This window comes from Bufo bufo, chromosome 3 (genome assembly GCF_905171765.1).
Source record: "Bufo bufo chromosome 3, aBufBuf1.1, whole genome shotgun sequence".
Lineage (NCBI taxonomy): Eukaryota > Metazoa > Chordata > Amphibia > Anura > Bufonidae > Bufo > Bufo bufo.
In genome coordinates this window covers 17,824,784-17,944,074 of record NC_053391.1, presented here as the reverse complement: position 1 = coordinate 17,944,074, position 119,291 = coordinate 17,824,784, and the positions used below count along the sequence as shown (strand labels likewise).

The 119,291-nt window shown below is 43.2% G+C and overlaps 1 protein-coding gene across 2 annotated transcripts; it reads left to right on the top strand.

The window, feature by feature from the left end:
• Window positions 1-29,045: 29,045 nt before the first annotated feature.
• STYXL2 (serine/threonine/tyrosine interacting like 2) lies at window positions 29,046-109,301 on the top strand. 2 transcript variants are annotated; one of them, XM_040422929.1, is made up of 6 exons: window positions 29,046-29,171; window positions 49,809-49,945; window positions 73,602-73,696; window positions 94,665-94,896; window positions 98,225-98,442; window positions 106,091-109,301. In XM_040422929.1, the coding sequence occupies exons 2-6, from the start codon at window positions 49,830-49,832 to the stop codon at window positions 108,784-108,786; spliced, it is 3,357 nt and encodes a 1,118-aa protein (XP_040278863.1). In that variant the 5' UTR covers window positions 29,046-29,171; window positions 49,809-49,829; the 3' UTR covers window positions 108,787-109,301. The 2 variants fall into 2 exon arrangements, with proteins under 2 accessions (XP_040278863.1, XP_040278864.1); XM_040422930.1 differs by lacking the exons at window positions 29,046-29,171; window positions 49,809-49,945; window positions 73,602-73,696 and having other exon boundaries at window positions 94,789-94,896; window positions 98,205-98,442.
• The last annotated feature ends 9,990 nt before the right edge of the window (window positions 109,302-119,291 follow it).

The window sequence follows — 119,291 nt, the reverse complement described above, 5'->3', positions numbered from 1 at the left end:
ACGAGGGAGGCTGATTCACTCCATAGGACGTGGCGGAGAGATCGCTGCCGTACTCTGTAATAGACTTTGATTTCCTTCCCTCTGGCACCATCTGTTGGCTAAAAGAAATTTTGCATCTAAAGTCAAGTAAAAAAAAGGGGTTCTCTATGAGTGATATAAAAATGGCCTCCAGCAACCTGTCCTAGAATGTGACTGGGATGAGTTGCCTCCAGAGGGGGTGACCGGGCCTTATAAGCCTGCGCTCCAGCGCCAGCTCCTGCCTTTACTTTACAAGGCTGAGATTTGCCATCAGATGTCCCAATTTGAACTGTATCGGCGTCCTCATTGAGTACCAGGGTGAATCAGGGAGTCAATAAATTTATATATTTAATACATGTAATAAAATAAAATTAAAATTATCAGAAAATAATGCAATACAAACAATCACATATACATAAAATTCTATATGGTCACGGTCCCTTTAAAGCATTTTACGTGCGGAGCTCACGCATGTAATACTGGAACAATAATCTCGCGAATCTATATCTCCTTCTTGGATGTTATTACACTCTTGTTCTATTATTACTGTAGGTCTGTGGCCACCTCTTTGAACAGATATATACTGATATTATACAAATTGTAAAAGTTAGTTTGGGTAATATCTCCTGCCATCGGAGGAGGAGTGCTGTTGGCACAGATATGCTGGTCGGCTTGGATATACCAGTTAGCCTAGATATATCGCTCGCCACTCAGTTTGTAAAGTCGATCTTCCCAGGGTTATTCCTTCATATTGTAATGTTGTTACATAGTTAGATTCCTCTTACCGCGCTTCTGCTGATGGAGGTGGCCGGAGCCTGGAGCGGATATCGTCTTACCTCGCTTCCACGCTGTGTCCCGGCATTTGCAGCATTCGATGTACCGGCTGTGAATTCTTCGCGCATGCGCTCTGTATAGTTGGCCACGCCGGACCTCCGAATAAGATAGCGCTTCACCCTTACTGTTAGGAGAATATCAAGAGTGTTTCTCAAGGATATAGAGTCGACGTGAATGTCCACGCCAGACGCGTTTCGGAAAACTTTCCTTCCTCAGTGGCATATAATATGTTTTTTCATTTTATTTATACCCTCTCGGGTCTCTAATAAAACGTGGACCGGACCATTATACTCCTGGTATTCATATACATATCTATTTTTGTTCTCACTGGATGCTTCTAACGCATTCTTAGTTTACCCCATATGAGCCATTTTTTATTGATTACATTGTTTTTTGGGCTTTACGGTAGATAGTATAGTATATGTGAGGTCCGGTGAGCGTCCCTATTGTTGACTATAAAATATCATATTTCTACCATAACAGGGTTTAAGCTCCCAGGATTTTTGTCAATTGGATTGTTTTGTGTTAATTGATAAATACGTGTATAACAAAATGGATTTATGGCAAGAGAAAATAAATACATTTAATTTTATTAATGAGGATTTAAAAGAGAAAGACATTGAGGTTGGCGTTCAGAATACAATGGGAAACACATTTAGAGATTTGGAAAAGTTACTAACCAAACAATTAAGACAACAATGGGAAATTAAATCCCTGTCCCAGTATTTGTGTAATGAGGAATTTAACTCTCAATGGGAATGTTTCCTCAAATTACAATCCATGGCACTAGTTAACCTCATTGTCCAAAGGAGGGAACAGATGGTGAAAGAGTTGGAAGACCACATTGCACAAATCAAGATACAGATTGATAATTTTGAGAAAAATGCCCATTTTTATCAACTACAAAATGTCTTATTCGATAAACTAAATAGGTTGGAAGAAGAGATTATTCTAAAGAAAATTTAAAAAAAATATGAGTTCAGTATTAATAAACAATTAAAGACCAATCGCCCAACATCAGAAGGAATTAGAGATGAATTTAATAATACCACAGTACCAATATCAAACAGTTATCGAGCACTATCTAGTCCTTTTTTTAGACGGAACATCACAACCACACCAAAAACACAAATTCAAAAAAGGCCAAGAAAAATATATGGTCAACGAAAGACCCACATACACACTCAACCCAAGACACAATCGGTGCACAACAAATGGCCGTCGCTGCAGACATCCAATACTTATCTACCGAACACAATACACAGGTTCACTCTCCCACATAAATCAATTAAAACCAACACGACACAGACTCAGGGATTCACTACATGCACGACCCCAATTCAGGTGGATCAATTACCAACACAAAATCCACCACAGACACCTCAAGCACTAACACAAGTCATTAACAGAAAAAGAGAATACGAAGCAGAGGTAGAACGTGTAGGTCCAAAACAAAAAATAGGGAAGATATATCGGGAATGATAATAATATTAATCTCAGTTCGGTTATGTTAAATAATAGTCAAAAAAGACTTCTAAATAAAGGCCTAAAATTTGCACCTAACCAACCGTTAAATAAATTCTAAACGTACATCAGAAGCTAAAAGTATATGAGGAAATTGAGTTGCAAAAATTTTTTTATGAAAAATCCCATTCAACAGTCCAATGTATCAACTCCCACATCTCAACATGTAGATGTTAAATTAAAATCCAAGATGTATCCTAGACAGGAGGTGGGAAAGGAAATGACAGCATTTCAAAAGACAGTTGAGGCTGATATCAGAAAACTTAAGATGAATCAATAGGGGAAGAAGAATTTAACAGAAGGGGAGATCAGAGCAATTAAGGAATTACAGAAAAATCATAAAATCACGGTGCGCCCAGCCGATAAGGGGGGTGCTATTGTGATTTTGGATACAGAGAAATATATAGATGAATGCAATAGACAACTATCCGACATCGCTACATACAAAATGTTGCAGGGAAACCCAACTAATGTATATTTTGAAGAACTGTCGAATTTATGTCAAGAAGGAATTTTAAACAAAATGGAATATGAATTCATAGTGGGAACCCCTAAAAGACTTCCAGTCTTCTACTGCATCCCAAAAGTCTACAAAAACCCAATGAACCTGCCAGGAAGACCTATAATCTCAGGCATTGGTTCTGTAACATCTAATTTATTGCAATATTTAGATCGGTTTTTACAACCATATGTGGTGAAAACACCCTTACATTCGAAAGATACCACCTCAATTATTAAAATATTAGAATCGATGACCTGCCAGCCTCACTGGATCATAGCTACACTGGATGTAAGTGCATTGTACACTAGTATCAATCATGACCAGGGAATATGGGCAATAGATAAAATACTTCAACAAAATAATAAACTCAAACAGGAACAGATACAGTTTATTTTAGAGGGTATTTTGTTTCTATTGTCACATAATTATTTTTTCTTTAAGTCCAAATATTATTTACAAACAACTGGAACCGCCATGGGTACCAGGTTCACCCTCAGCTTTGCCAATTTGTTTATGGCAGAATGGGAACAATAGACCATCACACCAAGGATGAGGGCGGGACTGGTACTATGGCGTCATTACATAGACGACATTTTCTTAATTTCGGATGGAACTTCCCTTGAACTGAATCAATTTATCGAAGATGTAAACGGCAACAATCTGAACCTCAAATTCACGCCATTTTGAATTTCTGGATTTGAAGATTGAAGTATGTGAAAATACTTTTATATGCAGTAAGTACCATAAAGAGGTGTCCAGGAACAGCTTTATCCTACACAGCAGTTGTCACTTACCTAGTTGGCTCCTTGGGATACCTGGCAGCCAATTCAGACGCCTAAAAAGAAATTGCACTAAAAATACCCAGTTTGAGTTAACCACCTCAGGACCGCCGTACGCAGGATTGCGTCTTTGCGGCGGTCCTGTTGTTCTGGGTGGACGCGCCGGTGCGTCCTCTCGCGAGACGCGAGATTTCGTGCATTGCCGGCCCGCGCATGCGCATCGCGGGCCGGCAAAAGTTAAAGAAGTATTTCGTCACCAGCCTGCCAGCAACGATCATTGGCTGGCAGGCTGGCGATTTTCAAAAAATCAAATCAGAAGCCAGATAACAGATCATATTAGTAAATATGATCTGTTATATGGCTTGTCTGCTCCTGTGCTGGTCCTTTTCGTCGGTTGGATCCAGCAGAGGAGCAGACTTCACAGTGAGTAGCACCAACACCACACTTTAGCCCCAGATCACCCCCCTGCACCCCAATTAACCCTTTGATCGCCCCTGTCAATCACTATTGAAAGGAAAAAAAGTGATCAGTGTAAACTGTCACTTTTTTTTTTTTCACTAGTATTGGCTGTTAGGTTTTAGGGATAGTTTAGGCCCCTTGGTTAGGTAGTTAGCGTCAGTTAGCGCCCACCCCACCGCACCGCAGTCACTTTTATTCGCTGATTAGCGTATCGCTAATCAGCATTTGTACTTTTATAGTATCTGTAAGTGATCAAAACTGATCACGGTCAGATCTATAATAGTATTAGTGTCACTTTAGTTCGCCCTCCACCCAAAACGCAGTGTTTGCCCGATCAGGCCTGATCGGTCGCCCACACGTGCGTTCACCCACGCCCGCCCCACCGCAGTGACAAAAAATTTTTTGTTTTTTGATCACTGCACATTCACTTTACAAGCACTGCGGCGATAAAAAAATCAGTTTTGATATTTTTTATCAACCGCAGCAGCCTCCGGTACTTCGCTAGCCTCCCCTTTGTAAGACAGGTTTGCTTTTTTTCTTGGGTAGTCTCAGGGAATACCCCTAAATTTAGTAGTCCAAATGTCAAACAGGGGGTATTCTTCTGAAGAGGCCTACAGGATTCTGACCCAGTCGGATGAGGAGTGGGAACCCTCATCTGATGAATCTAGCGGGTCAGAATATGAACCTGTAGAAAGCAGTGGCTCTCTGACCCAAAGTTCGGACGAGGAGGTTGAGGTCCCTGGCAGCACCAGGCGTACCCGGCCCCGTGTCGCTAGACCACAGGTTACGCAGGATCCGTTTCAAGAGCAGCAGAGTGGGGCTGTCGCTGCCGGATCACGTGGTGAGGCATACACCAGCAGCGCAGCCCTTCCTGGACCTAGTACCAGCACTGCCGTACAACATGGTGACGTGGCGAGCACCAGAAGGGCAGTTGAAGCTGGTACGGTGGCACGTGCACTAGTTACCCCGTCGCAGCCACCGCGCAGACAGGCCCGTAGAGCCCCTAGAATCCCTGAGGTGCTGGCAAACCCTGATTGGCAGTCACCAACTTCAGCCGCACCTGTAGTTCCCCCTTTCACCGCCCAGTCTGGAGTTCGGGTTGAGACGGCTCAAATCGGTTCGGCCCTGGGATTTTTTGAGCTGTTCTTGACTGCGGAGCTCTTGGACTTAGTCGTGGCAGAAACAAATCGGTATGCCACACAATTTATATCCGCCAACCCGGGAAGCTCTTATGCCCAGTCTTTCCGGTGGAAACCAGTCCAAGTTTCCGAAATTAAAATTTTTTTGGGCCTTCTCCTCAACATGGGTCTAACTAAAAAGCATGAATTGCGGTCATATTGGTCCACGAACCCAATTCATCACATGCCCATGTTCTCTGCTGCTATGTCCAGGACACGATTTGAGACCATCCTACGTTTTCTGCATTTTAGCGACAACACCACCTCCCGTCCCAGAGGCCACCCAGCTTTTGACCGGCTCCACAAAATTCGGCCCCTCATAGACCATTTCAACCAGAAATTTGCAGATTTGTATACCCCTGAGCAAAACATCTGCGTAGACGAGTCCCTAATACATTTTACCGGGCGCCTTGGCTTCAAACAATACATCCCAAGCAAGCGTGCCCGGTATGGGGTCAAATTGTATAAGCTCTGTGAAAGGGCCACAGGCTATACCCACAAATTTCGGATCTATGAGGGAAAAGATCAGACCCTGGAGCCGGTCGGTTGCCCTGACTACCTGGGGAGCAGTGGGAAGACAGTCTGGGACTTGGTGTCACCCTTATTCGGCAAGGGGTACCATCTTTATGTGGACAATTTCTACACAAGTGTGGCCCTCTTTAGGCATTTGTTTCTAGAACGGATTTGCGCCTGTGGCACCGCGCGAACTAGTCGCGTGGGCTTCCCCCAACGGCTTGTAACCACCCGTCTTGCAAGGGGGGAGAGGGCTGCCTTGTGTAACGAAGAACTGCTCGCGGTGAAATGGAGAGACAAGCGTGACGTTTACATGCTCTCCTCCATTCACGCAGACACGACAATCCAAATTGAAAGGGCAACCCGTGTCATTGAAAAGCCCCTCTCAGTCCACGACTATAATGCGCTCATGGGAGGGGTGGACTTCAATGACCAGATGTTGGCTCCCTATTTAGTTTCCCGCAGAACCAGACGCTGGTATAAGAAGGTGTCTGTATATTTAATTCAATTGGCGCTGTACAATAGTTTTGTTCTCTACAGTAAGGCTGGGAGAACACGATCTTTCCTCAAATTCCAGGAAGAGATCATCGAGAACCTCCTTTACCCAGGAGGTTCCGTGGCCCCATCCACCAGTGTAGTTAGCCGTCTACACGAGCGACATTTCCCCAGTGTCGTTGCTGGTACCTCAACCCAACCGCCACCCCGAAAAAAATGTCGTGTCTGTAGCAGGAGTGGAATAAGGCGTGACACCCGCTATTTCTGTCCTGACTGTCCTGACCACCCTGCCCTATGCTTTGGTGAGTGTTTCCGGAAGTACCACACACAGGTACACCTAGCATAGGGATTGCATCTCACAGGACAGGCACACAGGGCTATTAGGGCCCTTTTACTCACAGCTGCTGCAAACCTCTCCTTTCACCTGGGATAAAGTGCATAATGTACTTCGCCACATCTTTGGGCGATTTGCGCTTTGCACATTGTCCCATGGGGAAGGAGAGGTTTGTTCTATAAAGGTAAAAAAAACTAAACAAAAAAAAAATTACCGGTAAGTAAAAAAGTTAAACGTTCAGTTAAAAAAGTTAAAAAAAAGTTTCTATGTTCTGTTCAACAGTTAATAAATTTATTGCGTTGCGGCCTGGTTTTTTCTTTTTTGTTTTGTTTTTTTTACCTTTCAGGTGGACCAACCGATCGACTAGCTGCAGCACTGATGTGCATTCGGACAGAAGCATTGCGCTGCTGTCAGATTACACGCAAGTCGGTGTATGCGGCGCTGCAAGACGAGATTTCTCCTCTGCAGTAAAAGATATGTTTGCCGAGGCATATAAGCTGAGGAGGTGGCGGTGTTCATATACTTTGGCAAACACTTTGTATATATAAAAAAAAAAATCCCGGCAATGATTTATTCATCCACATCGATTGATGTGAATGGAGAAATCTGGTTTGCCAGGGCATACGAGCTGAAGTGGGTATGGATGTTGGGCGGAGCTCCTATGTCCTGGCAGACGCCTTTCCCCTCCTTTTTTTTTTTTTGGCAGAGATTTTTTCATCCACATTGATCGATGCGAATGAAGAAATCTGTGCCGTTCATTTTTTTCTTTCAGCCCAGAGGCTGAACGGAAAAAAAATCTCATTACCCATATGCTCAATATAAGGAGAATAGCAGAAACTCCTAATGCTGGGCATACATGTAATGATTGCGGAGACCCTCAAATGCCAGGGCAGTACAAACACCCCACAAATAACACCATTTTGGAAAGAAGACACCCCAAGGTATTCGCTGAGGGGCATATTGAGTCCATGAAAGATTGAAATTTTTGTCCCAAGTTAGCGGAAAGGGAGACTTTGTGAGAACAAAATCAAAAAAATCAATTTCTGCTAACTTGTGCCAAAATTATTTTTTTTCTATGAACTCGCCATGCCCCTCATTGAATACCTTGGGGTGTCTTCTTTCCAAAATGGGGTCACATGTGGGGTATTTATACTGCCCTGGCATTTTAGGGGCCCCAAAGCGTGAGAAGAAGTCTGGTATCCAAATGTCTAAAAATGCCCTCCTAAAAGGAATTTGGGCCCCTTTGCCCACCTAGGCTGCAAAAAAGTGTCACACGTGGTATCTCCGTATTCAGCAGAAGTTGGGGAATATGTTTTGGGGTGTCATTTTACATATACTCATGCTGGGTGAGATAAATATCTTGGTCAAATGCCAACTTTGTATAAAAAAAATGGGAAAAGTTGTCTTTTGCCAAGATATTTATCTCACCCAGCATGGGTATATGTAAAATGACACCCCAAAACACATTCCCCACCTTCTCCTGAGTACGGGGATACCAGATGTGTGACACTTTTTTGCAGCCTAGGTGGGCAAAGGGGCCCACATTCCAAAGAGCACCTTTCAGATTTCACAGGTCATTTACCTACTTACCAGACATTAGGGCCCCTGGAAAATGCCAGGGCAGTATAACTACCCCACAAGTGACCCCATTTTGGAAAGAAGACACCCCAAGGTATTCCGTGAGGGGCATGGCAAGTTCCTAGAATTTTTTATTTTTTGTCACAAGTTAGTGGAAAATGATGATTTTTTTTTTTTTTTTTTTTTTTTCTTACAAAGTCTCATATTCCACTAACTTGTGACAAAAAATAAAAACTTCCATGAACTCACTATGCCCATCAGCGAATACCTTGGGGTCTCTTCTTTCCAAAATGGGGTCACTTGTGGGGTAGTTATACTGCCCTGGCATTCTAGGGGCCCAAATGTGTGGTAAGGAGTTTGAAATCAAATTCAGTAAAAATTGACCTGTGAAATCCGAAAGGTGCTCTTTGGAATATGGGCCCCTTTGCCCACCTAGGCTGCAAAAAAGTGTCACACATCTGGTATCCCCGTACTCAGGAGAAGTTGAGGAATGTGTTTTGGGGTGTCTTTTTACATATACCCATGCTGGGTGAGAGAAATATCTTGGCAAAAGACAACTTTTCCCATTTTTTTATACAAAGTTGTCATTTGACCAAGATATTTATCTCACCCAGCATGGGTATATGTAAAAAGACACCCCAAAACACATTCCTCAACTTCTCCTGAGTACGGGGATACCAGATGTGTGACACTTTTTTGCAGCCTAGGTGGGCAAAGGGGCCCATATTCCAAAGAGCACCTTTCGGATTTCACAGGTCAATTTTTACTGAATTTGATTTCAAACTCCTTACCACACATTTGGGCCCCTAGAATGCCAGGGCAGTATAACTACCCCACAAGTGACCCCATTTTGGAAAGAAGAGACCCCAAGGTATTCGCTGATGGGCATAGTGAGTTCATGGAAGTTTTTATTTTTTGTCACAAGTTAGTGGAATATGAGACTTTGTATAAAAAAAAAAAAAATCATCATTTTCCACTAACTTGTGACAAAAAATAAAAAATTCTAGGAACTCGCCATGCCCCTCACGGAATACCTTGGGGTCTCTTCTTTCCAAAATGGGGTCACTTGTGGGGTAGTTATACTGCCCTGGCATTCTAGGGGCCCAAATGTGTGGTAAGGAGTTTGAAATCAAATTCAGTAAAAAATGACGAGTGAAATCCGAAAGGTGCTCTTTGGAATATGGGCCCCTTTGCCCACCTAGGCTGCAAAAAAGTGTCACACATCTGGTATCTCCGTACTCAGGAGAAGGTGGGGAATGTGTTTTGGGGTGTCATTTTATATATACCCATGCTGGGTGAGAGAAATATCTTGGCAAAAGACAACTTTTCCCATTTTTTTATACAAAGTTGTCATTTGACCAAGATATTTATCTCACCCAGCATGGGTATATGTAAAAAGACACCCCAAAACACATTCCTCAACTTCTCCTGAGTACGGGGATACCAGATGTGTGACACTTTTTTGCAGCCTAGGTGGGCAAAGGGGCCCATATTCCAAAGAGCACCTTTCGGATTTCACAGGTCATTTTTTACTGAATTTGATTTCAAACTCCTTACCACACATTTGGGCCCCTAGAATGCCAGGGCAGTATAACTACCCCACAAGTGACCCCATTTTGGAAAGAAGAGACCCCAAGGTATTCGCTGATGGGCATAGTGAGTTCATAGAACTTTTTATTTTTTGTCACAAGTTAGTGGAATATGAGACTTTGTAAGAAAAAAAAAAAAAAAATAAATCATCATTTTCCGCTAACTTGTGACAAAAAATAAAAAGTTCTATGAACTCACTATGCCCATCAGCGAATACCTTAGGGTGTGTACTTTCAGAAATGGGGTCATTTGTGGGGTGTTTGTACTGTCTGGGCATTGTAGAACCTCAGGAAACATGACAGGTGCTCAGAAAGTCAGAGCTGCTTCAAAAAGCGGAAATTCACATTTTTGTACCATAGTTTGTAAACGCTATAACTTTTACCCAAACCATTTTTTTTCTACCCAAACATTTTTTTTTTATCAAAGACATGTAGAACTATAAATTTAGAGCAAAATTTCTATATGGATGTCGTTTTTTTTTGCAAAATTTTACAACTGAAAGTGAAAAATGTCATTTTTTTGCAAAAAAATCGTTAAATTTCGATTAATAACAAAAAAAGTAGCAATGTCAGCAGCAATGAAATACCACCAAATGAAAGCTCTATTAGTGAGAAGAAAAGGAGGTAAAATTCATTTGGGTGGTAAGTTGCATGACCGAGCAATAAACGGTGAAAGTAGTGTAGGTCAGAAGTGTAAAAAGTGGCCTGGTCTTTCAGGGTGTTTAAGCACTGGGGGCTGAGGTGGTTAAAGGCACAAGAAATGAAAACACAGTTCCTAGAGAAAGAATACCCCCTGGAACAACTAGAACAATCCCTGGATAAAGTAAGGAAGATAGATCGAGTATCCTTTGCTGGAGATAAAACATATACATCACCCAGGGAGGAAACGGCAAAACTAGTATTACCTTTTAATACGGAATACAAAAAGATTAGGGGTATAATTAGTAAACACTGGCACTTATTGAAAGATAAAATTTTGGGAACCTCTTTACCAAATCAGCCGCCTATAGTTTTTACTAGAGCACCCAACCTAGCACTACAAGTAGCCCCGACGATCAAGAAAAAGCAACCAAACACAATCGGCACTCTATTAAATTTACTGTAGATAATTAAATTTACTGTAGATAATTTTATTAAATTTATTATATTATTAAATTTACTGTAGATAATTTTAAATGGGAGATTAAGGAAATGCTGACATGCAACACAAATCAGTAATATATATGTGATCGAATGCCCTTGTGAAAAACAATATGTTGGACGGACAGGAAGGGGTTTGAAAATTTGGATTGCTGAACATATAAACAACATAAAAAAGGGATATGAAAAACCCACATTGTCAGAGCGTTTCAAGAAACACCATGCTAGCGATCCAGTGGGGCTGAAATTTACAGCAATCCGGTCTATTAAGAAAGACTGGAAAGGTGGAGACTTCGTAGCTAAAATGTCTAGAAGAGAATCTAAAATGATCTTTGAATTTGCATTTTTGATCCCTTGGGGTCTTAAGGGGGTGTTGGGGGAAAACGCACTGCAGATTGATTCCTGACCTGCTCTGCGTTCCTCCCACTGCCCCCATAAATGATGAGAAGAATACAAGTAGATTAGTGTTGTGTATATGAATATATAATATTATCCCCAACTGTCAGTATATTTGTGGTATCTTATGGTGTATATTTATTTACTTTGGTAAAGTTTTTTTTTTTTTTGTGGTTCTATTGTTATAATGTAACGTGTTATAGTATTAATGGCTCATATGGGGTAAACTAAGAATGCGTTAGAAGCATCCAGTGAGAACAAAAATAGATATGTATATGAATACCAGGAGTATAATGGTCCGGTCCACGTTTTATTAGAGACCCGAGAGGGTATAAATAAAACGAAGGTCCCAAATGAAAAAACATATTATGTGCCACTGAGGAAGGAAAGTTTTCCGAAACGCGTCTGGCGTGGACATTCACGGCCATTCTTTATCCTTGAGAAACACTTTTAATATTCTCCTAACAGTAAGGGCGAAGAGCTATCTTATTCGGAGGTCCGGCGTGGCCAACTATACAGAGCGCATGCGCGAAGAATTCACAGCCGGTACATCGAATGCTGCAAATGCCGGGACACAGCGTGGAAGCGAGGTAAGACGATATCCGCTCCAGGCTCCGGCCACCTCCATCAGCAGAAGCGCGGTAAGAGGAATCTAACTATGTAACAACATTACAATATGAAGGAATAACCCTGGGAAGATCGACTTTACAAACTGAGTGGCGAGCGATATATCTAAGCTAACTGGTGTATCCAAGCCGACCAGCATATCTGTGCCAACAGCGCTCCTCCGATGGCAGGAGATATTACCCAAACTAACTTTTACAATTTGTATAATATCAGTATATATCTATTCAAAGAGGTGGCCACAGACCTACAGTAATAATAGAACAAGAGTGTAATAACATCCAAGAAGGAGATATAGATTTGCGAGATTATTGCGTGCGTGAGCTCCGCACGTAAAATGCTTTAAAGGGACCATGACCATATAGAAATGATTTTATGTATATGTAATTTATTTGTTTGTATTGCATTAATTTTGTGATAATTTTTATTTTATTTTATTTTATTGCATTTATTAAATACACTGCTCCAAAAAATAAAGGGAACACAAAAATAACACATCCTAGATCTGAGTTAATTAAATATTCTTCTGAAATACTTTGTTCTTTACATAGTTGAATGTGCTGACAACAAAATCACACAAAAATAAAAAAATGGAAATCAAATTTTTCAACCCATGGAGGTCTGGATTTGGAGTCACACTCAAAATTAAAGTGGAAAAACACACTACAGGCTGATCCAACTTTTGATGTAATGTCCTTAAAACAAGTCAAAATGAGGCTCAGTAGTGTGTGTGGCCTCCACGTGCCTGTATGACCTCCCTACAACGCCTGTGCATGCTCCTGATGAGGTGGCGGACGGTCTCCTGAGGGATCTCCTCCCAGACCTGGACTAGAGCATCTGCCAACTCCTGGACAGTCTGTGGTGCAACGTGACGTTGGTGGATAGAGCGAGACATGATGTCCCAGATGTGCTCAATTGGATTCAGGTCTGGGGAACGGGCGGGCCAGTCCATAGCATCAATGCCTTCGTCTTGCAGGAACTGCTGACACACTTCAGCCACATGAGGTCTAGCATTGTCTTGCATTAGAAGGAACCCAGGGCCAACCGCACCAGCATATGGTCTCACAAGGGGTCTGAGGATCTCATCTCGGTACCTAATGGCAGTCAGGGTACCTCTGGCGAGCACATGGAGGGCTGTGCGGCCCTCCAAAGAAATTCCACCCCACACCATTACTGACCCAATGCCAAACCGGTCATGCTGGAGGATGTTGCAGGCAGCAGAACGTTCTCCACGGCGTCTCCAGACTCTGTCACGTCTGTCACATGTGCTCAGTGTGAACCTGTTTTCATCTGTGAAGAGCACAGGGCGCCAGTGGCGAATTTGCCAATCTTGGTGTTCTCTAGCAAATGCCAAACGTCCTGCACGGTGTTGGGCTGTATGCACAACCCCCACCTGTGGACGTCGGGCCCTCATATCACCCTCATGGAGTTTGTTTCTGACCGTTTGAGCAGACACATGCACATTTGTGGCCTGCTGGAGGTCATTTTGCAGGGCTCTGGCAGTGCTCCTCCTGTTCCTCCTTGCACAAAGGCGGAGGTAGCGGTCCTGCTGCTGGGTTGTTGCCCTCCTACGGCCTCCTCCACGTCTCCTGATGTACTGGCCTGTCTCCTGGTAGCGCCTCCATGCTTTGGACACTACGCTGACAGACACAGCAAACCTTCTTGCCACAGCTCGCATTGATGTGCCATCCTGGATAAGCTGCACTACCTGAGCCACTTGTGTAGGTTGGAGACTCCGTCTCATGCTACCACTAGAGTGAAAGCACCGCCAGCATTCAAAAGTGACCAAAACATCAGCCAGGAAGCATAGGAACTGAGAAGCGGTCTGTGGTCACCACCTGCAGAACCACTCCTTTTATTGGGGGTGTCTAGCTAATTGCCTATAATTTCCACCTGTTGTCTATCCCATTTGCACATCAGCATGTGAAATTGATTGTCACTCAGTGTTGCTTCCTAAGTGGACAGTTTGATTTCACAGAAGTGTGATTGACTTGGAGTTACATTGTGTTGTTTAAGTGTTCCCTTTATTTTTTTGAGCAGTGTATATAGTAGATACTGTGAGACAGACTTTTTTTTATTGATTACATTGTTTTTTGGGCTTTACGGTAGAGCTTAGGCAGTGCTCCAGTATGTAGTATATGTGAGGTCTGGTGAGAGTCCCTATTGTTGACTATAAAGTGAATCAGGGAGTCGTCAGCTGCTCGACCATTCATTCTGTGACCCCTGCCATCTGTGGCTTGGCAAGGGCTGGCATAATCTAGTGGTGTCATTGCACCAGTTGCTCTAAGCCACAGGCCTGCCCTGAGTGATCTGCTCCATTCCTCGTGGGAACGGGTCTAGGTGTGTATGCATTTAGGCAGCACTAAGATGGTATCACTATGGGCACTATTTCTGAGCGAGGATGTCTAAGAAGGCATGTTTACTGTGAGGGGGCACTAAGAGGGCATCACTACTGTGAGGGGGCACTAAGAGGGCATCACTACTGTGAGGGGGCACTAAGAGGGCATCATTACTGTGAGGGGGCACTAAGAGGGCATCACTACTGTGAGGGGGCACTAAGGGGGCATCACTACTGTGAGGGGGCACTAAGAGGGCATCACTACTGTGAGGGGGCACTAAGAGGGCATCACTACTGTGAGGGGGCACTAAGAGGGCATCACTACTGTGAGGGGGCACTAAGGGCATCACTACTGTGAGGGGGCACTAAGAGGGCATCACTACTGTGAGGGGGCACTAAGGGCATCACTACTGTGAGGGGGCACTAAGAGGGCATCACTACTGTGAGGGGGCACTAAGAGGGCATCACTACTGTGAGGGGGCACTAAGAGGGCATCACTACTGTGAGGGGGCACTAATAGGGCATCACTACAGTGAGGGGGCACTAATAGGGCATCACTACTGTGAGGGGACACTAAGAGGGCATCACTACTGTGAGGGGGCACTAAGAGGGCATCACTACTGTAAGGGGGCACTAAGAGGGCATCGCTACAGTGAGGGGGTACTAAGAGGGCATCACTACTGTGAGGGGGCACTACGAGGGCATTATTACTGTTAGGGGGCACTAAGCTGAATCACTGTTGACAGGGGGCATCATTACTGTGTGGATCTACAAAAGGGGCATCTTTACTATGTGGGGGGCATTAAAGGGCATCATTACTGTGTTGGGAGCACTAAAGGGCATCATTACTTTGTGGATCCACTAAAGGGGCATCATTACTATGTGGGGGGGCACTAAAGGGGCATCATTACCAAGTGGGGGGCACTAAGGGTGCATCTTTACTCTGTGGGGGGCAACATTACTGTGTGGAAGCACTAAGGATGAAAATTTGTGGGGTAAGGTTAGAGACGTGGCGTAACATAAAACACGTGCAGCAGCGTGCTACGCGGGAATTGACCCCCCCCCCCCCTTTACTTTCTTTCACAAATGGAAGGCATAGGAATAACGCCCAGTACATTTAGGACCTTCGGACAGTTGGGGAACAGCCATCACGGACACCACTACCCGTCGCCATTGAGAAAAACCTTTACTTTTGGGTTCTCAGGATTCCAGGAAGTTTCTCTATAATATCTGGTGTCAGGAGATACATTTGGGTGGAGTTCCCCTTTAAGAGCACTTTTATCGTGTAGTAAAGAGACCTGCAGCTTCTATAGAAATCTTCATCAGCCGATAACAGGTCCTGGAAGAAAGTGCTGATTTACATAGGAGAAGACACTTAACCTGCACAACGGATGGAGAAATGTATTCAAGGCAGAAGTAAAGATGCTGATGTCTGCAGAAATATGCCTCCGAGGTGTGACACTATGCAGATGTGTAAGGCCCCGCTGCTCAAGGACCCTGTCGCAGAAGACGAGGAGGATGAACATCTTCCCCATAGATAGTCCTTACGAGCTGAAGCTACAATTACAGCTCCAACAGAAGCAGGCGCCCAGACCTAGCCCCGTACAGGATAATAAGCAGGCGAGCTCGTGCGCAGTGATAGACGCCATGCTGCTTATCACACGACTTTCTCAGACCCCGAACGGCGATCCGCCTAGTGATAGTGCCTAATTCAGTAGATATGCATTCAGCCTGTACCAAGCTGGGTGACAACCTCTACTGGAATCGGTAAAGGCAGCCATATTGGTTGTCACCCAGCTTTTCCGAAACTCCTGAATGACATAAATGCCAATAAAGAAGTGACGCGTCGTCCATTACACCGCATAACTAAGAAGAGCGATACCTGACAATGTACATAGGAACTGAAATAGTGTTGGTTGTCAGCAGGCTTTTTCCGACAGCTGAATGGCCAATCTGCCTAGTGTTCCTACAGTACTTCCACTACCCTGTAGTAATCCCCTAAGGCTACTTTCACACTAGCGTTAATATTTTCCGGTATTGAGATCGGTCATAGGGGCTCAATACCGTGAAAAAAAAACGCTTCCGTTTTGTCCCCATTCATTGTCATGGGGACAGAACGTAACGTAATAGAACAGAGCGGAGCGCTCCAAAATGCATTCCGTTCTCATAGCGGAGAGCAAACTGGGATGCGGAGTCCTGACCCACAATGCAAGTCAATGGGACGGATCCGTATTTTCTGACACAATAGAAATCCGTCCCCCATTCACTTTCAACCGTCTTCATGACGGATGCAGACGGTTGTATTATCAGTAACAGAAGCGTTTTTGCTGAACCCTGCACGATCCAGTAAAAACGCTAGTGTGAAAGTCGCCTAATACGGGTGATGATTTTCTAGTTAATCTGAATGTAACAGGAATACATTGGGGGAATTTTCTTTTATGCAGTTTTCTCTGCCCCCTAAAAATGAAAAAAAAAATCTAAAAATCCTCTAAGACGCAGGTTTCTCCACCGTCTTCTTGCTCATTTCGGTGCAGTACAGTAAACCCGGCGTCCAGTGGAGAGGTGGCAGTGATTGCTGTGCGTTATCACCAGGCACATCACGTGGGGGAGGGGGTCGCAGCATCTATTTTTATCTGCGGCTCCGACACCACAATGGACTCGTGCACCAGAGGTTAGTGTGAACAGGGCTCTGGGGGGGTGGGCATTATGACGACATAGTCGCTATTAATACTAAGGGCTCATGCACACGACCGTTGTTGTTTTGCGGTCCGTTTTTTTCATGGATCCATTGTTCCGTGTCTGAGGTTTTTTTTTCCCTCTGATTTATGTCCTCTTCCATTCCGTTATTCCACAAAACATATCTGTATGGTTTCCGTATGCGATCCGTTTTTTGTGGATTGGAAACAGTAACTTATTAATTACCAAACACGTGAGCAATATGGGCTGGGCACATAGCATTTCTACAGTACGGATCCTCAAAATACGGATGACATACGGATGTATATTTTTTTTGCGGACCCATTGACTTGAATGGGGCCTCGGACCGTGATTTGCGGACAATAATAGGACATGCACTACTTTTTTGCAGAACGGAAATACGGAAACGGAATGCGCACAGAGTAACTTCCGTTTTTTTGCAGACCCATTGAAATGAATGGTTCCACATACAGTCCGAATAAAAACCCAGAACGGACACGGAAAGAATATGCAATTTTTGTGCACGAGGCCTTACAATGAGATGTGCAAGATCAGCTCTTTATCCAAAAGAAAACCGCCTGCTTTTGGTAAATGGCCCTGGGGGGTTCTGTTCGGCATGCTTTTGAGACGTACTGGTTCTCAGGTCCTTCTAGATACCGATGACATCACTCTGTTTCACTTTCGTCTTTGTGGGCAGGGTACATTTTCAGCACGGTGCTGGTGAACAGCTCGAAGACTGATCCTTTCCCGGTCCTCTCTGGAGTCAGCCTTTGTCCTCCTTCATATAGAGCTTCGCAGAGTCTATCCGGTAAAATCCAAAGGTCAGAGGGATCACCGCACCAGGATCAGACCAACGATGGACGACGTGACTGTCTTCTGCACAGACCAGAGTTTGTTGACGGTGCTTGTTCAGACCTGCGAGAAATACAGCTGGCCTTCAGGATTAAAAGTCAACTACTGGAAGTCAGAGGCGAGGCTGTTCGAGGAGTGGACTCTTAGTTCTTCCAGCCCCCCTTGTTCTTTCTTTGTTCATCCGGACTTTATCAAGATCCTGGGAGTCTGGTTTGGGAAAGGAGCAGCCCTGAAGTCCTGGCAAGATTGTTTGGCAAAGGTCAACCAAAAGATTGGAGTGTGGAGCTCCAGACAACTCCCCATCGAAGGAAAGACTCATGCTGAGGAACAAGACATTGCCGTTTCTCCAGTACATGGCGCAAGCTTGGCCTCCAAGTTGCTGTTTAGCAGGCCATTACTAGGACTGTCTTTCGCTTTATCTGAAGCTGCAAAATGGACAGTCATGTACAAGGAACCCCGCAAGGGTGGGAAAGGAATTCTAGATATCCCCACTCTGCTGCGGGCAGCCTTTATGTGCTCCTGCATCCACAGGACCCGGACATCCAAGGAAGACTGCTCGGTGGGATGGTCCATGTCCCAGTTCTTTCTCCTGCCTTTCTGGAAGAAGGTTGGGACAAGTGGGACAGCTCCTACTCCTACACCTGGGACACCCCCTGGTACTACAAGGACCTTCTCAAGTTTTTTAAGGGAACACCAGCTTGAGCAGTGTCCGACTGGGGTCTAGGGCCCACCAAAAACATTAATTCTGGAGGCCCACTGTACAACTGCATGCAAATGCCACCTGCTCACACAACGGTAGGCAGCAGCAACATGCTTAAAATGATTGATTATTGGTGTCTCTGCTGCGATTTTGAGAGGGCAAGTCAAGGAGAAAATGCATAGGGACTGGCCTGCCTCTGTGCCTAGAAGTCATCTCAGCCACCTGATGCATCTAAAATGATTATCTTTCTACTGTGCCTCTTGTGCAAGGGGTGGGGGACTAGGGGCCCACCGGGGATTCACCTATTCCGCTGAGGGCCAGTCCGAGCCTGAGCTGGAGGGACTCAAGCCCACCTTGTGGAAACCAAAGACTATCCACAAGCTTATCCGAGCAAAATACTTAATGGAGTCTATTTCAGGGCTCCGTGCCACCAGCGCTGACACTGTTTGGAAGAAAGTGGCTTCTGGCAGGGTTCACCAATGGGCACAATGACCTGGCATGGATAGTCATTTCTGAGGACCTGTTCCTAAGAATTTTCATGCATGCCCATGGATTATGGAACACAAGGTACTGCCCCAGGTGCCCATTCGAGGAGGAAACACTCTTGCACCTCTGTTTGCACAGGGCCTGGAAATTGAACTCCGAGACTCTATTCCCAGGAGCAGCCCTAAAGCACTCCTGTCCAGGAGGCCTGGCGCCTTATGAACTGTTTTAAGGACACTCTGACGCTTGCCAGGAAATGCCTGGTGATGAACTGGGAGAGGAGGTCCATCCAGGACTGCTGCAGGCTGGTTTGCAACCTGCTCAGAGACTACTTCATCATGGACGATCCGGACCTCGATGAAGAGGATTAAAACCTCTCCTCTCCCCTCGGTGTGTCTGTCTTTCAATAACGCTTCAGGCCTCCCTCTACCCCTATCACTTCTCTGATGCATGTAATGTTTTATTAAAGGGTCAGTGTGGTGCTGAGCATAGTGTAGGATCTGTGCCGGTGCTGTACATTGCACCCATGCACTAGAAGTTCATATGTAGCATTTATTGTACTGCGTTCCAGGCCGCGCTGCGTCACAGTATACCGTTTGTCTGTATTTTGATGGCTGATTGTGAATTAAAACTATTTTTAATTGAACCTTCTGGATACAGAGCTGGTCTTGCACATTACTCTGGTGGGGTCTGCTGATTCTTACTCCTGGATAAACACTTGGCCTGCACACCTCACTTGCGTGGAATGTTTCTGTTGTCTTTTTGTGTTAATCATTGTTTAGAGGGTGTTTCTTTAGATGTGGTAGAAGGGCTTCAGCTATGAGCATTATATTATAGTAGTATGAGGCGTTCTTTTGGGAAAAAAATAGAACAGTTGGGATATTTTGGGGTGTGATGAACGGTTGTATTTCTCTGCAAGAAAGTGGGCAGGCATTTTGGGCTGTAAGGGTTAACTGGAAGAGGGTCATGATAGTCGTATTGAGAGCGTTATCGTAATTTGTCTTTTACTTCTGGATGCCGTAGTATGTTGTGTATTATAATGAAGTACGAGGTATTGGTATTTAAATAATTTAAGTAATTTATGCTATACTATTGCCTCCTATGTACAAGAATATAACTGCTATAATACTGCTCCTATGTACAAGAATATAACTACTATAATACTGCTCCTATGTACAAGAATATAACTACTATAATACTGCTCCTATGTACAAGAATATAACTACTATAATACTGCCTCCTATGTACAATAATATAACTACTATAATACTGCCTCCTATGTACAAGAATATAACTACTATAATACTGCCTCCTATGTACAAGAATATAACTACTATAATACTGCTCCTATGTACAAGAATATAACTACTATAATACTGCCTCCTATGTACAAGAATATAACTACTATAATACTGCCTCCTATGTACAAGAATATAACTATTATAATACTGCCTCCTATGTACAATAATATAACTACTATAATACTGCTCCTATGTACAAGAATATAACTACTATAATACTGACTCCTATGTACAAGAATATAACTACTATAATACTGCCTCCTATGTACAAGAATATAACTTCTATAATACTGCTCCTATGTACAAGAATATAACTACTATAATACTGCCTCCTATGTACAAGAATATAACTACTATAATACTGCTCCTATGTACAAGAATATAACTACTATAATACTGCTCCTATGTACAAGAATATAACTACTATCATACTGCCCCTATATACAAGAATATAACTACTACACTGCGTGCAGAATTATTAGGCAAATGAGTATTTTGACCACATCATCCTCTTTATGCATGTTGTCTTACTCCAAGCTGTATAGGCTCGAAAGCCTACTACCAATTAAGCATATTAAGTGATGTGCATCTCAGTAATGAGAAGGGGTGTGGTCTAATGACATCAACACCCTATATTAGGTGTGCATAATTATTAGGCAACTTCCTTTCCTTTGGCAAAATGGGTCAAAAGAAGGACTTGACAGGCTCAGAAAAGTCAAAAATAGTGAGATATCTTGCAGAGGGATGCAGCACTCTTAAAATTGCAAAGCTTCTGAAGCGTGATCATCGAACAATCAAGCGTTTCATTCAAAATAGTCAACAGGGTCGCAAGAAGCGTGTGGAAAAACCAAGGCGCAAAATAACTGCCCATGAACTGAGAAAAGTCAAGCGTGCAGCTGCCAAGATGCCACTTGCCACCAGTTTGGCCATATTTCAGAGCTGCAACATCACTGGAGTGCCCAAAAGCACAAGGTGTGCAATACTCAGAGACATGGCCAAGGTAAGAAAGGCTGAAAGACGACCACCACTGAACAAGACACACAAGCTGAAACGTCAAGACTGGGCCAAGAAATATCTCAAGACTGATTTTTCTAAGGTTTTATGGACTTATGAAATGAGAGTGAGTCTTGATGGGCCAGATGGATGGGCCCGTGGCTGGATTGGTAAAGGGCAGAGAGCTCTAGTCCGACTCAGACGCCAGCAAGGTGGAGGTGGAGTACTGGTTTGGGCTGGTATCATCAAAGATGAGCTTGTGGGGCCTTTTCGGGTTGAGGATGGAGTCAAGCTCAACTCCCAGTCCTACTGCCAGTTTCTGGAAGACACCTTCTTCAAGCAGTGGTACAGGAAGAAGTCTGCATCCTTCAAGAAAAACATGATTTTCATGCAGGACAATGCTCCATCACACGCGTCCAAGTACTCCACAGCGTGGCTGGCAAGAAAGGGTATAAAAGAAGAAAATCTAATGACATGGCCTCCTTGTTCACCTGATCTGAACCCCATTGAGAACCTGTGGTCCATCATCAAATGTGAGATTTACAAGGAGGGAAAACAGTACACCTCTCTGAACAGTGTCTGGGAGGCTGTGGTTGCTGCTGCACGCAATGTTGATGGTGAACAGATCAAAACACTGACAGAATCCATGGATGGCAGGCTTTTGAGTGTCCTTGCAAAGAAAGGTGGCTATATTGGTCACTGATTTGTTTTTGTTTTGTTTTTGAATGTCAGAAATGTATATTTGTGAATGTTGAGATGTTATATTGGTTTCACTGGTAAAAATAAATAATTGAAATGGGTATATATTTGTTTTTTGTTAAGTTGCCTAATAATTATGCACAGTAATAGTCACCTGCACACACAGATATCCCCCTAAAATAGCTAAAACTAAAAACAAACTAAAAACTACTTCCAAAAATATTCAGCTTTGATATTAATGAGTTTTTTGGGTTCATTGAGAACATGGTTGTTGTTCAATAATAAAATTAATCCTCAAAAATACAACTTGCCTAATAATTCTGCACTCCCTGTATAATACTGCCTCTAATGTACAAGAATATAACTACTATAATACTGCCTCCTATGTACAAGAATATAACTACTATAATACTGCTCCTATGTACAAGAATATAACTACTATAATACTGCCTCCTATGTACAAGAATATAACTACTATAATACTGCTCCTATGTACAAGAATATAACTACTATAATACTGCTCCTATGTACAAGAATATAACTACTATAATACTGCTCCTATGTACAAGAATATAACTACTATAATACTGCTCCTATGTACAAGAATATAACTACTATAATACTGCCTCCTATGTACAAGAATATAACTACTATAATACTGCCTCCTATGTACAAGAATATAACTACTATAATACTGCTCCTATGTACAAGAATATAACTACTATAATACTGCTCCTATGTACAAGAATATAACTACTATAATACTGCTCCTATGTACAAGAATATAACTACTATAATACTGCTCCTATGTACAAGAATATAACTACTATAATACTGCCTCCTATGTACAAGAATATAACTACTATAATACTGCCTCTTATGTACAAGAATATAACTACTATAATACTGCTCCTATGTACAAGAATATAACTACTATAATACTGCTCCTATGTACAAGAATATAACTATTATAATACTGCTCCTATGTACAAGAATATAACTACTATAAGGCTACTTTCACACTAGCGTTCGGGTGTCCGCTTGTGAGCTCCGTTTGAAGGCTCTCACAAGCGGCCCCGAACGGATCCGTACTGCCCTAATGCATTCTGAGTGGACGCGGATCCGCTCAGAATGCATCAGTCTGGCTCCGTTTGTCCTCCGCTCCGCTCAGCAGGCGGACACCTGAACGCAGCTTGCAGCGTTCGGGTGTCCGCCTGGCCGTGCGGAGGCAAACGGATCCGTCCAGACTTACAATGTAAGTCAATGGGGACGGATCCATTTGAAGATGACACAGTATGGCTCAATCTTCAAACGGATCCGTCCCCCATTGACTTTCAATGTAAAGTTAAAACGGATCCGTTTGCATTATCATGAACAAAAAACAAAAAAAAAAAAATATTTTTTTTTTTTGTTCATGGTTATGCAAACGGATCCGTTCTGAACGGATGCAAGCGTTTGCATTATAGGAGCGGATCCGTCTGTGCAGACACCAGACGGATCCGCTCCTAACGCAAGTGTGAAAGTAGCCTTATACTGCCCCTATGTACAAGAATATAACTACTATAATACTGCCCCTATGTACAAGAATATAACTACTATAATACTGCCCCTATGTACAAGAATATAACTACTATAATACTGCCTCCTATGTACAAGAATATAACTACTATAATACTGCCCCTATGTACAAGAATATAACTACTATAATACTGCCTCCTATGTACAAGAATATAACTACTATAATACTGCTTCTATGTACAAGAATATAACTACTATAATACTGCCCCTATGTACAAGAATATAACTACTATAATACTGCTCCTATGTACAGGAATATAACTACTATAATACTGCCTCCTATATACAAGAATATAACTACTATAATACTGCTCTTATGTACAAGAATATAACTACTATAATACTACACCTATGTACAAGAATATAACTACTATAATACTGCTCCTATGTACAAGAATATAACTACTATAATACTGCCTCCTATGTACAAGAATATAACTACTATAATACTGCTCCTATGTACAAGAATATAACTACTATAATACTGCTCCTATGTACAAGAATATAACTACTATAATACTGCTTCTATGTACAAGAATATAACTACTATAATACTGCCTCCTATGTACAAGAATATAACTGCTATAATACTGCTCCTATGTACAAGAATATAACTACTATAATACTGCCTCTATGTACAAGAATATAACTACTATAATACTGCCTCTATGTACAAGAATATAACTACTATAATACTGCTCCTATGTACAAGAATATAACTACTATAATACTGTCTCCTATTTACAAGAATATAACTACTATAATACTGCTCCTATGTACAAGAATATAACTACTATAATACTGCTCCTATGTACAAGAATATAACTACTATAATACTGCTCCTATGTACAAGAATATAACTACTATAATACTGCTCCTATGTACAAGAATACAGGGAGTGCAGAATTATTAGGCAAGTTGTATTTTTGTGGATTCATTTTATTATTGAACAACAACCATGTTCTCAATGAACCCAAAAAACTCATTAATATCAAAGCTGAATATTTTTGGAAGTAGTTTTTAGTTTGTTTTTAGTTTTAGCTATTTTAGGGGGATATCTGTGTGTGCAGGTGACTATTACTGTGCATAATTATTAGGCAACTTAACAAAAAACAAATATATACCCATTTCAATTATTTCTTTTTACCAGTGAAACCAATATAATATCTCAACATTCACAAATATACATTTCTGACATTCAAAAACAAAACAAAAACAAATCAGTGACCAATATAGCCACCTTTCTTTGCAAGGACACTCAAAGGCCTGCCATCCATGGATTCTGTCAGTGTTTTGATCTGTTCGCCATCAACATTGCGTGCAGCAGCAACCACAGCCTCCCAGACACTGTTCAGAGAGGTGTACTGTTTTCCCTCCTTGTAAATCTCACATTTGATGATGGACCACAGGTTCTCAATGGGGTTCAGATCAGGTGAACAAGGAGGCCATGTCATTAGATTTTCTTCTTTTATACCCTTTCTTGCCAGCCACGCTGGGGAGTACTTGGACGCGTGTGATGGAGCATTGTCCTGCATGAAAATCATGTTTTTCTTGAAGGATGCAGACTTCTTCCTGTACCACTGCTTGAAGAAGCTGTCTTCCAGAAACTGGCAGTAGGACTGGGAGTTGAGCTTGACTCCATCCTCAACCCGAAAAGGCCCCACAAGCTCATCTTTGATGATACCAGCCCAAACCAGTACTCCACCTCCACCTTGCTGGCGTCTGAGTCGGACTGGAGCTCTCTGCCCTTTACCAATCCAGCCACGGCCCATCCATCTGGCCCATCAAGACTCACTCATTTCATCAGTCCATAAAACCTTAGAAAAATCAGTCTTGAGATGTTTCTTGGCCCAGTCTTGACGTTTCAGCTTGTGTGTCTTGTTCAGTGGTGGTCGTCTTTCAGCCTTTCTTACCTTGGCCATGTCTCTGAGTATTGCACACATTGTGCTTTTGGGCACTCCAGTGATGTTGCAGCTCTGAAATATGGCCAAACTGGTGGCAAGTGGCATCTTGGCAGCTGCACGCTTGACTTTTCTCAGTTCATGGGCAGTTATTTTGCGCCTTGGTTTTTCCACACGCTTCTTGCGACCCTGTTGACTATTTTGAATGAAACGCTTGATTGTTCGATGATCACGCTTCAGAAGCTTTGCAATTTTAAGAGTGCTGCATCCCTCTGCAAGATATCTCACTATTTTTGACTTTTCTGAGCCTGTCAAGTCCTTCTTTTGACCCATTTTGCCAAAGGAAAGGAAGTTGCCTAATAATTATGCACACCTAATATAGGGTGTTGATGTCATTAGACCACACCCCTTCTCATTACAGAGATGCACATCACCTAATATGCTTAATTGGTAGTAGGCTTTCGAGCCTATACAGCTTGGAGTAAGACAACATGCATAAAGAGGATGATGTGGTCAAAATACTCATTTGCCTAATAATTCTGCACGCAGTGTATAACTACTATAATACTGCTCCTATGTACAAGAATATAACTACTATAATACTGCTCCTATGTACAAGAATATAACTACTCTAATACTGCCTCCTATGTACAAGAATATAACTACTATAATACTGCTCCTATGTACAAGAATATAACTACTATAATACTGCTCCTATGTACAAGAATATAACTACTATAATACTGCCTCCTATGTACAAGAATATAACTACTATAATACTGTCTCCTATGTACAAGAATATAAGTACTATAATACTGCTCCTATGTACAAGAATATAACTACTATAATACTGCTCCTATGTACAAGAATATAACTACTATAATACTGCTCCTATGTACAAGAATATAACTACTATAATACTGCTCCTATGTACAAGAATATATCTACTATAATACTGCTCCTATGTACAAGAATATAACTACTATAATACTGCCTCCTATGTACAGGAATATAACTACTATAATACTGCCTCCTATGTACAAGAATATAACTACTATAATACTGCTCCTATGTACAGGAATATAACTACTATAATACTGCCTCCTATGTACAAGAATATAACTACTATAATACTGCTCCTATGTATAAGAATATAACTACTATAATACTGCCTCCTATGTACAAGAATATAACTACTATAATACTGCCTCCTATGTACAGGAATATAACTACTATAATACTGCTCCTATGTACAAGAATATAACTACTATAATACTGCCTCCTATCTACAAGAATATAACTACTATAATACTGCTCCTATGTACAAGAATATAACTACTATAATACTGCCTCCTATGTACAAGGATATAACTACTATAATACTGCCTCCTATGTACAAGGATATAACTACTATAATACTGCCTCCTATGTACAAGAATATAACTAGTATAATACTGCTCCTATGTACAAGAATATAACTACTATAATACTGCTCATATGTACAGGAATATAACTACTATAATACTATTCCTATGTACAAGAATATAGCTACCATAATACTGCTCCTATGTACAAGAATATAACTACTATAATACTGCCTCCTATGTACAGGAATATAACTACTATAATACTGCCTCCTATGTACAAGAATATAACTACTATAATACTGCTCCTATGTACAAGAATATAACTACTACAATACTGCCTCCTATGTACAAGAATATAACTACTATAATACTGCTCCTATGTATAAGAATATAACTACTATAATACTGCCTCCTATGTACAAGAATATAACTACTATAATACTGCCTCCTATGTACAGGAATATAACTACTATAATACTGCTCCTATGTACAAGAATATAACTACTATAATACTGCCTTCTATGTACAAGAATATAACTACTATAATACTGCTCCTATGTACAAGAATATAACTACTATAATACTGCTCCTATGTACAAGAATATAACTACTATAATACTGCCTCCTATGTACAGGAATATAACTACTATAATACTGCCTCCTATGTACAGGAATATAACTACTATAATACTGCCTCCTATGTACAAGATTATAACTACTATAATACTGCTCCTATGTACAAGAATATAACTACTATAATACTGCCTCCTATCTACAAGAATATAACTACTATAATACTGCTCCTATGTACAAGAATATAACTACTATAATACTGCTCCTATGTACAAGAATATAACTACTATAATACTGCCTCCTATGTACAAGGATATAACTACTATAATACTGCCTCCTATGTACAAGGATATAACTACTATAATACTGCCTCCTATGTACAAGAATATAACTAGTATAATACTGCTCCTATGTACAAGAATATAACTACTATAATACTGCATCCTATGTACAAGAATATAACTACTATAATACTGCCTCCTATGTACAAGGATATAACTGCTATAATACTGCTCCTATATACAAGAATATAACTACTATAATACTGCTCATATGTACAGGAATATAACTACTATAATACTATTCCTATGTACAAGAATATAGCTACTATAATACTGCTCCTATGTACAAGAATATAACTACTATAATACTGCCTCCTATGTACAAGAATATAACTACTATAATACTGCCTCCTATGTACAAGAATATTACTACTATAATACTACCTCCTATGTACAAGAATATAACTACTATAATACTGCTCCTATGTACAAGAATATAACTACTATAATACTGCTCCTATGTACAAGAATATAACTGCTATAATACTGCTCCTATATACAAGAATATAACTACTATAATACTGCTCATATGTACAGGAATATAACTACTATAATACTATTCCTATGTACAAGAATATAGCTACTATAATACTGCTCCTATATACAAGAATATAACTACTATAATACTGCTCATATGTACAGGAATATAACTACTATAATACTATTCCTATGTACAAGAATATAGCTACTATAATACTGCTCCTATGTACAAGAATATAACTACTATAATACTGCCTCCTATGTACAAGAATATAACTACTATAATACTGCCTTCTATGTACAAGAATATAACTACTATAATACTGCTCCTATGTACAAGAATATAACTACTATAATACTGCTCCTATGTACAAGAATATAACTACTATAATACTGCCTCCTATGTACAAGAATATAACTACTATAATACTGCTCCTATGTACAAGAATATAACTACTATAATACTGCCTCCTATGTACAAGAATATAACTACTATAATACTGCTCCTATGTACAAGAATATAACTACTATAATACTGCCTCCTATGTACAAGAATATAACTACTATAATACTGCTCCTATATACAAGAATGCATCTACAGGTTGGACTGTTTTGGCTCTTTGATATAGTCTCATGTTCTCGGTGGTGTTGGTAGAACATCTATGAAGTGACAGATCTCTCCCATGGTCTCTGTTGGGTAGAGATTGACAGGGTCTCTGCTCCCTTCCCCTCCTCCTTCTCCTGTGGTCTCCCGGCCCTAGCATTCCTTGTGAGGACACATATCAGCAGCCAATGCAGGCCTGCTACTAATTTTAGAAGACACAGCACAAAGTCTGGTGTGAGGTCGTCTCCAGACCCTTCCTCCCTGCTCCACCACATCTCCTCCGGGGTCTTCCACAGTCCAGGTGAATGTTCTTCTCTTATGTTCTGTTTATGTTATTGAGTGCCACCCCGGGTTCTGAGGTTGTAGCTCCTGAGGGTACAAGGGTTTGAATGCACTTTTTCAAAGGCCTCGTCCTTGTCCTTCTGGCCTGGTTAGCCGTCGCTCGGCCACCTGTCTCCTGCTCTCAGAGGCTTGTCACTTCTAGCTGCCCGGGTCATCATCAGCTCTGTTTTCTCAGTTTATCTCCACCTTATATCTGATGAGGTTGGCGCGATGCACGCGCCTTCTGTTCGTAATTGGCATCAGGTTTTGGTGGAAGCCTTCTGAGATCTGGATGGAAGCTCCTTTAGCAATTAGTATACTTGGCCACAGTGTAGTGTAATCTTGGAACTGCTCAGACGAAACGTTTTGGCTTGGTCGTCGTCTTCTTTAATTTTTGTAAATGATACAAAGTATCAACCGGTCAATCCTGTTATGGATTCTATGGGTGATGGTGTAAATATCGCCAGGCATTGCGGGCATAGTAATGCTGTAACGTGAGGCTTCAACATAGGTTTTGATGGCATTACTCTCGAAAAGCTGCCATGACTCAGGGGGACATGAATGTATGAGATCAGCCCCCACCCTGCGTCACAGGCGGCTGGTGCTTTCAGACGTATACTACTATTTATTAGGTTTGTAATGTAATATCAAATGTACGCCCCAAAAATAGGTGGTGGACGAGCGAGGTTTTTTCTTCTGCAGTTTGGAATATTATATTTGTGAGGTTCACAATGATCTTTACTCTCAGTTACGACTCCGATATCTGCAGATCTCCGGGGGATTAGGGCGGTGGGTGTTGCCTGCACTTTTCTGTAGTCCACACACACAGCTTTGAGTCATAGTAACTCTATAAGGGCTTATGCACACAACCGTATGTATTCTGCGGTCCGTATTTTTTTGCGGAACGGAACAGCCGGCCCCTAATAGAACAGTCCTATCCTTGTCCGTAATGCGGACAATAATAGGATATATTCTATTTTTTTGAGGAACGGAAATATGGAATCGGAATGCACACGGAGTAACTTCATTGAAATGAATGGTTTTGCAGATGGTCCACAAAAAAAACGGAACGGACACGGAAAGAAAATACGTTTGTGTGCATGAGCCCTCACTGATGGAAATCACTGACCAGACACTGGCGTATGCATGGGCCCTAAGGTTGGATTCACACACGGAGATTTGCAGCACTTTTACATATTAGAGGCTTTTTTGCATTTTTGGAAAATTGTCTTTTTTTTTGTGTGTGTGTTTTTCATGCATGTTGAAGCAGTGGCATTTTATTTCAGGCATTTCTTCATCCTATCTGAAAAAAAAAAGCATTAAAACATGTTTATACAAAAAAGCAAGATGCATGTGAATTTCCGTATGGATTTCTGTACATTTCTGCAAACAAACCACACAAAAAAAACGCAATTTCTAACAAGGGTTTTTGGTGTGGATTAGTTGCGGTTTTGCCGCAGATCTCACCTTCATGAGAAAAGGGTGAAATCCGCAACAAAAACCACAAACATAGTTGACATGCTGAGGATGTCTAGATCCACACGGCCGGTCAATTTCCTTCCGAAAAACATCCCCAAAGTGGACATAAGAATTGTATAGACCCCGATACACTGTGCTGGTGCTGTACTATGCTGCCGTTTATCTGCATCCGAAAACCACGCGTATACCGCCAAGTGCTCAGGTGGTACCCTTAGGGTGGTTTCACACAGATTTTTCTTTAATGCCATGGGGACGATTGTTTGACCTATTTATCTTTGCAAAAACTGTTGCAGCTCGGTATTTTGTTTATTTATTTAGTAGTGTTGTAGGTTTTCTGGCGATTTTTGTTGTTTTTTTGTTTTGTTTTTAAATCACAGCATGTTCTAGGTTTGGTGTTTATTCGGGCATTTTTCCATAGACTCCTGTATAGAAAAAATACATATGAAAAATGTTACAACAAAAAATACTAGTAAAATTGTATAATAAACACAGCGATGTCACAGTACAGGGATAATAAACACAGTGATGTCACAGTACAGGGATAATAAACACAGTGATGTCACAGTACAGAGATAATAAACACAGTGATGTCACAGTACAGAGATAATAAACACAGTGATGTCACAGTACAGAGATAATAAACACAGTGATATCACAGTACAGAGATAATAAACACAGTGATGTCACAGTACAGGGATAATAAACACAGTGATGTCACAGTACAGGGATAATAAACACAGTGATGTCACAGTACAGAGATAATACACACAGTGATGTCACAGTACAGAGATAATAAACACAGTGATGTCACAGTACAGGGATAATAAACACAGTGATGTCACAGTACAGAGATAATAAACACAGTGATGTCACAGTACAGGATAATAAACACAGTGATGTCACAGTACAGAGATAATAAACACAGCGATGTCACAGTACAGGGATAATAAACACAGCGATGTCACAGTACAGGGATAATAAACACAGTGATGTCACAGTACAGGGATAATAAACACAGTGATGTCACAGTACAGAGATAATACACACAGTGATGTCACAGTACAGGATAATAAACATAGTGATGTCACAATACAGAGATAATAAACACAGTGATGTCACAGTACAGAGATAATACACACAGTGATGTCACAATACAGAGATAATAAACACAGTGATGTCACAGTACAGGGATAATAAACACAGTGATGTCACAGTACAGGGATAATAAACACAGCGATGTCACAGTACAGGGATAATAAACACAGTGATGTCACAGTACAGGGGTAATAAACACAGTGATGTCACAGTACAGAGATAATAAACAGTGATGTCACAGTACAGAGATAATAAACACAGTGATGTCACAGTACAGGGATAATAAACACAGTGATGTCACAGTACAGAGATAATAAACACAGTGATGTCACAGTACAGAGATAATAAACACAGTGATGTCACAGTACAGAGATAATAAACACAGTGATGTCACAGTACAGAGATAATAAACACAGTGATGTCACAGCACAGGGATAATATACACAGTGATGTCACAGTACAGAGATAATAAACACAGCGATGTCACAGTACAGAGATAATAAACACAGTGATGTCACAGTACAGGATAATAAACACAGTGATGTCACAGTACAGGGATAATAAACACAGTGATGTCACAGTACAGGGATAATAAACACAGTGATGTCACAGTACAGGATAATACACACAGTGATGTCACAGTACAGGGATAATAAACACAGTGATGTCACAGTACAGAGATAATAAACACAGTGATGTCACAGTACAGAGATAATAAACACAGTGATGTCACAGTACAGGGATAATAAACACAGTGATGTCACAGTACAGAGATAATAAACACCATGATGTCACAGTACAGGGATAATATACACAGTGATGTCACAGTACAGGGATAATAAACACAGTGATGTCACAGTACAGGGATAATAAACACAGTGATGTCACAGTACAGGGATAATAAACACAGTGATGTCACAGTACAGGAATAATAAACACAGTGATGTCACAGTACAGGGATAATAAACACAGTGATGTCACAGTACATGATAATAAACACAGTGATGTCACAGTACAGGGATAATACACACAGCGATGTCACAGTACAGAGATAATAAACACAGTGATGTCACAGTACAGGGATAATAAACACAGTGATGTCACAGTACATGATAATAAACACAGTGATGTCACAGTACAGGGATAATACACACAGCGATGTCACAGTACAGATATAATAAACACAGTGATGTCACAGTACAGGGATAATAAACACAGTGATGTCACAGTACAGGGATAATAAACACAGTGATGTCACAGTACAGAGATAATAAACACAGTGATGTCACAGTACAGATATAATAAACACAGTGATGTCACAGTGCAGGGATAATAAACACAGTGATGTCACAGTACAGGGATAATAAACACAGTGATGTCACAGTACAGAGATAATAAACACAGTGATGTCACAGTACAGGGATAATAAACACAGTGATGTCACAGTACAGAGATAATAAACACAGTGATGTCACAGTACAGAGCTAATAAACACAGTGATGTCACAGTACAGAGATAATAAACACAGTGATGTCACAGTACAGAGATAATAAACACAGTGATGTCACAGAACAGAGGTAATAAACACAGTGATGTCACAGTGCAGGGATAATAAACACAGTGATGTCACAGTACAGAGATAATAAACACAGTGATGTCACATATGAAACACAGAGAGGAAATGCACCAAACAGAAATGCTACTGACTATACTGGGAAGTCATACATGCAGGTATTAAAAGCTGAGACTTTCGCCAATATGTTCCAGTCAGGAAGATATCGGAGCCCATGGGGTTAGTCGATTATTGCGGTCCACATGCGGTGGGGCTGCTCCCCCAATAAAAGACACGCCACAGTGTCAGGGGCTGAGCAGCTCCTCCAGAATTGCCACTTCATTTCTGTGTTTTTGTCTTGTTAGATTTGAGTGTGTTTGGACACTCTGTTGCACCTGGTAACCTCCATCACATGGTCTGGCATAGGTGTGGCTCACGGCCTGGCCTCATTCACATTGCACTGCCACAGTATTCATGCTGGGCCTTTGTGTGGAGGCTTGGCTGTGTGCTGAATTATATCACCCCCAGACCATGTTCACACCATAGTTAGAGCAGCGGCTAGGACCCTTTGCCATGCTGAGTGACCGTGACGTGGTGCATTGATGGGCTCCGATATCTTCCTGACTGGAACATATTGGCGAAAGTCTCAGCTTTTAATACCTGCATTTATGACTTCCCAGTATAGTCAGTAGCATTTCTGTTTGGTGCATTTCCTCTCTGTGTTTCATATGTTTATTTGCTACATTCTGTGTAGTTTGCTCTTGTGGTGCATGTGGACCGCGTCGACGTCCTCCATTGTATGCATATTTTGCTGGGGTTAGTCGATTATTGCGGTCCGCATGCGGTGGGGCTGCTCCCCCAATAAAAGACACGCCACAGTGTCAGGGGCTGAGCAGCTCCTCCAGAATTGCCACTTCATCTCTGTGTTTTTGTCTTGACAGTTATGTCACAGTACAGAGATAATAAACACAGTGATGTCACAGTATAGGGATAATAAACAGTGATGTCACAGTACAGGGATAATAAACACAGTGATGTCACAGTACAGAGATAATAAACACAGTGATGTCACAGTATAGGGATAATAAACAGTGATGTCACAGTACAGGGATAATAAACACAGTGATGTCACAGTACAGAGATAATAAACACAGTGATGTCACAGTACAGAGATAATAAACACTTTGATGTCACAGTACAGAGATAATAAACACAGTGATGTCACAGTATAGGGATAATAAACAGTGATGTCACAGTACAGGGATAATAAACACAGTGATGTCACAGTACAGAGATAATAAACACAGTGATGTCACAGTACAGAGATAATAAACACAGTGATGTCACAGTACAGAGGTAATAAACACAGTGATGTCACAGTACAGAGATAATAAACACAGTGATGTCACAGTACAGAGATAATAAACACAGTGATGTCACAGTACAGAGATAATAAACACAGTGATGTCACAGTACAGAGATAATAAACACAGTGATGTCACAGTACAGAGATAATAAACACAGTGATGTCACAGTACAGAGGTAATAAACACAGTGATGTCACAGTACAGAGATAATAAACACAGTGATGTCACAGTACAGACATAATAAACACAGTGATGTCACAGTACAGAGATAATAAACACAGTGATGTCACAGTACAGACATAATAAACACAGTGATGTCACAGTACAGGGATAATAAACACAGTGATGTCACAGTACAGAGATAATAAACACAGTGATGTCACAGTACAGAGATAATAAACACAGTGATGTCACAGTACAGAGATAATAAACACAGTGATGTCACAGTACAGAGATAATAAACACAGTGATGTCACAGTACAGAGATAATAAACACAGTGATGTCACAGTGCAGGGATAATAAACACAGTGATGTCACAGAACAGAGGTAATAAACACAGTGATGTCACAGTGCAGGGATAATAAACACAGTGATGTCACAGTGCAGGGATAATAAACACAGTGATGTCACAGTACAGGGATAATAAACACAGTGATGTCACAGTACAGAGATAATAAACACAGTGATGTCACAGTACGGGGATAATAAACACAGTGATGTCACAGTACAGAGATAATAAACACAGTGATGTCACAGTACAGGGATAATAAACACAGTGATGTCACAGTACAGAGATAATAAACACAGTGATGTCACAGTACAGAGATAATAAACACAGTGATGTCACAGTACAGAGATAATAAACACAGTGATGTCACAGTACAGAGATAATAAACACAGTGATGTCACAGTACAGAGATAATAAACACAGTGATGTCACAGTGCAGGGATAATAAACACAGTGATGTCACAGAACAGAGGTAATAAACACAGTGATGTCACAGTGCAGGGATAATAAACACAGTGATGTCACAGTGCAGGGATAATAAACACAGTGATGTCACAGTACAGGGATAATAAACACAGTGATGTCACAGTACAGAGATAATAAACACAGTGATGTCACAGTACGGGGATAATAAACACAGTGATGTCACAGTACAGGAATAATAAACACAGTGATGTCACAGTACAGAGATAATAAACACAGTGATGTCACAGTACAGAGATAATAAACACAGTGATGTCACAGTACGGGGATAATAAACACAGTGATGTCACAGTATATTTACTCCTAGGGAAACTGACAACCAACATGGCCGCCGTTACACCTCCCAGACAGACGCTCAGGGTCCGATCTCATGGGGATATAGAAGTTGTACTGATGTGCCATCATTTGTCAGTTTCTGAGAAAAGCTGGGTTACCGGCAGGGGCGTAACTACCATAGCGGCTGGGGGGGCCCATTAAAAAATTAGCGGAGGGACCCACTGCCTAGTCATTTCTAATTACGCTAGTGCTAAGAGAGACTGTTATTAGTACAGAATTTTATTTTCATTAATGATCCGGTGTTCTATCAAAAAATCTTACGTTGTTAAAAAAATCCTTACCCCATGTGACTTCCGGGGATGTGCCGGGGTGTGTGCGCAGTACAGGGCATGGGTACGCTAAAATTACAGTGAGCGTTGACTCATGGACACGCCCACGGACACCGCGCGTGCGCTCTCAGGGGTAAGGAGATCTGACGGTCTTTTGTCTTGTTAATTCTCTTTACCCTCAGATTGTGCACGCGCGGATTGTAAAATCTCCTTACCCTCACTACACAGAGAGACTGACCTGATCCTGATCGAAGCCAGCCAGCAATGAATCTGAAGCGCGCCGTGTAGTGAGGGTAAGGAGATTTAACAAGACAAAATACCGTCAGATCTCCTTACCCCTGAGAGCGCATGCGCGGTGTCCGTGGGCGCGTCCATGAGTCAATGCTCACTGTAATTTTAGCTTACCCATGCCCTGGTACTGCACTTGCGCGGAGGCACGCACCCCCAGAAGTCACGTGGGGTATGCTGGGTGCACGCCTGCTGCCTGCCAGCAATACACTGGGCCAATTGCACACTGCTAATGCTGAATGGCCCAGTATATGATTCGGTGCAGGCGCACGGGGGAGGACCTGTGTGTTGGTGCTGGGAGCCGGCAAAGTAGTGAGCGCAGCTGCAGGCGGCGGGGCCTTCAGAGCGCTCCGGGCTTCCCTGTGCCGGGGGAGGAGCTATGTGTTCCATGGCGCTGGGAGCCGAATGTAGTGAGGGCAGATGCAGGGGGCGGGGCATTCAGAGCGCTCCGGGCTTCCCTGTGCCGGGGGAGGAGCTATGTGTTCCATGGCGCTGGGAGCCGAATGTAGTGAGCGCAGCTGCAGGGGGCGGGGCCTTCAGAGCGCTCCGGGCCCCCCAATATGGGATTGATTTTTCACAGAGACGCGCTGATTGCAGAGGCAAAAACTGGCTGTGCGCGCCGCGGGTTGTGCACCCCTGCTCCAACGAGGCAGTGGGAAAATAGCCCAAGGGTCACTGAAAAGGGTTTAGGCAGAAGCCCTTCTGTCCTGTGTGGGGGGCCCGGTTTGACCCTTGCTATGGAGCCCTTACTTCTCTGTGTACGCCACTGGTTACCAGTACAACCATTATGACCTACAAGGTCACCGGATGTCGCACAGCTTTTCTAGATGGAGGCAGATTTACACAATTTAGTAGCAGCGGTGTGAACAGGGTTTGAACCGATAAAGAACTACATCGCTATCAGTAAACATCCGGAATTTCAGAGTGATACATTGTAGCAAACCATCAGCGAGATTGTGCAGCAGCTGCTGATGTGTTTAGCTCACAGAGCGTTGTCTAGACCGGATACAACTGAGAGCAGGAGCGGCTGTGGACAAGTTTACAAGTGTCCTCATTCACTGACATGCTAGTGTCTGCAGCTGTAAATTATAGTAACTCTAATGGGCGACGGGAGGCCACGCCCACTTATAGCGCTACTCGTGTCAAGAAGAGTAAAATGGCATCAATTTTCCATTTTTTTGCACAACCTTTTTGTCACAAATGTCCCCCTTTTGTGTTCAAATTCTCACTATGTTTGAAAACTTTGCTTGCTGTCAAGGAATAGAAACACATTTATATGCATTAGCTGAGCGTACTTTCACACTAGCGTTTTTCTTTTCCGGTGTTGAGTTCCGTCCTCAGGGCTCAATACTGATCAGTTTTATCCTAATGCATTCTGAGTGGAGAGCGATCCGTTCAGGATGTCTTCAGTTCAGTCCCTCTTACGTTTTTTGGCCGGAGAAAATACCGCAGCATGTCAAAAATCCTGAACACTTTCCGGAATGCCGGACCCGGCATTAATTTCCATAGCAATGTCATAGTGCCGCATTGCCGGATCCGTTCTTCCGCTCCGCGCATGCGCAGACCTTTAAATCTTTGAAAAAAATAAATACCGGATCCGTTTTTCCGGATAACACCAGAGAGATCCGGTATTTCAATGCATTTGTTTGCGTCCGGATTTCCGGATCCGGCAGGCAGTTCCGGCGACGGGACTGCCTGCTGGAATCCTCTGACGAAAGTGTGAAAGTAGCCTTAGTCCTACTCACAGGGGGGAGTTTGTTACAATGTATAATTGTAGACAAGAACTATTCTGTCTCCAGATCTTGAGAGATTCTCACTGATACCGTGCTTTCTAGAGATTCGTTTGGACACTGCAACAAACCCTCAGCCCTGTGAAATATTAGGTCAGATCTGTTTGGAGCTTCTGAAATGGTGAGCAACTGAAACAAAGTGAGTTGTAGAATTTTTCTTTATCCAATATGATTAGTTTTTTATTACCATATCCTCTGCTTCATGTCAGTAAATAGAAATATCCAGAAGCTGGAAAACCATACATGTTTTTGCTACAGTGTATCAGTGCAGATAACAGATATCACCGGAGGAATGCAGGACATGAGAGAGAGATGCTGCGCTGCAAACAATTTATTATAGTGACACATTGTGACAAAGCCTCAGTTTTACAGCTTCTGAATTTGTCAGAATAAGGGCTCATTCACACGACCGTGTCCGCATTTTGCAGATCCGTATTTGCGGACAAGAATAGGACACCTTTTTTCGTGGACCCACGGAAAGGAAGTGCGGATGTGGGCAGCACACGGTGTGCCGTCCGCATCTTTTGCGGCCCACTTCAAATGAAGGGGTCTGCATCCGATCCGCAAAATTGCGGTACGGATGCAGACAGAAAATTACGGTTGTATAAACAGACGCGGCACTTCGGTGAAACCATATTGCTTGAATTTAGCTTGAATAGCCCCCCCCCCCCGGTACTAGCCTTCCATAGGCAGGAATTGCTATTTAAGCAACTGCTTCGTGTGACGGACCTGGACCGTGGCTTTAAATGAAACAGTTAAACCCAGGACTCGGCTCGGGGAGCGTGGATGGTAATTGTTTACCTGAATAACTGTGGTTTCTATGAAGGCAGAGTGCAGGATCGGCGGCGGGTAAGGTCGGATCGCTGCCTGGAAACACCGGAGCCCCTAGCAACGTGCACTTAAAGGTAAAAATAACCATCGCTGTCGCCGCCGCCGCGCTCCCCCCGGGAGATTCACGGAAATGGCTGCAATCTAACGGGCAATATTATTTTCTGCTACTTTCATCAGGGTAAAGAGCAATTTTACGCAGAATTATTGCCTTTAAGCAATTGCCTCTAATCAGATCCATTCTGACTATTTGTGAAGCTCTGCATGTAAAGCGCTTACGGATACAGGCTGCCATAAACAGCGCTTGCGCACGGTACCCGCAGGCGCTGGAGACGACGCGTTCTTGCACCAAAGCCGCACAATGAAACTGTTCACAAAGACGGTTCCTCGGCCTCTATAATCTGCCATTTCCTAAAAAACAGGCCGCCATAAACAGCTCCTGCTGAGAAGTAAGGGCCCCGTCGCAAGGATCAAACCGGGCCCCCCACACAGGACACAAGGGCTTCTGCCTAAACCCTTGGGCCATTTTTCCACTGCCTCATTTGCTAAAAGTTCTTCCTTTAGAGCAGGCCTCCTCAAACTGCGTCCCTCCAGCTGTTGCAAAACTACAACTCCCAGCATGCCCGATCAGCCTACAGCAGGGAGATGTGCGAGTCCCTTCGAGGTCATTGATTGCATTGGGGGCCGTTATAGCGAGTGCCCGTTACCAGGGGCAGCATTACTGCTGTGCTATCCTCTGGGTAAGTTCAGTCTGCCGCTCAGCGCTGCGCCCGCACCGACAGGTATTTAGGGATCCTCTCTGCCCGGTTCTCTTCTGACATTCCCTCCACGCTCGTTCGGCGTACGCAGGCCCTCTGCTCAACGAGAACGGCTTGACTGAACATCCCAGCGGTAGGAACGAACCGCAGCAACGTGGCGCTTTGAAGACCACCCTCTCTGTCCCCTCAGTGGCTCGACAGATGGCTCGACAAAGCGCGCCCTTCCTCGCTGGAATAGCGGCGCTCGGCTGTTAAACGAGAAGGCCCTGGAAATCCGTCGTGTCGCCGCCGAATATCTCATGCCTGAACTTCAAACTGAAAAAGGAAAAGCCACGTCTGGTCTAAGAGGAGGCGACGCCAGGCGAGCGACCTGCTGCGGCTTCTCGCTGCAAGACCACGGACAGAAGCGGAAAGCGACGAAACAAAGGGAAGGAGAGCGACGATCTGCAGAATCAGAGACCTAGAGGGAGGTTAAAGTGAAAAAAATACAAAATGAATGGGGAGGGGGCGATACACAGAGGTATGAGCAAAGAGAAACGTCCTAATGTCCCATCAGCAACAAGTGTTATTAATATAATAATCATCATCATCAATTACTATAATCATTATCCTCAATTATCGACCTAAATCATCATCAGCAGCTCCCGTTATCAATGATCATCAAATATTATGATCAACTATTATTCCTAAAACATCGTTATCTTTTACTGTCATCAATTATCATCTGCAGTCAACATTATCAAACACTACAATCATCATCTTAAAACATCACCAGCAGCATAGATTGTCTGTCAGTCATCATTAGCATCATCATCAATTATCACTAATTGCTTTAATGAACTATCATCATCTTCCTCAATCGTTGTCAGTTATCATAATCAATTATAAACCTCAATCATCATCATGAAATACTATAATCAATTATTTTCAAACATCATTATCAATTACCATCAATTATCATCCCAAATCCTCAACGTCCTCAATCATCATGAAATACTATAGTCAATTATCATAATCAGTTACCATTATCAATTATCCCTCCAATCATCATCAAAACCATAATCAACTCTCATCCTAAAGCATCATTACCAATTACTGCCATTAATTATCATCCTCAATCATCATTACAAACACTACAAACTAGGGTTGTCCCGATACCACTTTTTTAGGACCGAGTACAAGTACCGATACTTTTTTTCAAGTAGTCACCGATACCGATACTTTTTTTAAATGTCATGTGACCGTTTTGGGGGATCTGTGGATGACGCACTGTCATGTGGGGGATCTGTGGATGGCACTGTTATGGGGGACCTGTGGATGGCACTGTTATGGGGGATCTGTGGATGGCACTGTTATGGGGGATCTGTGGATGGCACTGTTATGGGGATCTGTGGATGGTGCTGTTATGGGGGATCTGTGGATGGCACTGTTATGGGGATCTGTGGATGGCACTGTTATGGGGGATCTGTGGATGGCACTGTTATGGGGGATCTGTGGATGGCACTGTTATGGGGATCTGTGGATGGCACTGTTATGGGGGATCTGTGGATGGCACTGTTATGGGGATCTGTGGATGGTGCTGTTATGGGGGATCTGTGGATGGCACTGTTATGGGGATCTGTGGATGGCACTGTTATGGGGGATCTGTGGATGGCACTGTTATGGGGGATCTGTGGATGGCACTGTTATGGGGATTTGTGGATGGCACTGTTATGGGGATCTGTGGATGGTACTGCTATGGGGTGGGATATCTGTGGATGGCATTGTTATGGGGTGGGGGGATCTGAGGATGGCATTGTTATTTGGTGGGGGATCTGTGGATGGTGCTGTTATAGGGGATCTGTGGATGGAACTGTTATGGGGAGGATCTGTGGATGACACTGCTATATGTCATCCACAGATCCCCCTCATAACAGTGTCCCCCAATACACCGGGCCCCGCCGCTCACCGAAGTATTTATAAACGTGAATCCTTATCCTGTTATTAAGTTGAACTAACGCTGCCCTCTCCCATGTTCCCCTGTATCCCCCTGTATCCCCACAGCACTTACTTAAGCTTCCATAGCAGGCAGAGCAGACGGCACCAGTAACGTCACTCACTGACGTCGCGCGCCTGCTCCGCCTGCTTCACTCATAAAGTGGGCGGAGCAGGCGCTCTACGTCAGTGAGTGACGTTACTGCTGCCGTCTGCTCTGCCTGCTATGGAAGCTTAAGTAAGTGCTGTGGGGATACAGGGGAACATGGGAGAGCGCAGCGTTAGTTCAACTTAATAACAGGATAAGGATTCACGTTTATAAATACTTCGGTGAGCGGCGGGGCCCGGTGTAAGAGTACAGTGACTGCACCGGGCCCCGCCCATAGTTACGCCCATAGTATTCTATTTATGTATCGGGGCGGGGTATCGGCGGCTGAGTACCGCCGAGAAAACTCGGAATCGGTCCCGATACCGATACTAGTATCGGTATCGGGACAACCCTACTACAAACCATCATCATCAGTATCATCCACTGTCAATCATCATTATCACTTACCATAAACATTATCATCAATTACCATCGGTTATTCTCAATCCACACTAACTTAATCAACTATCATCATCATTATCAATCATCATCAGTTATACACCTCAATCATCATCATGAAATACCATAATCAATTATTCTAAAACATCATTATCAGTTATCATCCCAAATCCTCGTTATTATTAATGACCAAAATCAGTTTTCTTCAATTCAATCGTCATCATCATCATCACATATTATTTTATTCATTATCAATATAATAATAATAATTAGCATCAATCCTCCTCATCATTCTCAGCCATCGCCACCAGTAAAATCATATTCATCCTCAATCATCAATATGCAGTAGTAATTATCATCACTATCACCCTCATCATTCTGGTTATACTTTCTGGCACATTACAGTCGGAGGACACAGAACATGTACCATTTACAACAAATAATAAAGGAGTCCTCCAGGTTTATGTTAATGATAATTAACTGTGTTATGGTGGAGGGGTCTAACTCTAACCCCCTAGAGCTACCCCCTGGTAATATCTACATATATACAGTCAGGTCCATAAATATTAGGACATGGACACAATTCTAACATTTTTGGCTCTATACACCACCAAAATGGATGTGGAATGAAACGAACAAGAAGTGCTTTACCTGCAGACTGTCAGCTGTAATTTGAGGGGATTTACATCCAAATCAGGTGAACGGTGCAGGAATTACAGCAGTTTGCATATGTGCCTCCCACTTGTTAAGGGACCAAAAGTAATGGAACATAATAATAATCATAAATCAAACTTACACTTTTTAATACTTGGTTGCAAATCCTTTGCAGTCAATTACAGCCTGAAGTCTGGAACGCATAGACATCACCAGACGCTGGGTTTCATCCCTGGTGATGCTCTGCCAGGCCTCTACTGCAACTGTCTTCAGTTCCTGCTTGTTCTTGGGGCATTTTCCCTTCAGTTTTGTCTTCAGCAAGTGAAATGCTCAATCGGATTCAGGTCCGGTGATTGACTTGGCCATTGCAGAACATTTCACTTCTTTCCCTTAAAAAGCTCTTTGGTTGCTTTTGCAGTATGCTTTGGGTCATTGTCCATCTGCACTGTGAAGCGCCGTCCAATGAGTTCTGAAGCATTTGGCTGAATATGAGCAGATAATATTGCCCGAAACTCTTCAGAATTCATCCTGCTGCTTTTGTCAGCAGTCACATCATCAATAAATACAAGAGAACCAGTTCCATTGGCAGCCATACATGCCCACGCCATGACACTACCACCACCATGCTTCACTGATGAGGTGGTATGCTTAGGATCATGAGCAGTTCCTTTCCTTCTCCATACTCCTCTCTTCCCATCACTCTGGTACAAGTTGATCTTGGTCTCATCTGTCCATAGGATGTTGTTCCAGAACTGTGAAGGCTTTTTTAGATGTCGTTTGGCAAACTCTAATCTGGCCTTCCTGTTTTTGAGGCTCACCAATGGTTTCCATCTTGTGGTGAACCCTCTGTATTCACTCTGGTGAAGTCTTCTCCTGATTGTTGACTTTGACACACATACACCTACCTCCTGGAGAGTGTTCTTCATCTGGCCAACTGTTGTGAAGGGGGTTTTCTTCACCAGGGAAAGAATTCTTCAGTCAACCACCACAGTTGTTTTCCATGGTCTTCCGGGTCTTTTGGTGTTGCTGAGCTCACCGGTGCGTTCCTTCTTTTTAAGAATGTTCCAAACTGTTGTTTTGGCCGCGCCTAATGTTTTTGCTATCTCTCTGATGGGTTTGTTGTGTTTTTTCAGCCTAATGATGGCTTGCTTCACTGATAGTGACAGCTCTTTGGATCTCATCTTGAGAGTTGACAGCAACAGATTCCAAATGCAAATAGCAGACTGGAAATGACCTCTGGACCTTTTATCTGCTCATTGTAATTGGGATAATGAGGAAATAACACACACCTGGCCATGGGACAGCTGAGAAGCCGATTGTCCCATTACTTCTGGTCCCTTAACAAGTGGGAGGCACATATGCAAACTGCTGTAATTCCTGCACCGTTCACCTGATTTGGATGTAAATACCTCAAATTAAAGCTGACAGTCTGCAGGTAAAGCACGTCTTGTTTGTTTCATGTCAAATCCATTGTGGTGGTGAATAGAACCAAAAATGTTAGAATTGTGTCGATGTCCCAATATTTATGGACCTGACTGTATACCACCTATATCTACACCCCTGGAAATATCTACATATACCACCTATAGCTACACCCCTGGTAATATATATATATATATATATATATATAGTGACACAGTGAGGGGTTGTGTCTGGCAAGGCAGGTATTTTCCTCCCAGCATGTGCGGCTGGGCTGGTTTCCAGCCAGGTGAGTTCTAAAACCGAACTGGAGTTTAAGTGGTGGTCCGGGTTTTGGCAGCACCTGGCTGTCCTTAAAGAGGCAGCTGGGCTCAGCAGAGATATCTCTGTTTTTGGGATCTGAGGCTTTGTGCCGTGCTGGAGGGCTGGGGAAACAGGCCCCCTAAAGCCTGCTGTGGACTACTGGAGGCAGAACTGCCAGCAAGGTGACTTGTGTTATATGAACTTTCCATTGTGTGTGAATTAACACCAAGACTGCAAAGTTACGTGCTGTTTTGTGCAATTGCCTCAAATGTGAAAAAATACACTGACGTTTTGAGTTAAGAACTTGTATTTTGCCTCTGTACTGTGCCTGCTTACCCTACCTACCAGAGCGAAACCCCACAATATATATATATATATATACCCTGTGGCGAAACCAACCTCGCCACTGGGTTTTGGAGAGGCCTGTTTAAAAGCCTCTTGCCTCAGGATTATGGGCCATATACTAACTTTTAAACCCCTGAACCTATTCAAGTGAATTTTGGATAGGTTTGTCCCCAAGTTATACTGGTTAAATTGATGTAAGTTATATGTATGGCCAATGTAAACTCACAAAGTTGTAACAATTTATAATAAGTGTAACTTGTCAGCTTGGGAGGAATATGCTGGGTGTGTTTCTATTGTGCCATTGTGTGTTTAAATGGTGATGTCTGTCCTGTTGTATCCACATGTGTATTGGCGATTTCCCTTTGTCCTGAGAGATAATTGGATTGCTCCTCGGTTGTCTCCGGGACAGAGAGGAGGAAACCATGATGCATTGTGGGGATATGTTGTATCTGTCCTGTGTCGCAGTCTCCCTTCTGGTCCTCTGGGGGCGTGAACGATTGGTTGCTGTACTTACATTGTATGTGTTGTAAATTACTGATTGGTTGTATTTCAAACCCCTGTGGGCAGTACTATGTTTGTGGCTTATGAATAAAAGAGGCTGTACGTGAAGTACAGTCAGACCACTGCTTGACCCTCAACACGGAGCCTTGTCTCGTTATTGGGGGGATCCACTGTATGCTGTTAGAGACTGACTGCCAGGAGTGTAAGCTGATTCCTGTTCGTCTGCTAGCAGCTATTCGTGAGGTTCCAGTTTGGAGTGCTACTTTGTATCCAGTTCGGGAGTTGGGTGTTTTGCAGTAGCTGTGCCTGTCTCTCAGAAAGGGGCTTATCGCCTGAACTGATTTTAACCCCTTGTCTGCTGAAACGGTCTGTTACATACCCCCTATAGCTACACCCCTGGTAATATCTACATATATATATACACCCCCTATAGCTACATCCCTGGTAATATCTACATATATATATACACCCCCTATAGCTACATCCCTGGTAATATCTACATATATATATACACCCCCTATAGCCACACCCCTGGTAATATCTACATATATATATACACCCCCTATAGCTACATCCCTGGTAATATCTACATATATATATACACCCCCTATAGCTACACCCCTGGTAATATCTACACATATATATACCCCCTATAGCTACACCCCTGGTAATATCTACATATATATATACACCCCCTATAGCTACACTCCTGGTAATATCTACATATATATATATATATATATATATACCCCCTATAGATACATCCCTGGTAATATCTACATATATATATATACACCCCCTATAGCTACACCCCTGGTAATATCTACACATATATATACCCCCTATAGCTACACCCCTGGTAATATCTACATATATATATACACCCCCTATAGCTACACCCCTGGTAATATCTACACATATATATACCCCCTATAGCTACACCCCTGGTAATATCTACATATATATATACACCCCCTATAGCTACACTCCTGGTAATATCTACATATATATATAGTTTCCAAAGATGAGGCAGCACTCCAATAGACGTAAAAAAGTGGATCCTTTATTCCCCTCTGTGCAACGTTTCAACCGTCTCAATGCGGTCTTTCTCAAGCATAACAAAAAGGTGTCATCAAGGGGTATATATACCCACAATACATTGCAAATAATGAACGTGACAATTATATAATCTTTAAGACAATAAAGCATAAACAATACAATCTATGGTGTACAAAAACCCAAAGTGTTATATAGCCAAGTGGTCTACATTGCATAATATTTATCATAGTGCAATACAGTGTACAAACACATTTGATCATTGTGATAACAATCAAATGAACTAATTGACCAATATCCAGTTAATCAAAAAAGTGTAATATCACCTGTGTAAATAAATAAGTGCATGTAGTTTAAAACACAATGATCAAATGTGTTTGTACACTGTATTGCACTATGATAAATATTATGCAATGTAGACCACTTGGCTATATAACACTTTGGGTTTTTGTACACCATAGATTGTATTGTTTATGCTTTATTGTCTTAAAGATTATATAATTGTCACGTTCATTATTTGCAATGTATTGTGGGTATATATACCCCTTGATGACACCTTTTTGTTATGCTTGAGAAAGACCGCATTGAGACGGTTGAAACGTCGCACAGAGGGGAATAAAGGATCCACTTTTTTACGTCTATTGGAGTGCTGCCTCATCTTTGGAAACTATACTTATTCATAGCCGTCTTAGCCTGCGGCTGAGAGGACTTGCACCCACTGCTTTTGGTCTTGTGCTGCTGAGTTTTGTTTTTGGTTTCTACATATATATATATATATATATATATACCCCCTATAGATACACCCCTGGTAATATCTACATATATATATATATACCCCCTATAGATACACCCCTGGTAATATCTACACATATATATACCCCCTATAGCTACACCCCTGGTAATATCTACATATATATATACACCCCCTATAGCTACACCCCTGGTAATATCTACATATATATATACACCCCCTATAGATACATCCCTGGTAATATCTACATATATATATACACCCCCTATAGCCACACCCCTGGTAATATCTACACATATATATACCCCCTATAGCTACACCCCTGGTAATATCTACATATATATATACACCCCCTATAGATACACCCCTGGTAATATATATATATACCCCCTATAGCTACACCCCTGGTAATATCTACATATATACCCATATAGCTACACCACTGGTTATATATATATCCCCTATAGATACACCCCTGGTAATATATATATATACATACATACCCCCTATAGCTACACCCCTGGTAATATCTACATATATATATATACCCCCTATAGATACACCCCTGGTAATATATATATATACCCCCTATAGCTACACCCCTGGTAATATCTACATATATATATATACCCCCTATAGATACACCCCTGGTAATATATATATATACCCCCTATAGCTACACCCCTGGTAATATCTACATATATACCCATATAGCTACACCACTGGTTATATATATATCCCCTATAGATACACCCCTGGTAATATATATATATACATACATACCCCCTATAGCTACACCCCTGGTTATATACAGTACAGACCAAAAGTTTGGACACACCTTCTCATTCAAAGAGTTTTCTTTATTTTCATGACTATGAAGGCATCAAAACTATGAATTAACACATGTGGAATTATATACATAACAAACAAGTGTGAAACAACTGAAAATATGTCATATTCTAGGTTCTTCAAAGTAGCCACCTTTTGCTTTGATTACTGCTTTGCACACTCTTGGCATTCTCTTGATGAGCTTCAAGAGGTAGTCCCCTGAAATGGTTTTCACTTCACAGGCGTGCCCTGTCAGGTTTAATAAGTGGGATTTCTTGCCTTATAAATGGGGTTGGGACCATCAGTGGCGTTGAGGAGAAGTCAGGTGGATACACAGCTGATAGTCCTACTGAATAGACTGTTAGAATTTGTATTATGGCAAGAAAAAAGCAGCTAAGTAAAGAAAAACGAGTGGCCATCATTACTTTAAGAAATGAAGGTCAGGCAGTCAGTCGAAAAATTGGGAAAACTTTGAAAGTAAGGGCTATTTGACCATGAAGGAGAGTGATGGGGGGCTGCGCCAGATGACCTGGCCTCCACAGTCACCGGACCTGAACCCAATCGAGATGGTTTGGGGTGAGCTGGACCGCAGAGTGAAGGCAAAAGGGCCAACAAGTGCTAAGCATCTCTGGGAACTCCTTCAAGACTGTTGGAAGACCATTTCAGGGGACTACCTCTTGAAGCTCATCAAGAGAATGCCAAGAGTGTGCAAAGCAGTAATCAAAGCAAAAGGTGGCTACTTTGAAGAACCTAGAATATGACATATTTTCAGTTGTTTCACACTTGTTTGTTATGTATATAATTCCACATGTGTTAATTCATAGTTTTGATGCCTTCATAGTCATGAAAATAAAGAAAACTCTTTGAATGAGAAGGTGTGTCCAAACTTTTGGTCTGTACTGTATATATATATATATATATATATATATATACATACCCCCTATAGCTACACCCTTGGTTTTATATATATATATATATATATATATATATATCCTGTATAGCTACACCCCTGATACAACCTGATGTTACAGTCTGCACTTCAGCTGCGACCATGGCCCCCTGGTGGTCTCAGATTGGTTCAGCAGTACTGGGGGCAGGGGCCACCGCTGAGGAGCTGATTATATTGGATCCTTTGACTACTCTTTATCATCCGCTCTTCAAAAACAGTGAAAAATAATCTATTACTATAAGCAACAGCGCAGTGCCACCTATCACCACAAGATGGCAGCAGCAGTCATGTTATCATTCTATAAGTGGCTGCTTTAGATTTCACCTTCTGCTTCCTGCCCCTCCTGTTGTGTTTTTACCCCCCTGCAGGGCCACATAGGGGGCATCTGTCAGTGTTTTACAGCAGTGCTAATATGCATATTATTTATCTATTGTGCTTTCCAACCTGTGGCCCTCCAGGCTCCAGCTGCTGCAAAACTACAACTCCCAGCATGTAGAATGGTCACCCTAGAGTTTTAACTCTTTTTTTCCCCCCAGATCTGTCTGCAGTCACACATTATGGCATCCGGGCGAGACCAGGACCATGAGCAGGTGGTCCCTGATAAGGAGGAGGAGGACGATGATGACGTTTTGGCCATCCAAGCCCGCTACCTCCGCAGCCCCTCCCCCAGCAAGTGAGTGACATTAACCATAATGCAAAAACTCTCATCGCTTTCAAAATCTCTGCTTGCTGTCAGTGAGTAGCACAATTTTAATTTAACTCCAGAGGCTGCAAATCCATTCTGACCTAATTCTTCTTGCAGCTGATGATTTGTTGCAGTCGTATCTAGTCCGGGACGCCCCGGCATTACAAATCTCTCTCCTGTCCTTATAGTTGCTACAATGTATCAGTGCAGGTAAAATGTATCAGTCTGGACTAAACAGTTGAGGCTGAATAACACGGAAACAAACCCTCAGCTGTGAGAAGTGTCAGGTCAGGACAGATTTTCATCCTCTTAATTTAAATATGAATGGTTTTGTTCACTGACAGCAAGCAGAGCTATATCCAACTAGTTCTGTCTGCTTCTAGAAATAGCCTGGGGACAATGGGGGCCATTACAGGTGTTGTGCTAAGATCATTGAAGGGCCAATAAAAGTCAGCAATTTGAAGCCCCGCCCCCAGGACTGCCCACAAACCCCTCCCTTCCCGCCCTTTATTCTCGGCCACGCCCATTTCCTGGGACTATAGGCAAATCTACCCGGGTATAAAGTGATACATGCCTCTGACCCCCAGTGTTTAAACCTCATATCATAAAACTTTCTAGGCCCCCCCAATTCTGACCTGGCAACGCCCACAAAATGGCATGGACACACCCCTAAATGCACAAGCTCCGCCTATTTGTGGTCCCTTGTGAGGGACAGTCCAACAAAAACATGGAACTCTTGGGGCTTAGATATCATTTCATTATATATAAACCCTGGGCCCACATATAATTCAGGACATTTAAGTTCCGCCCCAGGGAACGCACAGGAAACGCCCTCGAGGTGCCCATTTTGAGGGTAACGCCCCCTTCCTACCGTTTCTTGTGAATGTTGGTAACTCTGATGAAGCCCAAGCTTACTTCTCTAATCGAACACACTGGCATCCGTTCCAGCTGTCCCGTTTCAGAAAGAGGTTGGGCTTACAAATATGTGACCTCCAAATAAGGGGCGTGGCCTCCAGATCAGGGGTGTGGCTTAAAGGAACGGACAATCGAGACTTAAATAATACGAAACGTCCGGGAGGCTTCTGGACAAACGGGACACCATCCAGATTCCCAGAGCAGTCAGTTAATCTCCTGAGTGTCCCCGAGGACGGCCGACACCTCAAGGAAGGCAGCCCCGGATGTGAGGCAACTGACCCAGAGGCGGGGCCCACAGCAACCAATCAGATTTCTGCTTGTATTTAGTCAAACAGGTTTTAAAAAGTAAACTATGATCTGATTGGTTACCCACAGGGGGCATAAATAAGACCAAATCAGTAAGGGTAGGCTGGGTCTTGTAGTTCTACCAGACCCGAAAGCATTCATATTATATAGTACATGAATATCTAATAATGTTAATGGGTGCAGTGTAATGCTTCCTTTTCCCAACAGTGCTGAGCAGTGACTACTGAAAAATAGAAGTCCATAAACACTGAGATAAACTGTGGAGATGCTAGGCTGTAAAGCCTACATGAAGCGCAAAAGTACATATATATCTTATAGGGCAAGACAGGGAGGCAGTACTATCTGTACCTACATCATTTACAGGGAGAGACAAAGAGGCAGTACTATCTGTACCTACATCATTTACAGGGAGAGACAGGGAGGCAGTGCTATCTGTACATGCATCATTTACAGGGAGGCAGTACTATCTGAACCTACATAGTTTACAGGCGAGAACAGGAGGCACAACTATCTGCACCTACATCATTTACAAGGAGAGACAGGGAGGCAGTACTATCTGTACATATATCATTTACAGGGAGAGACAGGGAGGCAGTACTATCTGTATCTACATCAATGACGGGGAGGCAGTACTATCTGTACCTACATCATTTACAGGGAGAGACAGGGAGGCAGTACTATCTGTACCTACATCATTTACAGGGAGAGACAAGGAGGCAGTACTATATGTATCTTCATCAATTACAGGGAGAGACAGGGAGGCAGTACTATATGTATCTTCATCAATTACAGGGAGAGACAGGGAGGCAGTACTATCTGTACATATATAATTTACAGGGAGAGACAGGGAGGCAGTACTATCTGTATCTACATCAATGACGGGGAGGCAGTACTATCTGTACCTACATCATTTACAGGGAGAGACAGGGAGGCAGTACTATCTGTACCTACATCATTTACAGGGAGAGACAAGGAGGCAGTACTATATGTATCTTCATCAATTACAGGGAGAGTCAGGGAGGCAGTACTATCTGTACCTACATCATTTACAGGGAGAGACAAGGAGGCAGTACTATATGTATCTTCATCAATTACAGGGAGAGACAGGGAGGCAGTACTATCTGTACATATATAATTTACAGGGAGAGACAGGGAGGCAGTACTATCTGTATCTACATCAATGACGGGGAGGCAGTACTATCTGTACCTACATCATTTACAGGGAGAGATAGGGAGGCAGTACTATCTGTACCTACATCATTTACAGGGAGAGACAAGGAGGCAGTACTATATGTATCTTCATCAATTACAGGGAGAGACAGGGAGGCAGTACTATCTGTACCTACATCATTTACAGGGAGAGACAAGGAGGCAGTACTATATGTATTTTCATCAATTACAGGGAGAGACAGGGAGGCAGTACTATCTGTACATATATCATTTACAGGGAGAGACAGGGAGGCAGTACTATCTGTATCTACATCAATGACGGGGAGGCAGTACTATCTGTACCTACATCATTTACAGGGAGAGATAGGGAGGCAGTACTATCTGTACCTACATCATTTACAGGGAGAGACAAGGAGGCAGTACTATATGTATCTTCATCAATTACAGGGAGAGACAGGGAGGCAGTACTATCTGTACATATATCATTTACAGGGAGAGACAGGGAGGCAGTACTATATGTATCTTCATCAATTACAGGGAGAGACAAGGAGGCAGTACTATATGTATCTTCATCAATTACAGGGAGAGACAGGGAGGCAGTACTATCTGTACCTACATCATTTACAGGGAGAGACAAGGAGGCAGTACTATATGTATCTTCATCAATTACAGGGAGAGACAGGGAGGCAGTACTATCTGTACATATATCATTTACAGGGAGAGACAGGGAGGCAGTACTATCTGTATCTACATCAATGACGGGGAGGCAGTACTATCTGTACCTACATCATTTACAGGGAGAGACAAGGAGGCAGTACTATATGTATCTTCATCAATTACAGGGAGAGACAGGGAGGCAGTACTATCTGTACATATATCATTTACAGGGAGAGACAGGGAGGCAGTTCTATCTGTACCTACATCAATTACAGGGAGAGACAGGGAGGCAGTACTATCTGTACATATATCATTTACAGGGAGAGACAGGGAGGCAGTGCTATCTGTATCTTCATCAATTACAGGGAGAGACAGGGAGGCAGTACTATCTGTATCTACATCAATTACAGGGAGAGACAGGGAGGCAGTACTATCTGTATCTTCATCAATTACAGGGAGAGACATGGAGGCAGTACTATCTGTACCTACGTCATTTACAGGGAGAGACAGGGAGGCAATACTATCTGTACCTACATAATTTACAGAAAGAGACAGGGAAGCAGTACTATCAGTATCTACATCAATTACAGGGAGAGACAGGGAGAGACAATTACAGGGAGAGACCTACATAATTTATAGGAGACCGGGAGGCAGTACTATCTGTACCTACATCATTTACAGGGAGAGACAGGGAGGTAGTACTATCTGCACCTACATCATTTATAGGAGAGAGACAGGGAAGGAGTATTATCTGTAGCCACATCATTTACAGGGAGAGACAGGGAGGCAATACTATCTGTACCTACATTTTTTACAGGGAGAGACAGGAAGGCAGTACTATCTGTACTTACATCATTTACGACGAGAGACAGGGACGCAGTACTATCTATACCTACATCATTTGCAGAGACAGACAGGGAGGCAGTACTATTTGTACCTACATCATTTACAGGGAGAGACAGGGAGGCAGTACTATCTGTATCTACATCAATTACAGGGAGAGACAGGGAGGCAGTACTATCTGTATCTACATCAATTACAGGGAGATACATGGAGGCAGTACTATCTGTACCTACATCATTTACAGGGAGAGACAGGGAGGCAGTACTATCTGTATCTTCATCAATTACAGGGAGAGACATGGAGGCAGTACTATCTGTACCTACGTCATTTACAGGGAGAGACAGGGAGGCAATACTATCTGTACCTACATAATTTACAGGAAGAGACAGGGAAGCAGTACTATCAGTATCTACATCAATTACAGGGAGAGACAGGGAGAGACAGGGAGGCAGGACTATCTGTACCTACATCATTTACAGGAAGAGACAGGGTGGCAGTACTATCTGTACCTACATCATTTACAGGGAGAGACAGGGAAGGAGTATTATCTGTACCTACATTATTTACAAGGAGAGATGGGAAGGCAGTACTATCTGTAGCTACATCATTTACATGGAGAGACTGGGAGGCTGTACTATCTGTACTTACATCATTTACAGGGAGAGACAGGGAGGCAGTACTATCTGTACCTACATTATTTACAAGGAGAGATGGGAAGGCAGTACTATCTGTAGCTACATCATTTACAAGGAGAGATAGGGAAGCAGTACTATCTGTAGCTACATAATTTACTTGGAGAGACAGGGACGCAGTACTATCTGTAACTACACTATCTACAAGAAGGCAGTATTATCTGTATCAGCATCATCTACAGGGAAGGACATGGAGACAGTACTATTTGTGCCTACATCATTTACAGGGAGAGACAGGGAGGCAGTATTATCTGTATCTACATTATTTACAGAGAGAGACATGGAGGTAGTACTATCTGTACCTACATTTTTTACAGGGAGAGACAGGGAGGCAGTACTATCTGTACTTACATCATTTACAGGGAAACAGGGAGGCAGTACTATCTGTACCTACATCATTTACATGGAGAGACAGGGAGGCAGTACTATCTGTACCTACATCATTTACAGGAAAACAGGGAGGCAGTACTATCTGTACCTACATCATTTACATGGAGAGACAGGGAGGCAGTGCTATCTGCACCTACATCATTTACATTGAGAGACAGGGACACAGTACTATCTGTAACTACACTATCTACAGGAAGGCAGAATTATCTGTATTAACATAATCTACAGGGAAGAACGTAGAGGCAGTACTATCTCTACCTACATCATTTACTGGGAGAGAGATGGAGGCAGCACTATATGTATGTATAACATTTACAGAGACAGACAGACAGGGAGGCAGTACTATCTATGAAAATTGTATCCATATGCAAAGGCTGAAAGGCAGTACTACCTGTGCATATATCACTGACACAGAAAACACTGAAAGGCAGTGTTGTCTTAATCATGTACAGGGAGAGACAAGGAGGCAGTGCTATCTGTGCCTGCATGCTTTACACAGAGAGACAAGGAGGCAGTGCTATCTGTGCCTGCATGCTTTACACGGAGAGACAAGAAGGCAGTGCTATCTGTGCCTCCATGCTTTACACAGAGAGACAAGGAGGCAGTGCTATCTGTGCCTGCATGCTTTACATGGAGAGACAAGGAGGCAGTGCTATCTGTGCCTGCATGCCATACATGGAGAGACAAGGAGGCAGTGCTATCTGTGCCTGCATGCTTTACATGGAGAGACAAGGAGGCAGTGCTATCTGTGCCTGCATGCTTTACACAGAGAGACAAGGAGGCAGTACTATCTGTGCCTGCATGCTTTACACGGAGAGACAAGGAGGCAGTACTATCTGTGCCTGCATGCTTTACACGGAGAGACAAGGAGGCAGTGCTATCTGTGCCTGCATGCTTTACACGGAGAGACAAGGAGGCAGTGCTATCTGTGCCTGCATGCTTTACATGGAGAGACAAGGAGGCAGTGCTATCTGTGCCTGCATGCTTTACACAGAGAGACAAGGAGGCAGTACTATCTGTGCCTGCATGCTTTACACGGAGAGACAAGGAGGCAGTACTATCTGTGCCTGCATGCTTTACACGGAGAGACAAGGAGGCAGTGCTATCTGTGCCTGCATGATTTACATGGAGAGACAGGGAGGCAGTGCTATCTGTGCCTGCATGCTTTACACGGAGAGACAAGGAGGCAGTGCTATCTGTGCCTGCATGCTTTACACGGAGAGACAAGGAGGCAGTGCTATCTGTGCCTGCATGCTTTACACGGAGAGACAAGAAGGCAGTGCTATCTGTGCCTGCATGCTTTACACGGAGAGACAAGGAGGCAGTGCTACCTGTGCCTGCATGCTTTACACGGAGAGACAAGGAGGCAGTGCTATCTGTGCCTGCATGATTTACATGGAGAGACAAGGAGGCAGTGCTACCTGTGCCTGCATGCTTTACACGGAGAGACAAGGAGGCAGTGCTATCTGTGCCTGCATGATTTACATGGAGAGACAAGGAGGCAGTGCTATCTGTGCCTGCATGCTTTACACGGAGAGACAAGAAGGCAGTGCTATCTGTGCCTGCATGCTTTACATGGAGAGACAAGGAGGCAGTGCTATCTGTGCCTGCATGCTTTACACGGAGAGACAAGGAGGCAGTGCTATCTGTGCCTGCATGCTTTACACGGAGAGACAAGGAGGCAGTGCTATCTGTGCCTGCATGCTTTACACGGAGAGACAAGGAGGCAGTGCTATCTGTGCATGTATCCTTTACACGGAAGAACAGTAGACATAGTTAGGCCTGCAGTATGAGCTGAATGGCACAAAATTCCCATGGCTCGATTCAAGTGTGACCCACTGGTGACCGAGAACTCATGGTTAAACTTACGGGGTAAACCAGGCCCACAGGGAGGCAAACACCTATTCGTCATGTCCAAGTGACATTACAACGAGGCTCTGGCCATATTGAAGAAGCGTTCTTTCTGCTGTGGTTTCCATCCTTGCTCCGGAGTCGGTGTTTATTGCCGCAGATTATTGCGGTCACTAGCGCTGATTGTTCAACATGAAGGAGGAACGTTTCTAGTTCACATAACTCACAAGTAAAGGTTACCACGACTATTATGTCTGCACTGAAGTTTTATGTGAGAAGGTGGAAGATACAATTGAATCATAAAGCATTGCTGCAGGCAATGTACTTGGAGGTCGGCGCGTTTGAAGCTGCAGAAAAATCATTTGGTATTAAATCTGTGTGTTATACTGCCCCCTAGTGAGTGGAAAGGGAAGTACCAATGCACATTCTGGCGTCATTGCTACTAAGTATCTAATCCCTAGTTGTAGCCTCCATTAAATATGAAACAAGAGGATATTATGTGTATATCATATATGCTACAGACGAGGTGAGACAGAAAAGCTAAGTTTCCAAATGGTGGTCTGAAACCTGAAAATAACCCCAACCCTCCAAAAATTCCAACAGATACATAGTGGCATTCAGTCCTATTATATATAGAATATTGTAGCGTGTTTAAAGGGGTTATTGGGGACTTAAATATTGCTGACCTATTTTCAGGAAAGGTCACCAATATCTGGTCGTGGGGGACCATAGCCTGGAGCTGGGGGGCTGCGGAGCTCAGGTAAACACTGCAGTCCCTACTTAGGTCTGTGACGTCACGTGCATCGGCCACATGGCACTTGTGAATCGTACTGAGTTGCAATACCAAGCACAATCACTATACAAAGTATGGCGCTGTCCGTAGCCCCGGTGGAGTGACAGGAGTCGGAACCTCACAGATCAAATATTGACAGCCTATCATAAGGATAAGTCAACCCTATTTAGGCCATGGATGACCCTTTTAAATTCCAAGTTTCTGAGCCTATTAAAGGGGTCAGCTCTGAACCTGGACATACCTCCATTTTCACCCAGGCAGCCCCCCTGTTATGAGCATCGGAGCATTTCATGCTCCGATGCTCTCCTTTGCCCTGCACTGAATTGCGCAGGGCAAAGGCATTTTATGGAGTTGCGGTGAGGTACCGGGCTCTCCGTAGGGTAAGCTAGGTGGAGGCCTGTGCCTAGCAGTGAGTTCAGCGACGTCACCGGCTCTGATGGGTGGGCTTTAGCGCTGCCCTAGCCTGTAAAACGGCTAGGAAGCCTCCGCCCCGCAGTGTGTTATTATAGACAAAAAATCCCTTGCCCTGCGATGGATCGCTCAGGGTAAGGGAGAGCATCGGAGCATCATATGCTGATATCACAGGGCCTGCCTGGGTGAGATTTTCATTATGGGAAAATACCTGCTTTCATTGCTAGGTGAAAATGGATGAGAGAGGCTGCAACAGGTGTCATCATGGAAGTGGAGACAAGGAGGCAGTACTATCTGTACCTACATCATTTACAGAGAGAAAGGGAGGCAGTACTATCTGTACCTACATCATCTACAGTGAGACAGGGAGGCAGTACTATCTGTACCTACATCATTTACAGAGAGACAGGGAGGCAGTACTATCTGTACCTACATCATCTACAGTGAGACAGGGAGGCAGTACTATCTGTACCCACATCATTTACAGAGAGACAGGGAGGCAGTACTATCTGTACCTACATCATTTACAGAGAGACAGGGAGGCAGTACTATCTGTACCTACATCATTTACAGAGAGACAGGGAGGCAGTACTATCTGTACCTACATCATCTACAGTGAGACAGGGAGGCAGTACTATCTGTACCCACATCATTTACAGAGAGACAGGGAGGCAGTACTATCTGTACCTACATAATTTACAGAGAGACATGGAGGCAGTACTATCTGTACCTACATCATTTACAGAGAGACAGGGAGGCAGTACTATCTGTACCTACATAATTTACAGTGAGACAGGGAGGCAGTACTATCTGTACCTACATCATTTACAGAGAGACAGGGAGGCAGTACTATCTGTACCTACATCATTTACAGAGAGACAGGGAGGCAGTGCTATCTGTACCTACATAATTTACAGTGAGACAGGGAGGCAGTACTATCTGTACCTACATCATCTACAGTGAGACAGGGAGGCAGTACTATCTGTACCCACATCATTTACAGAGAGACAGGGAGGCAGTGCTATCTGTACCTACATCATTTACAGAGAGACATGGAGGCAGTACTATCTGTACCTACATCATTTACAGAGAGACAGGGAGGCAGTACTATCTGTACCTACATCATCTACAGTGAGACAGGGAGGCAGTACTATCTGTACCCACATCATTTACAGAGAGACAGGGAGGCAGTGCTATCTGTACCTACATCATTTACAGAGAGACATGGAGGCAGTGCTATCTGTACCTACATCATTTACAGAGAGACAGGGAGGCAGTGCTATCTGTACCTACATCATTTACAGGGAGGCAGTGCTATCTGTACCTACATCATTTACAGAGAGACAGGGAGGCAGTACTATCTGTACCTACATCATTTACAGGAAGACAGGGAGGCAGTGCTATCTGTACCCACATCATTTACAGAGAGACAGGGAGGCAGTGCTATCTGTACCTACATCATTTACAGAGAGACATGGAGGCAGTGCTATCTGTACCTACATCATTTACAGGGAGAGACATGGAGGCAGTGCTATCTGTACCTATGACATTTACAGGGCAAGATAGGGATGCAGTACTATCTGTACCTATGTCATTTACAGGGAGAGACAGGGAGGCAGTGCTATCTGTACCTACGAGATTTACAGGGAGACAGGGAGGCAGTGCTATCTGTACCTACATCATCTACAGAGAGAAATAGGGAGGCAGTACTATCTGTACTTACGTCATTTACAGGGAGAGAGAGGGAAGCAGTACTGTCTGTACCTACATCATCTACAGGGAGAGACAGGGAGGCAGTGCTATCTGTGCCTATGTCATTTACAGGGAGAGACAGGGAGGCAGTGCTATCTGTACCTACATAATCTACAGGGAGAGACAGGAAGGCAGTACTACCTGTACCTATATCAATTACAGGGAGAGACAGTGAGGCAGTACTATCTGTACCTACATCATTTACAGGGGAGACAGGGAGGCAGTACTTTCTTACCTACATCATTTACAAAGAGAGACAGGGAGGCAGTACTATCTGTACCTACATCATTTACAGGGAGAGACAGGGAGGCAGTACTATCTGTACCTACATAATTTATAGGGAGAGACAGGGAGGCAGTACTATCTGTATCTACATCATTTACCGAGAGAGACATGGAGGCAGTACTATCTGTACCTACATCATTTACAGAGAGACAGGGAGGCAGTACTATCTGTACCCACATTATTTACAGAGAGACAGGGAAACAGTGCTATCTGTACCTACATCATTTACAAGGAGAGACAGGGAGGCAGTACTATCTGTATCTACATCATTTACCGAGAGAGACAGGGAGCCAGTGCTATCTGTACCTACATAATTTACAGAGAGAGACAAGGAGGCAGTACTATATGTATCTTCATCAATTACCGGGAGAGACAGGGAGGCAGTACTATGAGACAGGGAGGCAGTGCTATCTGTACCTACATCATTTACAGGGAAACAGGGAGGCAGTACGATCTGTACCTACATCATCTACAGGGACAGACAGCGAGGCAGCAATATCTGTACCTACGTGATTTACAGGGAGAGACAGGGAGGCAGTGCTATCTGTACCTATGACATTTACAGGGCAAGACAGGGAGGCAGTACTATCTGTACCTACATCATCTACAGGGAGAGACATGGAGGCAGTGCTATCTGTACCTACGTCATTTACAGGGAGACAGGGAGGCAGTGCTATCTGTACCTACATCATCTACAGTGAGAGACAGGGAGGCAGTACTATCTGTACCTATGTCATTTACAGGGATAGACAGGGAGGCAGTGCTATCTGTACCTACGTCATTTACAGGGAGACAGGGAGGCAGTGCTATCTGTACCTACATCATCTACAGTGAGAGACAGGGAGGCAGTACTATCTGTACCTATGTCATTTACAGGGATAGACAGGGAGGCAGTGCTATCTGTACCTACAAGATTTGCAGGAAGACAGTGCTATCTGTACCTACATCATCTACAGAGAGAGACAGGGAGGCAGTACTATCTGTACTTATGTCATTTACAGGGAGAGAGAGGGAAGCAGTACTGTCTGTATCTACATCATCTACAGGGAGAGACAGGGAGGCAGTGCTATCTGTACCTATGAGATTTACAGGGAGACAGGGAGTCAGTGCTATCTGTACCTACATCATCTACAGGGAGAGACAGGAAGGCAGTACTACCTGTACCTATATCAATTACAGGGAGAGACAGTGAGGCAGTACTATCTGTACCTACATCATTTACAGGGGGAGACAGGGAGGCAGTACTATCTGTACCTACATCATTTACACGGAGAGACAGGGAGGCAGTACTATCTGTACCTACATAATTTACAGGAAGAGACAGGGAGGCAGTACTATCTGTATCTACATCATTTACCGAGAGAGACAGGGAGTCAGTACTATCTGTACCTACATCATTTACAGAGAGACAGGGAGGCAGTACTATCTGTACCCACATCATTTACAGAGAGACAGGGAGGCAGTATTATCTGTACCTACATCATTTACAAGGAGAGACAGGGAGGCAGTACTATCTGTACCTACATCATTTACAGAGAGACAGGGAGGCAGTATTATCTGTACCTACATCATTTACAAGGAGAGACAGGGAGGCAGTACTATCTGTATCTATAGAAAAAGACACAAATGCAATGGCACTCTGCAACCAGCACTCTGCCCTGCCTCTATGCTGGATGAGGCATTGGTGTACATTTTGGCCAAAGCGTAATAAGCCACTCACCACGTCAAGGTCGCCTCTATGGAGTGGTTTCTAACACTACTGGTAGGTGCTATATATGCAGACTCAGTTTTATACTGACTTGTATCTACATCATTTACCGAGAGAGACAGGGAGCCAGTGCTATCTGTACCTACATAATTTACAGAGAGAGACAGGGAGGCAGTACCATCTGTACCTACATCATTTACAGAGAGACAGGGAGGCAGTGCTATCTGTACCTACATCATTTACAGAGAGAGACAAGGAGGCAGTGCTATCTGTACCTACATAATTTACAGAGAGAGACAAGGAGGCAGTGCTATTTGTACCTACATCATTTACAGGGAGAGACAGGGAGGCAGTACTATCTGTACCTACATCATTTACAGGGAGAGACAGGGAGGCAGTGCTATTTGTACCTACATCATTTACAGGGAAACAGTGAGGCAGTACTATCTGTACCTACATCATCTACAGTGAGAGACAGGGAGGCAGTACTATCTGTTCCTACATCATTTACAAGGAGAGACAGGGAGGCAGTACTATCTGTACCTACATCATTTACAGGGAGAGACAGGGAGGCAGTGCTATCTGTACCTACATCATTTACAGGGAAACAGTGAGGCAGTACTATCTGTACCTACATCATCTACAGTGAGAGACAGGGAGGCAGTACTATCTGTACCTACATCATTTACAGAGAGACAGGGAGGCAGTACTATCTGTACCTACATCATTTACAGAGAGACAGGGAGACAGTGCTATCTGTACCTATATCATTTACAAGGAGAGACAGGGAGGCAGTGCTATCTGTACCTACATCATTTACAGAGAGAGACAAGGAGGCAGTGCTATCTGTACCTACATCATTTACAAGGAGAGACAGGGAGGCAGTACTATCTGTACCTACATCATTTACAGAGAGACAGGGAGGCAGTGCTATCTGTACCTACATCATTTACAGGGAGAGACAGGGAGGCAGTATTATCTGTACCTACATCATTTACAGGGAGAGACAGGGAGGCAGTGCTATCTGTACCTACATCATTTACAGGGAGAGACAGGGAGGCAGTGCTATCTGTACCTACATCATTTACAGGGAGAGACAGGGAGGCAGTACTATCTGTACCTACATTATTTACAGGGAGAGACAGGGAGGCAGTACTATCTGTACCTACATCATCTACGGGGACAGACAGGGAGGCAGCAATATCTGTACCTACGTGATTTACAGAGAGAGACAGGGAGGCAGTGCTATCTGTACCTATGACATTTACAGGGCAAGATAGGGAGGCAGTACTATCTGTACCTACATCATCTACAGGGAGAGACTTGGAGGCAGTGCTATCTGTACCTACATCATTTACAGGGAGACAGGGAGGCAGTACTATCTGTACCTATGTCATTTACAGGGAGAGACATGGAGGCAGTACTATCTGTACCTACATCATTTACAGGGAGGCAGTACTATCTGTACCTACATCATTTACAGGGAGAGACAGGGAGGCAGTGCTATCTGTACCTACATCATCTACAGTGAGAGACAGGGAGGCAGTACTATCTGTACCTATGTCATTTATAGGGAGAGACAGGGAGGCAGTGCTATCTGTACCTACGAGATTTACAGGGAGACAGGGAGGCAGTACTATCTGTACCTTCATCATTTACAGGGAGAGACAGGGAGGCAGTACTATCTGTACTTACATCATTTACAGGGAGGTAATACTATCTTAATCTGCATTATTTATATGCAGTAGTGCCTGTGCCTGTGTCATTTATATGGAGAGACCGGGTAGCAGTACTACCTTTCTTGCCTGTTTATGGACATTGTATGACTATACACTTTATGCACCAGCTAGAAATGAGCAATGGCCTATATTTACTATTCAAATCAATTGTGCCAAGATTTTATACATTTGTGGCACAATTTGGCCAGTCTGTTTTGGAGTGGGGGATATTTTGGAACTAGGGGTCAGATTCTCCCCTAAAATATATGATAACAAAAATTGAGTAGTGGTTATCATACAACGGGGGCTATCCCTTTAAGAAGAGATTGAGCAGCGCAGTCACATAAGAGACGTCTATTTTAATATCATGATATCAGCGGTGTATGTGCGGAATGGGTGAGTCACCGGTGCCAGTCACTGCGCTATTCTAATGCTGCACCTTCACCGCAGCAGCTACAAGAACAAAGCCATTTACTCACAAGATACAGAAATTATGTATGCAAATATATGCATATTATTCACAGCAAATGTATTTAGATGAGAGTTTTACATGCAAAGATATGCAACTTAAATATGCAAAAATCTACCTAATTAACCTATTTAACTTATGGTGAGTGGATGGGGAAGTGTTTCATATGCAGAAATACATTGGAAGGAGAATGTGCAACCGTACGCAGAGAGATCCGAATACTGTATGTGCGCCTCTATATACCGACCTACCTGCTCCCTGAGGGCGGAATACTGTATGTGCGCCTCTATATACCGACCTACCTGCTCCCTGAAGGCGGAATACTGTATGTGCGCCTCTATATACCGACCTACCTGCTCCCTGAGGGCGGAATACTGTATGTGCGCCTCTATATACCGACCTACCTGCTCCCTGAGGGCGGAATACTGTATGTGCGCCTCTATATACCGACCTACCTGCTCCCTGAAGGCGGAATACTGTATGTGCGCCTCTATATACCGACCTACCTGCTCCCTGAGGGCGGAATACTGTATGTGCGCCTCTATATACCGACCTACCTGCTCCCTGAGGGCGGAATACTGTATGTGCGCCTCTATATACCGACCTACCTGCTCCCTGAGGGCGGAATACTGTATGTGCGCCTCTATATACCGACCTACCTGCTCCCTGAGGGCGGAATACTGTATGTGCGCCTCTATATACCGACCTACCTGCTCCCTGAGGGCGGAATACTGTATGTGCGCCTCTATATACCGACCTACCTGCTCCCTGAGGGCGGAATACTGTATGTGCGCCTCTATATACCGACCTACCTGCTCCCTGAGGGCGGAATACTGTATGTGCGCCTCTATATACCGACCTACCTGCTCCCTGAAGGCGGAATACTGTATGTGCGCCTCTATATACCGACCTACCTGCTCCCTGAGGGCGGAATACTGTATGTGCGCCTCTATATACCGACCTACCTGCTCCCTGAGGGCGGAATACTGTATGTGCGCCTCTATATACCGACCTACCTGCTCCCTGAGGGCGGAATACTGTATGTGCGCCTCTATATACCGACCTACCTGCTCCCTGAGGGCGGAATACTGTATGTGCGCCTCTATATACCGACCTACCTACTCCCTGAAGGCGGAATACTGTATGTGCGCCTCTATATACCGACCTACCTGCTCCCTGAGGGCGGAATACTGTATGTGCGCCTCTATATACCGACCTACCTGCTCCCTGAGGGCGGAATACTGTATGTGCGCCTCTATATACCGACCTACCTGCTCCCTGAAGGCGGAATACTGTATGTGCGCCTCTATATACCGACCTACCTGCTCCCTGAAGGCGGAATACTGTATGTGCGCCTCTATATACCGACCTACCTGCTCCCTGAAGGCGGAATACTGTATGTGCGCCTCTATATACCGACCTACCTACTCCCTGAAGGCGGAATACTGTATGTGCGCCTCTATATACCGACCTACCTGCTCCCTGAGGGCGGAATACTGTATGTGCGCCTCTATATACCGACCTACCTGCTCCCTGAGGGCGGAATACTGTATGTGCGCCTCTATATACCGACCTACCTGCTCCCTGAGGGCGGAATACTGTATGTGCGCCTCTATATACCGACCTACCTGCTCCCTGAAGGCGGAATACTGTATGTGCGCCTCTATATACCGACCTACCTGCTCCCTGAGGGCGGAATACTGTATGTGCGCCTCTATATACCGACCTACCTGCTCCCTGAGGGCGGAATACTGTATGTGCGCCTCTATATACCGACCTACCTGCTCCCTGAAGGCGGAATACTGTATGTGCGCCTCTATATACCGACCTACCTGCTCCCTGAGGGCGGAATACTGTATGTGCGCCTCTATATACCGACCTACCTGCTCCCTGAAGGCGGAATACTGTATGTGCGCCTCTATATACCGACCTACCTGCTCCCTGAAGGCGGAATACTGTATGTGCGCCTCTATATACCGACCTACCTGCTCCCTGAAGGCGGAATACTGGGAACTGCACTTATAATGACAGAGCGACTGTCAATTTATCTATCTATCTATCTATCTATCTATCTATCTATCTATCTATCTATTATCTATCTATTATCTATCTATCTATCTATCTCATATCTATCTATCTATCTATCTATCTCATATCTATCTATCTATCTATCTATCTATCTATTATCTATCTATCTATCTATCTATCTATCTCATATCTATCTATCTATCTATCTATTATCTATCTATCTATCTATCTATCTATCTATTATCTATCTATCTATCTATCTATTATCTATTATCTATCTATCTATCTATCTATCTATCTATCTATCTATCATCTATCTATCTATCTATTATCTATTATTTATCTATCTATCTATCTCATATCTATTATCTATCTCATATCTATCTATCTATCTATCTATCTATCAATCTATCTATCTATTATCTATTATTTATCTATCTATCTATCTCATATCTATTATCTATCTCATATCTATCTATCTATCTATCTATCTATCAATCTATCTATCTATTATCTATCTATCTATCTATCTATCTATCTATCTATCTATCTCATATCTATCTATCTATCTATCTATTATCTATCTATCTATCTATCTATCTCCTATCTATCTATTATCTATCTATCTATCTATCTATTATCTATCTATCTCATATCTATATCTAATTTCTAGTCACTCCTCTCCTAGGTATGTCTTTATATATCTATATACTGTATCTATGTTTTGTAGCTTGCTTTGGTGGGGTCCACATAGATTGATGACAGATATTTTGCCCTGGTTGGTCTTGACCCCAGGATCGCCATGCTATGATCCAGTGAGGCGGTTTTACAGCAGTAACAGTAAAGTGCAGCCCTGGACTCTTCAGGGAGAGTCCTGTATATATATACAGTGATCAGATCCTCCTTTCATCTCCTCTGATCCCCTGGAAGTCAATGTACCTCCCAGCTGGGGCAGACACCTACCTCTATCTGATGGACTTTTTCCTTTTTTGTCCATTTGAACGTATAAAGGCTGCACTACTGCTTCACGGAGGGGGGGGGGGGGGGGGGGGGACACACTTTTTTTTTTTTTTATTAATATACATATTGTAATGACTCCCATTAATCCCTGTCCCAGGTGGGCTCAGTTTAATTTCCATATTCATCCTTGTGGTGGCCAAACCATGGCAGATGTTCCGTGGTCGATATCCCTACAGCCCTTAGGGAAGGATCAGACCTTTATAAGGAGATTCTACAATACTTCACCAGAAGAGCCACATGTCTGTCCAGAGAGGTCCCTGGTGGGGTCTCCGCAGGACGAGACAGCAAGAGACCGAGAGCCGCAGACTGACACTGTCCTCTCCTATCTATCTATCTATCTATCTATCTATCTATCTATCTATTATCTATCCATCTATCTATCTATCTCATATCTATCTATCTATTATCTATCTATCTATCTATCTATCTATCTATTATCTATCTATCTCATATCTATCTATCTATCTATCATCTATCTATTATCTATCTATCTATCTCATATCTATCTATCTATTATCTATCTATTATCTATCTATCTATCTCATATCTATCTATCTATTATCTATCTATTATCTATCTATCTATCTATCTATCTATTATCTATTATCTATCTATCTATCATATCTATCATATCTATCTATCTATCTATCTCATATCTATCTATTATCTATCTATCTATCTATCTATCTATCTATCTATCTATCTATCTATCTATCTATCTATCTATCTATCTCATATCTATCTATCTATCTATCTATCTATCTATCTATCTATCTATTATCTATCTATCTATCTATCTATCTATCTATCTATTATCTATCTATCTATCTCATATCTATCTATCTATCTATCTATCTATCTATCTATTATCTATCTCATATCTATCTATCTATCTATCTATCTATCTATCTATCTCATATCTATCTATCTATCTATCTATCTATTATCTATCTATCTATCTATCTATCTATCTATCTATCTATTATCTATCTCATATCTATCTATCTATCTATCTATCTATTATCTATCTATCTATCTATCTATCTATCTATCTATTATCTATCTATCTATCTATCTATCTATCTATCTATTATCTATCTCATATCTATCTATCTATCTATTATCTATCTATCTATCTATTATCTATCTATCTATTATCTATCTATCTATCTATCTATCTATCTATCTATCTATCTATCTATTATCTAAGGATAGATACATGAGATACATATAGTTTTGATACAAGTCACTCACTGAGAACTTAGTTACCAGAAGCAGACTACAGTATTAGAGTACATTCACATGACCGTGTGTAATCCTTTCCGTTTTGCGGTCAGCAAATAACGGAACCGCAGACAAATGACTTCCGTTTGTGTTCCGTATGTCTTCCGTTTTTTACGGTCTGCAAAAAATGGAAGGAAAAAAAAAGATAGAGAGAATTTTTATTTATTAAGGCCTTCAAAAATACGGGAACGGATCCACCAAAAACAGATGACATATGAAAACCATTCCGTATGTCACTCGCATTTTGCGGATCCATTGACTTGAATGGGACTGCGGACCGATCTGTGCGGACAATAGTAGGACAAGCTTTATATTTTTGCGAACTAGAAATGCGGAAACACGAATGCGGACAACATACTGAACGTTCGTGTGTATTCTGAAATTTGTGGAACGGCACGGAGAGCCATTAATATAGCTGCCTATCCTTGTCCGCAAAACGGAGAAGAATAGGACAGGTAAAAAAAAAAATTGCGGGGCTACGGAACGGAGCCACGGATGCAGACAGCACACGGAGTGCTGTCCGCCTCTTTTGCGGCCCCATTGAAGGGAATAGGTCTGCACCCGAGCCACAAAAACTGCGACTCGGATGCGGACCAAAACAACGGCCGTGTGCATGAGGCCTAATGCTGTGCGAACTACTTTTCATTTTCTAAAATATATTTTAAGTTTCTTACATTCCTTTCAATGTCTTCACCTTTTGCGCGCCTTCACACCCTGCAGATTTTGTTGCAGAAATCAGTTCCCTCCATCTGAATGGGGCTTACGGGAACCCACGTGTCTGCGCCGCCAAAGCAGCTGAACTGCCGGGTGTGAATGCGCCCTTACCCCTCGCAATAATCAGAAGCCGATCCGCAGGCCCTTCCGCCATCGCTTCTCTCCGTATCATCCGCCGATCAACCAATGAAGAATAACATCATTCTTGTCTGTTTTACCTTTAAGGTCCAAAATAAAATAAAATCCTTTTTTAAAAAATCCTTTTTCAGAATAGTTTTGCCCATATTGTGAGACAAATATATGACATTTAACATTTCACAATAAGATATTTTGAGATATAATTTGTAAATGGGATTTTTTTTTTTTTTTAAAGAATTCTTCTAATTTTTGAATTGCTTTTTCTCCCATTTGGTGTCTCGCCCTCAGCCCCGATCTCTGTAAGAACGTAGAATCCCACAGCGCAATGTAAACTCTTCTGTAATGTCTTTTCTTTTTGGCGACGCCCGTATTTGATGAAACTCTATAAAATACTGTTATTATCCGTTGCAATGTGTCAGCACGGAGCGGCTGATGTATTACTGACGGAGGATGGACGACCATCGCACTCCTTATAGCAACAATCTATAGGCGCAGGCTTGGAATACAAATATACAATACTACATTATTATATCAACTGCACAATCCCGTCTCATTAGCTCAGGTCTGAAATGACTATTCTTTTTCAGAGGCAGATGTATAAAATGTTTGCCTCGATCCAAGAATTTCTCTTTTTCCCTCCCTTGCAATTTCATAGCTGTCAGTTCTGTTTGAAAGAGTAAATAAAAAATTCTTTGCATCGAATGTATACGAAGGACTCAACAGTGTTCTGGTTTTCTGCAATATTTCTTCTTAATATTATTATTAATATAATAAGAAATAATATGTTATTTTTAGTATTATTTTTATTTTATTATTATTATTTATTATTACTGTGTTTTATTTTTATTTTTCATTATTTTTAAGATGATTTTTTTAATTATTATTATTATTACTATATTTTATTTTTTATTGTTTTTAATATAATAGTTTTTGTTATTATTATTATATAATTTTTTAAGATTTTCAATATATTGGTTTTATTAATATTATTACTATATTTTTACTCTTTTAATATAAGGATTTTTGTTGTTATTTTCAAGATTTCATATTTTCATATATTTTATATAAAAATCGGGATATTTTCATATTTTATTTATATTATTTTAATATCGTGATTTTATTTATTTTTGTTACTATACTTTTTATTTTTACTCTTTTAATATAAGGATTTTTGTTTTTATTTTCAAGATTTCATATTTTCATATATTTTATATGAAAATGGGAATATTTTCATATTTTATTTATATTATTTTAATATTGTGATTTTATTTATTTTTGTTACTATACTTTTTATTTTTACTCTTTTAATATAAGGATTTTTGTTGTTATTTTCAAGATTTCATATTTTCATATATTTTATATGAAAATCTGAATATTTTCATATTTTATCTATATTATTTTAATATCGTGATTTTATTTATTTTTGTTACTATACTTTTTATTTTTACTCTTTTAATATAAGGATTGTATTGTTATTTTTATTACTATATTTTTATTTTATTTTTCTTATTTTAATATAATGATTTTATTTATTTTTATTACTATAATTTTTATTTTATTGCTAGTATTATTTTGTTTATTTTTACATTTATTGTTTTTTATTATTATTATTATTATTATTATTAGACATTCTTAATATAAAACATAAAACAAAAACAATATAAAAAATTATTTCCAATCTTTACAGGTTGGTTATTTATCTATTGTAATAAAGTAAAAAAGAGGCAAAAATTCTCATTCTGATATTTTTTATTTGCAACAAAAGAGAAAGCTTTCATACTGCACAAAAAAAAAAAGTGGCATTTTCTGCCCTTTAAATCTCTTCTGAGTATAGCTGGGCTAAAGACGCAGGATGAGGCGTCCATCTCCCAACTCCCAGAATGCTTTGTGAATGACATGAAAAACACAAGGCTTGATGATCCTTCCCTCTCGACCTGTATCCAGATGGCTACCCTGGTATCGATCCGTTGGTAATATATAACATGATGAATGTGGAGGGCTATTTCTGTCACCTTGGATACGGAAACCACCGGCGCTCGCTGATTGAATCCCCTGCCATTATTTTTGCTGCAGAAACAGGGATTTTTTTTTCTTCTTTTTTTAAATTTATCCTTCTGATATGTTTTTTGTACCAAGGTTGTGCACATCGGTGACCGGTCTGCCGGACGTATAATTGGGATTTTTGGGTCATTGTTATGAAGGAAAAATAAAATAAATAAATTATATTAGAAGGGGAAAAATATAAAAAATAAATAAAATTACAATCAACTGCAAGAGACAAAGGGAGTTTGGCGGTATTTCTATTGTCATATGTCGGCAGGGTATATATACCGCACATATATGTCTGCACTGGTTATATACCGCACATATATGTCTGCACTGGTTATATACCGCACATATATGTCTGCACTGGTTATATACCGCACATATATGTCTGCACTGGTTATATACCGCACATATATGTCTGCACTGGTTATATACCGCACATATATGTCTGCACTGGTTATATACCGCACATATATGTCTGTACTGGTTATATACCGCACATATATGTCTGCACTGGTTATATACCGCACATATATGTCTGCACTGGTTATATACCGCACATATATGTCTGCACTGGTTATATACCGCACATATATGTCTGCACTGGTTATATACCGCACATATATGTCTGCACTGGTTATATACCGCACATATATGTCTGCACTGGTTATATACCGCACATATATGTCTGCACTGGTTATATACCGCACATATATGTCTGCACTGGTTATATACCGCACATATATGTCTGCACTGGTTATATACCGCACATATATGTCTGCACTGGTTATATACCGCACATATATGTCTGTACTGGTTATATACCGCACATATATGTCTGCACTGGTTATATACCGCACATATATGTCTGCACTGGTTATATACCGCACATATATGTCTGCACTGGTTATATACCGCACATATATGTCTGCACTGGTTATATACCGCACATATATGTCTGCACTGGTTATATACCGCCTTCATACGGCAAGATTCTGCTTTTATCATCTGCAAACGGCTTCTTGTGTAGTAGATGAAAATGAAGGACGATTGTCTATGGTTTAAACATTGGTACAAAGAAAACACTATAGATAGATAGATAGATAGATAGATAGATAGATAGATATGAGATAGATAGATAGATAGATAGATAGATAGATAGATAATAGATAGATAATAGATAGATAGATAGATAGATAGATAGATGAGGCATAACTAGGAATGACTGGGCCCCACAGCAAATTCTTGAATGGGCCCCCACCCCTCCCCAGCAGCTTCTTCGCAGCCCCCCCTCCCGCTCTCAGATGGCGCCCGGACGTCCTTCCTGTGCGTTTCCTGCAGTGTCTGAGTGTAATGTCCTTGTATTATACTGTTGAGGCGGCCCTGACAATAATATCTTTTAGTCCTCCTCCTGGGTGGGCCCCTGCTGAGTTCCGGCCCCCAAGCAGCCGCTTCCACTATAGCTATAGATAGATAATGGATAGATTTGTCTCCATTTATTATTTTCGGAATCCTGGCGTTTTCTCCCGGTGATATACATGATTGGTTGTTGCCACTTTTAACTGTTTAGTAAAGCCTTGTTGCCGTGGTGACTGCTCACACAATGGCGGCAATGTCACTGCTGACCACCAGGCACTTACAGCTACCCCTGTACATACACATGACCCCCCCCCCCCCTCCCCCCCACAGATGACGGACCCCTCCTCGGCCCGGCCGGTACCGGAGGCTGTGGTTTGCTTTGTGACTGCTGCAATCTATAAACAATCTCCATGGAGACGGTCTTCATGGCCAGGTGAGGCGATCGCCTCAGGCAGCGCCAGGTAGGGGCAAGAGGGGGGCAGCAGAAGGGCCATGGGCAATGAGTGCTTTCATTGTGGCAAAGGGGTTAGGTTAAGAAATTGGCTTGGGGGGGGGGGCGGCCTTTTAGTTTTCACCTCAGGCAGCAGAAAGGCTAGCTGCACCCCTGAGTATCACACACGTTAGGCTTAGATACACACAACTGTATCCTATGTAAGAGTCTTAGATACATTATCAGACAGTATCGGCTTGGATCATACTTGTCAGGTGACTTGAGGGAGAAATGTGAGCGGAATTGTTCTTTAAGAGACTCCATCACATTCCCTGCCACGTCCTGCCACGTCCTGCCCCTTTTCAGGAGAGTTGCAGGTATGGCTTAGATACATTAGGAAGACCCATGGGTGACTACAATGTGCTTTCCGCATGTCCATTCTGCAAAAGACAGAACACGTCCTATACTTGTCTGCAAAAAAATGCGGCATGTGCACGGACCACGCTGCGGACCACAGCACGGACCACGCTGCGGACACAGTTGTGTGAATGAGGGAAGGTGGGAACCATGAAACATACGGGGCTGCAGGGCTCTTCTATTTTCCCTCTAAGCCACTGAATTGTCTGAATTGTCCGGATATTTCACCTTCACGTTTGTATCTGCAGCTTATCCATGGTCTCCGACGCTTACACCGAGAGCATCTTCATGGAGCCGATCCACCTGTCGTCCGCAGTGGCCGCCAAGAAGATTATCAGTGAAGGTAAAGTCCATTATACTGGAGCCGAGCCGGGACCGTACGGAGAGGGACTGGGGCTCTGAGCAACAGTGGATGGAGGAGCGGAGCTGCTGAATAGAAGAGAGTAATCCAGTGTATGTCACCATGATAGATAGATAGACTGAACAAAAATATAAACACAACACTTTCGGTTTTGCTCCCGTTTTGCATGAGCTGAACTCAAAGATCTGGAACATTTTCTACAGACACAAAAGACCCATTACTCTCAAATATTGCTCACAAATCTGTCTAAATCTGTGTTAGTGAGCACTTCTCCTTTGCCGAGATAATCCATCCCACCTCACAGGTGTGGCATATCAAGGTGTTGATTAGACAGCATGAATATCACACAGGTGTGCCTTGAGACTGCCCACAATAAAAGGCCACTCTGAAATGTGCACTTTGATCACACAGCACAATGCAATTGGCATGCTGACTGCAGGAATGTCTACCAGAGCTGTTGTCCGTGCAATGAATGTTCATTTCTCTACCATAAGCCGTCTCAAAAGGCGTTTCAGAGAATTTGGCAGTACATCCAACCGGCCTCACAACCGCAGACCACGTGTAGCCACACCAGCCCAGGACCTCCACATCCAGCATGTCCACCTCCATGATAGTCTGAGACCAGCCACCCGGACAGCTGCAGCAACAATCGGTTTGCATAACCAAAGAATTTCTGCACAAACTGTCAGAAACCGTCTCAGGGAAGTTCATCTCATGATCGCCGTCCTCATCGGGGTCTGGACCTGACTGCAGGTCGTCGTCGTAACCGACTTGAGTGGGCAAATGCTCACATTCGATGGTGCCTGGCACGCTGGAGAGGCGTTCTGTTCACGGATGAGTCCCGGTTTTCACTGTTCAGGGCAGATGGCAGACAGTGTGTGGCGTCGTGTGGGTGAGCGGTTTGCTGACATCAACGTTGTGGATCGAGGGGCCCATGGTGGCGGTGGGGTTATGGTATGGGCGGGCGTATGTTATGGACAACAAACACAGGTGCATTTTATTAATGACATTTTGAATGCACAGAGATACCGTGACGAGATCCTGAGGCCCATTGTTGTGCCATTCATCCACGACCATCACCTCATGTTGCAGCCTGATAATGCACGGCCCCATATTGCAAGGATCTGTACACAATTCCTGGACGCTGAAAACATCCCAGTTCTTGCAGCATGGCCAGCATACTCACTGGACACGTCACCCATTGAGCATGTTTGGGATGGTCTGGATCGGCGTATACGACAGCGTGTTCCAGTTCCTGCCAATATTCTGCAACTTCGCACAGAGGAAGAGGAGTGGACCAACATTCCACAGGCCACAATCAACAACCTGATCAACTCTATGCCACGGAGATGTGTTACACTGCACGAGGCAAATGGTGGCCACACCAGATACTGACCTTTTTTCTGACCCCCCCAATAAGGCAAAACTGTGCACATTTCAGAGTGGACTTTTATTGTGGGCAGTCTCAGGCACACCTGTGCGATATTCATGCTGTCTAATCGGCACCTTGATCTGCCACACCTGTGAGGTGGGATGGATTACCTCAGCAAAGGAGAAGCGATCACTAACACAGACTTAGACAGATCTGTGAACAATATTTGAGAGTAATGGGTCTTGTGTCTGTAGAAAATGTTCCAGATCTTTGAGTTCAGCTCATGCAAAATGGGAGCAAAACCGAAAGTGTTGTGTTTATATTATTGCTCAGTGTAGATAGATAAATAATAGATATGAGATAGATGATATACGATGCAAGATACATGTTTTACTGAAAATTCTTCATATTCAACAATATCCACCTTTTTCTGCATTTTATCTACAAGGAGCCCCCGCCCCCATCTTGGCAGCCCCTCACTTATTCTCACAGGGGGGCACATTCCTTCCTGACCCTTCACTCAGCAATTGAATTATTTTTGAGGTCAGTCGCGCTGTCGGTGTAATCTGCAGTATGTAACCATTGGCACCGCTCCCTATGAGGAAGGCATGCCATCCATGTAGAACGCCATACACTTTCTGCACACGGGGCCATCGCTACCTGGGAAGCCCCTTCCCTCCTCCTCCTCTTACTTAATGGTCTATTAAATGAAGATTATAAGATTACGGGTTTAACATCAAATTCTCCATGGAAAGACGTATATTCTGTTCATCTCTGGCCTATATTATATTCAAGGGCTGCATTCACAATTCTAAATGCTTCAAAGCTGACATTTCCAAGGATTCCCTGCTTGTACAGTGGCTGCACAGAGATGGCTTGTGATTTGTATTCTTAGAATTAATACTTATAGTGAGTGCAGCTCTGGAGTATAACACAGGATGTAACTCAGGATCAGTACAGGATAAGTATTGTATGTACACAGTGACTGCACCAGCAGAATAGTGAGTGCAGCTCTGGAGTATAACACAGGATGTAACTCAGGATCAGTACAGGATAAGTAATGTATGTACACAGTGACTGCACCAGCAGAATAGTGAGTGCAGCTCTGGAGTATAATACAGGATGTAACTCTGGATCAGTACAGAATAAGTAATGTATGTACACAGTGACTGCACCAGCAGAATAGTGAGTGCAGCTCTGGAGTATAATACAGGATGTAACTCAGGATCAGTACAGGATAAGTAATGTATGTACACAGTGACTGCACCAGCAGAATAGTGAGTGCAGATCTGGAGTATAATACAGGATGTAACTCAGGATCAGTACAGGATAAGTAATGTATGTACACAGTGACTGCACCAGCAGAATAGTGAGTGCAGCTCTGGGGTATAATACAGGATGTAACTCAGGATCAGTACAGGATAAGTAATGTATGTACACAGTGACTGCACCAGCAGAATAGTGAGTGCAGATCTGAAGTATAATACAGGATGTAACTCAGGATCAGTACAGGATAAGTAATGTATGTACACAGTGACTGCACCAGCAGAATAGTGAGTGCAGCTCTGGAGTATAATACAGGATGTAACTCAGGATCAGTACAGGATAAGTAATGTATGTGCACAGTGACTGCACCAGCAGAATAGTGAGTGCAGCTCTGGAGTATAGTACAGGATGTAACTCAGGATCAGTACAGGATGAGTAATGTATGTACACAGTGACTGCACCAGCAGAATAGTGAGTGCAGCTCTGGAGTATAATACAGGATGTAACTCCGGATCAGTACAGGATAAGTAATGTATGTACACAGTGACTGCACCAGCAGAATAGTGAGTGCAGCTCTGGAGTATAATACAGGATGTAACTCAGGATCAGTACAGGATAAGTAATGTATGTACACAGTGACTGCACCAGCAGAATAGTGAGTGCAGATCTGGAGTATAACACAGGATGTAACTCAAGATCAGTACAGGATGAGTAATGTATGTACACAGTGACTGCACCAGCAGAATAGTGAGTGCAGCTCTGGAGTATAATACAGGATGTAACTCAGCATCAATACAGGATAAGTAATGTATGTACACAGTGACTGCACCAGCAGAATAGTGACTGCAGCTCTGGAGTATAATACAGGATGTAACTCAGGATCAGTACAGGATAAGTAATGTAATGTACACAGTGACTCCACTAGCAGAATAGTGAGTGCAGCTCTGGAGTATAATACAGGATGTAACTCTGGATCAGTACAGGATAAGTAATGTATGTACACAGTGACTCCACTAGCAGAATAGTGAGTGCAGCTCTGGAGTATAATACAGGAGGTAACTCAGGATCAGTACAGGATAAGTAATGTATGTACACAGTGAATGCACCAGCAGAATAGTGAGTGCAGCTCTGGAGTATAATACAGGATGTAACTCAGGATCAGTACAGGATAAGTAATGTATGTACACAGTGACTGCACCAGCAGAATAGTGAGTGCAGCTCTGGAGTATAATACAGGATGTAACTCAGGATCAGTACAGGATAAGTAATGTATGTACACAGTGACTGCACCAGCAGAATAGTGAGTGCAGCTCTGGAGTATAATACAGGATGTAACTCTGGATCAGTACAGAATAAGTAATGTATGTACACAGTGACTGCACCAGCAGAATAGTGAGTGCAGATCTGGAGTATAATACAGGATGTAACTCAGGATCAGTACAGGATAAGTAATGTATGTACACAGTGACTGCACCAGCAGAATAGTGAGTGCAGATCTGGAGTATAATACAGGATGTAACTCAGGATCAGTACAGGATAAGTAATGTAATGTATGTGCACAGTGACTGCACCAGCAGAATAGTGAGTGCAGCTCTGGAGTATAGTACAGGATGTAACTCAGGATCAGTACAGGATGAGTAATGTATGTACACAGTGACTGCACCAGCAGAATAGTGAGTGCAGCTCTGGAGTATAATACAGGATGTAACTCCGGATCAGTACAGGATATAATGTATGTACACAGTGACTGCACCAGCAGAATAGTGAGTGCAGATCTGGAGTATAACACAGAATGTAACTCAAGATCAGTACAGGATGAGTAATGTATGTACACAGTGACTGCACCAGCAGAATAGTGAGTGCAGCTCTGGAGTATAATACAGGATGTAACTCAGCATCAATACAGGATAAGTAATGTATGTACACAGTGACTGCACCAGCAGAATAGTGACTGCAGCTCTGGAGTATAATACAGGATGTAACTCAGGATCAGTACAGGATAAGTAATGTAATGTACACAGTGACTCCACTAGCAGAATAGTGAGTGCAGCTCTGGAGTATAATACAGGATGTAACTCTGGATCAGTACAGGATAAGTAATGTATGTACACAGTGACTGCACCAGCAGAATAGTGAGTGCAGCTCTGGAGTATAATACAGGAGATAACTCAGGATCAGTACAGGAAAAGTAATGTAATGTATGTACACAGTGACTGCACCAGCAGAATAGTGAGTGCAGCTCTGGAGTATAATACAGGATGTAACTCAGGATCAGTACAGGATAAATAATGTATGTACACAGTGACTGCACCAGCAGAATAGTGAGTGCAGCTCTGGAGTATAATACAGGATGTAACTCAGGATAAGTACAGGATAAGTAATGTATGTACACAGTGACTGCACCAGCAGAATAGTGAGTGCAGCTCTGGTGTATAATACAGGATGTAACTCAGGATCAGTACAGGATAAGTAATGTAATGTATGTACACAGTGACTCCACCAGCAGAATAGTGAGTGCAGCTCTGGGGTATAATACAGGATGTAACTCAGGATCAGTACAGGATACGTAATGTATGTACACAGTGACTGCACCAGCAGAATAGTGAGTGCAGCTCTGGAGTATAATACAGGATGTAACTCAGGATCAGTACAGGATAAGTAATGTATGTACACAGTGACTGCACCAGCAGAATAGTGAGTGCAGCTCTGGAGTATAATACAGGATGTAACTCAGGATCAGTACAGGATAAGTAATGTATGTACACAGTGACTGCACCAGCAGAATAGTGAGTGCAGCTCTGGAGTATAATACAGGATGTAACTCAGGATAAGTACAGGATAAGTAATGTATGTACACAGTGAATGCACCAGCAGAATAGTGAGTGCAGCTCTGGAGTATAATACAGGATGTAACTCAGGATCAGTACAGGATAAGTAATGTATGTACACAGTGACTGCACCAGCAGAATAGTGAGTGCAGCTCTGGAGTATAATACAGGATGTAACTCAGGATCAGTACAGGATAAGTAATGTATGTACACAGTGACTGCACCAGCAGAATAGTGAGTGCAGCTCTGGAGTATAATACAGGATGCAACTCAGGATCAGTACAGAATAAGTAATGTATGTACACAGTGACTGCATCAGCAGAATAGTGAGTGCAGCTCTGGAGTATAATACAGGATGTAACTCAGGATCAGTACAGGATAAGTAATGTATGTACACAGTGACTGCACCAGCAGAATAGTGAGTGCAGCTCTGGAGTATAATACAGGATGTAACTCAGGATCAGTACAGGATAAGTAATGTATGTACACAGTGACTGCACCAGCAGAATAGTGAGTGCAGCTCTGGAGTATAATACAGGATGTAACTCAGGATCAGTACAGGATAAGTAATGTATGTACACAGTGACTTCACCAGCAGAATAGTGAGTACAGCTCTGGAGTATAATACAGGATGTAACTCAGGATCAGTACAGGATAAGTAATGTATGTACACAGTGACTGCACCAGCAGAATAGTGAGTGCAGCTCTGGAGTATAATAAAGGATGTAACTCAGGATAAGTACAGGATAAGTAATGTATGTACACAGTGACTGCACCAGCAGAATAGTGAGTGCAGCTCTGGAGTATAATACAGGATGTAACTCAGGATAAGTACAGGATAAGTAATGTATGTACACAGTGAATGCACCAGCAGAATAGTGAGTGCAGCTCTGGAGTATAATACAGGATGTAACTCAGGATCAGTACAGGATAAGTAATGTATGTACACAGTGACTGCACCAGCAGAATAGTGAGTGCAGCTCTGGAGTATAATACAGGATGTAACTCAGGATCAGTACAGGATAAGTAATGTATGTACACAGTGACTGCACCAGCAGAATAGTGAGTGCAGCTCTGGAGTATAATACAGGATGCAACTCAGGATCAGTACAGAATAAGTAATGTATGTACACAGTGACTGCACCAGCAGAATAGTGAGTGCAGCTCTGGAGTATAATACAGGATGTAACTCAGGATCAGTACAGGATAAGTAATGTTTGTACACAGTGACTGCACCAGCAGAATAGTGAGTGCAGCTCTGGAGTATAATACAGGATGTAACTCAGGATCAGTACAGGATAAGTAATGTATGTACACAGTGACTGCACCAGCAGAATAGTGAGTGCAGCTCTGGAGTATAATACAGGATGTAACTCAGGATTAGTACAGGATAAGTAATGTATGTACACAGTGACTTCACCAGCAGAATAGTGAGTACAGCTCTGCAGTATAATACAGGATGTAACTCAGGATCAGTACAGGATAAGTAATGTATGTACACAGTGACTGCACCAGCAGAATAGTGTGTGCAGCTCTGGAGTATAATACAGGATGTAACTCAGGATCAGTACAGGATAAGTAATGTATGTACACAGTGACTGCACCAGCAGAATAGTGAGTGCAGCTCTGGAGTATAATACAGGATGTAACTCAGGATCAGTACAGGATAAGTAATGTATGTACACAGTGACTGCACCAGCAGAATAGTGAGTGCAGCTCTGGAGTATAATACAGGATGTAACTCAGGATCAGTACAGGATAAGTAATGTATGTACACAGTGACTGCACCAGCAGAATAGTGAGTGCAGCTCTGGAGTATAATACGGGATGTAACTCAGGATCAGTACAGGATAAGTAATGTATGTACACAGTGACTGCACCAGCAGAATAGTGAGTGCAGCTCTGGAGTATAATACAGGATGTAACTCAGGATAAGTACAGGATAAGTAATGTATGTACACAGTGACTGCACCAGCAGAATAGTGAGTGCAGCTCTGGAGTATAATACAGGATGTAACTTATTGATTTTCCTAGTCTACGACGTAAAGTCATAGTTTTATTAAAGACACGGAGGCTCCTATTGCTATCTCTTCCTTTACTGTTCCACCAATAGCAGCAAAGAAAATTTACATAATGAACATGGTAACCATAGTAACACAATGTCCCTCCCCAGACAGCCCCTATAATAGGCAGCTCTTCCTCTGGGTCTTCCTCTTTCTTTGAACCTGGCACCGTAACTGGACATCAACTGGAACCGTCAACTAGAACCGGAAACTGGAAGCGAAACGACACAGCTCCCACCGAACCATTCAATCGAAGCCAACGTGGCTAACACTTTAGCAGGAAATTAGAAGGACGCAGATCCTGGAAGTCAGTGAACTCTCACCCTGAAATAAAATAAAGAATATGGCCAGAGTGAATATCATTCTGGAACAAATCAAGTCAGATAGTCGATAACCGGAAATGAACCGTCAAGCCATCTATTAAACTTCAATAGAAAAGATAAATGCCATAAATACAATAAATATATAAATAAATATATAAATAAATAAACATAATAAACATAACCTCCTCCGAACAATACATCAATAAATATACAAATAATTAATCATTAATAAATAATTTATAGCTGGGCGGGCCATCGATCAGGGTGGGCAATACTCGCCTCCGTGTCTTTAATAAAACTATGACTTTACGTCGTAGACTAGGAAAATCAATAAGTTTTACAGCAAGCCACGGAGGCTCCTATTGCTAGTTCAAAGCTGAGAAATCACAGAAGCAAACAAATGAGGAGGAGGACGAAAATAATACTCCCTGAACGTCGTGACACTAGACCAGTCCGCCAGACGTAAGATGTCTTCCATACGCGCACCAGAAATCGCCAAAGCGGTGGCAGATGCACCTCTCGCCGAATGCGCCGTAAATATAGCAGTATCGATACCCGCAAGGGACATAACCCACTTCATCCAACGAGCCAAAGTCGGACTGGAGACCGGCCCGAAAGGATGGCGAATAGAAAGGAAAAGCTGCGGGACCAAGGGAGAGCGGTAAGCCCTTGTCCGGGCTTCGTATTCCCGCAAGCAAGCCACCGGACAAAGAGCCGGAGAGGACGGGAAACTGGGATATGACACCTCTCTAATGTGTGTTTTGGTACGTCTAGAAATATTGAAGGATACACCTTCCGGAGTGAAGGATCTAGCGTCATGATCCAGAGCTCGAACATCCGACACCCGTTTGCAGGAAATAAGGCAGAAAAGTACAAGTAACTTGGCAGATAATTGTCTCAAGGAGAGCTCCGGATTGCTGGGCCAAGCCGACAAAAATGACAAAACCAACGAGACATCCCAAGTGGTCACAAATCGAGGACGAGGAGGACGAGCAAGACGCGAGCCGCGAAGTAAGCGGGAAACCAAAGGGTGCTGGCCCGCAGGTCTACCGTCGAAGCCCTGATGAGTAGAGGAGATAGCAGACCGAAAGAGGTTGATCGTTCTATAAGCTTTACCAGCCTCAAACAAGGAGGTAAGAAATTGTAACAAATGACTCACAGGTGCCGAAATGGGATCAAGGTTCCGTTCAAGGCACCAACTAGACCAAGATCCCCAAGCTGCCCGGTAAGATTTTCTAGTGCCGGGAGCCCATGCATTGTCCAGGAGGCGTCTAGTTGCCTCCGAAACGCCCTCGACTTCTCCAGGTATCCTGAGACTCGGCACGCCAGCAACGGTAGGGATCCTTCCAGCAGAAGCGGGTGGCTCAACCCTCTGGGATCGCGAAGAAGATCTACGTGGTCTGGGAGAAGAAAAGGTATGTCCACAAGAAGCTCCAGTAGAGCCGGAAACCAACTCTGAGTCCCCCAAAAGGGAATCACCACCATCAATTCGGCCCTCTGGCGACGCACCTGAAGCAGCATCCTCGGAATCATCGCAAAAGGAGGAAAAGCATATAGAAGGGAGCTCGACCAATCCTGCAGGAATGCGTCCACCGCCTCTGCTCCCGGATCAGGGCGCCAGCTGAAGAATCGAGGAAGCTGTGCATTGAGTCGTGAAGCAAACAGGTCCACAGAGAAGGGACCCCAGACGTCCGATATCGCGGAAAATATGTTCGGGGCCAGTTGCCAATCGCTGCCGTCCGTAAAGCAACGGGAGCTCCGGTCCGCCCGAGTATTGTGGAGGCCGGGCAGGTATTCCGCTTGGACCACAATGTCCCTGGAAAGGCAATTTGACCAAAACTCCTTCGCAAGCCGAGCCAGAGTTGCCGACTGGGTACCACCCAAACGGTTGACGTAACGAACCGCAGACACGTTGTCCATACGTAGGAGGACGCAGGCATGAGCCATTCCATTGGTGAAACTCCAAATGGCAAATGATCCGGCCAGCAGTTCCAGCGCGTTGATGTGAAGGCGTGTTTCGTCCGTCGTCCAGCGGCCGCCCGTGGAGACCCCGTTGCAGTGGGCACCCCAGCCCTGCAGACTCGCATCCGATTCTATCGTAAACTCTGGTTGAAGGCCGAAGATCGCCTTGCCATTCCATGCCTCTAAGTTGTCGATCCACCACTGAAACTCCTCCCTGGCTTCTGAGTCCAAGGTAACCAAATCTGCAAACGCCGCACCTGAGCGGAGGTGTGCAATCTTCAGCCGTTGCAGGGCTCGATAATGCAGTGGAGCAGGAAACACCGCCTGGATGGAAGAGGCGAGCAGGCCAATGATGCGGGCCAGATGCCGTAGGGTCAACTGAGGGGTAGACAGGGCGTGTCGCAGTTCCTTCCGAATTGATCACAGTTTGGATGTCGGGAGACTGAGGGATTCGGACACTGAATCCACCGTGAAGCCCAGAAATTCCATCCTCTGCAGAGGGGTCAGGCAAGATTTCTCCAAATTGAGGAGAAAACCGAGGCGTGAAAGCAGATCTGACGTCCAGCCTAGATGTATCAGCAAGGTTGATTTGGAATAGTGCATGATAAGAATGTCGTCCAGATAGACGATCAGACGTACACCCCGACTGCGAAGCCAAGACATGGCCGGACGCATCAGCTTGGTGAAGCACCAAGGAGCCGAAGACAGGCCGAAAGGGAGGCAGGTGAACCGCCAAATCTCTTCTCCCCACTGAAAACATAGAAGGTCCCTGGATTGGGGGGCAATCGGTACCGTCAGGTAAGCATCCTTCAGGTCCAGTTTCACCATCCAATCCCCGGCATAAGCAAGTCTCTGAGGAGGTGAATCCCCTCCATCTTGAAGTGGCGATAGCGCACTATGGAATTCAGAGAACGCAGGTTTATAACCGGGCGCATCTGACCCCCTTTCTTCTGGACCAGAAAGATATTGCTGAGGACCCTCCTGTGAGAAGGAGGCGCCCTTTCTATCGCACACTTGTGGGAGAGTGATAGTAGCTCTAGGTCTACCTGGGAGCAATCTGGTCTTGAACAAATAGGGGGGGAGGAGGTAGGAGGTAAGGCGAGTCTATGAGCTCGATGTGAAAACCCATGACTGTGGACAGAACCCATGGGTCGGAAGTGATGACTGACCAGGCACGGGAAAAATGACGGAGTCTGCCTCCGATACAATGATCCGAAAAATCCCCCACAGGGGGAAGACTTACCAAAAGGTCTCCTGGAGTTTGGGTTTCCACGGAAGGACCTGGAACGCCAGTTGCCGCCTCTGGCCGGGAAGAAGGATGAGGAGCCTCTTTGATCCTGGAAAGGAGGTCTCTGGTGATAGGAGCCTCTGCCCATGCCTCGGGCTTGGAAATTGGAACGGCCGGACAGACGGCCCCTGGTACTGCCGGCCCTGCTGGAGACCCGTCCCTGAAATACTCTGCGCATAGAGGACTGGGCCTTATCTAATGCCGTAAATGCGCCAACAAATCGGCCAAGATCCTTAATAAAGGAGTCGCCGAACAGCAGCCCTTGTGCATCCTTACCTGCCTCCGTAAGGGCAAGGTTAGCCAGCTTGGGGTCTAATTTAAAAAGAATGGCCTTACGCCGTTCAATACATAAGGATGTGTTGGCGTTGCCCGCGACACAAATCGCTCTTTGAGCCCAGCCACGAAGCTCTTCGGGATCTATACGCGAGCCATCCGCTCTGGCAGTTTCAGCCAATTCTAGTAGTTTAGTAAGGGGCCCGAATACATCTAGGAGTTTGTCCTGGCAGCTCCTCAAGGCGGAGTCTAACCCTCTACGGGGGTTCCAGCCTGATTTCGCCAAAAATTGGGTCATTTTGGGGTCGACCACAGGGGTATCACAGACCTTATTAGGGACCACGGGTCTAGGGCACTCGGCACGAAGCTTGTTACGCGCTTCCTTACTTAGCGGGTGGCGAACCCGAGATTCCAAATATTTTGCCACATGATCGGACGGGAGCCATTCCGCTGACCGGGGGTGGTGGAGAGTGTCCAGATCGAACATAAGTTCGCCCACAGGGTCTACCAAAGCAGACGTCAGATCAACCGCTAAAGGGGCTGAGCTTACTAAGGAAGTAGAGGGGACGGGGCCCCTGGTAGTGGGAGTCGGATCAGGGGTCTCCTCATCAGAGGGATAATCATGATCCTCAAACGCCTCTAAATCTGAGCCCAGATCAGAATCTGAATCGGTACCTGGTTGTGCTCTGGCACATTTCCACGTACGCGCCTTTTCTGCCTGGCGCGGTAAGGCTCTCTTGCGTGTAATGTTGCACGCTCTCATGGGTGGCAGTACGCACACCAGCTCTATTATCCTGTGAAACAGGAGCGACAATGGCATCAGATGGCGTATTTATACCATGGGTAGTCTGCAAGGCCTCTCTAGGAGGGTGTGCAGCAAGGGCCTGAGAAATAGTGGCAGCCAGTATAGTGGACATGGAGTCCATGGCAGTCATTATGGCACTGGAGACCGACTGCTGTAGGGCCAATGTATGAGGGTCATCCCTCTCTACCTCCATCTCATCTGCAGGCATTGGGCAGGCCCTGGAGGAGGGTAAATCGGCTGCTGACATAGCGGTATGAATATCTATTTAGTCAAGGATAAGAAAATAATAGGGAGTGAACTAACTATACCTAAAGCGACGACGCAAGGGTTAATCACCCAGGCGCGATCGGTATGAGCGGGAGCAGGAACGGGAGAGCCGGGTAAAGCGACCGTACCTGAGCGCAGTAATGCGGAAATGAAATGCCGGCCGAGATCCCGCGATAGGCGCGAACCAAAATGGCCGCCGGGATCTCGCGAGACTACGCGCAAGCCCGGGAAAGTGGAAAAAGAAGATCCGGCCGTCAAGGAAGGGAGATCTGAGCTAAAGACGCCAGGAAAGAAGCGCCAAACGCCGGTAAAAAGGGGGGATATGTAGCGGATCGCAGTAAGAGGGAATGAATGTGGAATAATAATATGAGCTGACGGGGGGGGGGAGGCCCCCCCAAAAAGGGTACAAAACAGCAAAATAACACTCCCAGGGAATAACAAGGGGGAGAAAACCAGCAAAAAACAGGAGATATACAGTAGTAGAATGCAGGTGTTTTAGCAGAAAGCAAATATGGGATAAAACCGATAGATAAAATATATATATATATATTCTAAATCAAAGGCAATAAATGATCTGAAATAATAGAGTTCCTAAGGTAAAAATTGCAGCACTTATCTGGTGGCAGCAGCAAAGAAAGAGGAAGACCCAGAGGAAGAGCTGCCTATTGTAGGGGCGGTCTGGGGAGGGACATTGTGTTACTATGGTTACCATGTTCATTATGTAAATTTTCTTTGCTGCTATTGGTGGAACAGTAAAGGAAGAGATAGCAATAGGAGCCTCCGTGTCGTGCTGTAAAACTCAGGATCAGTACAGGATAAGTAATGTATGTACACAGTGACTGCACCAGCAGAATAGTGAGTGCAGCTCTGGAGTATAATACAGGATGTAACTCAGGATCAGTACAGGATAAGTAATGTATGTACACAGTGACTGCACCAGCAGAATAGTGAGTGCAGCTCTGGAGTATAATACAGGATGTAACTCAGGATCAGTACAGGATAAGTAATGTATGTACACAGTGACTGCAGCAGCAGAATAGTGAGTGCAGCTCTGGAGTATAATACAGGATGTAACTCAGGATCAGTACAGGATAAGTAATGTATGTACACAGTGACTGCACCAGCAGAATAGTGAGTGCAGCTCTGGAGTATAATACAGGATGTAACTCAGGATCAGTACTGTATAAGTAATGTATGTACACAGTGACTGCACCAGCAGAATAGTGACTGCAGCTCTGGAGTATAATACAGGATGTAAGTCAGGATCAGTACAGGATAAGTAATGTATGTACACAGTGACTGCACCAGCAGAATAGTGAGTGCAGCTCTGGAGTATAATACAGGATGTAACTCAGGATCAGTACAGGATAAGTAATGTATGTACACAGTGACTGCACCAGCAGAATAGTGAGTGCAGCTCTGGAGTATAATACAGGATGTAACTCAGGATCAGTACAGGATAAGTAATGTATGTACACAGTGACTGCACCAGCAGAATAGTGAGTGCAGCTCTGGAGTATAATACAGGATGTAACTCAGGATAAGTACAGGATAAGTAATGTATGTACATAGTGACTGCACCAGCAGAATAGTGAGTGCAGCTCTGGAGTATAATACAGGATGTAACTCGGGATCAGTACAGGATAAGTAATGTATGTACACAGTGACTGCACCAGCAGAATAGTGAGTGCAGCTCTGGAGTATAATACAGGATGTAACTCAGGATCAGTACAGGATAAGTAATGTATGTACACAGTGACTGCACCAGCAGAATAGTGAGTGCAGCTCTGGAGTATAATACAGGATGTAACTCAGGATAAGTACAGGATAAGTAATGTATGTACATAGTGACTGCACCAGCAGAATAGTGAGTGCAGCTCTGGAGTATAATACAGGATGTAACTCGGGATCAGTACAGGATAAGTAATGTATGTACACAGTGTGAACTATTTATGTACAGTCGTGGCCAAAAGTTTTGAGAATGACACAAATATTAGTTTTCACAAAGTTTGCTGCTAAACTGCTTTTAGATCTTAGTTTCAGTTGTTTCTGTGATGTAGTGAAATATAATTACACGCACTTCATACGTTTCAAAGGCTTTTATCGACAATTACATGACATTTATACAAAGAGTCAGTATTTACAGTGTTGGCCCTTCTTTTTCAGGACCTCTGCAATCCGACTGGGCATGCTCTCAATCAACTTCTGGGCCAATTCCTGACTGATAGCAACCCATCCTTTCATAATCACTTCTTGGAGTTTGTCAGAATTAGTGGGTTTTTGTTTGTCCACCCGCCTCTTGAGGATTGACCACAAGTTCTCAATGGGATTAAGATCTGGGGAGTTTCCAGGCCATGGACCCAAAATGTCAACGTTTTGGTCCCCGAGCCACTTAGTCATCACTTTTGCCTTATGGCACGGTGCTCCATCGTGCTGGAAAATGCATTGTTCTTCACCAAACTGTTGTTGGATTGTTGGAAGAAGCTGCTGTTGGAGGGTGTTTTGGTGCCATTCTTTATTCATGGCTGTGTTTTTGGGGAAAATTGTGAGTGAGCCCACTCCCTTGGATGAGAAGCAACCCCACACATGAATGGTCTCAGGATGCTTTACTGTTGGCATGACACAGGACTGATGGTAGCGCTCACCTTTTCTTCTCCGGACAAGCCTTTTTCCAGATGCCCCAAACAATCGGAAAGAGGCTTCATCGGAGAATATGACTTTGCCCCAGTCCTCAGCAGTCCATTCACCATACTTTCTGCAGAAGATCAATCTGTCCCTGATGTTTTTTCTGGAGAGAAGTGGCTTCTTCGCTGCCTTCTTGACACCAGGCCATCTTCCAAAAGTCTTCGCCTCACTGTGCGTGCAGATGTGCTCACACCTGCCTGCTGCCATTCCTGAGCAAGCTCTGCACTGGTGGCACTCCGATCCCGCAGCTGAATCCTCTTTAGGAGATGATCCTGGCGCTTGCTGGACTTTCTTGGACGCCCTGAAGCCTTCTTAACAAGAATTGAACCTCTTTCCTTGAAGTTCTTGATTATCCTATAAATTGTTGATTGAGGTGCAATCTTAGTAGCCACAATATCCTTGCCTGTGAAGCCATTTTTATGCAACGCAATGATGGCTGCACACGTTTCTTTGCAGGTCACCATGGTTAACAATGGAAGAACAATGATTTCAAGCATCACCCTCCTTTCTGCCATTTTAACCCAATCAGCCTGACATAATGATCTCCAGCCTTGTGCTCGTCAACATTCTCACCTGAGTTAACAAGACGATTACTGAAATGATCTCAGCAGGTCCTTTAATGACAGCAATGAAATGCAGTGGAAAGGTTTTTTTGGGATTAAGTTAATTTTCATGGCAAAGAAGGACTATGCAATTCATCTGATCACTCTTCATAACATTCTGGAGTAGATGCAAATTGCTATTATAAAAACTTAAGCAGCAACTTTTCAAATTTCCAATATTTATGTAATTCTCAAAACTTTTGGCCACGACTGTATATTAAATGTAAATAAACTGTCAAATTCTGTCTTGACTAATGGGCCTGCTCTGACCATTTTACACAATTGGGGGGCATGTACTGTTTTTTTATGGAGTTCAATGTCCAGTATATTCAGTATACAGTGAGCTCCCCCTGGTGGTGGCTTCAGGCAGATAGAGGGCAATTTATTAAGACTGCTGCTTCATACATAATTTTACTTTACAAAAATGCTGTATATGGTGGAGTAAGATGCCAAATCTTCTCACCAATGTCCTGCACACCAATGTTGGCGAGTGCACTGCATTTGTTTTCAGACGCAGTGACTTTCTTTGTGCAGTTTTTCTGCTTCAGCGGGCTTGGTGGTCTGATCTCTGTATCTGTAAAATCAGAGCTCCGACCAATATCAGTCTGTAATAAGAAGTGAATCGGGTCAGAATATGGACCTGTTCTGATTAAACAGACCTCAAGGGCTCATGCACACGACCGCTGTCGGCCGGTGCCCATATTATGGCCCGCATTTGAATGGGTCTGCAATCCGGAAAGTTTGGTGCGGAACGGAGGCATGGAACCCCACGTCAGCAGTACGGAGTGCTTCCGTGGTATTCTGTCCGTGCCTCCGCACCGCAAAAAAGTATTGCATGCTGTCGTTTTTTGGGGTGTGGACCGTCGGATATGTAGTAAGTAAATGGGTGATGCATCCATATAAAGTGGCCCTACGGTCAGTGCCTGTGCATTGCGGTCCGTAGCAGGGGCCCGCCGGCATGAGCCCTAAAGATCCATTGTAGGAGTCCTGCACTGAGTGTAGCATATGACTTCTGTATTTTATTAAAACATGGGTAAGATAGCTGTGGTCATGCCAAGCTTCCTGGTTCATGAATAAAATGCTGGCATTACAGTAAACACTGACACAGGCAGAGCAATGGGAATGTAACAAATAACAATTTACATTCCATTGAGGCTTTTCCCAAAGGTGAGTGATGTGAGGCATTAGTAGTCTGCCCGGTATGGTTGTTGAGAGTATGAAGGGGCGACTCAGGGACTCGTATTTCCAGGTCATTACTTTTAGATTTTTTTCGGGGGAAACGTTCTTACAAGAAGAACCCGACGCATCAACTTTAATGCAGTCAAATAAATAGCGAACATTTTCTGCTCCACGGGAAACTCCAGAGCAATTTCTACCTCTGAAGGACTTAAAATCAAAGGCGACTTACGCGCCCCGCGCCGAGCACCGAGACGCTTTGATGTCTCCTTCCAACTTCTACTTCCACAAAATACTCCTGACACCCTCAGAAGCTCCGAGAAAGATTTTACCGGTGAAGAGTCACAGACTGAACGCCGGCTGCGCTCTCCAGGTCCAGGAACTCGGCCCGGCACTGAGGGAAAGTGTAAAAAAAAAATATCAAAAAAATATTTTAAAAAAGTGAAGAGTCGTGAAATCTGGGACAACACGGTCCTAAAATAGGCGTTTATCGTCAAGGGGCCCCTATAGGCGGAGGGAAGGAAATAACATATGAAACCCAAATCAGTCCTAAAAGCGGCCATAGGTTCAGTCTACACCTCATCTCCCATGGGAACAGAGGATGGGGCAAACAACGTATTGATGGTTTCCAGTTAGCAATAATATCTCTGGTAACAACATTATATTATATGGATGTATCCAAATAGCAGTGGTATTTTGTTGATGATTCCAGATGTTAATAGTATCTTGATTATGGTTTCCAGGTAGCAATAATATCCTGTGTATGGTTTACAGGTATCAACAGTATCTTTTTTATTGTTTACAGGTAACAATGCTATCTTGTGTATGGTTTCCAGGCAGCAACAGTATCTTTTTTATGATTTCCAGGTAGCAATAGTATCTTGTTTATGGTTTCCAGGTATCAACAGTATCTTGTTTATGGTTTCTAGGTAGCAATAGTATCATGTTAATGGATTCCAGGTAACAATATTATCTTGCTAATGGTTTCCAGGTAACAATAGTATCATGTTTATGGTTTCCAGGTATCAACAGTATCTTGTTAATGGTTTCCAGGTATCAACAGTATCTTGTTAATGGTTTCCAGGTATCAACAGTATCTTGTTAATGGTTTCCAGGTAACAATATTATCTTGCTAATGGTTTCCAGGTAACAGTAGTATCTTGTTTATGGTTTCCAGGTAACAATATTATCTTGTTGTCAGATTTCAGTTAGCAATAGTATTTTATTGATGTTTCCAAATAGTATCTTATTGAAGGTATCTCTTGCTGATGTTTTCCAGGTAGCAATAGTATCTTGTTCACTGTTTCCTAGTAGCAGAATCAGTATCTTGTTTATGGTTTTCAGGTAGCAGCAGTTTCTTGCTGAATACCCCCAATTAACAGTAGAATCTTCTTGATGGTTTCCAAGTAGCAACAATATCAGTTTACAGGTGGCAACATTATCTTTTTGATGGTTTACAGGTTTCAGGTAGCAAGATTATTTTGTTTATGGTTTTCAGTTAATAATAGTATTTGTTAGATATTTTCCAAGTACCAATCGTATCTTGATGGTTTCCAGTTAGTAATAGTACGTGGTTTCTGTTTTCCAGGTAGCGATACTATCATGTTGATGGTTTCCAGTATCTTGTTAATGGTTCCAGGTAACAATTTTATCTTATTGAAGATCTCCAGGTAGCAACAGTATCTTGTTGATGGTTTCCAGTCACCAACAGTACACAGTGTATGGTGGTAACTGTATCATGTGGAGCATTTACAGGTAGCACCCACAGATTTTTTATTCTACAGAATGAGAAGAAACTGAGAAATAAGTGAAAGTAATGACGGAGTCTGGATACTGCTGACTAAACGGAAAATGCGCGGCGGAGGCGGAGCTCCACTTTTAACCGTCTTCTAAAACTACCATTACAATTTTTCATCTATTTCACTTCTAGTCACTTTTACGATTTTGTTCCCCATCTAAATGTGTTTTTTGGCCCATTTTCCAGGAAATAATATTTCATCCGCTCATTAATTCTCCCTTTTTTTGGTGTTCGGTTTTCTATTGCCAGAAAGAAATTTTACTGAGATCAGTCCTATATCCAGGATCAGAGCGTTGGGGCAATTTCCAGACAATTCCAAAAATTAGATACTCCCCATGACGTCCGTAAATACCCAGGTCATAATTAAAGGGGGACTCCACTAATAATACACATTGTAATGACATGCGGCGCGCACCCTTTCTTATATAATACCATGCGGCCCAACCCTGGAATCCCACATGGGTCCCTAACTGGGAGATATCTGGGATTTCCTGTTGGCATCTGCAATATTGCAGAAGGTGAGCATGGACTTTACTGTATTGAAGCATTGGCTGGTACTGTTATGTGGGCATTGTTTATATGGGCAATTTATGCATGGTACTGTAAATGGAAGCATTATTAATGGGGCATGCACTGGTTGGCACTGTTTAGGAGTGTATTGGTGGCACTATTTGTGCGGGCATTCTCTGGTACTGTTTGGGAGGACACTTTCTGGTGGGCACCGTTATAAAAACTAAATCTATGAGGGCGATTTCTGACTGCTTATAGATACATTGACGGGTGAACTGTCAGGCTCTGTTTATGTGGAAACTCCTTCTAACACCGTTCCTAGTGACATTTTCCGGCTATAACTGTTAACGGGGGCACTCTCTGGTTGGCAGTGTTAACAAGTGCACTCTTTATGGGGCACTCTAGTTGGCAGTGTTAACAGGTGCACTCTTTATTGGGCACTCTCTGGTTGGCAGTGTTGTCAGGTGCACTCTTTATTGGGCACTCTAGTTGGCAGTAGTAACAGGTGCACTCTTTATTGGGCACTCTGGTTGGCAGTAGTAACAGGTGCACTCTTTATGGGACCCTCTCTGGTTGGCAGTAGTAACAGGTGCACTCTTTATGGGGCACTCTAGTTGGCAGTGTTAACGTTCACTTTTAAGGAAGCACTCTCGTGTTGGCAGTGTTAACTGGTGAACCGATAAGGGGGCATTCTCTACTTAGCAGTGTTAACAAGCGCATTCTTAGCGGGCAGTCTATGGTTGGCAATGTTAACAGGTGCACTCTTTAGGGTGTACTCTTTGGTTGACAGTCTTGACTGGTGCACTCTTTAGGGGGCACTCTCTAGTTGGCAGTGTTAACAAGTGAACTCTTTATGGGGCACTCTCTGATTGGCAGAGGTAACAGGTGCACTCTCTTTGGGGTACTCTGGTTGGCAGTGTTAACAGGTTCCCTCATTAGGGTGTACTCTCTGGTGGCAGTGTTGACAGGTACACTCTTTAGGGGGCACTCTTCAGATGGTAGTGTTAACAGGTACACCGTTTAGGGGGCATTCACTAGATGGCAGTGTAAACAAGTGCATTCTTAGGGGGCACTCTCTGGTTGGCAGTGTTAGCAGGTGCACTTTTTAGGGTGTACTCTTTAGTTGGCCGTCTTGACCAGTGCACTCTTTAGGGGGCACTCTCTGGTTGGCAGTGTTAACAGGTGCACTCTTTATGGGGCACTCTCTAGATGGCAGTGTTGTCAGGTGAACTGTTTAGAGGGCACTTTCTAGTTGGCAGTGTTAACAATTTCACTCTTTAGGGGGCACTGATTGGCAAAGATTATGGGGCACTTTAAAACCTTCGGCTCTTTACTGGAGAACGCTGACAGTGTTTATGGGGGCACTCTGTCATTATAGGGCACAGCCTATATTTCATAGTGAGGGTTTTTATGTGCAAGAAATCCTTGGTTTTGCACTTTAAGATCCACATCTGAAATCTCCCTGAATTCAATAAAAAAAAATTGGAAAATACGGATGACACTTCCTGTGTGAGAATGACCAAGGTTGGTCCCGGCTATTCTCACACCGCCACCTGGTATTATTGTGGAGAAGGGTGTATTTCCCCTGACTTATAATTGCACTGGGTATCATTAGGAGTCTGATTACTTATTCCAAGGTTTGGGAGGGGGTCAGCAGACACCCATTAGATGGACGTCTTATACATTCACTTGAGACGGAAAAAAAAATAATCATAATCTATCTCCATTGTAGAACTGAAGACCAAAGAGGTGAAGGTGCAGCCCATGAGCCCAGGACTTCTGGAGTCAGCTGAGCAGCTTCTTGTAGAAGACCTCTACAACCGGGTCAAGGAGAAGATAGACGACCGCAGCTTGTTCAATACCCCCTGTGTCATGGATCTGCAGAGAGAACTCCTGAAGGACCACATGGAATCTCCACTCAACGAGGTCGATGAGGTCTGGCCCAACGTCTACATTTCGGAAAAGTGAGTCTTCCATATAGGAATAATCTTATAGATATGAGACAGATACACAGATAGATAGATAGATGATATATTGATAGATGATAGATACGAGATAGATAGATTTGAAAAACTTCCACGGCACTCCCAAAAAGTAAATTAAAAGTAGTGTTCTTTAATCACCAAAAGGACACTACTTTTAATTTACTTTTTGGGAGTGCCGTGGAAGTTTTTCACATCGCTTCCGCAGCCACTGACACACCAAAACTATTTAATCGCTGTGCCATTCACATCACTTGGAATTATGTAGATAGATAGTGTGGGGACTCGCTCTGGTAGTTAGGACTAGCGGATGCAGTATAGAGGCAAAGTGCACCGCTCTGGAGTCACAGCGGCGTTTATTCACACATTGCTGTATCACAAAATGCAGGTGTTTGTTCACACACAAGGAAAGTCCATAAACAATAAAAGTCACCTTTTCTCCTGGGTGTTAATTCACACCCTGTTAGCCGTTCAGCCTCATCAAGTCCATAGGCGGCCTGTTCGCCTTTAGAGGGTCCTGAGTCCTCCAGCCCGGCTCAAACCTCAAATCCCAGCACAGCCCTCAGTTCACAGCACACAGACTCCTGAGCTCCACTGTCAGAGGGAGGTAAATCCACCACACCTGGCAGTGCTGGCTGGTTTTTATGCCTGGCAAAACCCAACATGGGGAGTAGTCACCCACCCAGCACTTTGACTACTCCCAGTAAGAGCCGTCCCGGATAATCTGTAACAGCCATGATAAATCTCACTGTGTCAATTAGCAATAGCTGCTGCTGACACATAAAATACCGGCTCTTACTTTACCGAGGCCAGGAACCTCGGTGACACATACCTTCCATCCACGACGATTCCAGGTACCTTCTTACAATACATAATACAAAAAATAACAGCAGCACAGCAGATGTAAAGAAGTGGGTGCAATCCCTCATGGACTGTAGGCAGCAAAGTCCATAGACAATCTCCAAAAGGCAATGTGAATAAATGGTGTCAGACCTGTTTATTACCCCTGTAGAAACGTTTCAGCCCAACTCAATGGGGCCTTTGTCAAGCAGACAAATGATGTCCGGTACATACTTAAATACCCACAGTGATTAGGAACAACATAATCGTATAATTAATTGCCGATGTTAGAAATAAAGTGAAAATATTGTACACCTCGTTGGTGGTTCCAGTGTGAGTCATAGCGTCCCCGGCATGTCCCGGCATGCGCACAGTATCCATCCAACACTCGCCGGGACGCTCATCACGTGACCTAGTAGCATCATCACGCAGATCACGTGAGCGCTCCCAACCCAACTGTGTCCAACACAGGAGTGTAAATAAATACTATAATGTAAATAACTTCTTGTATATATAAGTGTAAGGTTTCCATTGAATGTGTACATATAAATCCCCCCACGAGGAGGAGCAAGTGGCTATGAAAAGAGGGCGATACTGACCATGGTCAATGGCCAAGCTCTGGCTAAATAAATGAGAGATACCGGGATTGGGTGCGAAGATTCGCCAATGGTTTGGCCAAATCATCAACACCTATTATGGATCCACGAAGAAGGGCACAAGTTCATGTCCATCAACAGGAGGCCAAATTCTCATCCCAACTTCCCCAAATAGCGTCTCATAGGCATACCAATGTCAAGTATTAACACAAATTGGAACCCAATTGTAAAGAAATAGGAGTATAAAGCAAAAATAACAAAAAAATACTGTCAAGTATCTTGGTAATGTAAACATTGTTCTTATAATAATTCCTAGAAGGCCAGACATTAGATCACAGGGCGGAACCATCAAGTCGTAGTGGTGACAAGATGACCAAGGTGGTGTCTTTCTGGATAAAAAAAAGAAAAAGGTGTAAATTTAAACTTCCTTGGGAGCGCTCACGTGATCTGCGTGATGACGCTCCTAGGTCACGTGACGCGCGTCCCGGCGAGTGTTGGATGGATACCGCATGGACGCTGGGACTCACACGAGGTAGTAGGTGTTCGGAAATGACTTTATTTATTACAGCTGTTGCTGCTTTATATCAATTGCACGATAAGTACTTTTCACAGGAAGTGTAGATTTGCTATTAATGCACTTTCTTGTATATATTTTATTTATATACCCATCAGAGATAATAATCAATGAAATGTTGGATATATCAATTATGTTCTAATATTACAAACACAGGTTTATGAATTTAGAATCATGTTTTGTACAATATTTTCACTTTATTTCTAACGTTGGCAATTAATTATATGATTATGTTGTTCCTAATCACTGTGGGTATTTAAAGGGATTCTGTCACCTCTCATAACCCAAATTCGGATTTTAAACCAGTCATGCTCCACAGCTTACCTTGAATCGGCTGTGCTGTTCTATATTGTAATCCGTCCAGTAGTTTTGCAGAAAAACGACTTTTATAATTATGCAAATTAACCCTGAAGGTGCCCAGAGGGGCGTTATGTTCCCCTTTGTGTGCCCAAAACGCCTTCCTCCAGAACCCCTAACCGCCCACAGCGTCTCATCCCTCTCCTCCCCCTCCCTGACGGCTGAGAGCGAAGTCTCGCGCAGACGCAGTACCCGCTGAGGGCTGCGCCAGTGCGATTTGCGGTGTTGGTGTTAATTCACACCATGCGGCAATTCTGCCGCAAAGAGTCCTTGCTGATAGCAGCACCAACCTGTTTTCACGCCAAACAGGTAGCAAGCCTTCATTCAGACACAAGGCTCCCAGATCCCAACACAGAGACCTCGCTTCTGAGCTCAGCTGCCTATTTAAGGACAGCCAGGTGCTGCCAAAACCCGGTACGGCACTTACAATCTGGTCCGGTATTTGACCTCACCTGGCTGTAAATCAGCCCAGCAGCACATGCTGGGAGGAAAATACCTGTTTTCCCAGATAAAACCTCTCACTGTGTCCGAATATATATACAAAGAGTGATAATAAATAGATAGTCACACAGATAGATATGAGACAGATAGATAGATATTGTGCAGTGTGTCAGTTACACTTGGCTTTTCCGTGCACAGTATCTGGTGCAGCCTGTAATGATCTCAGATCATACTGCGGTGACCTCTGTCCAGAACATTCCCTGTGATAATAATGACAAGGCTCCTCCAGTGCAGGGATGTCAGGATCCATGATGGGGGGGCGGCAGGTCCAGCCACAGATGATATTAGATAATACACTAATATCAGGCCTGACAGTGCTGACTGCAGCATTATAAGCTGGTCTCAGGGAGTCCTTCTAGAGGGCATCATCCATATATCTGAGGTCTGATATAAGTGCATTCCCACAAGACTGACAGGAGCAGGACTTACTGATTTATTCCAGGAGTGTGGCGGTCAACAAGGGGCGTCTGAAGCGTATGGGCATCACCCACATCCTCAATGCCGGACACAACACCACCGTCTTTACAGGGCCCAATTTCTACACCGGGATGGAAATTCACTACATGGGAGTGGAGGTCGACGACTTTCCAGAATGTGACATCTCTAAGTTCTTCCGACCGGCTGCAGAGTTCCTGGATGAAGCATTGCTGACCTACAGGGGTAATAATCCGTTACATTGTATTAGTATAATGTCTCAGTCATGCTGCCATTGATACTGCAATACGAAAACAGCTGGAGTTTGCTCAGTGCCTGTGACTCGCCGCACGCTGCTGTACATGGCGCAGGCTGTCGCCTCTCCTGTGCCTCCACATCCTCTTCACAATGTTTAATGATTTATACAATTATAGCATCTTATACCCGTCATGTAGCCACAAGTGATCCCTCAGGGGCTATCATCACAGGAAGCCAATCGGTAAGGCAAATGTCACAAGGGTGCGCCAGATTTATGGATTGGAGCACCATTTTAAATCTTCTTCTGCAGCATGTATGATAAATAAAAAAAATTGCAGTGGTCGTGCATTACCCGTTAGGTGGCATAAGTGTGTCTAGAAGGCAGTGAATTGCACCAAGTGTGTTGAGGGGTGAGCATCTTGATCTATTTGCACCACAGTCTTGGGGCTCATTTACACGATGGCTGTTTTCAGAACCAACCAAGCCTATGGGGCTATTCACATGTCCTATTCTTCGCCATTTTCACAGACAGATTAAATCAATGGGTCTGTTTTTTAACGGTTGTATAGAAAGCAGTGTACGCGTGTAATGGACATTAAAAATGTTTACATTATGTTTTTAAAACAGGGCCTTTCAGGAGTCACATGATCATGCTGGGAGAATCAGGTCCTGCTGCCTCCAGTGAGGATCAAGTCTTCCCTCAGGTTTTTTGTTTTTTAAAGCACTACCAGGTAGGGGGGGGGTCTGAGAGGTGGCCAATATTTATACTGAGAGCACAATAGGGAGCATATATATATATCTACTGGGGGCACAATAGGGAGCACATATATATATATATACTGGGGGCACAATAGGGAGCGCATATATATATACTGGGGGCACAATGGGGAGCGTATATATATATACTGGGGGCACAATGGGGAGCACATATATATATATATACTGGGGGCACAATGGGGAGCGCATATATATATACTGGGGGCACAATGGGGAGCGTATGTATATAATGGGAGCACAATGGGGAGTTGATATATATACTGGGGGCACAATGGGGAGCGTATGTATATAATGGGGACACAATGGGGAGTAGATATATATACTGGGGGCACAATAGGGAGCACATATATATATACTGGGGGAACAATAGGGAGCGCATATATATATACTGGGGGCACAATGGGGAGTGTATGTATATAATGGGAGCACAATGGGGAGTTGATATATATACTGGGGGCACAATAGGGAGCACATATATATATACACTGGGGGAACAATAGGGAGCGCATATATATATATACTGGGGGCACAATGGGGAGCGTATGTATATAATGGGGACACAATGGGGAGTAGATATATATACTGGGGGCACAATAGGGAGCACATATATATACTTGCGGCAAAATGGGGAGCATATATATATACTGGGGGCACAATGAGGATTACATATATATATATATATATACTGGCGGCACAATGGGGAGCACATATATATATACTGGGGGCACAATAGGGAGCACAGGGCTGGGACAAGGTCCACCACCAACAGAGGCTGAGCTGCCCAAGTGCGCCCCCCGGGCGTTCTTTGTAATTTTACCCCATCCAGAACCCCATCAGACTCAGATCAGACGGAAAAGAATATTATCTTTATTTATGAACTATCTTACTTCACTTCAGGGCAGACTCTCACGCTCTATCCCTGCTGGGGCCTGGGCTGGGTCGTGACACAGTGCTGTGCTGCTGCCTGCTGCTGCCCGCGCTGCTCCTGGTCTCCAGAGGGCGCACATGTGACCTGACTGCGTACAGCGCGTCAGGTCAAAGTGCGCACTGTACGCAGCCAGTCAGGCAAGCGACTGAGCAGAGACCAGAGCAGCGGAGCGGCCGAGCCAGGAGGCGGAGCGGGGAGGGAGCACGTAAGTCAGTGCCAAGTGCTCACTACTCCCTCCGTCCTCCAGCGCGGCCGGCAGCCCGGCAGGTGCAGCAGCAGCAGCGACGTGGTCAGTGGCCTGCCTGCACCCTGAGGCTGGAGCCTCCCCAGCCTCTGTGTCGGCCCGGCACTGAGGGAGCATATATATCTACTGGGGCACAATGAGGAGCACATATATATACTGGGAAAACAAAAGGGAATACATATATATGCTGGAGGCTCAATGGGGAGCACATAAATATACTGGAGGCACAATGAGGAGAAAATATACACTACTCACAAAAAGTTAGGGATATTTGGCTTGTGAATTAAATTTCAGGAGGAACCTAAGATGCACTGTGACCTTTACATGTGAACTTAATGTGACCTTCTCTAAACGTTTGAATGCACATTTCCAACTGTTCAATGTTTCAGTACTTTTTGCACAACTTGCTGTTCTCTAACAAGGAGCTTAACAGCAAAAAAATACAGGTGTTTGATCCATGAGTCGCTCAATACATTTAAACAGTCCTCCTCATCATGCTGTCCGCATTTTACATCATGAGACCAAGACGACACCTTACAGTTGATCAACAGTACCTTGCCATTACGAGGCTTCAAGCAGGATGTTCTCAGACGACCTGCAAGGGTACCTGACCACACCACCAGACACAGGCGTCATCGTCTTGCATGGGCCAGGAAGCATCTACGCTGGACGAGGGACCAGTGGGCCTCAGAGCTGTTCATTGATGAAAGTAGAATCGCGCTGAGCAGAAATGATGACCACCAACAATGTTGGAGATGTGAAGGAGAGCGCTATGCATCAGCCATTTTTGTCACCAGACCTGCCTTTGGTGGTGGTGCTACAGTGTGGGCCGGGGTGTCTAGTCTATACAGAACTGCCCTACACTTTGTGAATGGTCCAGTGACAAGCTCATACTACTTGAAGAACATCATTAATCCAGTCATTGTGCCTCTGCATGAACACAGGCCTAATGTCATCTTCATGGAGGACAATGCGCCAGCTCACTGTGGTCGCATCATTAGGGAACGGCTGCATGGAGACTGGGGGACCCCAAATGGAGTGGCCTGCACTTTCTCCAGACCTGAATCCCATTGAAAACATATGGGATCATCTAAATCGCCGTGTAGAGGCTCATGACTCTGTACCGCAGAACCTCAGTGAGCTGAGGGCCGTCCTTCAAGATGAGTGTTATCACCATTGCTGCTTAAATGCCCAACTTTCATGATATCACTTGAGTGGGAACTTTTTACGTTTTCCATAAATTTCACCCGAAAGCCAAATATCCCTAACTTTTTGTGAGTAGTGTATACTGGGGGCAACAGTGGGCACTATGGGTGGCTAAGCATAACTTGAGACAGTTTCCAGGGCTATAAAAATGCCCCCAAATAGTTGCAATGTTTTATGCAAGTTGTATTGTGTTCAAAAATGTGCACAAGTATTTTTCTATTGATGAATTATCCTCAAGATAGGCCATCAGTATCTGATTGGTGGGGATCTGACAACCACTGCCGGCAGTAGCCTGGACCCCGGTAGTAGTCACGGGAACTACAGCTCCTCCCATTGTGTAGTGGGCAGAAATGGTTACTGCAGCATTCACTCAACTGGAGCAGAGCGGCAGTGACCAGCTCCGGTGCCAGACTCGGAATCAGCTGATCGGCGGGGGAGCCGGGTGTCGGACCCCCCCATCTGAGGATAGGCCATCAATATAGAAATCCTAAAAAGCCCCTGTAATAAAACCCTGTGCCCATTGTCCTGACCCTGCAATCGATCAATGTCCTCGGAGGAATGACGTCTACAGATGTGAGCACAGGGCTCCAGACAACGGTGCCAACCAGTGCCCCCCCCATGTTAGGTGCCTGGGAGCGCCACTCTGCCTTAACCAGGACATTCAGATACAGAACTATTTAGAAACTGGATACTTGTCTCAGGCGCAGGAAAGCTTATACTCCAGTCACATCCAAAGCTAAATTTAAAAACCTGTTGTGCTGTACTGTATTCTCTATACTCCATTTGTCACATTGCAACAATTTAGATTCAAACAAGTACCTGTCCTGATCGGCATCAACGCACTAAATGCAGCTTCGGATGTGACTGGAGTATAAGACACAACCTAACCGAAGACAAGTTCTAGATACACCAGACACGGTGATGTCACACGTCTCTCTCATACATGAAGACACACAGATAATAATGATATTTTGCATCATCTTAGCTGGGCGTCTGAGCAGTAAATGCAGGGATACAATTCAGCCATTCAGTCCTGTTCACCACAGAGGGGACATCGGCCCCTTCCAATTATAGGGGCCCCACAGGCCGGATAAGGGATAAAAATAACCTGCTGCCCGGACAGACCTGACGCCATGATGAATCAGCGGGGCAAGAGCAACAATAACAAAGCATAAAAATATAAGGAGCGTAAAAATAATACAATCCACAGGCAGATGCCGGACGGGTTTCTGCAAATAGTTTGGATTAATGGCGGTATTATACTCTCTGCCCATCCAGACAAGATTTACACTCTGTCTGCTGGGGTAAGATAGAAAGATAGATAGTTATGAGATATATAGATATGAGATAGATAGATAGATAGATAGATAGATAATAGATAGATAGATAGATAGATAGATAGATAGATATACAGTGGATATAAAAAGTCTACACACCCCTGTTAAAATGTGAGGTTTCTGTGCTGTAAAAAAATGAGACAAAGATAAATCATTTCAGAACTTTTTCCACCTTTAATGTGACCTATAAACTGTACAACTCAATTGAAAAACAAACTGAAATCTTTTAGGTGGAGGGAAGAAAAAAAATAAAAATAAAATAATATGGTTGCATAAGTGTGCACACCCTTAAACTAATACTTTGTTGAAGCACCTTTTGATGTTATTACAGCACTCAGTCTTTTTGGGTATGAGTCTATCAGCATTGCACATTTTGACTTGGAAAGATTTTCCCACTCTTCTTTGTAAAAACACTCCAAATCTGTCCGATTGTGAGGGCATCTCCTGGGCACAGCCCTCTTCAGATCACCCCACAGATTGTCAATCGGATTCAGGTCTGGGCTCTGGCTGGGCCATTCCAAAACTTTAATCTTCTTCTGGTGGAGCCATTCCTTGGTTCATTTGGATGTATGCTTTGGGTCGTTGTCATGCTGAAAGATGAAGTTCCTCTTCATGTTCAGCTTTCTAGCAGAAGCCTGAAGGTTTTGTGCCAATATTGACTGGTATTTGGAATTGTTCATAATTCCCTCTAGCTTAACTAAGGCCCCAGTTCCAGCTGAAGAAGAACAGCCCCTTGGCATGATGCTGCCACCACCATGCTTCACTGTGGGGATGGGATTCTTCTGGTGATGTGCAGGGTTGTTTTTGGAATTATGGCCAAAAAGTTCAGCCTTGGTTTCATCAGACCAGAACACCTTTTCCCACATGCTTTTGGGAGACTTCAGATGTGTTTTTGCACAATGTAGCCTGGCTTGGATGTTTTTCTTGGTAAGAAAAGGCTTTCGTCTTACCATTCTACCCCATAGCCCAGACATATGAAGAATACGGGAGATTGTTGTCACATGGACCACACGGCCAGGACTGGCCAGATATTCCTGCAGCTCCTTTAATGTTGCTGTAGGCCTCTCCTCCCAGACCAGTTTTCTTCTCGTCTTTTATCAGTTTTGGAGGGACGTCCATATTGTGCCATATTTTCCATATTTTCCCCACTTGATGATGACTGTCTTCACTGTGTTCCATGGTATATCTAATGCCTTGGAGATTATTTTGCCCCCTTCTCCTGACTGATACCTTCTAACAATGAGACCCTCTGATGCTTTGGGAGCTCTCTGTGGACCATGGCTTTTGCTGTGGGATGCGACTAAGAAAACTTCAGGAAAGACCAACTAGAGCAGCTGCACTTTATTTGGGGTTAATCAGAGGCACTTTACATGATGGCCGGTGTATGCTGACTGCGATCTAACAGGATTCTGAATGTGATTGCTGAATTCTGAACACAGCTACATCCCCCAGTTATAAGAGGGTGTGCACACTTATGCAACCACATTATTTTAGTTTTTCTTTGTTTTCTTTCCTCCACCTTAAAGATTTCAGTTTGTTTTTCAATTGAGTTGTACAGTTTATAGGTCACATTAAAGGTGGAAAAAGTTCTGAAATGATTTATCTTTGTCTCATTTTCTTTACAGACAGAAACCTCACATTTTAACAGGGGTGTGTAGACTTTTTATATCCACTGTAGATAAATATGAGATAGATAGATAATAGAGATAAATATGAGATACATATAAATATATAGTATAATAGATAACTATATAGATATGATTTAGATAGATAATAAGATAGATGGATAGATAATAGATATATTAGATATAGATACGAGATAGATAGATAGATAGATAGATAGATAGATAGATAGATAGATAGATACATAAATTGATAGATAGGAGATAGATAGATTATTAGACATAAATTCAAAATAACGAGGCAGCACTCCGACTTCAGGTGAAAAGGTGATGAGCCAATTTATTTCCCAGGCAACGTTTCGGTCCACTCAATGAGGCCTTTGTCAAGCTTGACAAAGGCCTCATTGAGTGGGACGAAACGTTGCCTGGGAAATAAATTGGCTCATCACCTTTTCACCTGAAGTCGGAGTGCTGCCTCGTTATTTTGGATTTACTATCCAGTAGAAGAGACGCCTGCCTTCCCTGATGATTTTCACCCTATCCACCCTGTCTAACTGTGCTGCTGCTTTATCTGTGTTTGTAGATTATTAGACAGATAGATAATAGATAGATAGATATGAAATAGATATACAGATAGATAGATAGATAGATAATTATAAAACTGCTACTGAGAATCAAGCAGAAGTCGGCTACGTCCTCTTGTACGACAATTGTGAAATTAGATTGTTTTAAAAAAAAAAAAAAGTTTTATAGAAAAGTTGTTATAATATATTATATAAGTCCAAGGGTATCACGGCTCGATGAAACCAAACACACGGCACTAACTGGAGGCAGTTTTCCGTCACTGCAGTGAATGGCAGTTGGATATTGGCCGGTTGTCCTTCTTTCCTCGTATCATCCTTGTGTTTTAACCTTCCAAGCAGTACCTTCTAAATACTCCAGGAATATAAATCATTTCTTGTCAGAGCCCTGACCCCTGTCCACCAGAGCCTTTAAAAATAGCATTGTCCTTGTCCTATGAAGCAGCAGCCAGAGCCTTGTGAGAATGGGTCATTCTAATGGCAGATCCTCGAGCCTGTATGTCCTATCAGGGATCCTTAATCCATGCATCTATTAAAACTATCGGACCACCCATACATATCCAACAGAGCAGTCATTATTGCTCCCTGTAAAGTTTCACAAGGATTCTATCTACTTGGTCTCACTGGAAACATTGATCATTGTTGGATTCCAAACACAGTGGTGGGATCTTTTGAAACAAAGTTGGTCCACATCTTCAAGGTGAGAGGTCATCATGGATGTCTAAGTAGAGGTGTAAATCTTTAACCAGCCTCCACTTCACCATGTACCATTTATAAAACTGGTGTCTTTTATGTGGCAGAGGAACTTTTGGGCTATCTTTGCACCTACCATTGCTGTTCCAAACCACCTAAGTTGTAGATTTATGGCCTTGTGAACAATATCATGGTTACCTAAAATGTAGACATTTTACAAAACAATAACTTCTATTCTCTCTTCATAGGTAAAGTTTTGGTGAACAGCGAGATGGGGATGAGTAGATCTGCCATTCTGGTCGCAGCTTACTTGATGATTTTCCACCACATGACCATCCTTGAAGCCCTAATGACCTTACGCAAGAAAAGAGCCATCTACCCTAATGATAGTTTTATTATGCAGCTTCGAGAACTTAATGAAAAATTGCTGGAAGAGCGTGAATATTCTGATGGAGGAGATGACAATGATACCAATAGCCAAGGCTCAGTCAAAGAAGCCAAGGCACATTCTATTTTGGTGGAAGAAGAAGGAGATAGGGAGAGCATCATGGGAGCCAAAGTCCACTCCATCACTGTTGAGCAAGAGGATACAACTAGCATCATGGGAAGCGCCATGAGCCTGGGGGCAAAATCAAGTGTAGTGTCTAAGCAGCCAACCCTCATCGATGAAGATGAGGAGGAGAAGATCTATGAAGAATGGAGACGAAAACAAGGACTTCCACCAAGGGAGATACCAAAGAAGGAAAATGAGCAAAGCATAAAACTTCCAGAAGAAGAAGTGAGTGACGACCAGCTAAGACAGATGATTTATAACTGGCAGAAGGAAAATGCTAAATATCATTCCCTTGATCCTGGAGATGATGGAAATTCTATGATGAGGGAGAAATGTTATTCACCAAGTGAAATTAGTGATGTGGAAAGTGTAAGCTCCCAGGAAATTCGGATGTTAAAGGAACAATTTGAAGTGAGCCGAAGGAACCTTATGACCAGACAACGTACGGACTCTGTATCGACTGACAGTACTTGGGATATGTGGAACCAGCGGCTTATGGAAATTGAGAAGGAGGCCATAACAAAGAGCGACGAGAAAGAAAAAAAGAGGGAAAAGGATATCGATGAAGAAAGTCTTTGCTCTGAAGCAAGTTCTTTATTTAACTTTTGCAAAAAGAACAAACATAAGCTGACTGCTCTGGAAAGGTGGAAAGTTAAGAGAATTCAATTTGGGTTTCACAAAAAAGACTCTGAAGCATCAGACACCCAAAACAAGGAGGACAATGGTGAGAAGAAAGATGAGGATCAAACGAGTCAATCGGATGTAGACATATCAGCCTACCAAGCCTGGAAGATGAAGCACCAGAAAAAAGTAGGCAATGAAAATAAGGAGGAAATTGTGGAACTGACCAAAGGAGAAGACACTGCAAGTATCAAACGCAAACAAAGGAGGGCTGAGATTTTGGAACGTTCTAAGCAGACCTTGGAGGAAAGCCAATCTATATGTGGGTGGGATAATGAAAGCTCAATAAGTGGTAGCATCCCGTTATCTGCTCTATTTCAGATTGCACCTTCAAGTAGCGGTGGTAATGATGCAGCTTCAGTGTTGAGTATGCAGAGCAACAAATCCCATCAGTCCCAGGCCAGAAGTGCTGTTAGCCAAGCAAAAGTCCTCCCACCAAACTTACCACCTGGGGCGGATGCTATTTCCATAGCAGGTATTCAGAACTGGATAGCTAATGTGGTGAATGAAACCATTGCTCAAAAACAGAATGAGATCATGATGATGTCCCGTGCATCTTCATCAATGAGCATGGCTTCTGGAGATCTTGGAAGAAGAGCAGATGATGAAAGATCCTCCATACTCGGTGCAGCAGGAGGGTCATGCCTCTCAGGTTCTGGATTTCAGCAACGTGACTTTAAAAGCTCAGACTCTGTATTGTCTAATACGTCAGTGAACTCAGCTACAAATATACCAAGTGCTAAGAGAAAAATTACCCAAACGAGTGTCCCACTCTTTGGACTTTTTATGGATGACGTGGATCTAAAAAAGCTCAACCAGAAAGAAAATGAAATCAGAGAAGAGTTGACTGAAAAATTGACCCAATATCGGAAAGAAAAAGTTGTCACTGACAACAAGCGGAGCTACATGTACAGGAAGAAAAAGGCGAAAGGTACAGAAGAGGATGAAGAGGAAGAGAAAGAAAGCATTCTAAGTTCGAAATTCCAAAGTTCTAGGTTGTCCTCAAACCAAGAATGGAAAAAATCTGAAAAAACCTCCTACCTAAGTAATCTTGGCAATTTATCAAGCACCAAACCTACAAGTACAGATGTGGAAACGAATGTAGGCAAATGGCTCAGTGGTGTGAACACAGAAAGGGCCTCGAAATTTCATAATGAAAAATCTTATGAAAGGTCAAGACAATCAGAACATGAGCGATATGTGAGCCCTCAAGTCAACGGATACACCAAAAAATCATCAGAATGGGACAAAGAGGGCTCTTCATCATATCAGAGCTACAGAGACACAACCAGGGCCACATCAAGATTTTCAATGTCTTCTGAAGAAGAGTACGATCGTGTCCGGCACACCAACGTCTACGAATCCCAAAGCCCTGAACCCAACCTCAGTGACCACTCAAAAGAAGAAAATGGGTTAGAAGATCTACCGAGCGCTATACAACCTAGAAGAAGTTACCTAGATCATGAAGATTCCGATATCTCAGACACAGTCGATTCAGACTCCAAAAGAAAGTTTACTGGGAGATTTAAGAACGATGAAGATGAGAAGAGCGACCCCTTAGAGAGTAACAGCTCTGGAAGCCGATGGGCACGGAATAGAAAGACCAAAGAAGAAACGGAAGAAATGGATGATGATGATATCATTGCGGCATGGAGAAGCCGGCAGGAAGAGATGAAAACAAGACTCAGAAGACATAAAGAGGAGGACTGAAACGCCATTTTGAACTCTAAATTATCTTGAGTTTTGTTCTAGTTTTGAAAGGCAACATCTGCCATAGATGAAGCGGACTCTTCTATTTTAGCTGCCCAATTCTCCTCTCTTTTATGCTCCATTTGTAGCCTCGGTTTTGATGCTCCTTGGACTTTTTGTATTGCAATTTGTAGGCAAAAATATATCCTTCCCAGCTTTTGGCCCCATTTTATGTGTCTTTTAAATTTTTATTTTTCTGCTTTATGTATAGAAAGAATATGTTGCATATAATTAGTTCCTCAACATGTTCAAGATCTCTGCTTGCTGTCTGAGAAAGATAACATTCTTGTTTAAAGTCAGCAAATCTGTACGTAATCAGCCCTGCTCTCAGCCTAGAAGTGAATAGCATTGTATACGGTCTAGACCAGGGATGCCCAACTTGCGGCTCTCCAGCTGTTGCAAAACTACAACTCCCAGCATGCCCAGACAGCCTACAGCAGGGCATGGTGAGAGTTGTAGTTTTACAACAGGTGGAGGGCCGCAAATCCCCTTTCCGACCGAATCTGTGACAAATATACGCCAAAAATGGGCGTATATCTAATAAAAAATGACCCCCAAAATATATAAGAAAGTTGTGGACAGGATTACTTCCTCCGAATGTAGACAATTGTGTACCCATTCACTGAAAGCAAGCAGAGAGCTTGGAAATTGCGAGGAATTAAAACATAAATGGGGTCATTTATTAAGACCACGGTTTTAGACGGTTGCCCTGGCGCATGATGTGCCTAAGTTATGTAGAGACGCCAGCCCCCCCTTTTTTAGACCTGGCGTGAGCGGGGGAAAGTAAGGCTACATGCACACGATCAGGATTCATGTGCGGAGAATCCGCACTGAAATCCGCAGGTGTTCGCAGGCAAATCCGTGCGGTCAATCCGCATTAATTGGTGCGGATTTGCATACGGATTTGCGTGCGGATTTGGTGCGGATTCGGTGCGGATTTTCTGCATGCGGATTTCACTAAGTGAATGAAGAAAATCCGGTCAGGAAAAAAAAAATTAATTGACATGTCGCGGATTTTAAAATCCGCACCGCAGGTCAAAATCCGCGCGGAAAAAATCCGCATCGTGTGCATTGAGAATTTCAAATTCTCATAGAGTACAATGGACATGACCTACGGTGCGGATTTTCCGCACGCAAATCCGCGCGGAAAATCCGCACGCAATCCTGATCGTGTGCAGGGGGCCTAACAGATCCGTCCGCAAATCCCCTTTCCGACCGAATCTGTGACAAATATACGCCAAAAATGGGCGTATATCTAATAAAAAATGACCCCCAAAATATATAAGAAAGTTGTAGAACTCTTCATTAGACAATAATTAAGCTTGGCTTACATAAAACCAGAAGCCCCTTCTAAATTGACCTTAGAATAGTCTGAGCCACACTAGAAAATAATAGAGAATCATCCGAATCCATTAAGATTCAGCTTTTCCACCCATAATTCATAGCCATTAGTCCCCACTCTGTAGCCGCACGGTGACATGTCCTTGTAAAATAATTACCGAGTCCTCAGCAAGGTTCCTGATTTTCCTCATTAATAAATTCTCCGGAATGATTTCTGGTTTGAAAGCGAGAAAGAGATTTTCTGCAATAATTCCTACTCTGCGGCCAGTTCTGATTCCAGGGATGTCGCCTCTGCCGCGTGCATTATCCAAAGCAGTGGGGCACACAGAGGACAGGTGGCCCCAAAGACGGAAACGAGGCTGCTTGACTCCAGCACACTCCTAAGCACTTGTGAAAGGAAGACCTTGGGACTTCATCGTGGTCATTGACTCTTCAACAAAGTATTGATCAAATCACGATGGTGGTAGAACTAGCGACTATTATCTCTATCCCACTGATTTTCTGAATTTTTTGTATTTTGGAAATAGCATTCCCCTCTGCCCCAATAATAAAACTTTCTTGTGCTCATGAATGTCCCTCTCCTCTTTACATGGTAAAGGAAGTGGCGGCCATTTTGAAGTCATGGGTGGACGTAGAAGAAAAAATGTCTCAGAGCAAACCATGCCCCCGCCATTATGGTGTTGGGTTGGCCCTTGAGCCAAATTCCCCCATGTTTGATAGCAAAATCTTCTCTGGATGAAAACGGGGGGCCTTACCATTACACCTAGAGGCTCTTCTCTCTCTGCAGCTGCTGTGCCCTGTGCATTGTGATTGACAGGGGCAGGTGTGATCACTTTTAGAATCCCTGGCCCTGTCAATGAAAGTGCAGAGGGCATGCCAGTTGCAGAGGGAACAGAGTCTCTAGGCGTACAGGTAGCTGTAAAATATACTGTAGAAAGATGTAATCTGTACACACAGTACATTTATGTATTGTATGTGTTTTTATATATGTATGTGATATATATACAGTACAGACCAAAAGTTTGGACACACCTTCTCATTCAAAGAGTTTTCTTTATTTTCATGACTATGAAGGCATCAAAACTATAAATTAACACATGTGGAATTATATACATAACAAACAAGTGGGAAACAACTGAAAATATGTCATATTCTAGGTTCTTCAAAGTAGCCACCTTTTGCTTTGATTACTGCTTTGCACACTCTTGGCATTCTCTTGATGAGCTTCAAGAGGTAGTCCCCTGAAATGGTTTTCACTTCACAGGTGTGCCCTGTCAGGTTTAATAAGTGGGATTTCTTGCCTTATAAATGGGGTTGGGACCATCAGTTGCGTTGAGGAGAAGTCAGGTGGATACACAGCTGATAGTCCTACTGAATAGACTGTTAGAATTTGTATTATGGCAAGAAAAAAGCAGCTAAGTAAAGAAAAACGCGTGGCCATCATTACTTTAAGAAATGAAGGTCAGTCAGTCAGCCGAAAAATTGGGAAAACTTTGAAAGTAAGGGCTATTTGACCATGAAGGAGAGTGATGGGGTGCTGCGCCAGATGACCTGGCCTCCACAGTCACCGGACCTGAACCCAATCGAGATGGTTTGGGGTGAGCTGGACCGCAGAGTGAAGGCAAAAGGGCCAACAAGTGCTAAGCATCTCTGGGAACTCCTTCAAGACTGTTGGAAGACCATTTCAGGGGACTACCTCTTGAAGCTCCTCAAGAGAATGCCAAGAGTGTGCAAAGCAGTAATCAAAGCAAAAGGTGGCTACTTTGAAGAACCTAGAATATGACATATTTTCAGTTGTTTCACACTTGTTTGTTATGTATATAATTCCACATGTGTTAATTCATAGTTTTGATGCCTTCATAGTCATGAAAATAAAGAAAACTCTTTGAATGAGAAGGTGTGTCCAAACTTTTGGTCTGTACTGTATATATATATATACACTCACCTAAAGAATTATTAGTGCCCCCATACTAATACGGTGTTGGACCCCCTTTTGCCTTCAGAACTGCCTTAATTCTACGTGGCATTGATTCCACAAGGTGCTGATAGCATTCTTTAGAAATGTTGGCCCATATTGATAGGATAGCATCTTGCAGTTGATGGAGATTTGAGGGATGCACATCCAGGGCACGAAGCTCCCGTTCCACCACATCCCAAAGATGCTCTATTGGGTTGAGATCTGGTGACTGTGGGGGCCATTTTAGTACAGTGAACTCATTGTCAGGTTCAAGAAACCAATGTGAAATGATTCGAGCTTTGTGACATGGTGCATTATCCTGCTGGAAGTAGCCATCAGAGGATGATACATGTTCTCATTCTGTTTACGCCAAATTCGGACTCTACCATTTGAATGTCTCAACAGAAATCGAGACTCATCAGACCAGGCAACATTTTTCCAGTCTTCAACAGTCCAATTTTGGTGAGCTCGTGCAAATTGTAGCCTCTTTTTCCTATTTGTAGTGGAGATGAGTGGTACCCGTGGGGTCTTCTGCTGTTGTAGCCCATCCGCCTCAAGGTTGTGCGTGTTGTGGCTTCACAAATGCTTTGCTGCATACCTCGGTTGTAACGAGTGGTTATTTCAGTCAACGTTGCTCTTCTATCAGCTTGAATCAGTCGGCCCATTCTCCTCTGACCTCTAGCATCCACAAGGCATTTTTGCCCCCAGGACTGCCACATACTGGATGTTTATCCCTTTTCACACCATTCTTTGTAAACCCTAGAAATGGTTGTGCGTGAAATCCCAGTAACTGAGCAGATTGTGAAATACTCAGACCGGCCCGTCTAGCACCAACAACCATGCCACGCTCAAAATTGCTTAAATCACCTTTCTTTCCCATTCTGACATTCAGTTTGGAGTTCAGGAGATTGTCTTGACCAGGAGCACCCCCCTAAATGCATTAACCCCTTAAGGACACAGCCCTATTTCACCTTAAGGACCAGGCCATTTTTTGCAAATCTGACCAGTGGTCCTTTAAGTGCTGATAACTTTAAAACGCTTTGACTTACCCAGGCCGTTCTGAGATTGTTTTTTCGTCACATATTGTACTTCATGACACTGCTAAAATTGGGTCAAAAAAGTTATTTTTTTTGCATAAAAAAATACCATATTTACCAAAAATGTGGAAAAATTAGCAAATTTCAAAGTTTCAGTTTCTCTACTTCTGTAATACATAGCAATACCCCCAAAAATTGTGATGACTTTACATTCCCCATATGTCTACTTCATGTTTGTAGCATTTTGGGAATGATATTTTATTTTTTGGGGATGTTACAAGGCTTAGAAGTTTAGAAGCAAATTTTGAAATTTTTCAGAAATCTTCAAAATCCCACTGATATGGACCAGTTCAGGTTTGAAGTCACTTTGTGAGGCTTAGATAATATAAACCTCCCAAAAATGACCCCATTCTAGAAACTACACCCCTCAAGGTATTCAAAACTGTTTTTACAAACTTTTTTAACCCTTTAGGTCTTCCACAAGACTTCATGGCAAAAAGACATACATTTTAAGAATTTTGATTTTTTTGAAAATTTTCCAATATAATCAATTTTTTCCTGGAAAAAAACAAGGGTTAACTGCCAAACAAAACTCAAAATGGGTTGCCCTGGTTCTGTAGTTTGCAGAAACACCCCATATGTGGTCGTAAACTACTGTTTGGCCAAACGGGAGGACATAGAAGGAGGGGAACACCATATGGGTTTTGCAAGGCAGATTTCAAGCCCCCCCTTGCACCTCTAGAATAGAAATTGCAAAAAAGTGACTCCATCTAAGAAAGTACACCCCTCAAGGTATTCAAAACTGGGTTTACAAACTTTGTTAACCCTTTAGGTGTTCCACAAGAGTTAATGGCATATGGAGAAACAATTTAGAAATTTCTATTTTTTGGAAAATTTTCAATTTTAACCCATTTTTTCCAGCAATAAAGTGAGGGTTAACAGCCAAACAAAACTCAATATGGGTTGCCCTGATTCTGTAGTTTGCAGAAACACCCCATATGTGGCCGTAAACTACTGTACGGACACACGGCAGGGCGCAGAAGGAAAGGAGTGCCATGTGGTTTTTGGAAAGCAGATTTTGCTGGACTAATTTATTTACACCATGTCCCATTTGAAGCCCCCCTGATGCACCCCTAGAGTAGAAACTCCATAAAAGTGACCCCATCTAAGAAACTACACCCCTCAAGGCATTCAAAACTTGTTTTACAAACTTTGTTAACCCTTTAGGTGTTCCACAAGAGTTATTGGCAAATGGAGATGAAATTTGAGAATTTACATTTTTTGCCAAATTTTTTATTTGCTCCATTTTTTCCAGTAACAAAGCAAGGGTTAACAGCCAAACAAAACTCTAACTTTATTGCCCAGATTCTGTTGTTTGCAGAAACACCCCATATGTGGCCGTAAACTACTGTACGGGCACACGGTAGGGCGTAGAGGGAAAGGTGCGGCGTGTGGCTTTTAGAAGGCAGATTTTGCTGGACTGGTTTATTTACACTATGTCCCATTTGAAGCCCCCCTGATGCACCCCTAGAGTAGAAACTCCCAAAAAGTGACCCCATTTTAGAAACTACGGGATAGGGTGGCAGTTTTGTTGGTACTATTTTACGGTACATATGATTTTTGGTTGCTCTATATTACACTTTTTGTGAGGCAAAGTAACAAAAAATTGCTGTTTTGGCACCATTTTTATTTTTTGTTATTTACAACATTCATCTGACAGGTTAGATCATGTGGTATTTTTATAGAGCAGGTTGTCACGGACGCGACAATACCAAATATGACAACTTTTTTTAGTTGTTTGTTTCAGTTTTACATAACAAAGCATTTGAAGAAAAAAAAAGATTCTTTAGTGTCTCCACATTCTGAAAGCCATAGTTTTATTTATTTTTTGGGCAACTGTCTTGTGTAGGGGCTCATTTTTTTCGGGATGAGATTATGGTTTGATTGGCACTATTTTGGGGTGCGTATGACTTTTTGATCGCTTGCTATTACACTTTTTGTGATCTAAGGTGACAAAAAAATGGCTTTTTTTACACCGTTTTTATTTTTTATTTTTTACGGTATTCACCTGTGGGGTTAGATCATGTGATATTTTTATAGAGCAGGTTATTACGGACGCAGTGATACCTAATATATATACTTTTTTTTATTTATGTCAGTTTTACACAATGATTTCATTTTTGAAACAAAAAAAAATCATGTTTTAGTGTCTCCATAGAATGAGAGCCATTGTTTTTTCAGTTTTTGGGCGATTATCTTAGGTAGGGTCTCATTTTTTGCGGGATGAGATGACGGTTTGATTGGCACTATTTTGGGGTGTGTATGACTTTTTGATCGCTTGCTATTACACTTTTTGTGATGTAAGATGACAAAAAGTGCTTTTTTTTACACCGTTTTTATTTTTTATTTTTACGGTCTTCATCTGAAGGGTTAGATCATGTGATATTTTTATAGAGCAGGTTATTACGGACGCAGTGATACCTAATATATATACTTTTTTTTATTTATGTCAGTTTTACACAATGATTTCATTTTTGAAACAAAAAAAAATCATGTTTTAGTGTCTCCATAGACTGAGAGCCATAGTTTTTTCAGTTTTTGGGCGATTATCTTGGGTAGGGTATGATTTTTGCGGGATGAGATGGCGGTTTGATTGGCGCTATTTTGGGGTGCGTATGACTTTTTGATCGCTTGCTATTACACTTTTTGTGATGTAAGATGACAAAAAATGGCTTTTTTTACACCGTTTTTTATTTTTTATTTTTACGGTATTCACCTGAGGGATTAGGTCATGTGATATTTTTATAGAGAAGGTTAATACGGACGCGTCAATACCCAATATATAAATATTTTTTTTATTTATTTAAGTTTTACACAATGATTTCATTTTTGAAACAAAAAAAATAATGTTTTAGTGTCTTCATAGTCTGAGAGCCATAGTTTTTTCAGATTTTGGGCGATTGTGCTATGTAGGGGCTCATTTTTTGTGGGATGAGGTGACGGTTAGATTGGTACTATTTTTGGGGGCATGTGCCGTTTTGATCGCTTGGTGTTGCACTTTTAGTGATGTAAGTTGACAAAAATGGCTTTTTTATACACAGTTTTTATTTTTTATGGTGCCTATCAGATGGGGTGGATCATGTGATATATTTATAGAGCCGTTCGTTACGGACGCGGCGATACCTAATATGTGTGTTTTTTCTTTTTTTTTCAATTTTTTATTAGAAAATCAGGGGAATGGGGCGTTTTTGTTTTTTTTTTACTTGAAACTTTATTTTTTTATTCCAAACACTTTTTTTTTACTTTTTTTTTTTTAACTTTATTTCTGTCCCACTCTTTTAGGGGTCTGATCCTTTCTGCAATGCATTACAATACATCTTTATTGTAATGCATTGCCTGTTAGTGTATGACACTGAGTCATACACTAACTGGTTGCCTAGGAGACCCAGCCTGAGGCTGGATCTCCTCGGCTCCCGTAGAAGGCAGTTCCTGATGCCGTGCAGGGCATTGGGCAGCCTCTGCACGGCATCGGGCTGCCTTGTCACACATCGGGTCCCCGCCACAGCAGCGCGGGGACTCGATGCGATCACTCACCTGCCGCAAACAACTTCTATCTCGCGGTCAGCGCGGACCGCGGCATAGAAGGGGTTAATCCGCCGGCATCGCTGTAAACAGCGATGCCGGCGGATACAGCAGGGGCCCGGCTACCAGGGACTGCCGGACCCCTGCAGTGATCGGGTGCGCACCGCTCCGGTGCCCGCCCGATCATCCCGCCGTACATGTAAGGCGGAATGCATTCTGGCAATGCATCCCCCGCCGTACATGTCCGGCGTTCTGCACTAAGGGGTTAAAGCAACTGCCATGTGATTGGTTGACTAGATAATTGCATTAATGAGAAATAGAACAGGTGTTTCTAATAATTCTTTAGGTGAGTGTATATATATATATATATATATATGTTGTAGGAAAGCACAAGGGTCCGTCATTGACGGAAGATATGTGTCACCGAGGTTCCTGGCCTCAGTGAGGTAAGAGCCGGTAATTTTAAGTGTCAGTGGCAGCTAGTGCTGACTGACACTATTGATTATTTAGTGTGGCTGTAAAGCCGATCCGGACCGGCTCTTACTGGGAGCAGCCAAAGTGCAGGGTGGGTGGCTTCTCCCCACATTCCAGGCCGGGTTTTGGTTTGGGATTGAAACCCAGGCAGCAGTCTCAGCTGTGTGTGGATTATCCTCCATCTGATACTGGAGCTTTGTCAGTCTGGGTGTTGAAGCCTGAGAGTTTGGGCCAGGACTTAGGCCTGCTATATTGTTTGGGAAAAAGCAGGTGGACTTCTGCTTCACCCAAGGACTTATGTGCTGCAGCCTGGTGTGAACAAACACCAGACTCAAGGTGACTATTTTTTCTTGAAACTGCCTTTTTGTTGTCACTTTACTTATGTGTGAATAAAACACTGAACTGTTAAAGACGTTGTCGTTGCCTCTGTACTGCGTCCGCAAGCCTGTCTACCAGAGCAGATCCCCACAATTGGTGTCGGATGCGGGCAAACGCAGTGAGGCAGGCCTGAAGGGTGAAAATTTTTTGTTTTTCCCTGGCACAAATGCATGTCCTACATTAAAGGGACACTGACAGGCCCAATAAGCATATTTAGCTATATATATGCATGCATAGGTCTTCTAATATGTATTAAAAACATATAAGTATAACCCCTGTCCACCTTATAAATACAGCAAAATCATGTTTGATAACCTTATTAAAGTTCCATTAGAGCGGATTGCTATGGATCTCGTAGGCCCAATACCGAAGTCCGCTAGAGGGCACCAACACATCTTGGTCATCCTCGACTACGCCACTCGGTACCCAGAGGGGGTGCCACTGCGTCATACATCAGCCAAACTCATAGCTAATGAGTTAATGGAGATGTTCTGGGTGGGTCTGCCTAAGGAGGTTCTGACTGACCAAGGGAACCCATTTATGTCTAAGGTCATGAGAGAACTCTGTAAGTTGCTCCACATAAAACAGTTGCGGATGTCCGTCTATCACCCGCAAACAGATGGCCTGTTAGAAAGGTTAAATCAAACATTTAAAAATATGTTAAAAAAAGTGGTGTCTAAGGATGAGAGGGACTGGGACCTTCTTCTGCCCTGTCTCATGTTCGCAGTGCGAGAAGTGCCCCAGGCCTCTACTGGGTTCTCGCCCTTTGAACTGCTATACGGCAGACATCCTCGCGGTCTGTGGGATGTCGCCAAAGAGGCGTGGGAACAACAACCCACACCGCACAAAAGTGTCATTGAGTACGTTACCCAGATGCAAGGACGGATGGAAACAGTGTTACCTCAGGTTAGGGAGCATATGGAGGCCGCTCAGCGAGCCCAGTCTATAATTGGCAGGCTCGGGTCCGGAACTTTAACCCGGGTGATCGGGTATTGGTGCTGGTACCAACCGTAGACAGTAAGTTCCTAGCTAGGTGGCAGGGGCCATACGAGGTACTTGGAAAAATTGGAGAGGTAGATTACAAGGTACATCAGCCGGGGAGGCGAAAGCCGGAGCAGGTGTACCATGTGAATCTGCTCAAACCCTGGAAAGATAGGGAAACCTGTACGGCAGACAGCCCGCGGCCGGGGTTTCTAGTGGAAGCGGATTCGGTCCCTCTGTCTGAAGCAAGTGAAGCGGCTGCCACAGTGAAAATTGCTGACAGGCTCTCCTCTAAACAGGCTCAGGAAGCCAGGGAGTTCGTTAGTCGGAACACGGATGTGTTCTCGGACCTTCCTGGACGCAGTTCCATAATCCAGCATGACATTGTCACTGAGCCTCAGGCAAAAGTCCGGTTAAAACCGTACCGGATACCCGAGGCTCGGCGACAAGCCATCGCGGAGAAAGTGCAGCTAATGCTCCAGCTAGGTGTCATCGAGGAGTCAAAAAGTGAGTGGGCCAGTCCGATAGTCTTAATACCCAAGCCGGACGGGACATTGCGCTTCTGTAACGACTTCCGCAAACTTAATGAGGTGTCCAAGTTTGATGCATATCCTATGCCCCGAGTAGATGAGCTTATTGAGAGGTTAGGCCAAGCCCGGTATTTTTCTGTGTTGGACCTCACCAAAGGGAACTGGCAGGTACCCTTAACGGAGGCT

Bases quoted from the DNA above. Each gene is read 5' to 3' on its own strand.
- STYXL2 (XM_040422929.1), top strand. From the start codon at position 49,830: ATGGCATCCGGGCGAGACCAGGACCATGAGCAGGTGGTCCCTGATAAG. The intron at 49,946-73,601 runs GTGAGTGACATT...TTGTATCTGCAG, and splicing joins CGCAGCCCCTCCCCCAGCAA to CTTATCCATGGTCTCCGACG. The intron at 94,897-98,224 runs GTGAGTCTTCCA...GATTTATTCCAG, and splicing joins AACGTCTACATTTCGGAAAA to GAGTGTGGCGGTCAACAAGG.